At 44.9% G+C, this 144,179-nt stretch overlaps 5 protein-coding genes, 1 long non-coding RNA gene and 1 pseudogene across 9 annotated transcripts; 5 read left to right on the top strand and 2 right to left on the bottom strand.

The window, feature by feature from the left end:
• Nucleotides 1-15,168: 15,168 nt before the first annotated feature.
• Nucleotides 15,169-53,768, bottom strand: LOC140596087 (synaptonemal complex protein 3-like). Of its 2 annotated transcripts, none has more exons than XM_072743477.1 (9): nt 52,432-53,768; nt 51,180-51,364; nt 50,345-50,414; nt 50,154-50,188; nt 48,109-48,226; nt 47,197-47,296; nt 45,606-45,704; nt 19,672-19,743; nt 15,169-15,460 (listed from the first exon to the last, which is right to left on the bottom strand). In XM_072743477.1, exons 2-9 carry the CDS (start codon nt 51,307-51,309, stop codon nt 15,341-15,343), a joined length of 744 nt encoding a protein of 247 aa, XP_072599578.1. In that variant the 5' UTR covers nt 51,310-51,364; nt 52,432-53,768; the 3' UTR covers nt 15,169-15,340. The 2 variants fall into 2 exon arrangements, with proteins under 2 accessions (XP_072599578.1, XP_072599579.1); XM_072743478.1 differs by lacking the exons at nt 15,169-15,460; nt 19,672-19,743 and adding exons at nt 41,278-41,753; nt 41,886-41,990.
• On the top strand, nt 15,457-25,413 carry LOC140596091 (PWWP domain-containing DNA repair factor 4-like). 3 transcript variants are annotated; one of them, XM_072743484.1, is made up of 2 exons: nt 15,457-19,024; nt 21,683-25,413. In XM_072743484.1, the coding sequence occupies exon 2, from the start codon at nt 22,998-23,000 to the stop codon at nt 23,685-23,687; it is 690 nt and encodes a 229-aa protein (XP_072599585.1). In that variant the 5' UTR covers nt 15,457-19,024; nt 21,683-22,997; the 3' UTR covers nt 23,688-25,413. The 3 variants fall into 3 exon arrangements, 2 of the variants coding, with proteins under 2 accessions (XP_072599585.1, XP_072599586.1); XR_011998124.1 differs by lacking the exon at nt 21,683-25,413 and adding an exon at nt 20,740-20,757 and having other exon boundaries at nt 18,692-19,024; XM_072743485.1 differs by having other exon boundaries at nt 18,692-19,024; nt 22,114-25,413.
• Nucleotides 38,051-38,796, top strand: LOC140596045 (galectin-3 pseudogene; annotated as a pseudogene).
• Nucleotides 43,951-50,507, top strand: LOC140596095 (uncharacterized). Its single transcript, XR_011998128.1, has 3 exons — nt 43,951-44,040; nt 49,688-49,942; nt 50,270-50,507. It is a non-coding gene; the product is annotated as an uncharacterized lncRNA (long non-coding RNA).
• A 13,694-nt stretch (nt 53,769-67,462) lies between the features above and the next one.
• LOC140596141 (PWWP domain-containing DNA repair factor 3B-like) lies at nt 67,463-69,478 on the top strand. The gene has a single exon (XM_072743535.1). It carries the CDS (start codon nt 67,463-67,465, stop codon nt 69,476-69,478), a length of 2,016 nt encoding a protein of 671 aa, XP_072599636.1.
• Nucleotides 69,479-95,749: 26,271 nt separating this feature from the next.
• LOC140596142 (PWWP domain-containing DNA repair factor 3B-like) lies at nt 95,750-97,871 on the bottom strand. Its single transcript, XM_072743536.1, has one exon. It carries the CDS (start codon nt 97,869-97,871, stop codon nt 95,862-95,864), a length of 2,010 nt encoding a protein of 669 aa, XP_072599637.1. The 3' UTR covers nt 95,750-95,861.
• A 14,738-nt stretch (nt 97,872-112,609) lies between these two features.
• LOC140596063 (synaptonemal complex protein 3-like) lies at nt 112,610-125,342 on the top strand. Its single transcript, XM_072743325.1, has 9 exons — nt 112,610-112,924; nt 113,983-114,167; nt 114,964-115,033; nt 115,409-115,443; nt 117,457-117,574; nt 118,491-118,590; nt 120,357-120,455; nt 124,134-124,238; nt 124,338-125,342. The coding sequence occupies exons 2-9, from the start codon at nt 114,038-114,040 to the stop codon at nt 124,407-124,409; spliced, it is 729 nt and encodes a 242-aa protein (XP_072599426.1). The 5' UTR covers nt 112,610-112,924; nt 113,983-114,037; the 3' UTR covers nt 124,410-125,342.
• Nucleotides 125,343-144,179: the final 18,837 nt, after the last annotated feature.

Here is a 144,179-nt window from a genome sequence, read left to right on the forward strand (position 1 = left end):
GTCCCCTCATGTGTTGAATGCATTAGCATAGAAAAGCACACGACCTCATTTCCCCAAGACAAAACGAAATACAATTGTTGAACTCTATCTTAAAGGAGAACACTTATCGCATACATTCAACGTTAGAACAAACGAACCCAGCATAATATTCTCCATTTAAAACTTGCAAGTCAATGTTAGGAAAGAAAAGTTGACAGTCTGCATTTTTAATAAACTACTGTGACGCGACGGTCCTCATCTTTGAACCTCATGCAGCGTTTTATTTTCTGCTTGGTTGCTGACCTCAGTACTTGGAAAAAGTCGCTTCTTAAGAGGCCACTGTTGTCAAATCGAGCTGCGCATAGGGAAGAAATCTCACAGAGAGAACAACGTACTCTGTCACAAGCACCTCAGTCCATCACACTGGCTGAGTGACTACTACCTGCCCAGGGTGTTAAGAAGAATGAGGGTGTCGACGGCTAGCAAGTCACCTCGATTCAACACTTATGATGTGCCTACGCATAAGGAGGAGCATTCTTTAAGTCTCTGCACAGAAACATATTAACTCAATCACCCTCATGTTCATGACCTTCGACATAGTGAAATGAAGGTAGGATCCAGCCCATTGTTCCCTGCTAGCTGGTCACAGGTAGAGCGCACTGCATGTATGTAAGGTTGGCCCAAAGCTCTGCGGCCCCATATGACCTCTGAGTCACACCGTGAGGCTCTGTGGAAGTCTCTGGAAAGCGCAGCTCCGATCTGGTTACTCCTTCAGGCTGCGTGCTCCAGTCTATGGCAGTGTCGCATACCGTCTGCAGTGGTAGAGATGCGGTGTCACTGTATGATGCTGACCTTCTGCTCTATCCCTGAGGGCGCCAGTGTCCTGTCCCCTGGACTCACACAGGACTACAGATCCTCCTGGCAATAATGAGCTAGAAGGTAGCAGTTAGGGTTTTTGGAGGATGTCCTCATCTTTACACCCGAATATTGGAGTGTGTCTTTGGCAGTGGCGCACAACCGGTGCCGCAACTGGTGGTCAGAAATTACTTGAACTGATGATTCATGGTGTACATAAAGCCGTCAGTCCTGGGATGCAAGGCCGGAAACTACTCAGACAAGGGCCGAGTTTCCTCTGTGGGGCCACCACAGAGATACATGGTTAGCTTTGTGGCTGTTCCACAGAAACGGTGAGATTCTGATATGAGTGACGGCTATGCGGGATATGCGAGGAGGCTACCTTCCAACTTTCTAAGGTAAGCCCTTTATTACTCTTGCTAGCATTCCGACTGTGATACCATACAATTTAGATACTGAAACTTTAACGGGCTACCCACTCATGCATTTGAAAAGTTTGAGAGTCAGTGTTCCCTTACCAAATGCGAGGTTAAGTTACTAGTCTTCTGTGTCACTCACTCTCTCATCTGCCTCAATTACCCTAGCGGTTAGAGCACCTACATTAGACCGCATCTCTGTTAGGCTCTTTTTAATTTTGGCCTCATTTGATCTCATTTGTGCAGGAAGAGATTCTCTCCAAAGGTTTTTATGCTTTTTGAAAAGTTTGAGAGTCAGTGTTCCCCTACCAAATGTGAGATTAGGTTTCTAGTCTTCTCTGTCTCTCACCCTCTTCTGACTCTTTTACGCGAGCTGTTAGAGCACCCAGGTTAGACCACATCTTAGAGTATTTTTAATTTTGCCCTGATTAGACCTCATTTCATTTTCTTTTTTTTTTTCGAGTTGTTTTTCATTGGTTTTTATTGAAGTTCGATTTGCCAACGTACAGTATAACACCCAGTACTCATCCTATCAAAGGCCCTCCTCAGTGCCTGTCACCAAGTTACCCCAACACATCACCCACCTCCCCTTCCGCAACCCTTTGTTCATTTTCCAGAGTCAGGAGTCTCTCACGCTTTGTCTCTCAATCTGTAATTTTTCCCAGTCACTTTCCTTCCTTTCGCTTCCAATCCATTTCACTATTTCTTATACTCCCCGGAAGAGTGAAACCATATGATGATTATCCTTCTCCGATTGACTTACTTCACTCAGCATAACCACAGAAGAAAGAGCTAGATCTCATTTCTGCAGGAAGAGATTCTCTAGAGTCTTTTATGCGTTTGCCCAGACTCACCAGAAATTTGATAATTCTGATCCTGGTGTCTATCTCCACATCTTACTTAAATCCATATCCATTAGATCTGTGGCACAGAGTATCACCTCCGGCTCTTCCTTTTGCGGCGAATTCATCCTCCTGGTCGTTTTGTCCAGTGCAGAACGCCTTGCAAGAAGTGGTCACTTTTCTATTTATAGCATTCCAACTGTCCTTCCCTTACATCTCAGGTTGAATTCATGGGTGTTCAGGAGGGTTTGAAAGTTATCTAGCTGAATATGGGGGGCCAGATGCAACGAGGACCCCTACCCTTCCTCCGGCCTGCCTCTTCTCTGTAAGTGACTCGTCTTGACCTCAAGTTCAAGTTATCAATAATACTCAGTGCTGAGAATGAACGGGAAAACATGTAAAATTAAATGGTAAAATATGCCGTGATTCTGACCAACTTGTATTAATCTGAAGCAATGAATGAACCGTTTGTTTCACTTCCTTATCGGTAGCTCACAGGACGAAAAGCGAATGGTATTTTGGAGACACCATTTACTGTTTTGACCCGCAGTTTAATCATTTCGTAGATAATATATCTCTCTGTGGATAGTAAACACAAGCAGCCAATATCCACAGTCCTCCCCCCGAGTTTTTACTCCTTATGAACAGTGTCAGGTCACACTATGAGTAAGAGCCATTCGGTGAGACAGCAGTCCTCCCATCTGACTCGATGTTTGATTGAATCCAGCGGCTCTGCAGACCATATGCTATCTAATGAAACAATAAGAAAATAATGGAGTCATGAGCATGTGCTACAGTTATCTTAAGCAACAGGGAAACGTATTGAACTGAAGTCAGTAAGTCTATATTGCATAGAAGGGAAAGTATGCAGATATGCATGAAAATACACAGACAACACACTGGAGCACTTATTTTGCCTCTGGGCCTGGTGGCAACATTTCTCAAATAAGAATCTTCTTAAATGTGTGAAATATACCACAACTTCTTTTCCCATTCATCAGCTGATGGATCCTTGGGCTCTTTCCATAACTTGGCTATTGTTGAGAATGCTGCTGTAAACATCGGGGGGCACATATCCCTTCAAATTACTATTTTTGTAACCTTTGGGTAAATACCCAGTGGTGCAATTGCTGGGTCTCAGGGTAGTACTATGGGTGACTTTCTGAGGAACCTCCACACTGTTTTCCAGAGGGGCTGCCCCAAGTGGCACTCCCACCAATGGTATAAGAGGCTTCCCCTTTCTCCACATTGTCGCCATAACCTGTTGCTTCCTGTCTTGTTAATTTTGGCCATTCTGACCGGTGTGAGGTGATACCTTATTGTAGGGCTGTGGGTTTTTTCAAGACTTTTATTTGTTTGAGACAGAGACCGAGACAGTGACAGAGATAGCGTCACAGGGCAGGAGCTGGAGTGGAGTGGGAGATGCTGGCTCCTTGCTGAGCTGGAGCCGGACAAGGGGCTTAATCTTAGGACTCTGGGATCATGACCCGAGCCGAAGGCAGACGATTGACCGACCGAGCCACCAAGGCGCCCGCACCTCATTGTAGTTTTGATTTGTAGTTCCCCGATGATGAGTGATGTTCAGCATCTTTTCGTGTGTCACTTGGCCATCTCTATGTCTTCTTTGGAAAAATGCGTATTCATAACCTCTGCCCATTTTAATTGTATTCTTTGGTTTTTGGTTGTTGAGTTTGATAAGTTCTTTATGTGTTTTGCATACTAACCCTTTATCCGATATGTCGTTTGCAAATATCTTCTCCCATTCCATAGGTTGCCCTTTAAGTTTGTTGATTGTTTCTTTGCTGTGCAGAAGCCTTTTGTATTGATGCAGTCCCAGTATGTACACTCACACACACAGACACACACACACACACACACACACACACAGAGTATTGCTGAACCATGACAAATAATGAAATCTTGGCCATTTGCAGCAACGTGGGTGGAGCCAGAGAGTATTGCGCTAAGCAAAACAAAGCAGTCAGAAAAAGACAAGTACCATATGATTTCGCTCACGTGTGGAAGTTAAGAAACACAACAAATGAACATGGACTCGGGTGGAATAGAGAGGCCGACCAAGAAACAGACTTAACTACAGAGAACAAGCTGATGGTGGCTCAAGGGGAAGTGGTGGTGGTGGTGGTGGTGGTGGTGGTGGGGAAATGGGTGTGATAGGTGATGGGCAATAAGGAAGGCACTTGTCAGTGATGAGCACCGGGGGGCGAGTATGGAAGCACTGAATCACTAAATTCTACATCTGAAACTAATGATTATACTGTACGTTAACTAACTGGAATTGAAATAAAAACTTGGAGAAAACAGCCTGAGGAAATACTTAAGACTTAATGTTTTGGCTCAAGGGGAAAGTCCCTCTCATTGAAATGAAGTATTTAAGGAGTACAGTGTCACTTTATATCAGATATTCACTTGTGGTGGAGGACTCCCTTCTCCCTACCTGAGGGAAGTAAGTTATAAGTTAGAAAAATAGAACATGGAGACGCCTGGGCTGCTCAGTTGGTTTCGTGTCTGCCTTCAGCCCAGGGCATGATCCTGGAGTCCCGGGATCGAGTCCCACATGGGGCTCCTTGCATCAAGCCTCCTTCTCCATCTGCCTCTGTCTCTGCCCCCCTCTCTCTCTCTGTCTCTCTCTGTCTCTCTCTGTGTGTGTGTGTGTGTGTGTGTCTCGTGAGTGAAGAAAGTGTTAAAGAAAAGAAAAATAGAATATGTTTGCACTTACTTTAGAAACTAGGATAAAGAAGATGTGGTCTATGGATACAATGGAATATTACTCAGCCATTAGAAATGACAAATACCCACCAATTGCTTCAACATGGATGGAACTGGAGGGTATTATGCTGAGTGAAGTAAGTCAATCGGAGAAGGACAAACATTATATGTTCTCATTCATTTGGGGAATATAAATAATAGTGGAAGGGAATATAAGGGAAGGGAGAAGAAATGTTGGGGAATATCAGGAAGGGAGACAGAACATAAAGACTCCTAACTCTGGGAAACAAACTAGGGATGGTGGGAGGGAAGGAGGGCGGGGGGTGGGGGTGAATGGGTGACGGGCAGTGAGGCGGACACTTGACCGGATGAGCACTGGGTGTTTTTCTGTATGTTGGTAAATTGACCACCAATAAAAATTAATTTAAAAAAAAAAAGAAAAGAAACTAATGAGAATGAAGATACAACCGTTCAAAATCTTTGGGATGCAGCAAAAGCAGTCCTGAGGGGGAAATACATGGCAATACAAATATCCATTCAAAAACTGGAAAGAACTCAAATACAAAAGCTCACCTTACACATAAGGGAGCTAGAGAAAAAACATCAAATGGACCCCACGCCCAGCAGAAGAAGAGAGTTAATTAAAATTCAAGCAGAACTCAATGAAATTGAGACCAAAAGAACTGTGGAACAGATCAGCAGAACCAGGAGTTGGTTCTTTGAAAGAATTAATAAGATAGATAAACCATTAGCCAGCCTTATTAAAAAGAAGAGAGAGAAGACTCAAATTAATAAAGTCATGAATGAGAAAGGAGAGATCACTACCAACACCAAGGAAATACAAACGATTTTAAAAACATATTATGAACAGCTATACACCAATAATTAGGAAATCTAGAAGAAATGGACGCATTCCTGGAAAGCCACAAACTACCAAAACTGGAGCAGGAAGAAATAGAAAACCTGAACAGGCCAATAACCAGGAGGAAATTGAAGCAGTCATCAAAAATCTCCCAAGACACAAGAGTCCAGGGCCAGATGGCTTCCCAGGGGAATTCTATCAAACGTTTAAAGAAGAAATCATACCTATTCTACTAAAGCTGCTTTGGAAAGATAGAAAGAGATGGAGTACTTCCAAATTCGTTCTATGAGGCCAGCGTCACCTTAATTCTGAAACCAGACAAAGACCCCACCAAAAAGGAGAATTACAGACCAATATCCCTGATGAACATGGATGCAAAAATTCTCAACAAGATACTAGCAAATAGGATCCAACAACACATTAAGAAAATTAATCACCACGACCAAGTAGGATTTATCCCCGGGACACAAAGCTGGTTCAACACTCGTAAAACCATCAATGTGATTCATCATATCAGCAAGAGAAAAACAAAGAACCATATGATCCTCTCATTAGATGCGGAGAAAGCATATGACAAAATACAGCATCCATTCCTGATCAAAACACTTCAGAGTGTTGTGATAGAGGGAACTTTCCTCGACATCTTAAAAGCCATCTACGAAAAGCCCACAGCAAATATCATTCTCAATGGGGAAGCACTGGGAGCCTTTCCCGTAAGATCAGGAACAAGACAGGGATGTCCACTCTCTCCACTGCTATTCAACATAGTCCTGGAAGTCCTCGCCTCAGCAATCAGACAACAAAAAGACATTAAAGGCATTCAAATTGGCAAAGAAGTCAAACTCTCCCTCTTCGCCGATGACCTGATACTTTACGTAGAAAACCCAAAAGCCTCAACCCCAAGATTGCTAGAACTCATACAGCAATTTGGTAGTGTGGCAGGATACAAAATCAATGCCCAGAAATCAATGGCATTTCTATACGCTAACAATGAGACTGAAGAAAGAGAAACTAAAGAGTCAATCCCATTTACAATTGCACCCAAAAGCATAAGATACCTAGGAATAAACCTAACCAAAGAGGCAAAGGATCTATACCCTAAAAACTATAGAACACTTCTGAAAGAAATGGAGGAAGACACAAAGAGATGGAAAAATATTCCATGCTCATGGATTGGCAGAATTAATATTGTAAAAATGTCAATGTTACCCAGGGCAATTTACACATTTAATGCAATCCCTATCAAAATACCATGGACTTTCTTCAGAGAGTTAGAACAAATTATTCTAAGATTTGTGTGGAATCAAAAAAGACCTCGAATAGCCAGGGGAATTTTAAAAAAGAAAACCATAGATGGGGGCATCACAATGCCAGATTTCAGGTTGTACTACAAAGCTGTGGTTATCAAGACAGTGTGGTACTGGCACAAAAACAGACACAGAGATCAATGGAACAGAATAGAGAACCCAGAAGTGGACCCTGAAATGTATGGTCAACCAATATTCGATAAAGGAGGAAAGACTATCCACTGGAAGAAAGACAGTCTCTTCAATAAATGGTGTTGGGAAAATTGGACATCCACATGCAGAAGAATGAAACTGGACCACTCTCTTGCACCAGACACAAAGATAAACTCAAAATGCATGAGAGATCTAAATGTGAGACAAGATTCCATCAGAATCCTAGAGGAGAACACAGGCAACACCCTTTTTGAACTTGGCCACAGTAACTTCTTGCAAGATACATCCACAAAGGGAAAAGAAACAAAAGCAAAAATGAACTATTGGGACTTCATCAAGAGAAGAAGCTTTTGCACAGCAAAGGATACAGTCAACAAAACTAAAAGACAACCTACAGAATGGGAGAAGATATTTGCAAATGACATATCAGATAAAGGGCTACTTTCCAAGATCTATAAAGAACTTATTAAACTCAACACCAAAGAAACAAACAATCCAATCATGAAATGGGCAAAAGACATGAAGAGAAATCTCACAGAGGAAGACATGGACATGGCCAACATGCACATGAGAAAATGCTCTGCATCACTTGCCATCAGGGAAATACAAATCAAAACCACAATGAGATACCACCTCACACCAGTGAGAATGGGGAAAATTAACAAAGCAGGAAACAACAAATGTTGGAGAGGATGCGGAGAAAGGGGAACCCTCTTACACTGTTGGTGGGAATGTGAACTGGTGCAGCCACTCTGGAAAACTGTGTGGAGGTTCCTAAAAGAGTTAAAAATAGACCTGCCCTACGACCCAGCAATTGCACTGTTGGGGATTTACCCCAAAGATTCAGATGCAATTAAACGCCGAGACACCTGCACCCCAATGTTTCTAGCAGCAATGTCCACAATAGCCAAACTGTGGAAGGAGCCTCGGTGTCCACCGAAAGGTGAATGGATAAAGAAGATGTGGTTTATGTATACAATGGAATATTACTCAGCCATTAGAAACGACAAATACTCACCATTTGCTTCAACGTGGATGGAACTGGAGGGTATTATGCTGAGTGAAGTAAGTCAATCGGAGAAGGAAAAACAGTGTATGTTCTCATTCATTTGGGGAATATAAATAATAGTGAAAGGGAATATAAAGGAAGGGAAAAGAAACGTGTGGGAAATATCAGGGAGTGAGAACATAAAGATTCCTAACTCTGGGAAACGAACTAGGGGTGGTGGAAGGGGAGGAGGGCGGGGAGTGGGGAGCAATGGGTGACGGGCCTGAGGCGGACACTTGACGCGATGAGCACTGGGTGTTTTTCGGTATATTTGTAAATTGAACACCAATAAATATTAATTTATAACAAAAAAGAAAACTACAAAGCACTGGGGATCCCTGGGTGGCTCAGCAGTTTGGCGCCTGCCTTTGGCCCAGGGCGCGATCCTGGAGTCCCGGGATTGAGTCCCACGTCGGGCTCCTGGCATGGAGCCTGCTTCTCTCTCCTCCTGTGTCTCTGCCTGACTCTCTCTCTCTGTCTTTCTCAATCTGTCATAAGTAAATAAATAAATAAATCTTTTTTAAAAAACTAGAAAGCACTGATGAAAGAAATGAAAGACGGTATACATACATGGAAAAATTATCCCATACTCATAGACGGGAAGGCTTGGTATTGCTCCAGTCCCCATCACGCCCAAATCAATCTATAGACTCCAAGTTATCCCCGACAAAACCCCAATGCTATTCTTTCTATAGAAATGCTTCTACAAAGCAATCCTACAGATCACATGGATCCACAAAAGTCCGTGAATAGCCAAGTGATTCCAAGAAATAGCACCACCACCACCACCACCAAGCTGGAGCCACAGAGGTCTGTGTCACTGAGGATAATTTGCTAATGTGAAAATGTGACTGGAGGTAATCTCAGTTCACAAGCTTATACTCTCACTCTGGCTTTCTTCATTCTCCTATACATCTGTGCTGTCTCTTGAAACTGTAAGTTGGCATATAAGGCCACTCTTAGTCACTCTAATCATTCTAAAAGCAAATGTGCCACAAGATACTTATAAAGTGCAACTGAAGGGCAGCCTGGATGGCTCAACGGTTTGGTGCTGCCTGTAGCCCAGGGTGTGATCCTGGGGACCCGGGGTCGAGTCCCACGTCGGTCTCCCTGCATGGAGCCTGCTTCTTCCTCTGCCTGTGTCTCTGCCTCTCTCTCTTTCTGTCTCTCATGAATAAATTAAGAGCCTACTTCCAAACAAAATTAAAATAAAATGCAATTGAAAATAGAATTGGCTACTCGCTGTTTAAGAAACTTTGGCAGTACAAAGAAATGTAAATGACGCTGAGAAATGATTTAGACTTCCTACGTTCAAATGATACATTCATCACTGCTCTCCTAAGGAAAACTGACTCAGGAACAAACAGCCATGATTAAACTGTTAGTAAAGGATCAGTCTCCTGCCAATTTCTTGGTAAAATCCCCAATCTACCATTCCCGGTTTTGAAAAACACCCACAAAGCCATGAACGAATCTGAAAAGTAAAAGTACATTTAGCATTTACATTAAAATCAGAACAGTGAGTTCAAAATGGAAAATGCGTGATTTTGATTGCCTAAGTAATTAAAGGCATGACCAAAATGTTTTTAACCTGCATTAAGAAAGAAAAACAACAGTTTTCTACTGCCATGTCCATAGTCCATTTTATGAGACTGTATCGTGTTACCAAATTCGACAGACCTTTGAGAATTGCTCACGCAGCTCTTCAAATGCTCGCATTCTCTGGCTCTCAACAGTTTTGGAGTGTTGTAATAATTCCTGTTGCAGTCGGAATATATTCTACGGACGCAAAAGGGAAAAAGAAAGCTGCGATGACCACTTGTAAAATTTAACCATTGTAAAATTTAACAGCGACAAAACTAGATGAAACTTGAATAGGTTTTCAATGAGCATTTTTAATATCTTCTCTCTTATCACCTAGCTTACGTCCTTTGTGTTTACCAGGAATATACAAAAGCACCACAATCATCTTATCTGCCAGTCACTGAGGAGGAAATTTCCTTTCTTAACAATATTCAAAACATGTATCTTATGTTGATTTCAAAATCCACACGCAGGATCCTTGCGATATCCTTCTGTGATCTTCCTATTCACTTGCCAGTGATCTTGTTACATCCTTACTTAGCCACTCACTTCCGGAGTCACACCTTAGGTCTTGTCAGCCTGATAACTGAAACACCGGCATGATGTTAATAATATCAAAGACGTAGAGAGGAACTGTGTACAGATACTGTTCCGAACCATTTCGATTAAGCTTATTGTAGAGGTGCTCATTTAAATCCAAACAAACAAACAAAAACCCTGCCCCAGCTATAAGTACTCTTCTTATACTCTCTTTCGTAGATGAGGAACCTGAGGCTCAGAGAAAGACAATTTTTCCCTGGGTTCAAAGCTAGAAACTAGAAAATCAGAACTGGGTCCCAAACTTATCGTTCCACTGTCCAGGCTCTTGACCACTGTACTACACTGCTTGTCCATTTTCCCTAGGTTCAACCTCTCTACCTCCCTGCGTGTGTGGCTCACTCCCTTTCATGCTACACACAGCTCAGTACCCTACCAGGATCCCACATCCATTGAAGGGAATGCTTTTCACCATCCCCTGTCTCCACCCCTGGCCTGATTTTTCCCGCTTTCCAGCTAAATCCATGGTCAATGGTCAAACCTCCACCTTTGCTTATATGCCTTGGCCCCTTCTCACTCTGTAGAGGTGCATGGCTAACCTCAGCTCAACCCTGGAAAATCCAACTTGCAGCTGCTCAGACGCACCCACAACCATGAGTACAACTACTCTCATGTAAATTTGTTATTGTTATGACACCCACCCATGTTGGACCGGAATGTGGCCTGGCAGCCATCTCTCCCTTGTCCATTCACTGGCCCACCCTCAAGAAACAGTTCCAGGCCTTCTCCTCTGCCCTCAAAGAGCAACATCTCCACCACCATCCTTATTCCTAAATGTGACATGGGCCAGTCCATTTAGGGTGAACCATGCCCTGAGCTCAGTGATTCGTTTAGGAATGAGCAATCAATTGAAACTAGATGATTGGGAGAGTCCCGGGGACGTTCCTGCCAGACCTATGGGGAAAGCTTATCTCAGTTCACCTGGGGCTGGATCTGGGATTAAAGATGCTATCATGCTGATCCCGTGGAGGCGCCTTTTAGAGGACAGAGGCAGAGCCCGGATGGTACTGCTTCAGCAACCTTTCCCCAGCCTCATCCCGCTACACCTGGTGCAAAACTCCCTCTGGCTTCTTCAGACAGACCAGGACATCCTTCTATGGTACTCTGGGAAGTGCCTGTCACTTGGAACTGCAGGAATCCCAACCGAGAGAGGAGGTAAAGACCAAGGGCTTCTGTGAGTAGGATGTGTGCCTGTACGCCCCTGCATTTCTCCATCATCAGGGCCCAACCACATAGCCAGCAATGAATGGAAACAGGGCTCTGGCTCAAATCTACGGGTCTCAGCTGTGGCCGGGCTCAGCATTCCTGCTTGGCACTTGGTTACAATACATTCACTATAAAGCTGAGCCTGATACCAACAGTGAGTTTTTCTTCTTCTTCCTTGGTTTTCTGTATATCGATAGCCAACTCTTGAAACAAAGTTAGAAACTGCTGAGAGTATTCATGATGAAGCTCCTGCCTGTAAAACATAATAGAGAAGAGTGTCATGACTTTATATGGCTAAGAAAAATGTCAACCCATTCAAAACCAAATTGACTGGACATAAATTATACTATAAAGCGAGAAGGGAATGATCACATTTTCTGATGGAAAACAGCCAACTACAGGGGATGGCTTACCCTCATTGATAACCGTGTATTTACTCTCACTCCTGACTGTCTAGGAGGGATGCTTGTCTTGTATGCCTTGGCTCTTGACAGCTAAGGAAAAAACCAGCCAAGGGGTTATTGCAGTAGATTTCCCCAGAGTTCCAAGTTGTCGTTGTGCCTTTTAAAGAATGTCCTCCTATTTTAATACATCTTTCCAAAAGTCAGTTTCCAGAGCCTGGGAAAAAGTTCGTTTTCTCAGAAGAGATAACTCCTTTCAATATGTTGATGATTCAGAATGACTACCTGGGCCTAGAGCATCAGTGGCAGAGAGGGATTTGGATTAAAGAGCAGAACTCCTCTGGTTTCAGAAGATTGTTAGAGATGATGCAGTTGGCTGGGACAAAACCTGGAGCGGGTTTAGGATGAGACTCGGGCTGAAAGTACACTCAGCTGATGCTGATCGGCTCCCCCGAGCATAGGAACCAAGGGACTTGTTACCACAGAAGTTGGGTGAATCTCAGATCTTGCCAATTCTTGCATTCCTCCAGTAAATTTGAGTGCTTAAGAAACAAATTGATGTAGCTTTAACTGATTTCTTCAAAGGGAAAGACTTTTCCCCCAGCCACCCTAGCCCTGCTCCCTTCATCCTGCAAGGGAGGATGTCTGGAGACCCCAGCCCTGGGCTCTCATGCAGCGACAGGCTCTTCCCCAACATGTTGCCTCACCCCTGTCTCTAAGGTGGTTTTCCCATTTGAGAGTTTGGAGTTAAGGAGACTTAAAATACCTTGTACCTGCTTTGACAAACAGGGCCGTGGGATCTCTCTTCATGTTCTGTGTTTTAATGCTTGTGTACATGTTAATATGAAAATAAAGCATTTGCCGTGTGTAAAAAAAAAAAAAAACCAAGGGCCCTGTGATCAAGGTGAACAGCAAGGAGCACTATGCCTCGAATGCGGTTTCCGAGGCCCTGATCCGAGAGGTGGCCAATAGTGTCGGGTCCCCCTGCAGGATCTCATGGTGTGGAATGACTCTCCCTGTGGGACCACCATTGGACCTATCTTGGCTTCTAGGCTGGGCCTGTGGGTTCTGGAATTAGGCAGCCCCCAGCTGGCCATGCACTCTATCCGGGAAACCGCCTGCACCTCAGGAGTCCTCCAGACCACCAGCCTCTTCAAGGGCTTCTTTGAGCTGTTCCCTTCTCTGAGCCATAACCTCTTAGTGGATTGAGGCCACTTGGAAAGACTTCTCTTACACTTGAGAAGTTGTCAGCTGAGCTGAAGCTGGATTATTAAAGTGGATTTTTCACTCAAAAAAAAACTGCAAGATATCCTAAAGATGGGAGAAAACATTGTCAAATCATATGTCTTTTTAAAAAAGATGTTCTTTATTTATTCATGAGAATACACAGAGAGGAGAGAGAGAGAGGCAGAGACACAGGCAGAGGGACAAGCAGGTTCCATGCAGGGAGCCTGATGTGGGACTCGATCCTAGGTCTCCAGGATCATGCCCAGGGCTGAAGTTGGCGCTAAACCGCTCAGCCACCCGGGCTGCCCATATGATTTTTTAAAAGGAATTATGTGTATTTATTCATGAGAGTCACGGAGAGAAAGAGGGAGGCAGAGACACAGGCAGAGGGTGAAGCAGGCTCCATGCAGGGATCTTGACGTGGGACTCCATCCCAGGACCCCAGGATCATGCCCTGGGCCAAAGGCAGGCACCAAACCGCTGAGCCACCCAGGGTTCTCCCTGCAAATCATATGTCTAGAGAGAGTCTAGCAACCAGAGTACAGAAAGAACCCTTACAACTCCAACCAAATTTATTTATTTATTTTTTAAATTAATTTTTATTGGTGTTCAATTTACCAACATACAGAAAAACACCCAGTGCTCATCCTGTCAAGTGTCCACCTCAGTGCCCGTCACCCATTCCCCTCCAACACCCGCCCTCCTCCCCTTCCACCACCCCTAGTTCGTTTCCCAGAGTTAGGAGTCTTTATGTTCTGTCCAAATTTAAAAACAAATAAGGATGGGAAAGAGATCTGAGTACATATTTCCTGAAGGAAGATAAACAAATGGCCAAAAGTCACATGGTAATATGCTCAATATTATTAGCCACTAGGAATTGCAAACCAAAGCCTAGCAATAGCTGTTAACGCCCCTAGAATGTCTAACATTAAGGGGATAGAGTTGGTCTTTCAGAAAGCATCTCTGATTTGAAAAGATTGGCCGTGGATGCTTCCCACTATTTTCCCACCCCTAAAACTACATAGGCTACATACATGGAAGCTCTTGGTATGCCTCTTCCTCTCCTCTTCACCAAGAACATTTCGAAAGACTTCATTCAGGTGGCACACAGTTCTATGAAAAGTCCAGCTTGCCCTGCTCTCCTGGATTGCACGTAGAATGAGAGGGCTTTGTCTGGCTCTGGAATCTGGGGTCCAGGGCTGTGCTGGGTCTGTCTGGAACCGTCACCTTGTGAGGGCTGGTTTGGGGCATCACTTGCCAAATCAGCACTCGGAGACATCGTGTCAGTGGTTTGAATTCGGCCATAATGGAACTACTTACAACATGGAAATAGGAAAACCCTGGAGCCCGGAACTGCAATCTCCCCTCCCGAAAGCCTGTTTCCAGCACATCACACTGCCCAGGACTGGCCACAGAAGAATTGCCTGGAGCTCCTTAACAGGAAACAAGAGCTACGTCACAGGACACCTCTGTCCCCTAATGTAGATGACTATGAGAGAGGAAGTGTGCGCTGTGTGCCCTTCTGAGAGGAGCCCTACCTCTGGGCATAGCCTTCATTGGCAGTGTGGTTGCGGCAGTACAAGGTGAGCGCACATCCCAAATGTGAGAGGCTCATCTCTATCTCCCTATTGTCCTCCATCAGGGACATTTCTGGGGACTCGCCTCTCTTCCCAGGAACCACTGGTGTCCTGAAAACCTTGTCAGTACACAGTTATCCAAGGGTACACTGAGGGTCATTTGGTCTTGTTGCAACCCGAGTTTCTAGTTAAGGCAAATGGACCTCTTACATCCAGGGCCTTTGTCCTGACACGTCTTCTCCTCTTGGGTCATTTTTAATTGACTGAGAGTCCTTGAATCCCACCCACACAAACACACACGGCCTCATGTGTCTTGGCACGTTGAAAGGAGGTCCTTAACGGAACCTGGATCCTAAGCGTGTGTGTGTGTGAAGGGAAGACACAAGCTGTTATCTTTCCACTTTATTTCTTCCATAACCCATTTTGCAAATCTCCCCTGCCCTCAATGCCTTTTCTGAGACCATCAGATATTGTCTTCAATGTTTCATTCATTCATTCACTCACAATCTCATTCATTCATTCACTGGATTGGTCAGGGTGTAATTGACAGAGACCACGATCAACGCTCGGCATCTGAGGAGGTATTAGTACTTCCTGGTTTCCAGAGCAAGCGAACATCAGGAAGACCGTTTCTGATGACATTCTGGTTTCCACGACAACTGGGGTAAGCCATTCTTTCCTGGAGACAGAAGAAACATTTAACAAGGATATTTACAGACTGGAGAGATGGAGTAACCGTAGAAACATCGGACTAGTCAGTGTCTGCTATCAATGTGTTAGTTGTGTGTTTGTGTGTTGCCAGTGTGTGGTTTTCAGTTGGACTTGAAGAGCTCTAATCCCTCCTGTTTTATCAGAGTGGATGGCAGCTTCTCTTGGGGCTGGGGAGTTTAGGTGACTGAATAACTCTGTCACACCAGGGCCCCTTTCTGCTGTCCTAAGGTGACACCATTGCCCGAGGGCATTGTTACCTGACTTCTTGAAAGCAGATATCCCCAAATATTCCTCATCATGTACCTCTGCTTGATGAGTGTGAACCCTTAAAGATGTACGTTGACTCACATGCACTGACTTGTAGTCCAGTTATAATGTGTGTGAAATGAGAGAGCAAAAGAAGTAGCAAATGAGGCAAATGGGTAGGATTGGAAGATCTAATGTGACCCTGTGTAGCCTAGGGGATGATATTGTGCTCAGTCTGAGTAGCTGACACACACATGATCTAAGAAACATCTCCACCAGACCGTCGGAGCCCACACTCTGAGGTCTCCTCTTCAGACATCACAGCTTCTCAGAACCACTGTATTCTCCGTTGGGTTCTCTGGAACTACAAGTGCCCACTCTTCCTGTCATGACACTCTTGTGTCATTCCTCAATTGTTCTTTTTTTTTCTTTTTTGATCTCCAAATAACTCAAGCTCTCTTTCATAGAAAAAGGAAGAGAGTGTTGCCCAAAAGTCATGCTGGTCTTCCCTCTTTGCTTTTAGAGCTGTTCTTTTCCCACTGGGCTCTAGCAGTTTTACTATGATGAGCCTAGACCTGTGTGTGTGTGTGTGTGTGTGTGTGTGTGTGTGTGTGTGTGTGTGAATGTTAGAGAGAGAGGAGGAGAGGGAGAGCTGGGAGAGGGAGGGAATATATTATACTTGCAGGTTGGCATATCAATACACCATCTGATATTTTTCTTTATTTTGGAACATTGTTGCCTATTGTTCCTTCACACATTCAGCAGCCCTTCCCTCTTCTTGGACTGCAGTACAGTATATCTTCTGTGGTTAAATATATACATTTTAATAATGAACATTTCCTTTGATCCATAGAAAATCTACCTCAAAGACATTTCCAATGTATTTGCTTTGCTTTCTATGCAATGGTTGGTACTGTTTTGCTTGCCTGCTTTTTGTTCACTTACATCCAGGATTTAATTTCATATCACCTGAGAATCTTTGCAAAGTAAGGTGTCGGTGCCTATGTACACATAAATGTGTCCTCCGTGTAATGTTTTAAAACATTTGAGAAATGATGCCTACCCTCACCACCCACTTCTGTCCCTTTCCTTCCTCTCTTGCCAATTCAACAGTGCCATGACATTTCTGTTTATCATTCTGGACTCTTCTCTTGCATTGACCTGTCTTTTGTATCCAAAGATGAAGTAGACACCGTTGCTCTCATGTGAATGTGTGCCTTAGGGAAAGCGTAATATTTGCGCTTCACTGGTCTCTAGATATGTTTTTTTTGTGGGGGGGGGGGTGAATGAAATTTTTTCCTCTGTCAGCACATGAAGGTCTGCATCAGTCCTTGTGTTGGATGCATAACATGCCCTTATTGGCTTAGATTTTCGGTTTGTTAGTCTATTCCTATGGGTAGCAAGCACCTGGCAGACATCCAATGCCATTATGACAAGCTACGATGCAGTGAGTTGTCTTGTGAATTAGGGCACCTTTTTCTCCTTGTGCCCGACACAGGGAAATTAATAGGTTCTGAAATACACACTTTGTCCACTCGCCTGGATATCAGTTATGATGGAAGTCTCGCCTGCAGGAAAGACCAGGATGCCCTTGACTTTTTCAGTCCTAAGGCTGTGCATGATTTCATGACTGTTAGAGAGGGAAGTGGAGGTCTCCCTGTGGCAGGTAACAGTGACTGCAGGGGTAACAGAGAATCTCTGGAAGAAAATTGGCCTGCTTGATGGGAGAAACCACCTGAGTTTGCTAAAGGAATGGGACAGAAGTCACTCTAGTCTTAAAATAAGGCCCTGAGCGGAACCCTGATGTTTGTGTAGTCCTTTGCACAAGCACTCATGCTTCTGCTCCTCTGGGCAGGTCTAGAGCTCTTGATGGTGTGTGCCTGCAAGCATAGTTGCTGTGGTTCCTTCTTTCTTAAGGGAAAATGGGGAGCATAGTTTGGCAATTTGAATGTATAGGTGTTTTTAGTGTTGTAGCTGATCATTTGTAGGTGGGAAGCAAGCCTAGGTTTTTCAGTTCTTTGATAGAACTGAGGGCGGTTCACGAGTTTTCAGTCTGCGCTACTTGCCATTGAAATGTTTATACAAAAATGGTCCACATTTGCAAATAGGTGTGACCTCTATGAGTTTATGAGGCTAGTGAGCAACATAAGGGAAAGGTCTGAAGATGCGATTCCTACTCAGTTGCTCTACAAATGGAATGTGGTTAAAAACTTTGACATGTGGAAAGTTCATGCTGGATTCATGGGGCAGTGGAAAGGCGTAACAGTAGGCAAGAACGTGTTTTCTCTCTAAGTGAAATTGCATGAAATGTGCCTTTATAGCCAAAAGGGAGAACTCCTAACTCTGGGGAGTGGACCGGTGCAGGAGTCCTATCAATGACAGTGCCTTTGTTTTGACACAACAGGTTCAGAGGATTGTTTTTGTTTTTGCTTGGAAGTGATCACAGCCCTCAACAGGGAAAGGAGTTAAGGAACAAAGCTTCCAAAATCATCCTTCCAAAAGTCATGGCCATTGATTGGAGAAAGAAATATTGGTTGCCACCACGGTCTCTCATTCCTTAGCCAAGGAGCCAACGGACTAGAGTTAACAGCAGGACTTAAAAATTGAAGCTGGGGGATCCCTGGGTGGCGCAGCGGTTTGGCGCCTGCCTTTGACCCAGGGCGCGATCCTGGACACCCAAGATCGAATCCCACGTCGGGCTCCCAGTGCATGGAGCCTGCTTCTACCTCTGCCTGTGTCTCTGCCTCTCTCTCTCTCGGTGTGTGACTATCATAAATAAAAAATAAATAAAATAAAATGGCCAAGTTAAAAAAAATTGAAGCTGGTTCATCTGAGGGTTCTATTTCTTGATGGTCTGGAATTTACCCTGAAGTTACAAATTGTGGAGTTGTTACTTCTATGATTCCCCTTCTGTCTTATTCTATTCATTTTAAATGGGCAGGCATGTTTGGTATGATTGTAAACTAGAATTGTGGATACATGTTCAGTTCCAAGCCCTCCAGGATTGGGGGTCACTTTAATAGTTACTTCAGTGTCATTCATGGTTCTATTTTTAATACTTGTTCCTGGTGTGAAGAAGAGGATCAACATTTACATATAATTCCCTCTCTCTGTCCCTCTTTCTGTCCAACTGCCATGTGTCTGTCTACACACCCACCTGGATGCTCCCTTAGAGGGAGAGAAGAGAGCTGTGCTCCTGTTAGGATTAAAAAATAAGGAAATCATCTGCAACATTATGTGCCAACCCTTAAATGGAAGATGTTTGGACAGTGGGCCAAAGCATATGGTGAGTAGGCCATGGAGGATTTTATATTTCCCTTCAAAACCCTTTCCTTCTGACTGCGTCTCTCAAGGATGCATCGTTTTGGTAACCGGACAAAATGATTGCAATGGATATTTTGGTTGTCCGCTGCAAGCTACTCCATTAAAGTGCTTCGTTGTTGAACAGATATACACAAACGGGAATGGGAGAGAATATTCAAATAGGTGCTATGGTTTTTAAAGCCCTTTCTAATATCTTATAGAAAATAGGTTTAAACAGAATTTAAAAGTGCGAGACTCTATATTTGCAGTTCGCATTCCTTCTGGGTGATCAGCTTACTGATCCTTAACGGTTTTCCTACTTTATAATCGTAAATAGCATTTTAGATTATCCATGTGTATTTCCAAGATAAGGAACTGAGGGAAGCTGGAAAGAACCCCTGCCCTGGCAGCAACAACATTTGCATGCATGTGTGAAGCAGAAAGCATGGATTCCATACATCAATATCAGGCATCCTGCGTCTCTAACCTCATCACTCTGAGTTTGTGTATTACCTGTGAGTGTGTGTGTGTCTTGGGGGTCTGTTTGGAGCTCAGGTGACTCAGGCACTCCTGTTCTGTGTGAGAGACTGGCAGATCCTGCTGCAGGGAGACTGCAGTTGGTTAAGTTACCTGTTTTTCCTTCTCCTCTCTGTTCTGTGTCCTCACCCAACACCCGTGATCTAAGAGCCAGTACACTGAGTTCTGTAAAGCAGAGGACACAATACCTGCCTGATCATACATTCTGGCAAGAAAAGGTTTGTGCAGGCTTGGCCCAAAGTCTGTGTCATTAGTCATCATATGTTTCATATTGTAGCTAGGAGAATGTGTGAACAATGTCCTGCTTACACGCATTTTCTTAGGGAAATAATCTGTTGTAAATCAAAACGTACCATTTGAAACCGATACTGGATGAACTAAAATCTGTAAGCGAACTGTGATACATAACTGAGCAGTATATGTGGAAAAGTAGAACCCATTAACAGGTATTTCTTGACGGGTGGGAAGGGGGATTGAGAGAACAACTGCATTTTCTGCATGACACATCTAAAAGCTTGAAATGTATTTAAATGAAGTTTTTAAATGTCAGGGAAACCGCATTGCAACAAGTGATTCACAAAACTGATGCAAAAAATCAGATTCCCACGAGATAGCGATCCCATACTGCTCTTGAGTGAAGAAATACAGTCCTAGGCAATATGTGCACGCGTGTGTATATGGCGCACTGGGAACGTGCGCTGAACCCTCATACCATCATGTTGACAGTAAGCATCTATAATGTATTGCCCCCCGTGTATACCCCTCTGCATGGTTTTTCTCTTCACAATTTTACGTTAGAAACACCAACACACACTTACATAATAGACACCATTTTTGTTTCACACACACACACACACACACACACACACAACCGCTCCTACTATTAAATCCTTGCATTTAAGACGGACAAAAAGGCTATTATGAAAGCCATAGTCACCATGGTTCTGAAAAAGGAGGAATAGCCTAAACTAAACAGGTTAATGTGGCAATATTTTTGAAATGCAAAAGAAGGAAGCAGAGAGACAGGTCTACATTCCAAATGAGATGTAACTAACATTTCTGTTTCAGAATAGCCTGTATTCCAGAGTTGGGGAAGGGAAAATGATGACTCCATCCCCATTTCATTGGCTTAATTTCCCATCTGGCTTTCCAATTTTCTAGATTAACATTAGAGGTACGAAAAAAAAAAAACATTAGAGGTACGTACATCCTGGGTATCTACATTTGAGGCCATTTGATCCCTGAAAGGACTGTGCACCTCAGAGGCACAGAGCAGAGGAAAGGGTCTGCAGGACAAGCAGTTGGAACGTGTGAACCATCAGTTGCTGCAAATAGACTCATGCCTCCCTCGATCTACGTGGTGTTTTGTAAGATGTTCTTATTTTACTAAACATTTCACTTACAGTCATTTCATGTTGACATTTGGAGTGTGGCTTATTCCGCTTTTCGCTCTACAGCCATCTCTTTCCGAAATGTAGCGCTGGGGGCGGGGAGGGGGGTGAGCAATAGCCTTTTGAGCCACCGTAGTGCAATGCAAAAGGGCAGGTCACAGCCAATGGCCCATGCCTGTAGCAATCCTTATGAAGGATGGCACCAGTAACCACCAGGATGATCTTGGTGAACCTCTGGGTTCTAAGCTCATGCTCTTGAACCCAAGATTGGGCTGCTGGTGTTCAGTATCTATAGGCTGGAGATTGTCCCTGGCTTCCTTGGGTGCACAGGGTGGCATCAGTGCCCCCCAGAAAATAAGGCCCGAGTGAAGCATTCCCCCAGGATGAGCCCCAGGGAGCACAAAAGGCACAAGACGGCTAATAACACAAATGAGATTTGGAATATGACACCCGCCTACCCACACAGATGCTCTTTAATAGGGAGTGGCAACAAGCAGGGCAAGAAGTTGGGTATGGAAGGTTAAAAAACTCCTCAGGTATCTTCTGTATGTTCCCCGATACTTGCCTTGTATTTACCCCCCTATCTGACACACACACTCTTTGTAGTTCTTTGTTTTATCTCCCTTCAATTCTCATTGACCGATGTTCTTCTACGTTCACAAAAGGAATTTTTTCTCCTAATGCTTTTCTTCTCATCCTTTTCCACATTCCAGTGTTCTCCTATACAATCCGTTCCGATCACAAGTCCCCGTGACCCTGGGAGACTCAGGTGAAGAAGGACGGTACACACAAACCGTAAACCCTTTGTGGCCCGAGGCCAAAAGCCATGCTGAAGGACATTATTTTAGGGAAGATGTGCTTTGCCTCTGTGTCTGACGGCCAGACCCTAAACCTCTATTAGTCACCTCTTGAGGGGACACCCAAATCACAATGGATGCTGAGTATGTCCTATGCAATTGGAAAGGCCACTTGTGGCCAGCAAGGGTTTTGTCTAGATTCGGGGTCTCCCCAGGAAATGAGAGGAAAGGAGCACTTTCTCTAGAAGTTGAAATACTCTCAGTAGATGAAAAAATTAAAGTGAAAAGCACAGACGTAAAGATCCTAAACAAGTCTCAGATTGAATCCATTACCTCTTTGCTAACAGCCCATTCGAAGGCCAGTGTCCCAGCAGGACAGGAAGCGCCTTACAGAAATGCTCTTACAGTGGCATTGGAGATTCTGAAGGAGAGAGCAGATGTACGCCCAGCAGGAACATCGGATGATCCAGAGACCACTACAGCGTCCCGAACTGGACCAAGAAAGCGATCTCTTAAAAACTACCGGAAGGCCAAAGGGATCTTACTGAGGAGTCTCAGGAAACACAGAAACCTCAAATCGTGTCTGGTGCGTTCTCAGAGACCTGACGCCCCAGACAGTGGCCAATCACAGGCACACACAACCGTCACTCCCCTTCCAAGGAAAAGGCGAGCAAAGTCCTAACCAAGCTCAAGCAGGCACCCGAACTTACCATCGCTTTCAGAAAATGGTGCTGAGAAAGAGGGCAAGGAAAAGAGGGACACCTCAAGAGTTAGGCCCTCGCATGGCATAGCCAAGGAGGAGGGTACCGGGGCTGAAGATGGAGGCATCCTTCCATCTCCGCCACCAGGTCTCAACCTCACTGTGCCCGAGGAGGCTCTGAAAGAAGAGGCACCTGACACCCACGCACAGACCCCGGCTGCCTCCTCTGAGCGCTCTGCCTCCTCCGGGAATGTTGAGGACCAAGGAGAGGGTCCCTGGGATCCAGGCTTGGAAGGTGTGGCAGCCTCCTCCAGGGCCCCTAAACTGAGACCGCGTTGTTCACTCCGTCTGGCAAACAGGAGAAGGAAGCTACAGGTACAAGAGCTTGAGAAAGGGCTGCAGGAATCTCGACCTTCGGCCAGCTCAAAGGCTGTGAGCCCCACCACTGCTATTAAGAAGGATGTCAGCCAGGAAATGGGACACCTGACCAGCACGGTTTCTCCATAGGAACCTAGTCCCATTGAAGGAGGAATGATGGTCTGGTTTAAATTTCAAAATCACCCCTTTTGGCCAGCGTTGGTAAAGAGCGTCAGCCAAGCAGAGCAGACTGCAAGGGTGCTTTTGATTGAGGCAAACATGCACGCTGAAATGAGTGGCATTCGAGTTCCTCTTCGAAGATTAAAGCCCCTGGAATGCAAAGAGAAAGAAACACTGATGAAGAGAGCCAGGAAAGTGTACGAGCAAAGTGTGAACTGGTGTTTCTCCCTGATTTCTCACTACAGAGAAGGGCTCAGTTTTTGGTCTTTTGCAGGCTCCTTCTTGGACTATTATGCTGCTGACGTCAGTTACCCAGTTCGGAAAGCCATCCAGGATGGGGACCTGGAGGCTGACTTCCCGAAGGTCAATTATGCCGACCTGGAGGATTCTGAGGAGACCTCCATGGGCGGGAAGAGGCCCCGCAAGAAGATTCTCCCTGACCGGATGAGGGCTGCTCGGGACCGAGCCAACCAGAGGCTCGTGGACTTCATCGTGAAAAAGGAAGGGGCCGATCACCACCTTCTGGACATTTTCAAAGGCAAGAAACAGTCCAGGTGGCTGACATTGTTTCTGAATTCCAACGGGTACAATCTCTGCGTTGAAACATACCTGGAGGATGAAGACCAGTTGGATGTTGTGGTGGGACATTTACAAGAAATCTACAAACAGACAGGAAGAGGCTGACTCTGGCAAGGGACGACAAAATCAGTTTTGTTGTGGAAGTTCTTCTGCCAGAAGCAATCATTTGTTCAATTGCTGCACTTGACGGATTAGGTTATAAGGAGGCAGAAGAAAAGTACCTACGGGGCCCACCCGTGCATTACCGGGAAAAAGAGCTGTTTGATAAAAATATCTGAAAGAAAATGCGGAAGAGATCAGCACCAAGGCGCAAGGCTAATAAGTAAGCCCTCCTGTGCCCACACTGCAGCAGGGAGACCTCTCATTGCCCTGTCTGTATGCAATGCGAGATCCTTCCATTCTCTATGCCATGTACATACGTTCTAGAAATTTGAGACCCCGGCAACATGCTGTGTTCATTTTGCATCCATCTGTGTCACTTGTGCGTATCACGGCCACCATCGTTTCTGGTTCCCAAACGCCTCGCAAACTAATTTGATAAAAAAAATACTGCAGACTGTCGTACTTCTCTCTACTTACTTGGATGTGTCATTGTCTAGATGTTTTCATAAGGTTGCTTTGGACAGCACTTCACATTTTAAATACGGGACGCACGACCTCTTATGACGTGAAAGAGCCCTGCTGTCAGACATGAAGCAACAATCGCTTTTAAAATGTAATATGGGTTTTCGCAGAAACATCACATGGATTTCTCACTCTCTCTGTGACACCTCACACAGGTGTAAATGAGTGCATTCGTTCTTAGGATAATTCCTTCAATTTGATCTGCCATGCTTATCTGTGTGGAAGAAAAGCCCTGAGGGGTGAAGCCAACGGCACGGATGTTTGCGATATACTGTCACTACCTTCTCATGGTTCCTGGAAAAGCCGTCTGGAACCCAAAGTTAATGACTGGTCATCTGCATGTAGTCCACATGGGAGTGAACGGCATCTCAACGTGCAGTGAACATTTTGTTGGCCTGGCAAGACTGTGACCTCTACACTTGCCTGAGATTCCACTTAGGGAAGCAGTTCTTGCTCAGTGGCTAAGTGGTTTCCTAAAACAAACAGGCTCCAAGCTGTCTTCCTGACTGATGGGATGCTTTGCATGTAGTGGCTTATTCCCCTGTGGAAGACAACTAGAGTAATCGGACACACAGTTTAGCGATTTTAGACCTAGCTGGAGTCCAGGTTCACTGCTGGGCGCCCATCTAAGTGGCACGCATTGTAGGAGAGCATGCACTTTGTTCCGGAACTGTGTCCCCTAAGATGCAGTCATCTGTCTCCTACCAAGCCAGGGCTCTCTTTTGATTTATTCACTGGCTAGCCCTGACAGGTTCCGACAGTTATATATGCAGGCTGGTAAGTCGTTCCAGGCTGTGTGAGCAATAGATGGACCGGGATCTGGGAGTCAGAAATGAGCTACAGAAAAGCCTCTATTTGGTTACCTGTGGCTGTTGACAGGGTACAATGAAACGTGCATAACTAAAAGATAAACCCTGAAGCCTATGAATTGTTATCTTAACTTGAACGTGGGGATGGTAACATTCGGAAAGTAAGAGTTTTTGAGGAAAAAAATGTTAGAAAAGCTAGTTTGCTTTTAAAATGTGATGTGAAAATGAGCACTATTGGTCTGACATGAACCCGAGTGCATTTCTATTCTTAGAGGGAGTCAACTGTCACTCACAGGCTTATGTTAGTGTTCACACGGTGATGTGATTTCTGTGAATGTGTGTGTAAAATTTGCAAAAGTTAGCTGCTTTTGTTCCCAATAAAACGTTGTACCTTCCTCTTTGAACTTGTGCTTCTTAACACTTTAGATTGTAGAACTACACAGTTGTGTCTAAATACATGCACACATACACCTGTGTGTGTGTGTGTGTGTGTACATACAATATTGGAATTTCAGTGATTTAGTCATCATTTTTAAAGCACATTATGAATTTTCTGTGCATCCTAAATCAATATTCACGTTCATGCTCATTTTGCATAAGTTTAGAAGAGGGCCTTCCAAATTGTGTAAGCTTCAGGCCCAAAAGCACCTTCTTTAGATGCTGCCTGAGAGATGCCAATGAATCCTGAGGCGTTCTGCTTGGAATAATCCACATGACATCCTCATGGTCCTGAAAAGTACTTGGAAGCACACCATCTCATGGTGTCTGTGGACCTTTTACACTGGAACAACACACTCTAGTTCTTCTATGAACATCATGTCTCCCGAGCCAAATCGACCACTCAACTTCATCCTTCTGATATGGCCATATCTGGCTCTACATTCTAATATTTTGTTCACTATCTCATCCTTCCATCCATAATTCATCCACCCACCCACCCATCCATCCATCCACCCATCATCCACTCCTGGCACTGTGAGTCAGTAGATTAAGTAAGATATAGTTGAAGACTCTCATTTCTAAGGTGACTGTGAGGCACTACTTTGCCTTCTTAGTATGAAATTGTTATCGGTATCATGGATTGATGGCCTATATGTGAAACCACAAACCCAGATTAACCCATGCCTGTGAAATTGCGGGTGTCCTTCAGTTTGAGGTGAAGGGGGAGGACCCTCTCCTTCTTTGGGTGTCATGTATGCCTGAGGCATCCACTGAAGAGGACGGACATGCCTAGGACATGCATCTCTTCTCCTCCACAAGGATCCCATGTGAACCAGGATCACATTTGGGGTGTGCAGGCGAATTGGGGGGCTGGCTGTGTAGACTCTGAGATACCTTCCAGCCTGAGCAGTTGTTAAGGGGTTAAAAGTCGCCCTAAACTGGTTCTGTAGCGTGGGCGCACGCACGCGTGTGTCTGTGTATGTGTGTGTGTCTGATGGGCTAGCCTAACCTGTCAGTCACCCTAACCTAGTGGATTAAGGAGGCCTCATCTCCTACGGTCACAAGGCAGAGGGTGGAACATCGGATCCTGACTCTAACTGTTGGTTGGCAGAGCTGCATGGAGACTGCATGCACAGAATTGACAGGTCTCCATATTTAAGTGTGCATCTGACAAAGACATAGTGGAACCCCAAGACACACTAACGTGATGAGCATGGAAATACTGAATACCCAGAATCCCCTGAAACCTCACCTGGGCACAGCAACCCCCTGACCCTTGTTACTGGAGAGTACCTTTCTTGTTCTCGGAGATGCTGCAAAGACTTCATCTAAGGTACCTACTGGGACAGATGTTGCTTCACTCATTCGACATTAATCTCTGTTAACCTCCATTACCTTTGAAATAATAACAAGGATAAGTGAGAATGGTTAGAAAGCACCAAAATAGAAAAAAAGGAAGTTCACTTTGGATGGGAAATGCCTTGTATTCAGAAGAAAACTGTAGGACCCGGCTTGCAGGTACTTGCGTGAAGTGAGATAATATACGTGCAATGGATTTTGAGAATGCTGGACTCCCAAGAGAGAGAACAGAATATAAGTCGGTATGGGGAGCACTTATTAATGTGGGAGCACAGAGCTGTGACTCAGGGTTTGATGTCCTTAAAGGGGCCAACTCAGCAGCCTCCTGTACATATTATATAAGCGTGGACAACAACAGTCCACAGCAAATGACCTGGAAATACTGGAGCTTCCTAGGCAGAGAAAATTGAAGAATAGGTGAGAAGGTCCAAGGGAGTAGGATTTTAGATGTGATATATAATGTGAGATCAGATGTCCTAACTCCAGGCTCTGTTTCTTTGGGAGGCAGAGAAATCCCTGCTCAAAAAAGGAATGTGCTGGTGAAGTAGTGGCACAAGCTTCGTTGAGAGGCCCGGTGCCGACTCTCCTCTGTCAACCACTGTTGGAAGCAACATATACTGGCAAGGGACTGGCAATCAATGGAGACAACAGAAAGGGAGACAGAACATGAGAGACTGCTAACTCTGGGAAACGAACTAGGGGTGGTGGAAGGGGAGGTGCGCAGGGGGTGGGGGTAACTGGGTGATGGGCACTGAGGGGGGCACTTGATGGGATGAGCACTGGCTGTTATTCTATATGTTGGCAATTGAACACCAATAAGAAATAAATTTTTAAAATGAAAAAAAAAGGAAAAAATAATGGAGACAACAGGATCCTCCAGAAGCAGAGTCCAAATGGTGGCACAAACCTATGCAGAGCAAGGTAGGCACCGTTACCATACTGGACAGCAAGGCCCCGTGGGGCCAGTCTCCTGTGACTGACCAGAATCTGCGGCAAGAGAGATAGTATAGAGAGTACATAGTAGTGTTCCGTGTTCTAGATATAGGGACATCTGGCTGGGATATTACTTGATTTTTCTAAGGTGAAAAAAAATGAGAACTGGCAAGCAGAAAACTGATGTTAGCTCTAGTGGAAAAATCCGGTCCCCCACCAAGTGTCCAGTTCTAAGTCAGCCCACGGGCCCAGGGCCCTGTGAGGAAAATGGAGGTCAGAAAACGCCAGCAAAGCCTTTCCCAAAAACCTGTGCCTATTTACGAAGGTAAGGTAAAAGAGACTGTGGTAAGGACCATACCTGCATTTATTTTTTTTTTAATTTTTATTTATTTATGATAGTCACAGAGAGAGAGAGAGAGAGAGGCAGAGATACAGGCAGAGGGAGAAGCAGGCTCCATGCACCGGGAGCCCGACGTGGGATTCGATCCCGGGTCTCCAGGATCGCGCCCTGGGCCAAAGGCAGGCGCCAAACCGCTGCGCCACTCAGGGATCCCCCATACCTGCATTTAAAAAAAAGAATATTGAATATGAGTTCTCTACTTATAAAGGGACTCTTGAAGTCTAGATAATAATGGAGTTCTGCCTCGTTTCACGTGGCAGGAAACCAAAGTTTCTGTGGATCATCCAAGTTTTGTTGATTTCTCTCCAGACTCTCCATATACAGCTGGCAGTAATGTACTTGGTAGGTGGTAGGACCTTCATGTTAGCACAAGTAGCATTACATGGAAAGACACACATGGAAGCCTACGAAGCTGATATGTCCTTACAATATAAGAAAATAAAAGCAATAGTATAGTAGGAAAGGAGAGAAGATTCAGGTTACTAAAATCAGAAATGTCCCCACTAAGATCAGAAAGTGGGGACATTACTATCAGCCTTGCAGAGATTAAGAAAAAAGATTGCAAGGGATTTCCATGGATAATTGTACACCAAAATTTAGGAAAGTTTCATGAAAAGGTCAAATTCCTAGAAACACACAATGTAACAAAACAGACTCACTAGAAAATATAAATTCTCCATAGACCCATGAAAAAAGTAAAGAGAGTGAATCCATCAAAAAGAACTTAGAGCAAAGAAAAGCTCAGGACTTGTTCGCTTTGCTGGTGAATTCTACCAAATGCCTAAAGAATTATACCCTGTTGGTGGGAATGCAAGCTGGTGCAGCCGCTCTGGAAATCAGTATGGAGGATCCTCAAGAAGTTAGGAGTAGAATTACCCTATTACCCAGCAATTGCACCAGTAGGTATTTACCCCATGTGTACAAAGGGAATGATCTGAAGGGGCACAAGCACCCCATTGTCTACAGCATCACTGTCCACAATAGCCAAACTATGGAAAGAACCAAGATGCCCATTGATAAATGAATGGATAAGGAACTTGTGGTATACACACACACACACACACACACACACACACACACACACTATGCACACACAGAGGGAGACAAAGCATGAGAGACTCTTAACTCTTGGAAACAAAATCAGAGTCACTGGAGGAGAGGTGGGGCATTGGGTAATTAGGTGGTGGACATGAAGGACACATGATATGATGAACACCGGGTGTTATAGGTAATTGATGAATTATTGAACTCTACCTCTGAAACTAATGGTGTTGGTTAACTGAATGTAAATGTTTTAAAAGGGAAAATCATTATAAAACTTTCTATAAGCCTTCCCAAAAAATAAAGGGGGGGGAGTGAATTCCAACATCATTCTATGAGGCCAACACTACCCTGATAGCAAACGGAGACTAAGACACTACAAGAAAAGTGCAGACCAATACACCTTACAAGTATAAATGCAAAAACTTAAAACGTATACTAGGAAACCAAAGCCAGCAGCTTTCTCGATTAAAAGAATTTTAATTAAAAGGATTATACATCATGGCAAAGTGGGATTTATCCCACGATTGTAAAGGCGGTGCAACATATGAAAATCAACATGATATGACACATTAATAAAATGAAAGGAACAAACTACACGATTACCACAAAATGATGCAGAAAATGCATGTGACAAAATCCAGTATTGTCTCAGGAAGAAAAGCATTCAGAAAATGAGGATTAGAAGGGAACTTCCTCAACTTGAAATTGGGCATTTATGAAGAACGCACAGCTATTATCCTATTCCATGGTAAAATAATTGAAGCATCCCCCTAAGACCACGGACAAGTCAAAATGTTCACTCCTGCCACTTCTATTCAACATTGTACTGAACATTCTAGGCGGAGAAATTGGTCAAGGTAAAGAAACAAAACGCACCAAATGTGGAAAACAAAGAAAACTATTTGCAGATGACAGAATCTTAGATATGAAAAAATCCTAAGAAATCCACTACAATAGCTACTAGAGCTAATACTTGAATTTAGCACACAAAATCCAGTTGTGTGTCCATCAGTATACTAGCCGTGAACATCCTGAAAAGGAAACTAAGAGGGGTGCTGTGTGACTCAGTTGGTTTAGCATCTGGCTCTTGATCTCAGGTACTCAGGTAAAGCCCCACATTGGGTGTGCTGCCTACTTTACAAGAACAGGAAGCTAAGAAAATATTCCTTTTACAAAAGCATCAAGACGAATAAAGTACTTGTAAATAAGTTTATCTGAGGAGATGCAAGGGTCCTACACTGAAGTCTACAGAACATTGTTGAAAGAAGGCAAAAAAGGCCTAAATAAATAAAAAGACACATTGTGCTCATGGATCAGAATATGTCCTATTGTTCAAGTGGCAACACTCTCCCAATTTATCTACTGTGTCAGTGTGATTCCTATCAAAATTCCAATGCCCTATTTTTAGAAGCAGAAAGGGCAATCCTCAAATTCATATAGAAGTGCAAAGGACCCCCAACACCAGAGCAAACTTGAGAACAAAAAGCAAAGTTGGAAGACTCACATTTCCCGATATCAAACTTACTACAAAGCTGCAGGAATGAAGACAGTGTGGTATTGCCACAAGGCTAGACATATAGACCAGCAGACTAGAATTGAGGGCCCGCAAATGAACCCATACACACATGGCCCTTGATTTTCAACAAGGGTGCCAAGACCATCCAGTGGGAAAAGAACAGTCTTTTCAACAAGTGGTGCTGGGACAACTGGGGATGCACATGCAAAAAGAAGGAAGCTAGGCCCTTCTGTCAGATGGCACACAAAATCAACTCAAAATGGACCAAAGACTTAGCTATAAACAACAAAACTATAAAACTCTTGAAAGAAAACACCGGGGTAAATCTTCATGACCTTGGGTTTGGCAATAGTTTCTTAGATATAGCACCAAACGCACAAGCAGTGAAAGAAAACAAAAATACATACATTGCACTTCATTAAAATTTTAGCATGAAGGGACACTTGCACAAGAGTGAAAAGACAATGTGTAGCATGGGAGGAAATATTTTCAAATCATGTATCTGACAAGGGTCTCATATCTAGAATACAAAAAGTGCTCTCACGACTCGACAACCAAAGGACGACCACATTTTAAAATGGACAAAAGACTTGAACACAGACATTTTTCCAAAGAGGAGAAGATCCAGAAACAGCCAGCAAGCACATGAACAGATGCTCAACACCATTAGTCCTTAAGGAAATGAAAATCAAAACTGCAATGAGACATCACTTCACACCCTCTAAGAATGCTGTAACTTTTTTAAAAGGAAAATAATGTCTTGAAATAAATTTTCTGCACTCTTCCCTTCTCCTTCTGGGACCCCTATAATACAAATGTGGTTCTGCTTGATGATGTCACTGAGTTCCTTCCACCCACTCTCAGTTTTTATTCTTCATTTTTCTTTCTGCTGTTCAGCTTGGTTGCTTTCCATCACCCTGTCTTCCAGATTGCCAGTCCGTTCCTCTGCATCCCAGGTATTGAATTCTTCATCTCGGATAGGTTCTTTTTTGTATTCCGTCTATCTTTTTAGAAAAGATCTTATTAATTTATGAGAGAGAGACAGAGAGAGACAGAGAGACAGAGAGACAGACATAGGCAGAGGGAGAAGCAGGCTCCATGCGGGGAGCCTGATGCGGGACTCCATCCCAGGACCCTGGGATCACGCCCTGAGCCTAAGGGAGATGCTCAACCACTGAGCCACCCAGGCATCCCTCTTTCCTCCAACTTTATTGAAGGTCTCACTGCAACAACGTGGATGGATCTAGAGGGTATAATGCTAACGAGGTAAGTCAGATAAAGACAGATACCATATGATTTCCCTTATATGTGGAATTTTAAAACCAAAGCAGATTAACAAAGTGAGAAAAAAAAGAGAGAGAGAAATCAGACTCTTAAATACAGAGAGCAAACTGGTCGTTGCCAGAGGGGAGGAATGGAAGGGAGACAGGTGAAACAGATAAAAGGAACTAAGAGTACACTCATCGATTGCAAATAGTAATGTTTAGAATTACAGAATGATCATATGGCACACCTGAAACTAATATAACACTTTATGCTAACTTTTAAAAATATGAAGGATTGACTTACATAAACCACATCTTCATTATCCATTCATCTCGCTATGGACACCGAGGCTTCTTCCACAGTTTGTCTATTGTGGACATTGCTGCTATAAACAGCGGGATGCAGGTGTCCCAGCCTTTCATTGCATCTGTATCTTTGGGGTAAATCCCCAGCAGTGCAATTGCTGGGTCGTAAGGCAGGTCTATATTTAACTCTTTGAGGAACCTCCACAGTTTTCCAGAGTAGCTTCACCAGTTCACATTCCCACCAACAGTGCAGGAGGTTTCCTCTTTGTCCACATCCTCTCGAACATTTGTGCTTTCGTGCCATAAGGAGTGCGCCCATGGGGAGAGCGTGCCACACACCTCAGTTCGAGCTCCCTACAGGTCTGGAGCGCACGCCCGGTGGGGCCTCGGGAGCAGCTCAGGTGGTGGCACAGGCCGGACTCTGCATGGAGGGGGCTGCGCAGCCCCAGCAGCGTGATTCCAGCAGTGCAGTCCCACAAGGAGCCGGGGGACACAACCCAGGATCCGGCACTCCCCTTGGGACAGGCAGGGGCCAGGAAGACACAGGATAGTGAGGATGCTCCTGCTGCTGGGTAACCCGAGCCGTGCAGATCAGTGCCCCTCGCTCCTAGAACATCCAGGAGCTGCTGGAGTTACTGATGGAGCTGACTCCAGGGCTGGAGAGCTGGCCACCAGCACTGTTGTTGTTCTTCCTGGTTTCACCTTTTCCCTGGGACTGAGCGGGGTCGCCAGGGAGCAGGGGCATCACAGGGCCAACAGCTCCTACTGAGCCATGCACCTGGCAGGGGTCGAGGTAGCCCCCCAGGTGCACACACGTGAGAATCAGCACAGCAGGCCCCTCCCCCAGAAGACCAGCTGGAAGGACAGGGGAAGAGCAACTTCTTAATCAAGCAGCACTGGAAAGCTCCAGGGGAAGTCGAGGGACTTACAGTGAATAGAATCAGATGATACCTCTCCTTGGTTTCTTTTTTTGGGGGGGTTGTTTATTTGTTACCCACTTTTTTTCTTCTCTCTTTCCTTCCTTTTTCCAGTACAACTTGTTTTTAGCCACTCTGCACTGACTGAGCAAAATGACTAGAAGGAAGAACTCAGCACAAAAGAAAGAATGAGAAACACTACTCTCTCCCACAGAGTTACAGAATTCGGATTACAATTCGATGTCAGAAAGCCAATTCAGAAGCCAATTATAAAGATACTGATGGCTCTGGGGAAAAAAAAGCATAAAGGAATCAAGAGACTTCATGACTGCAGAATTGAGATCTAATCAGGCCAAATTAAAAATCAGTCAAATGAGATGCAATGCAAACTGGAGGTCCTCACCTCGAGGGATAATGAGGCAGAAGAATGAGTGAGGGACACAGTGACATAGAACACCAGTTGATGGGAAGGAAGAAAGCTGAGGAGAAAAGAGAAAAACAATTAAAAATCACGAGGAAATGTTAAGGGAAATAAATGAGAGCCTCAGAAGGAAAAATCTACATTTAATTGGGGTTCCAGAGGGCACCAATAGGGACAGAGAAACGGAAAGTGTATTTGAACAAATCATAGCTGAGAACGTCCCTAACCTGGGGAGGGAAACAAGCATTCAGATCCAGGAGATAGATCTCCCCTCAAAAAATCAGTAAAAACCATTCAACACCCTGACCTTTCATAGTGAAACTTGCAAATTCCAAAGATAAAGAGAAGATCCCTAAAGCAGCAAGAGACAAGAAATCCCTAACCGTTATGGGGAGAAGGAATAGGTTAACAGCAGACAAAGATAAACTCTGTCCTGATGAACAGAGATCTGGAAGGCCAGAAAGGGCTGGAAGGATATATTCAGGGTCCTGAATGAGAAGAACACACAGCCAAGAATACTCTCTCCAGCAAGGCTCTCATTCAGAATAGAAGGAGAGATAATGGGCTTCCAAGATAGGCAGAAACCGAAAGAATATGTGACCACCAAATCAGCTCTGCAAGAAATATTAAGGGGGACACTGTAAAAGAAAGAGGAAGTCCAAGGAAACAATCCACAAAAACAGGGACAGAATAGGTATTCTGATGACACTAAATTCATATCTTTCAATAGTAACTCTGTACGTGAATATGCTTAATGATCCCATCAAGAGGTGCAGGCTTTCAGACTGGATAAAAAAGCAAGACCCATCTATTTGCTGTCTACAAGTGACTCATTTTAGACGTAAGGACAACTACGGCCTGAAAATAAAAGGTTGGAGAACCATTTACCATTCAAATGGTCCTCAAAAGAAAGCAGGGGTAGCCATCCTCATATCAGATAAATTAAAGTTTATCCCGAAGACTGTACTAAGAGATGAGGTGGGACACTACATCATACTTCAAGGGTCCATCCACAAAGAGGACCTAACACTCATGAATATGTATGCCCCTAATGTGGGAGCTGTCAAGTATGTCACTCAATTAATAACCAAAGTTACAACAAACTTAGAAACTAATACACTGATCCTGGGAGACTTGAACACGGCGCTCTCTGCAATTGATACATCCTCTAAACACAACATCTCCAAAGAAACAAGAGCTTTAAATGATACACTGGACCAGATGGATTTCACAGATATCGACAGGACGTTACATCCAAATGCAACTGAATACACACTCTTCTCAAGTGCACATGGAACTTTCTCCAGAATAGACCACATACTGGGTCACAAACCAGGTCTTAACCAAAACCAAAAGATTGGGATTGTGCCCTGTGTATTTTCAGACCATAATGCTTTGAAATTATAACTAAATCACAAGACAAAGTTTGGGAGGATTTCAAACATGTGGAGGTTAAGGACCATCCTGCTAAAAGATGAAAGGGTCAACTAGGAAATTAGAGAAGAATTAAAAAGATTCATGGAAACTATTGAGAATGAAGACCCAGCCCTTCAAAATCTTTGGGATACAGCAAAAGCAGCCCTGAAGGGGAAATACACAGCAATAGAAGCATCCATCCAAAAACTGGAAAGAACTCAAATAGAAAAGCTAACCTTGCACCCGAAGGAGCAGGAGAAGGAACAGCAAATCCGACCTTCACCCAGCAGAAGAAGAAAGTTAATAAAGATTCAAGCAGAACTCAATGAAATAGAGACCGGAAGTACTGTGGAAGGCATCAACAAGACCAGGAGTTGGTTCTCTGAAAGAATTAATAAGATAGATAAACCATTAGTCGGCCTCATTAAAAAGAAGAGAGAAAAGACTCAAATTAATAAAATCACGAATGAAAAAGGAGAGATCACCAACAAAACCAAGCAAATACAAATGATTTTGAAAACTTATTATGAGCATCTATACACCAATAAATTAGGCAACCTAGAAGAAATAGACGCATTTCTAGAAAACCACAAACTACCAAAACTGGAACAGGAAGAAACAGAAAACCTGAACCGGCCAATAACCAGGGAGGAAATGGAGACAGTCATCAAAAACCTCACAAGACACAAAAGCCCAGGGCCAGATCGCTTCCCTGGGGAATTCTTTCAAACGTTTATAGAAGAAACCATACCTATTCTATTAAAGCTGTTCGGAAAGATAGAAAGAGATGGAGTACTTCCAACCTCTTCCTATGAGGCCAGCATCACCTTAATTCCAAAACCAGACAAAGACCCCACCAAAAAGGAGAATTATAGACCAATATTCCTGATGAACACAGATGCAAAAATTCTCAACAAGATACTGGCCAATAGGATCCAAGAGTACATTAAGACGATTATTCACCATGACCAAGTGGGATGTATCCCTGGGATGCAAGGCTGGTTCAGCACTCGTAAAGCAATCAGTGTGATTGATCATATCAGCAAGAGAAAAAAACAAGAACCATAGGATCCTCTCAATAGATGCAGAGAAAGCATTGGACAAAATACAGCATCTGTTCCTGATCAAAACTCTTCAGAGTGCAGGGATAGAGGGAACATTCCTCAGCATCTTAAAAGCCATCTACGAAAAGCCCACAGCAAATATCATACTCATAGGTGAAACACTGGGAGCCTTTCCCCTCAGATCAGGAATAAGACAGCGATGTCCACTCTCACCACTGCTATTCAACATAGTACTAGAAGTCCTAGCCTCAGCAATCAGGCAACAAAAAGAAATAAAAGGCATTCAAATGGGCAACGAAGAAGTCAAACTCTCCCTCTTCGCCGATGACATGCTCCGGGCCATAGAAAACCCAAAAGCCTCCACCCCCGGATTGCTAGAACTCATACAGCACTTCGGCAATGTGGCAGGTTACAAAATCAATGCCCAGAAGTCAGTGGCATTTCTAATCACTGACAATGAGACTGAAGAAAGAGAAACGAAAGAGTCAATCCCATTTACAATTGCACCCAAAAGCATAAGATACGTAGGAATAAACCTAACCAAAGTGGTAAAGGACCTATACCCTACAAACTACAGAACACTTCTGAAAGAAATGGAGGAAGACACAAAGATTTGGAAAAACATTCCATGCTCATGGATTGGCAGAATTAATATTGTGAAAATGTCAATGTTACCCAGGGCAATGTACACATTTAATGCAATCCTTATCAAAATACCATGGACTGTCTTCAGAGAGATGGAACAAATCATCTTAAGATTTCTGTGGAATCACAAAAGACCCCGAATAGCCAGGGGAATATTCAAAAAGAAAACCAGAGCTGGAGGCATCACGATGCCAGATTTCAGGTTGTGCTACAAAGCTGTGGTCATCAAGACAGTGTGGTACTGGCACAAAAACAGACACAGAGATCAATGGAACAGAATAGAGAACCCAGAAGTGGACCCTGAACTGTATGGTCAACTAATATTCCATAGAGGAGGAAAGACTATCCACTGGAAGAAAGACAGTCTCCTCAGTAAATGGTGCTGGGAAAATTGGACATCCACATGCAGAAGAATGAAACTGGACCACTCTCTTTCACCATACACAAAGATAAACTCAAAATGGATGAAAGATCTAAATGTGAGACAAGATTCAATCAAAATCTTAGAGGAGAACGAGGCAACACCCTTTTTGAACTTGGCCACAGTAACTTCTTGCAAGATACATACATGAAGGCAAGAGAAACAAAAGCAAAAATGAACTATTGGGACTTCGTCAAGAAAAGAGGCTTTTGCACAGCAAAGGATACAGTCAACAACTCAAAGACAACCTACAGAATGGGAGAAGATATTTGCAAATGACCTATCACATAAAGGACTAGTTTCCAAGATCTATAAAGAACTTACTTATTAAACTCAACAGGAAAGAAACAAACAATCCAATCATGAAGTGGGCAAAAGACATGAACTGAAATCTCACAGAGGAAGACATAGACATGGACAACAAGCACATGAGAAAATGCTCCCCAATACTGGCCATCCGGGAAATGCAAATCATAACCACAATGACATCCCACCTCACACCAGTGAGAATGGGGAAAATTAACAAGGCAGGAAACAATGCATGTTGGAGAGGATGTGGAGAAAGGGGAACCCTCTTGCACTGTTGGTGGGAATGTGAACTGGTGCAGCCACTCTTCAAAACTGTGTTCAGGTTCCTCAAAGTGGTCCAAATAGAACTACCCTATGACCCAGCAATTGCACTGCTAGGGATTTACCCTAAAGATGCGGATGCAGTGAAACGCCGGAACACCTGCACCCCAATGTTTATAGCAGCAAGGTCCACAGTAGCCAAACCGTGAAAGGAACCTCAATGTCCATAGAAAGATGAATGGAGGGATCACGCCGCCTCCCCGACGCCATCCCCGAAGCTGTCCCCGAAGCCGTCCCTGGAGCGAGCAATTGAGCGAGCGCCGAGGTGTGGGGAAAATGGTAGACAGTTTTTCACTTAATGATGCTTTATCTGGGTCTGGAAACCCAAACACTCAAGGATGGCCTGGTCCATGGGGAAGCCAGCCTGCTGGAGCAGGGGTATACCCAGGGGCCTCCTATCCTGGTGCCTACCGTATCCAGGCACCTCCCAGCGGCTACCCTGGCCCCACAGCACCTGATTATCCTGGCCCAACAGCACCAGGAGTGCAACCCGGGCAACCGAGTGGGCCTGGGGCCTACCCGCCTCCTGGACAACCAAGCGCTTCGGGAGCCTACCCTGCTGCTGGTCCCTTTGGCATCCCTACTGGACCACTGACTGTGCCTTATGACCTGCCTTTGCCTGGAGGAGTCAAGCCTCGCATGCTGATAACAATTCTGGGCACCAGTGAAAACAGACTTGCTTTAGATTTCAAGGGAGGGAATGATCTTGCCTTTCACTTTAACCCACGCTTCAATGAAGACAAGAGACTCATTGTTTGCAATACGAAGCTGGATAATATCTGGGGAAAGGAAGAAAGGCAGGCGGCTTTCCCATTCGAAGGTGGTAAACCATTCAAAATACAAGTGCTGGTTGAATCTGACCACTTCCAGGTTGCGGTCAGTGATGCCCATTTGTGGCAGTACAATCATCGGCTGAAAAATCTCCGGGAAATCAGCAAACTGGGAATATCTGGTGACATAGATCTCACCAGTGCTTCATATGCTATGATATAATCTTAAAGGAGAAGATTTAAAAAAAAAAAAGAAATCGAATATTCATTTAAACTTACACACGTAGACTTCATGTTTCAACTGAAAATTTTTACCTTTATTCGTCACTATCCTTCTTGTAAATCATCCATTTAATAAACATTCTAAGAGTTAAAAAAAAGAAAGATGAATGGATAAAGAAGCTGTGGTCTGTGTACACAATGGAATATTACTCAGCCATTAGAAATTACAACTACCCACTGTTTGCTTCGACGTGGATGGAACTGCCGGGTATTATGCTGAGTGAAATAAGTCAATCGGAGAAGGACAAACATAATATGGTCTCATTCATTTGGGGACTCTAAAAAAATAGTGAAAGGGAATAAAGGGGAAAGGAGAGAAAATGAGTGGGAAATATAAAAAAGGGAGACAGAGCATTAGAGACTCCTAACTCTGGGAAACGACCTGGGGGGGGGGTGGAAGGGGAGGTGGGTGAGGGGCGGGGGTGACTGGGTGATGGGCACTGAGAGGGGCACTTGATAGGATGAGCACTGGGTGTTATTCTATATGTTGGCAAATTGAACACCAGCAAAAAATAAATTTACATATAATAAATTAAAAAAATAAAAAAACAATAAAATATTTTTAATTAAAAAAAGAATGTATTTACTCATTTGAGGTTCTCAGGGGATGAAATAAATGTCAACTGTTTGATCACTAAGTACACTATGTACTGAGTATGCCTCTCCATGCTCACATGAAACCAGATGTCTTAGTATCAATACGAGAACTTTCGTGGGGTCCTTTGGAGTACTTTATTTTTGCCTCTATAGCTACTGGAAAACTTCCCAAAAGAGGACCTTCTTAGATGTTTGGAACAGAACTTCAGACGCATATACCAACACATGATTTGGCTTAAGGGGAAACTTCTTTATGAACATGTGAAATTGGGCAATTAATTTCTTCCTGTAATGTCAAAGATTGGATAGCGGTGGAGGACTCATTTGTCCCTGTATACATTACTGCAGTTAGAAAAAGAGATTCTGAAAGGGCTTATGTTTGAAAACTTGCAAAACCTTAAAAAAAAGGAAGGTTGGTATACAGGGGTCAGAATTGACAGTAAAAAACAAAACAAACAAAACAAAAAACAACCCATGACACCATGCGGAAAGATGGGAGAAAATCATTCCTCTCCTCCTAATGGGATTGTTTTGTTTTGAATGATTCATGGGAGGGATTTCAGTAAGTCAGAAAAATTCATTGAAAGGGCTTATTCCAAATATATTCTGAAACAATGCCATGTTTATTAAATAACGTGTCGAAATGAAGACGGTGTTATGTTATCAAATGTTAAAGAAAAAAGGCCGGTACAAAAAGAGAGGTATAAGAATCAATTATTCAAGTTCTTAGCTCTCAAATATCAAATCAGTGTTCCATATACTCAATGAATACTAAACTTGAAAACGAAGCACTGTGTGGGATTTATCTTTAAAGACAGATGTGAGGGGATCCGAGGGTGCCTCAGGGGTTTAGCGCCTGCCTTCTGCACAGGACATGGTCTGGGGCACCCAGGATGGAGTACCACGTCGGGCTCCGTGCATGGAGCCAGCTTCTCCCTCTACCTTTGTCTCTGCATGAATATCTCTCTCTCTCTCTCTCTCTTTCTCTCTCTCTCCCTCTCTTTGTGCCAAATAAATAAATAAATAAATAAAATGCTTAAAGAAAAGAAAGATGTGAAATGTTAAGCCTTAAGTAATTAAGTACATGTGCGTATTTGTGAAATATGTTCAATAAATGCTAAGGGCAGGTGCCGAGGAGCCTCGGTGTCCATCGAAAGATGAATGGATAAAGAAGATGTGGTTTATGTATACAATGGAATATTACTCAGCGATTAGAAACGACAAATACCCACCATTTGCTTCAACGTGGATGGAACTGGAGGGTATTATGCTGAGTGAAATAAGTCAATCGGAGAAGGACAAGCAGTGTATGTTCTCATTCATTTGGGGAATATAAATAATAGTGAAAGGGAATATAAAGGAAGGGAGAAGAAATGTTGGGAAATATCAGGAAGGGAGACAGAACATAAAGACTCCTAACTCGGGGAAACGAACTAGGGGTGGTGGAAGGGGGGAGGAGGGCGGGTGTTGGAGGGGAATGGGTGACGGGCACTGAGGTGGACACTTGACGGGATGAGCACTGGGTGTTTTTCTGTATGTTGGTAAATTGAACACCAATAAAATTTAATTAAAAAAAAATAGTGAACCAACACCAATTAAATGACATTTTGGTTTGCTTCTGGAAATGGCCCATTCACAAACCCATGTCTCAGCACTGATATTTATATATGTAGTTCTTTTCTCCCAGCGATTGTAGGCAGTTTAATGGATTTTAAAACACAATCTTATCTTTGCTTGCAATCATTTTTATAAGGCAGTAGATAGAGTACGTTTTCTTCTGAAACCATATTGGTATTGGAATTGGCTCAGTAAACTAATGAGTAAATACAAGCAGGTGCACGGATAAGACAGATTTTATATTCTTTAATTTTTTCCCTTTAGGCAAAGCAATGGAGCCTTCTTTCTGTACTTGTGGTTTGAGCCTTTTGGGGCTAATACAGATCCACTGAGGGAAAGCCTAAAATTAAATCATCCTTACTGCTAACAGCTAATTGACAGTGTTAAGTACAAAAAGTCTTCATTACTAACAAAGGGTTGAAAGCTTAATACGTATATAATTGTGGAACTGCTGCTCCTCACAGAGCTTTTTAGGGTTGGGGTTTTAACAGGAAAAGATTATTGCACTTAGCAAGCAAACTATGATAAACAAGGCGTACCAATTTCAACTACAATCTTTAAACTACTACAGTGTGGTTCAGTGCAGCTAACGTCACACTTAATAAAACGTAGCTTCCTGTTCTTTCGTTCCTCAAAGTCGTCAGAACAACAGGGAATGAAGAGACTTCCGAACCATTGCCAGCTCTTGCTGCTGCTGTTTCAAGGAAGGAAATATTGAACATTCACCCGTTATTCGAGTAACTGTCATATACATTTTGGCAAACCAAATACCCCAATGCTCACATCCCTCCTTGGGTCTTAATATTAAAGGACTACTACTACTTACAGCTTCCCTCATAATTTTGTTTTGCAACTTGGCGATTTCTTCCCTGACTTCACTTTGTTCATCAGTAAGAAAGCGTTCATGGTCCTGGTCCAAAGCCTGTGATCTCTAAAACAAGAAGCCTAGTTCAGGTATAAAGCACCACTTTTCATCTCATGCTGCAAACATGTACAATCAAATTTCAGGTGGCGCCTGGGTGGCTTAGTAGGTTAAGAGTCTGCCTTCAACTCAGGTCTTGATTTCCGGGTCCCGGGATCGAGCCCCGCGTCAGGCTCTCTGCTCAGCGGGGAGTCTCCTTCTCCCTCCCCCTCTGCTTCTCCCCCTGCATGTGCCCTCTCTCAAACAAATACCTAAGATATTTTTTTAAATTCAGTTAGATTTCAAAGGTAACAACCCTTAATATTCAAGGGATGCTCATTAATTTTTCCAAACAAAACACTGTACGTGATACATGGTGATTAGAATGCCCACTTAAGAAATTTTTAAAATGTTGTGTTTGAGTCAAATATTATTATTATAGAGGCACGACAGTAGTACACTTGGCTCCAAACAATGCGTTAATAGACAGTTAAGGTCAAGGTGGTGGAAAAACAGATAAAGACCGAACCAGAGAGTATTATGCTGAGTGATAGTCAATCGGAGAAGGACAAACATTATATGGTCTCATTGATTTGTGGAATATAAATAATAGTGAAAGGGAATAGAGGGGAAGGGAGAGGAAATGGGTAGGAAATAGCAGAAAGGGAGACAGAACATGGAAGACTCCTAAATCTGGGAAAAGAACTAGAGTTGGTGGAAGGGGAGGAGGACAGGGGGTGGGGGTGACTGGGTGGTGGGAACTGAGGGGGGCACTTGTCGGGATGAGCACTGGGTGTTATTCTGTATGTTGGCAAGTTGAACACCAATAAAAAATAAATTTATTATTACAAAAAATAAAGACGTTTCTTATCCTGGAAAAAAAAGAAAAGACTGACCTTCCCACAGAATGAAAATCCATAAACTTACAACACTCTAAGGAACTGCCTAAACACCAGGGAACCCTGCACTTATAATGACTAATAATCAGTCTAAGAGATTCCATTGGAGGGAATGAAATGATCTGTAACACGGCCTCTTAAGTCATGAAAAACAAACATGGTCTAATCTTTACTGTTCACTTAATGAGTCGCAATCTAGTGCATCCTACGTAAAAGGTACCGTTAGGTGCCGTGGACTAAATTGAAAATGAATGCCTCCTGCACCCCGATTTCTATAGCAGCAATGTCCACAATAGCCAAACTGTGGAAAGAGCCTCAGTGTCCATCGAAAGATGAGTGGATAAATAAGATGTAGTTTATGTATACAATGGAATATTACTCAGCCATTAGAAACGACAAATACCCATCATTTGCTTCGACGTGGAGGGAACTAGAGGGTATTATGCTGAGTGAGATAAGTCAATCGGAGAAGGACAAACATTATATGGTCTCACTAATTTGGGGAATATAAAAAATAGTGAAAGGGAATAAAGGGAAAAAGGAGAGAAAATGAGTGGGAAATATCAGAAAGGGAGACAGAGCATGAGAGACTGCTAACTCTGGGAAACAAACTAGGGGTGGTGGAAGGGGAGGTGGGCGGGGGGTGGGGGTGACTGGGTGATGGGCACTGAGGGGGGCACTTGATGGGATGAGCACTGGGTGTTATTCTATATGTTGGCAAATTGAACACCAATAAAAAATAAATGTATATAAAAATAGAAAATGAATGCACGGTCTCTTCCTCCCTTATTCCAGGGAGAATGAAAAACACGTAAGTTAAAACCCACACAAAAACTTTGTAACTATTAAGGAAATACCCCTTGCCATGACTGTGTGCTGGAAGATAAGATTGACTCTGCGTTAGTTGGCGAAAGAATAGGATTTCAGTAGATAAAGGGAAGAAGGAATTGAAAGTATTCCAGAAACAAGGAAGTAAAGGTGAGTTAGTTCAGAGAGAGCAACCAATCTGGAGGGGTGGGAAGAAAGGAGGAATGTTCACATAAAACCAGGGAGTTCTGTTACTGGGCAGGGACAGACGCTGAATACCTGAGGTTTTGACATGAGAAGCTAATGACAGGTTTTCAGGTGGGAAGATCATGTTGCGGAACTGTAAAGGATGGACTGGAGAAGAGAGCCCTCAGGTAAGCATTTACTCGGAGGAGCAAGGAATGGTGAGATCCCGAACTAGGGCAGTAGCAGTGGGAATTCAAAGAAAGAAACAGTTGCAGAAAGGTTGCAGAGAAAGGTACAGATGCAGAGGTAAATGGCGCACGCGGGCACACAAACACACACGCACACACAGACACACACACACACACACACACACAGCGCCCATAGGCACACCAAGAAAAAAGAAGGGGAATGTGCAGGATTCCATCACTTCCTAAAGAAATCTCTGCCTGAGGAAGAGGTATGTGTCACTGAGAACAATTTGCTGATGTGCAAATATCACACCAGATCATTCTCAATTCACAAACGGTTAGTCTTCCTCTGGCCTTTTCATTATTTATGATATACATTCTCTTACACCTTTCCTTATGATATTTTTAAACTTTTTAAAAATTTTGTTTATTTATTCAAGAGAGACAGAAAGGGAGACACAGAGAGAGAGGCAGAGACACAGGCAAAGGGAGAAGCAGGCTCCACGCAGGAAGCCCAACACGGGACTCGATTCTGGGACTCAAGATCACGCCCCGGGCTGAAGGCAGGCTCTTAACCGCTGAGCCACCCAGGGATCCCTTAAGTCTGTGTATAAAGTCACTATTCCTCTAGTATTCCAAAAGCAAATGTGCCACAAAATACTCACGTAACACATTTGAATATAAAAATCAGGATCCATCAATTACAACTGCCTACTCGTATTTAACAGAAACCATCAATACAAGGAAAAGACACGTAGAAGTGATTCACAGAATTCCTAGTTTCCACTATATGTTTATTGCTGATCTCAAAACTGATGATCGAACCAAAAAATCATGCTCGAAGTGTTAATAAAGTACCAGTATTCTTCACGATACGTGTATTTCTAGGTAAAATTCCCACGTTGCCATTCCCTGTTTTAAACGACTCCCATCTGGTACACTTGGGATATTTTTTTTTTAGTATTTCTGTATTTTTTTCCATTTTACAGTCAAGATCTTTAAATCCTCAAAATTGTGGAAAAAAAGTTCAAGATCTCAATATCACACATAATCTAAGTTACAAAAATAAGAGTTATATGTGTGTTGTAATAAATAGTGTGAAATCAAAGAAAAAAATAAAAAAACGACTCCCATAAAAGTATTAATTAATGCTAAATATAAGAAAATGCATTTCCCAATTATGCTAAATCCAAAGCAGTGAGGTCCTCCTGGAAATTGGTTGAAAATTTAAATATACAACCTAAATGGTTTTCCACAGACTCAGACTCAGAAAGAAACTATCTTCTACTTTTATATACATATTATGGTTTTTTTCAAGATTTGTTCATTTATTTGAGACACGCACAGCACACGTGCAAGGGGGCAGGGGGCCAGAGGGAGAGAAAATTGAAGCGGACTCCCTATTGAGAAGGGAGCCCCAGCGGGGCTCCATCCCACAACCCATGGGATCAGGACCCACGACCTGATCCAAAACCAGGAGTTGGTCGTTCAAGCGACTGAGCCACCCAGGCACCCCTACGTCTTGTGTTTTCTAAGAGCGTTTTGTGTTGCCAAATACCACAGACCTTTAAGAATTCTTTGTATACGTTTCTTAATTTTTCCAGCCTCTGGTTCTGAACAATTCTAGCTTGTTGCAGAATCTTTTGTTGCTCTTGAAACATACCCTAGGAACATTAAAGGAAAAGGTGACAAAATGTGGGTCACATTTAGTATTCAGAGAACATAATTACACATCAGGTTGAAAAGGAATATTCCTTAAATCGATACCTGTCAGCATTTCCTGTTTTAACAACTTTTGCGACCAAGCACCACCCATATACAGAAACAATACACGATGACCCTACCCAGTAGCCATTAAGTGGGAAATTGTCTTCCTCACCGATATTGAAGACATGTATTAATTCTGGACTTCAAAGTCCACAAATGGCCCTTTCAATAATCTGTTTACCACAAGTAGGCAAAGACTCTATACAATAATCCTTCCTAACAGTAGTCACAGAGGAGAGATTCCTTCTTAACAACGTTCAAAACATGTGTTAATTCTTGGTGTTTTCAGGACGCATACAGACTATCCTAGCCTCTCCGTTCATTGACCTGCTCTCCAACGATAATTCTGTCCTCTTCCCTACTTTAGTCACTTACGTAGTCAGACCCGGGACTCCCAATAACTGCAACGTCTACGTAAGATTAATTAGAGCAAAGACTTGCATAGCAGCTCTGTGTCAGGTACTGTTCGTAACCATTTCAAATAGACTTATTACATACGATCTCATTCAACCCTCAAAACAACTCTATGAGGCAGATACTCTTACCAGGCCTCCTTTCCTAGCTGAGGAACCTGAGTGAGACATAATTTGTCCCTGATGTCAAAGTACTGGTCAACCAGGATTGGATTAAAAACACAAAAAAGCAAAAAATGTTCCGAGGCCCAGGCTCCTGACCACTGTGCTATGCTGTTTCTCCACCCTGCCCCGCCCCCGACATTCTACCTTTACCTCCCTGTTTGTTGTTCTCTCCCTTTCTTACTACGGTTCAGAACTCTTTCAGGATTAATATCCCATGATCCAAGGAGTGTTCCTTGTCCCCAGTCCCCATTCTCCTAGTCTCCCTTTTCTTCCTTCTTGGCTTAAATTCCATGGTCAATCGTCATACCTCTGCACTTGCACGTGTGCCTTGCCCCCTTTCCACTCTGTCAATCTGTGTGGCCGTACCCCAACCCTGGAGGATCCAGCTCTCTAGCCACTCTGCCACAACCGTGCAGTGTGGTCTCACTTTAAATTCATGATCACTATGACAGTAATCAAAGCCAGACCCATAATGCTGCTTGGCAATGATATTTCCCTAGTGCATTTGCTGGCCCGCTCTCAGGAAACAATTCCGGGACTTCCTCTTTGCCCCCCGAAGGCAGCGCCTCCTCCACCACTCTAACTCTTAGCTGGTGACCTTCCTGTATCACTAAATAGAAGCCATCCAAATAGAACATTCGGCCTCCCACCACTACTCATCTGGGCTATCTTCTACCCTCCCTTACCCATCTGGGCTCACGGACTCTACATTCTCTCCTGTGTTTTTGCATGACCTCTTGCTACCTGAGACTTTGATATAGTAAAGAAATCAATGGAATAGATAAATTTTAAAGCCAAGGCTGATACCAACAGCTAGTTTTGCTTCCTGTTCCTGGGCTCTCCTCATGTCGGTATCCCACTTCTGAAAGAGAGTCAGAAACTGCTGAGAGTATTTGAAATGAAGATTCTGCCTGTAAAACATGATAACGAGCACCGTCACACTCCACAAAGAGATGACAAAATTAACCATTTTGCAGGAATACCATAACAGCACAGTGTAGTCTCACGGGAAACAGAAAGGGCACACGAACAATTGACTCTTATTACCAACAGTATTGTTCCTAAGCGACCAATACAGAAGCCTTCTCACATGCCTTGACTGTTCAACACTAACGAGGGTTTACCATAAAATCAATTTTCCAAGCAGCTTACTTTTCATTTCTTCTTCCTACAGAACCTCTACGTTCAGATGCGGTAAGTAGATGCAATGAGGATGTTTTATCGAAGATTCCCGAACAGGAATATTTCACTTAAACAGTTCCCCTCTTTGGCACAATAATGATTTTTAAGAAAGAACAGTGAACACAACTTAGCTACAATGCGCAAATTCATTATGATATAAAGTTAACCTTTTCTACGTGATGGAATACAGTTAACTGTCACCGGGATAACGCTGTAAGACGTTTACCCAAGGTTCGGCTAGATTAGGTCTAGAATGACTATGAATTAAAAGAAAACTATATAGGAAGAAAACTCCTACACAAGAGAACTCAATTGTGCTTTGAAAGGGGGGTAGGAAAGGTCACCTTACTGGCTCCTGGAATTAAACCTCAATGCTGATAAGGAGTGAGGTTAAGAGAATTTACCTGCTTAGAAAACAATGCAGCAAAATCTCTTTTCCACTGGAAAACTCAATACAATAGCATCTGCCTTCCGTTATTTGCACCAAGGAATACTAAGAAATGATACAAGCGTCCTTGTGGCTTAAAAACAACCACCTCACCTTTGTTCTTGCTGTATTTTCCAACCCTGATCAATTTTTTCGTTAGTGCTTTTCAGAGAAGCTTTTGCATTTGCTTCAAACATTTTTCTTTTTGCAAGAAGAGCCTGTTTAATGCCACCTGTGTAGAACATAGATACTCATTGAAATTTCAAGCCGAAAATTATTTGGTTTTCATATATACGATTCGATTGAGGTAAATGTTGCCTCCGCAATAAGCAAAGACGCTTCAAATCTGTAATGCAGGTATCGTAAATGTCCGATCAGTATGTCGTATACCTTTGAACTAATGTCATGTTGTGTGTGCCAATGATGCTCCAAAAAAAAAAAAAAAAAGTAAAATAAAATCTATAACACAGGCATCGTTTGAAAAAGCCAGATTTGCTCACTAGTTTCCGTAAAGTCTTTGCAGTACTAGTATCCTGATTCTCATTACTCTAACAGCGGGTTCAGAGATAAGGAAAGGGGGATAATAATCAAAAGACTTTCCATTGTCAAAATGCGTATAAAGAATCTCAAAGACAGACTTTAATGTCCTTGTGAGAAGACAGGTAAAAGGCAAACTTTTCTGAATTTACAAAAATCCTGCAACTCATGGGACATGTTTAGATGGATTACCATTAGGATGCATTATATAAAACATCACAAAAGCATTTTCTTAAAAACGACCCCCAAAAGGAGAAAAATCATTATATCGCACATTAAAGAATCATCTTTCAAGCGATCTAGTGAGTGATGCTTTTAACTGTGCTTAACTAAAAGAGAGCAAGGCTGTGACTGTAAGAACTCTAGCTGGAATAAATGAGTTCAGAAACACTTTTAAAATATTTTCACAGGGAAGCCCTGGTGGTTCAGTGGTTCAGTGCAGCCTTCAGTCCAGGGCCTGATCCTGGAGACCCGGGATCGAGTCCCATGTCGGGCTACCTGCATGGAACCTGCTTCTCCCTCTGCCTGTGTCTCTGCTTCTCTCTCTCTCTCTCTCTCTCTCTCTCTGTGTGTGTGTGTGTCTATCATGAATAAATAAATAAAATCTTTAAAAAAATAATAAATAAAATATTTTCACGGAGCTTTTTCCATAGAACTTTCATCCATAAGTGCTGCATTTCACCGAACCTTAAAACTTCAAATAAAGCTTTGCAAATCGCATGATTTGACTTTTTGGATCTACAATCGATAGTTACTTTTCAGCAGTCATGAAGGATCTGCAGTCTGATAAAACTATTTTACACACCCGGAATCCCTCTACAGTAAGAAGTTTATTAGACAGCTCACAAAGCAAGCCCTTTGTCGCCACCAAATAGAGCAAAGCTATCAAAACATCCTTGCTTGTAAGGGCGATCCTTATCGAAGAGCCACAGATTGACTTGGGACTCTTTGCTAAGTGTCCTGCCCTGTAGTGCAGATGGTGTGACTGACCTCTGACCAAACAAGAAAAAGCTTAGGAGGTTGGATATGACATTTCTCAGCAGCTACGGGAGTTCTCTAGTTTGCACCTATATGGCTTATTAATGAAAAATGATGATAAAGAGGGTGCTTTGTTTTATTTTTTGGTTGGTTTTGTTTGATTGATTGATTTTGGCAGGATTCAGTTTGTGCTGCTACTCCAAAGAACAGAGCACTGGAAAGTTATGGAAAGTAAGTAAATCAAGAAAAATTAAATCCGACACAAAAACCTGATATGCCACCTAATCTGTGCACGCCAAAGGAGGTACGAAGTTCGCTCCGCCACCTAATCTGTGCACGCCAAAGGAGGTAGAAGTTTGCTCCGACCACTCGCTGGCAGAGTACGTTGACGTACGCGTGCATAAAATAATGGCGTCACTCTTACCTCATCTCGGTGAGTACCATTTTTACCTTTCCAGATCAACAACGGAAAAGGTCAGCATAGAAAGTGGCAAAGTTGAATCACACTAAATACTTGTGTAATATCCTACATATGAGAACAAGGCATGAAAATCAGTCTTGCAGGCCACTCATTAACATTTCCACCTGTAAAAGCTGTCGGATCTAAAGCTTTCCTTTTCCCTGCAGACAGCACTTATGCATACCTCCAAGTCCTTGCAGCATCTTCTGTATTTCGTTTCTGTGAAGAAGTTAGAGCAAACGTTACTGAGGAAAGGTAAACCCAGGTCGTATTTGTTTTGGAAACAATGTCTCATTCTAGGATTTTACAGAGAATTACGGGCAGGCAAGCCGAGTTGACTTGATGTGGCAAGGGAAAATACTGTAAACACGTTACCCCACGTCTTCCTCACGCGGTCCGGGAGAAGCCCTCTTTCGCCCATGTTTATCGGCTACTGGATTGTTTCCTGCGTTGAAATAAAAGTGGAGAACATTTTTTTAGTAACACATTTATGTTTTATTGGTGTTCAATTTGCCAACATACAGAACAACACCCAGTGCTCGTCCCGTCAAGTGCACCCCCTCAGAGCCCGCCGCGCAGTCACCCCCAACCCCCGGCCTCCTCCCCTTCCAACACCCCTAGTTCGTTTCCCATAGCAAGGAGTCAGAAACCATTCTTAAGGGAAGGGTGGCCTTTCGATCAGTTTTCGAGGGGGCAATATCGTCACCGTGCGGGCTGCGAGGCCTCTGGCAAACCAACAGCCTTTCAAGGCAGAGCTAGGAAAGGCTGCGTGTCTGTGCAAGGGCAGAGGAAAGGAGATCGGGGCCCAGGACCACACCACGCGGCGGAGAAGGTGTTCCCGGCCTTTGGCGCGCTTAAACGCCAGAGAACAGCCCCCGGCACGAGGGAGGTATTTGGGAAAGAAGGCAAGCAGGGCGCAGGGTGGGGTTGGGGTGGGGGCGCGGGGTGGGGTCGGGGTGGGGGGTGGGGTGGCGGCGCGGCAGAAGAGCTGCGTGCGATCTCCACCTCTGGAATCCTGGTTTGGGACAGGAGGATCCAGTGGGCAACCTGCGGCAGGTGAAACTGCGCTGGCGCGCACACACACGTGCGGGGGGCGCACGCTGGAGGGCCGTACTGTTGACCGGGCGAAGGACTGGGAGGCAGACGCCTGCCCCGCGTGCGGTCATCTCCGAGCGAGCGCTGTGTCCGCAAAGTGTGGGGCAGACAGTACCTTCCGCAGCAGCAGCAGCCTCTGGCCCACTCAGCTCTCCGCTCCCTCCTCTGCCCGAATCACAGGCTGCCACTCTCTGGGGCTCCGCAGGGGCTTTCCTCCCCAGGCGCTTCCTGCCAACCCGAGGCATCCGCACAGGTGTCTGTCCTCCGAGGTGTCTGTGTGTCCTCCGAGTTGTCCCGCACCTTGTGAGCCCGAGCAGGCGACCGACCGAGAAATGGGGACACGGTCAGCGAGCGTCGGCAGGCAGGGGGCCTCTGCACAGACCGGGCTGCGCGTGTCCTCGTGTGTCTGGCCGGGCCGGGAGGGAGCAAGGAGGATGCGGCCGGCGCAGCCCCGCCCCCCCCGCCCCCCCCGCCCCACCCCAAGACGGCGACCCGGGGCACGTCAGCTGCCCCGGGCCATCTGCGTGCCGGGCCCTTCCGCCACACTCTTGCGCCTACGTTGGGCCAGAGGCCGGCCCGGCCCCCGAGGTCCCTCCCCGCAGGGCTGTGCTGGCCTGGAGACCCGACCGTGGCCGGGTCGAAACCCCGCGTCCCCTCGGGATGCACGGGGAATAAGCCGTTCTGCACCCGTCGGCGGACAGTCAGGTGGAGGGGGCTCCTCGACGGGCCATCTGGACCCCCAGGACGAGCCGTGGCCCCGCCCCCGGGGGCCAAGATGTCGGGCCGGGCGGTGTGGCCGGAGGGCCAGGCGCAGACGGCCCCTCCTCACCAGGTGTCACCCTCCCGGGCCATGAGGGCCGTCGCTCCCGCTCCCCGCCCTGCCAGCTCTGCGCTCAGGGGCCTGGTCGTATCCCGTCGGAGCCCCGGAGGACCCCGTGGGGACGTCACCTCAGAGGTCAGCCCCGCCACCCCCGTGGCCGCCCCACGCCCTGGTCCCGGACGTTCCAGGATACCCCCCCCCACGGCCACCCAGTGCCACCGGGTCCGCCTGCCTGCCTGGCGGGGCCTCCCAGGGGGTCGCTACGCCCGACCCCCGGCCCGGCCCCCGTTTGTCTTGACCCTTCCTCTGTCCCGCAGTGCGTATGCCCCAGCGCTAGCCCCAACCCCTCTGTCTTGCCCCTCGGTCCTGCGACCCTCCGTCCCTAGGGCCCCCCCCGCCCCGCCCCACCCCTGTCTCCGTCGGTCCTCCCTGCGTCCCTCGTCCCTCCGTCCCTCCGCCCCACCCCCATCCCCATCGCCTGTGTCTTGCCCCTCCCTCCGCCCCTTCCATCGCCATCGCCATCGCCATCGCCATCGCCATCCCCCACCTCTCTCAGGCCTCCACGCACACAACGACCTCCACAGCACGTCCTCCGCGACGACGCTCCTCTGAGGGCCTCGCGACTGACTGGGAGGAGCCAGTCAGCCTCGCCTGCGCGGGAGCGACGCCGAGCGGCTGGCCCAGTGCGCATGCGCACGCGCACGCGGGAGGCGGGGCCTCGCCAGAGACACGCCCCTCGGGCCCCCTGCCCTCCAGGCGCCGGGGCCTGCGGGCCCTGAGGATCGAGGGTCGAGGTTCGAGGGTCGAGATTCGAGGGTCGAGGGTCGAGATTGGAGGGTCGAGTGTCGAGGGAGGTCGAGGTACGGGGCTCACGTGGCGAGGGCCGAGCGTCTTGGGTCAGGACCCAGGGTGGCGCGTCGAGGGCCGCGGGCCGACGGCCGAGGGCCGAGGGCCGAGGGTCGAGCCCCGGGGCCCAGGCTGCGCGGTTCCGGTTCTGCAGCCCGAGGACGTTTCATCTTCCTGGGAAATCACTAAAGGGTACTGGGTTGTGGAGCAGGTGGCCGCTCAAGCCTCCACCTTGCCGACCTGAGGCGGAAGGCTTTTCGCAGGTCCTCGTCGGGCTCCTGGCGGGGCCCTTTCCACCCAGTGCTTCCGCTTCCCGGAGGAACAGCCGTCTCCCCGAGGGTCCTGTGCAAACGACCCCCTGCGTTGTCTCGGCTCCGCTCTTGGGTTGGCGGTTGGGGGGTTGCCTTTGGTGCTGTTTCGCAGACCCCTGCGCGTGTCCTTCCCTGTGCTGGCCTCCCGCTGGCTTGCCTGGCTAGGAGGGCTGGACTCCTGTCAGCGGCCTGCCTGACGTCGGTGGTTGCGCCGCGTCCTTTTCCACCCAGCGTTGTGCCCTAACAGGGTCTGTGCTATTCCGTGGAGCCCCAGGAGTAGGCCTGGAAGCGGTCCCCTTCCCCCTGGGAGCACACGCCCCCGGGGAACCGCTCCGTGGACGCGGTCCCCTTCCCCTGGGAGCACACGCCCCCGGGGAACCGCTCCTCAATGCCGTCGCCCCATTGCTTCTCCGTCCACATGCCCTTATTTCCACTGCAGCGCCCTGGAGGGCAGCGATGCTACGAAGAATCTCACGTCTGCCGAACGTGCCATTACGCTCTGTGGGGTTTAAATGAGCCCAAGAGAAATACGTAGAGATAAACGAGCCCAAGGCTTCAGAGGACTGGATGACCTGTTCACAGTCCTACCAGCAGTGCACAGTGGTTCCCCTTTCTCCACATCATGCCAACTCCGGTTAGTCCCAGTTGCTTGCTTTAGGCTTTCGTTTTGTTGTTGCCTTGAGTTTCTCTGTTTGAAAACAGGCATCCTACAGAGTGTGAAGTGCTTGCTGCTTGCCGTGCTCACTTTTCATTCCACTGGTGATTAGTCACGTAGACCATCTTTTCAAGTGCCTACGGGTCGGGGCCACGGGTACCCTTTCTCTGCACATATGTCCATTGAGGTGCTTTGCCAATTTTTAATAAGGTATTTTTCTTTTTCGGGTGCGTGCTGGTCTGTCTTTCTTTCTTTCTTTCTTTCTTTCTTTCTTTCTTTCTGTCTTTCTTTCTGTCTTTCTTTCTTTCTTTCTCTTTTTCTTTCTTTCTTTCTTTCTTTCTTTCTTTCTTTTCTTCTTTCTTTCTTTCTTTCTTTCTCTCTTTCTTTCTTTCCTTCTTTCTTTCTTTCTCTGTCTCTTTCTTTCTTTCTTTCTTTCTTTCATTCTTTCTTTCTTTCTTCTTTCTTTTTTCCTCTGCACCACGGGTGAGTTGTAGGACCTCCTTACCGGTTCAGGATTTTAATCCCTTACCTGATCGGTCATTTGCAATGATCTTTATCCATTCCTCAGGTTGCCTGCCTGGCCTGTTGATAATGTCCGTTGATGCGCAAAGCGTCTAAACTGTGACGTTTCCGATTTACCCAGGTGATTCCTGGCCTCCTGGGCCTTTTAAGATGAAGCTGCCTGTACTCCAAGGTCAAAAATGTTTCCTCAAAATTGACTTAAGGCCTTATTTTGTATCTTTTAGTCTTTGCTCACGTGAAATTGGTTTTTGTGCTTCCTGTCCGGTCGTCATCTAATTGCTTCTGCTCCCCCCCCCCCAGGGAAAAAAATCACCATACCGTCCCCATTTTTCTGAAGGGTGCACACTTTCGCCACTATCAGCTGTGCCCAGTCACATGTCAAGGTTTGCTATGTCCCCGATTCTGGTTCTCTGTCCCGTCCCACCACTCATTTCGTTTATCCTGTGCCAAAAGCCACAGCCTGTGGTAGAATGAACACTCCTAAGTCGGGGCCGCCTGGGCGGCTCAGCGGTTTAGCACCCCCTCAGCCCGGGGCCTCATCCTGGAGACCCAGGATGGAGTCCCACGTAGGGCTCCCTGCCTGGAGCCTGGTTCTCCAACTCCGCCTGTGTCTCTGCCTCGCTTTCTCTCTGCAACTCTCAGGAAGAAATAAATAAATAAATAATCTCTAAAGAGTAAAAACAAATATTCTAAGTCAGGCCGAACTCTGAGTCCTCCGGTATTAACGTTACACTCTGATGACTCAGATCCTTCCGTGATTCCTGACAGCCTCCACACGAGGGTCGACCCTACATACGAGGATCCTTAGCACCTCGTCTCCTTTGACTTCCCCTTTATCCTCCCCATCCTGAGCTTCTTGCCACTCCCCGAAGCACACCCTGGCTGTTGCCTGCCACTGCACCCTTGAATGAGCTCAACCAACCTCTCTGCCGAGACCCTTGGCTGTCACTCCTTCCTTTGCCTGTTGCTGTGACTTGTGCCACCTCACTCCTCTCACTGCACTGTAATCCAGTCCTCTGTGTGCTAAGAGGACCGTATTCCTGTGCCTGGCATTGACCGTGCAGGAAGCCTGTATCATTCTGCCAAGCAGATTTAGAACTCACCATTCGTATTGGACACTGTTTGCCCATGAATACAGACAACATTTCAGCGAGCTATGCGGTCCTGGCCTGAAGGGATACATACCCGTGACTCATTGGATGATCTTAATATCCCTCTGGAAGGTGAATTGGTGCAAGGCCCGTGTATAAGTTAAGAGGACCATGGTCAGAGACTACAGATGCTTACCCAAGTTTGCAGAGCCACACAGTGGAGCAAGGGCCAGACCTTCGGTACTTTTTTTTAAAATAATAAATTTATTTTTTATTGGTGTTCCATTTGCCAACATAGAGAATAGCACCCAGTGCTCATCCCATCTGATGCCCCCCTCACTGCCCGTCACCCATTCACCCCCACCCCCCACCCTCATCCCCTTCCACCACCCCTTTGCCCACCCCTGGCCCTCCCCTCTTCACTGCTTTGTGTCCCTTTGCTGCTCTGGGGCTACAGCACATCTTCAGCTATAAGCCATGGTCTCTAGTAGTGCCTGCCTATCCCAGTACTGCAGAAAATGGTTTGAAGGTTGTCACTGTGGAGGTGGAAGTCCTTTACAAAGTTCTTGTTTTCCATGTAAATTTCAAAACATGTCAATCGAGAAAGGTGCTGTCTTTGGAATTTTGGAGTGCACCTAAGCGTTATGAAATGACAAACCCATTGAAGAGTTCACGGAGACCAAACAAGATGACGGGAAGAAGGGTCTGTCCCCGGTAGAGAAAACGCCAGTAGCTCAACAACGACTCCTGGGTTCCAAATTGAGACAAAAGCCACATTTAAGGAGAGAGGGACGAGAAGAGAGGAGATCCGGGCTGCCCGAACTGTAGTAGCAGCCCTGGATTATGTATTCCTGCCATGTGTTACCTGGAATAAACAAAGCCCCTGTTTGAGCCACTATTCAACATGCAGGAAGATGCAATTCACGGTGACAGAGCAGGGCATACCACAAATTAATTTTTGCCCAGCTTGTGTCAGGGGTGGTAGACTATTACCCTAACACGTAAACCCAAACGTGTACAGGGACTCAAATGGTTTATCTCAATTCGTTTATCTATTACTCTTGGCACATTACTGGGAAAGTGACTGGGTCCTCCTGGCAGGCACTATCCATGCACTTCCACAGGGATCCCGGCTGTCAGAAAGTCTGCCACATCCAACATGGGGCTTCCACGGGAGCCCCGGACGTGGCCCCATTAGCAGTTTGCTAGAAGGGGCAAAGAGCACAGAGGTGTACAAGGTGCCAGGTGTTTACAAGTTAGGCCTGGCAGTGGCACGCATCATTTCCGCTTGCCGTCCCATTGCCTAGATCTCAGGCACATGGTCACGCGTGACAGCAAGGAAAGCTGGGCAATGCTGCCTAGATGGGGCCCAGGAAAAAGAGGAGAGCAAGGATTTAGGTGGCGACCGGGAGGTCCCTGCAACTTGTGCCTTTCTGAAAATAATACAAAACTTGACTATGTTGGGTTTTCTTAAAGGGAAACTCACAAAAATGCTCAAAGCCTGAACTGACAGTCCAGCATGCCATTAAACGGGGCTGTCCCCCTCGGGGACTGTGAGACACTGAGCTGACATCTTGACCTCTCTCTCGAAGCCTTGATCACTTTCGTACTATCTTAAAGGTATACCGACAGTATTTGTCTCGTGATATTTTCGATGCCGCTACGTGAAATAATGCATAAAAACTCGTACGGGCCCTCAGTAATATCCAGGAACCAGTCAAATATTAGTAAATATTAGTAGCAGTATAGCAGCATTACTGTTTCTGGTTCATTCTATCGTAATGGTGACCGGTGTTTCGTGTTTATTGTATTGCCATTATTGTCGCCACTTTGTGAGCCACTGGCACACAATTTCCTGAATATCAAACATTGAATGCAAGCTGGTGCCTGCTACATATTTCAAAGCATAAAAGCTAACATTTTCATCATCAGGATTAACTGTAACATTTCATTAACAAATGTGGATTTGGGACGGGAAATACATATTTCAAGTACATGAATAAATTAGGGTGTGTCAGATATCACAAGGGCATATTTACTCTTTTTAAATTTATTTTTTCATGAGATAAGGAGAGACCGAGAGAGCAGCTGCCATGCACGGAGCCCGATGTGGGACTTGATTTCGGGACTCCAGGATCCCACCCTGGGCCAAAGTCAGGCACTAAACCGCTGAGCCACCCAGGGATCCCACATTCTTACTGTTAAAGGCAGCATTTCTTCCAAAGAAGTCAGAGAAGATGATGACGGATGTGTGGATAAATTTGAACAAAAATGCATGCAGTCTGGTTGACCCTTCTTATCTCCTTTTTTTTCCTTCCACTCTCTCTGTTTTCCTTTGGCCTCCATAACTGCATAGTGTCCCGTTATCTCCTTTCATTCTGGCAACTTATTACCATTGCTAGCTCCTTCTCTTCAGATGAGCCTTCGCATGATGATGTTCCTCAGGACTTTGTTTTACTTGATTCTTATCTCAATCAATATACTTTCCCTATACTTTTCCACCTATGTGCATGATTTCAATGGCCATTTACATCAGAGCTTCTCAAAGGGTGGTGCATGGGATCACCGGTATATCAGAATCCCTGAAAGGAGAGTGTTAAAGTCCAGATTCCTTAGATCTGTCCTAAGCCTGCCCAATCAACCATGTGGGCGTGCTAGGAATCTGCATTTTAAGTAAATTCTCCAGGTTGTTCTCACACTTGGAACCACTGCATTAGTCAAGAAGGACCTGACTGTCACAAACAGTGGCAGCTCAATATCTCCATCTGGTGGCTTCATAAAACCACTGTCTTTGTTTTGCAAATGCCCACCAAGGATGTGAGGAATATATTAAAAATCTGAAAATCAGGAAAGAAATTGGAACAAGGGACTTTAGTGGAGCATCTGCTCCATGACTAACCAAGAAGAGTTATGACACCTTTTGAGTTATAACAGCTTTTGACTTTTCTAACACCGACCGTGAACTTGTCTGTTTTACACTTGTAGGGAGAAATCAAATTGATACATCTCAGAGGTCTTCCGACTATAGAAAAACACAGGTATTGGATGACTCCTGTCTATAGATCGTATCAGCACGTTTTGATTTCTTACGGCAGTGCCAAGAGGATTTCAGGAATTTTGAAGTTATCCTTCCAGAGGTTAGCTCATAAGTTGGACACGCTAGTCACAGCATACACAAAACGCCTAAATGTGAGAGCAAAAAACTATAAAACTCTTAAAATAAAAGGTAGCAGTAAACCTCCATGAATTTGGATTTCTTAAACATTAGACCAAAAGCAACAAAAGAAAAGAAATGGGAAAATTGACGTTCACCAAACTGAAAACAAGTTTTTGCATTAAAAGACACTATCTTTGGGCACCTGGGTGGCTCAATCAGTTAGCATCTGCCTTTGGCTCGGGTTGTGGTCCTAGAGTCCTGGGATTGAGCACCGCATCGGGCTCCCTGCTCAGCAGAGAGCCTGCTTCCTCTCCTGCTCCTCCTGCTTCTGTTCTCTGTCTCTCTCTTTCTCTCTCCCTCTCTCTCTCTCTATCTTTTTGTCTCTGTCGCTGTCTCTCTCTCTCTCTTCTCTGTCTCTGTCTCTCGCTGTCTCTCTCAAGTAAATTAGTAAAATCTTTAAAAGAACAAAAAATAAAAGACACTATAAAGAGAGAGAGAAAGATATCCTAAAGATGGGAGAAAATATTGTCAAATCATATGTCTTTTTAAAAACGATTTTATTTATTTATTCATGAGAATACACAGAGAGGAGAGAGAGAGGCAGAGACACAGGCAGAGGGAGAAGCAGGTTCCATGCAGGGAGCCGGATGTGGGACTTGATCCCTGGTCTCCAGGATCACGCCCTCGGCTGAAGTTGGCGCTAACCTGCTCAGTAACCCGGGCTGCCCATATGAGTTTTAAAAAAGTATTATATGTATTTATTCAAGAGAGTCAAGGAGAGAAAGAGGGAGGCGGAGACACAGGCAGAGGGTGAAGCAGGCTCCATGCAGGGATCTTGACATGGGACTCGATCCCAGGACCCCAGGATCACGCCCTGGGCCAAAGGCAGGCACCAAACCGCTGAGCCACCCAGGGTTCCCCCTGCAAATCATATGTCTAGAGAGAGTCTAGCAACCAGAGTATAGAAAGAACCCTTAAACTCCAACCAAATTTAAAAACAAATAAGGATGGAAAGAGATCTGAGTACATATTTCCCGAGGGAAGATAAACAAATGGCCAAAAGTCACATGGTAATATGCTCAATATTATTAGTCACTGGGAATTGCAAACCAAAGCCTAACAATAGCTGTTAATGCCCCTAGAATGTCTAACATTAAGGGGAAAGAGTTGGTCTTTCAGAAAGCATCTCTGATTTGAAAAGATTGGCCATGGGTGCTTCCCACTATTTTCCCACCCCTAAAACTACATAGGCTACATACATGGAGGCTCTTGGTATGCCTCTTCCTCTCCTCTTCACCAAGAACCTTTCGAAAGCCTTCATTCAGGCGGCACACAGTTCTATGAAAACTCCAGCTTGCCCTGCTCTCCTGGATTGCACATAAAACGAGAGGCCTTTGTCTGGCTCTGGAATCTGGGATCCAGGGCTGTGCTGGGTCTGTCTGGAACCAGTGTGAGGGCTGATTTGGGGCATCACTTGCCAAATCAGCACTCGGTGACATCGAGTCAGTGGTTTGAATTCGGCCATAATGGAACTACTTACAACATGGAAATAGGAAAACCCTGGAGCTCGGAACTGCAATCTCCCCTCCCGAAAGCCTGTTTCCAGCACATCACACTGCCCAGGACTGGCCACAGAAGAATTGCCTGGAGCTCCTTAACAGGAAACAAGAGCTATGTCACAGGGCACCTCTGCCCCCTAATGTAGATGACTATGAGAGTGGAAGTGTGCGCTGTGTGCCCTTCTGAGAGGAGCCCTACCTCTGGGCATAGCCTTCATTGGCAGTGTGGTTGCAGCAGTACAAGCTGAGCGCACATCCCAAATGTGAGAGGCTCTATCTCATCTCTATCTCCCTATTGTCCTCCATCAGGGACATTTTTGGGGACTCGCCTCTCTTCTCAGGAACCACTGGTGTCCTGAAAACAAGGTCAGTACACAGTTGTCCAAGGGTACACTGAGGGTCATTTGGTCTTGTTGCAACCCGAGTTTCCAGTTAAGGCAAATGGACCTCTTACATCCAGGGCCTTTGTCCTGACACGTCTTCTCCTCTTGGGTCATTTTTAATTGACTGAGAGTCCTTGAATCCCACCCACACAAACACACATGGCCTCATGTGTCTTGGCACGTTGAAAGGAGGTCCTTAATGGAACCTGGATCCTCAGCGTGTGTGTGTGAAGTGAAGACAGAAGCTGTTATCTTTCCACTTTATTTCTTCCATAACCCATTTTACAAAAACTCCCCTGCCCTCAATGCCTTTTCTGAGACCATCAGATATTGTCTTCAATGTTTCATTCATTCATTCACTCACAAACTCATTCATTCATTCACTGGATTGGTCAGGGTGTAATTGACTGAGACCACGATCAACGCTCGGCATCTGAGGAGGTATTAGTACTTCCTCGTTTCCAGAGCAAGTGAACATCAGGAAGACCTTTTCTGATGACATTCTGGTTTCCATGACAACTGGGGTAAGCCATTCTTTTATGGAGACAGAAGAAACATTTAACAAGGATATTTACAGACTGGAGAGATGGAGTACATGTAGAAACATTGGACTAGTCAGTGTCTGCTATCAATGTGTGAGTCGTGTGTGTGTTTGTGTGTTGCCAGAGTGTGGTTTTCAGTTGGACTTTAAGAGCTCTAATCCCTCCTGTTTTATCAGAGGGGATGGCAGCTTCTCTTGGGGCTGGGGAGCTTAGGTGACTGAATAACTCTGTCACACCAGGGCCCCTTTCTGCTGTCCTAAGGTGACACCATTGCCCGAGGGCATTGTTACCTGACTTCTTGAAAGCAGATATCCCCAAATATTCCTCATCATGTACCTCTGCTTGATGAGTGTCCCATGAACCCTTAAAGATGTAAGTCGACTCACTTGCACTGACTGAAAATCCAGTTATTATGTGTGTGAAATGGGAGAGCATTAGAAGTCGGCAAATAAGGTAAATGGGTAGGATTGGAAGATCTAATGTGACTCTGTGTAGCCTAGGGGAGGATATTGTGCTCACTCTGAGTAGCCGACACACACATGATCTAAGAAACATCTCTAACAGACAAAGTCGGAGCCCACGCTCTGAGGTCTCCTCTTCAGACGTCATGGCTTCTCAGAACCACCCTATCCTCCATTGGGTTCTCTGGAACTACAAGTGCCCACTCTTCCTGTCATGACACTCTTGTGTCGTTGCTCAATTGTTCTTTTTTTTTTCTTTTTTGTTCTCAAATAACTCAAGCTATCTTTCACAGAACTAGGAAGAGAGTGTTGCCTAAAAGTCATGCTGGTCTTCCCTCTTTGCTTTTAAAGCTGTTCTTTTCCCACTGGGTTCTAGAAGTTTAACCATGATGAGCCTAGACCTGTGTGTGTGTGTGTGTGTGTGTGAATGTTAGAGAGAGAAGAGGAGAGGGAGAGCAGGCAGAGGGAGGGAATATATTATACTTACAAGTTGGCATATCAATACACCATCTGATATTTTTCTTTATTTTGGAACATTGTTGCCTATTGTTCCTTCACACATTCAGCAGCCCTTCCCTCTTCTTGGACTGCAGTACAATATATCTTCTGTGGTTAAATATATACATTTTAATAATGAACATTTCCTTTGATCCATACAAAATGTACCTCAAAGACATTTCCAATGTATTTGCATTGCTTTCTATGCAATGGTTGGTACTGTTTTGCTTGCCTGCTTTTTGTTCACTTACATCCAGGATTTCATTTCATATCACCTTAGAATCTTTGCAAAGTAAGGTGTTGGTGCCTATGTACACATAAATGTGTCCTCCGTGTAATGTTTTAAAACATTTGAGAAATGATGTCTACCCTCACCACCCACTTCTGTCCTTTTCCTTCCACTCTTGCCAATGCAACAGTGCCATGACATTTCTGTTCATCATTCTGGACTCTTCTCTTGCATTGACATGTCTTTTGTATCCAAAGATGAAGTAGACACCGTTGCTCTCATGTGAATGTGTGCCTAACGGAAAGCGTAATATTTGCACTTCATTGGTCTCTAGATATGTTTTCTTTGGGGGGGGGGAATGAATTTTTGTCCACTGTCAGCACATGAAGGTCTGCATCAGTCCTTGTGTTGGATGCATAACATGCCCTTGTTGGCTTAGATTATCGGTTTTAGTCTATTCCCATGGGTAGCAAGCACCTGGCAGACATCCAATGCCGTTATGACAAGCTACGATGCAGTGAGTTGTCTTGTGAATTAGGCCACCTTTTTCTCCTTGTGCCCGACACAGGGAAATTAATAGGTTCTGAAATACACACTTTGTCCACTCACATGGATATCAGTAATTATGGAAGTCTCGCCTGCAGGAAAGACCAGGATGCCCTTGACTTTTTCAGTCCTAAGGCTGTGCATGATTTCATGACTGTTAGAGAGGGAAGTGGAGGTCTCCCTGTGGCAGGTAACAGTGACTGTAGGGGTAACAGAGAATCTCTGGAAGAAAATTGGCCTGCTTGATGGGAGAAACCACCTGAGTTTGCTAAAGGAATGGGACAGAAGTCACTCTAGTCTTAAAATAAGGCCCCGAGGCGAACCCTGATGTTTGTGTAGTCCTTTGCACAAGCACTCATGCTTTTGCTCCTCTGGGTAGCTCTAGTGCTCTTGATGGTGTGTGCCTGCAAGCATAGTTGCTATGGTTCCTTCTTTCTTAAGGGAAAATGGGGGGCAGAGTTTGGCAATTTGAACGTGTAGGTGCTCTTAGGATTGTAGTTGATCATTTGTAGGTGAGAAGCAAGCCTAGTTTTGTCAGTTCTTTGATAGAATTGAGGGTGGTTCACGAGTTTTCAGTCTGCACTACTTGCCATTGAAATATTTATACAAAAATGGTCCACATTTCCAAGTAGGTGTGACCTCTATGAGTTTATGAAACTAGTGAGCAACATAAGGGAAAGGTCTGAAGATGCAATTCCCACTCAGTTGCTCTACAAATGGAATGTGGTTAAAAACTTTGACATGTGGAAAGTTCATGCTGGATTCATGGGGCGGTGGAAAGGCGTAACAGTAGGCAAGAACGTGTTTTCTCTCTAAGTGAAATTACATGAAATGTGCCTTTATTGCCGAAAGGGGAAACTGCTAACTCGTCTATTCATGGAAATACATGTTGTGGGGACAGTTTAAGGTCACAAAGCCTACAGCTTTAAAGAAGCTCCAAGGTGTGCCTCGGAGGCTCAGTCGGTAGGGGACACCACTCTTGATTTCAGCTCAGTTTATCATATCAGGGTCATGAGATCGAACCCCGTGTGGGGCTCTGCACTGGGCATGGAGCCTACTTAAGATTCCGTCTCCCTCTACCTATGGCCCTCCTTCCTCCTCCCTCTCAGAATGAAAAACACAGAAAAAAACAGTCCAATAAATAAGCAATGAATTTAGGGAAGGGATGAAAGGGTGTTGGGTTAAAGATGAGAGAAGTTCTGCCTCTGGGGGGTGGAGGGGTTCGGGAGTTCTATCAACGACAGTGCCCTTGTTTTGACAGAACACGTTCAGAGGGTTGTGTTCGTTTTTGTTTGGAAGTGATCACAGCCCTCAATGGGGAAAGGAGTTAAGCAACAAAGCTTCCAAATTCATTCTTCCAAAAGTCATTGCCATTGACTGGAGAAATAAATATTCGTTGACACCACGTTCTCTCATTCCTTAGCCAAGGGGCAAAGGGACTAGAGTTAACAGCAGGACTTCAAAATTGAAGCTGGTTCATCTGAGGGTTCTATTTCTTGATGGTCTGGAATTGACCCTGAAGTTACAAATTGTGGAGTTGTTACTTCTACGATTCCCCTTCTGTTTTATTCTATTCATTTTTACTGGGCAGGCATGTTTGGTATGACTGTAAACTAGAATTGTGGATACATGTTCAGATCCAAGCCCTCCAGGATTGGGGGTCACTTTAATAGTTACTTCAGTGTCATCCAAGGTTCTATTTTTAATACTTGTTCCTGGTGTGCAGAAGAGGATCAACATTTACATATAATTCCCTCTCTCTGTCCCTCTTTCTTTCCAACTGCCACGTGTCTGTCTACACACCCACCTGGATGCACCCTTAGAGGGATAGAAGAAAGCTGTGCTCCTGTTAGGATGAAAAAATAAGGAAATCATCTGCAACATTATGTGCCAACCCTTAAATGGAAGATGTTTGGACAGTGGGCCAAAGCATCTGTTGAGTAGGCCATGGAGGATTTTATATTTCCCTTAAAAACCCTTTCCTTCTGACTGCGTCTCTCAAGGATGCATTGTTTTGGTAACCGGACAAAATGATTGGAATTGATATTTTGGTTGTCCGCTGCAAGTTACTCCATTAAAGTGCTTCGTAGTTGAACAGATGTACACAAACGTGGATGGGAGAGAATAGTCAAATAGGTGCTATGGTTTTTAAAGCCCTTTCTAATATCTTATAGAAAATAGGTTTAAACAGAATTTAAAAGTGCGAGACTCATATATTTGCAGTTCGCATTCCTTCTGGGTGATCAGTTTACTGATCCTTAACGGTTTTCCTACTTTATAATCTTAAACAGCATTTTAGAATCTCTGTGTGTATTTCCAAGATAAGGAACTGAGGGAAGCTTGAAAGAAGCCCTGCCCTGGAAGCAACAACATTTGCATGCATGTGTAGAGCAGAAAGCATGGATTCCATGCATCAATATCAGATATCTTGCATCTCTAACCTCATCACTCTGAATCTGTGTATGTACCTGTGAGTGTGTGTGTTTCTTGGGGGTCTGTTTGGAGCTCAGGTGACTCAGGCACTCCTGTTCTGTGTGAGAGACTGGCAGGTCATGCTGCAGGGAGACTGCAGTTGGTTGAGTTACCTGTTTTTCCTTCTCTTCTCTGTTCCGTGTCCTCACCCGACACCCGTGATCTAAGAGCCAGTACACTGAGTTCTGTAAAGCAGAGGACACAATACCTGCATGATCATACATTCTGGCAAGAAAAGGTTTGTGCAGGCTGGGCCCAAAGTCTGAGTCATCATACGTTGCATATTGTAGCCAGGAGTATGTGTGAACAATGTCCGGCATACACGCATTTTTTTTAGGGAAATAATCTGTTGTAAATCAAAGCGTACCATTTGAAACCGATACTGGATGAACTAAAATCTGTAAGCGAACTGTGATACATAATTGAACAGTATATGTGGAAAAGTAGAACCCATTAACAGGTATTTCCTGATGGGTCGGAAGGGGGATTGAGAGAACAACTGCATTTTCTGCATGACACACATCTAAAAGATTGAAATGTATTTAAATTAAGTTTTTAAATGTCAGGGAAACCGCATTGCAAAAACTGATTCACAAAATTGATACAAAAAATCAGATTCTTACGAAACAGTGATACCATACTGCTCTTGAGTGAAGAAATACAGTCCTAGGCAATATGTGCATGCGTGTGTATATGGTGCATTGGGACGTGCACTGAACCCTCATACCATCATGTTGACAGCAAGCATCTATAATGTATTGCCCCCCGTGTACACCCCTCGGCATGGTTTTTCTCTTCACAATTTTACTTCAGAAACACCAACACACACTTACAAAATAGACACCGTTTTTGTTGCACACACACAAACACACACACACCCAAACGCTGCTACTATTAAATCTTTGCATTTAAGATGGACAAAAAGGCTATTATGAAAGCCGTAGTTGCCATGGTTCTGAAATAGGAGGACTAGCCTAAACTAAACAGGTTAATGTGGCAATATTTTTGAAATGCAAAAGAAGGAAGCAGAGAGACAGGTCTACATTCCAAATGAGATGTAACTAACATTTCTGTTTCAGAATAGCCTGTATTCCAGAGTTGGGGAAGGGAAAATGATGACTCCATCCCCATTTCGTTGGCTTCATTTCCCATCTGGCTTTCCGATTTTCAAGATTAACATTAGAGGTACGTACGTCCTGGGTATCTACATTTGAGGCCATTTGATCCCTGGAAGGACTGTGCACCTCAGAGGCACAGAGCAGAGGAAAGGGACTGCCAGACAAGCAGTTGGAGCGTGTGAACCAACAGGTGGTGCGAATAGACTCACGCCTCCCCTCATCTACGTGGTGTTTTGTAAGATGTTCCTATTTTACTAAACATTTCACTTGCAGTCATTTCATGTTGACATTTGGAGTGTGGCTTATTCTGCTCCTGGCTCTACAGCCATCTCTTTCCGAAAAGTTAGCGCTGGGGGAGGGGAGGGGGATGGGCAACAGCCTTTTGAGCCACCGTAGTGCAATGCAAAAGGGCAGGTCACAGCCAATGGCCCATGCCTGTAGCAATCCTTATGAAGGATGGCACCAGTAACCAACAGGATGATCTTGGTGAACCTCTGGATTCTAAGCTCATGCTCTTGAACCCAAGACTGGGCTGGCTGGCGTTCAGGGTCTCTAGGCAGGAGATTGTCCCTGGCTTCCTTGGTGCACAGGGTGACATCAGCGCCCCCAGAAAATAAGGCCCGAGTGAAGCATTCCCCCAGGATGAGCCCCAGGGAGCACAAAAAGCACAAGATGGCCAATAACACAAATGAGATCTGGAATATGACACCCGCCTCCCCACACAGATGCTCTTTAGTACGGAGTGGCAACAAGCAGGGCAAGAAGTTGGGTATGGAAGGTTAAAAAACTCCTCAGGTATCTTCTGTATGTTCCCCGATACTTGCCTTGTATTTACCCCCCTATCTGACACACACTCTTTATAGTACTTTGTTTTATCTCCTTTCAATTCTCATTGACCGATGTTCTTCTACGTTCACAAAAGGAATTTTTTCCCCTAATGCTTTTCTTCTCTTCCTTTCCCACATTCCAGTATTCTCCTATACAGTCCATTCCGATGACAAGTCCCCGTGACCCTGGGAGCCTCAGGTGAAGAAGGACAGTCCACACAAGCCGTAAACCCTTTGTGGCCCGAGGCCAAAAGCCATGCTGAAGGACATTGTTTGAGGGAAGACGTGCCCTCGGAGTGTGTCTGACGGCCAGACCCCTCAACCTCTATTAGTCACCACTTGAGAGGACACCCAAATCACAATGGATGCTGAGTATGTCCTATGCAATTGGAAAGGCCACTTGTGGCCAGCAAGGGTTTTGTCTAGATTCGGGGTCTCACCAAGAAATAAGAGGAAAGGAGCACTTTCTCTAGAAGTTGAAATACTCTCGGTAGATGAAAAAATTAAAGTGAAAAGCACAGATGTAAAGATCCTAAACGAATCTCAGATTGAATCCATTACCTCCTTGCTAACAGCCCAGTCGAAGGCCAGTGTCCCAGCGGGACAGGAAGTGCCTTACAGAAACGCTCTTACAGTGGCATTGGAGATTCTGAAGGAGAGAGCAGATGTGCGCCCAGCAGGAGCATCGGATGATCCAGAGACCACTACACCGTCCCGAAGGGGACCAAGAAAGCGATCTCTTAAAAACTACCGGAAGGCCAAAGGGATCTTACTGAGGCGTCTCAGGAAACGCAGAAACCTCAAATCACGGGTGCTGCTTACTCAGAGACTGGACGCCCCAGAAGGCAGCCAATCACAGGCACACACAACCGTCACTCCCGTTCCAAGGAAAAGGCGAGCAAAGTCCTCACCAAGCTCCAGCAGGCACCCGAACTTACCGTCGCTTGCAGAAGATGGTGGTGAGAAAGAAGGCAAGGAAGAGAGGGACACCTCAAGAGTTAGGCCCTCGCATGGCATAGCCAAGGAAGAGGGTACCGGGGCTGAAGATGGAGGCATCCTTCCATCTCCGCCACCAGGTCTCAACCTCACTGTGCCCGAGGAGGCTCTGAAAGAAGAGGCACCTGACACCCACGCACAGACCCCGGCTGCCTCCTCTGAGCGCTCTGCCTCCCCTGGGAATGTTGAGGACCACGGAGAGGGTCCCTTGAATCCCGGCTTGAAAGCTGTGGCAGCCTCCTCCAGTGCCCCTAACCTGACGCCACGTTGTTCACTCCGTCTGGCAAACAGGAGAAGGAAGCTACAGGTACGAGAGCTTGAGAAAGGGCTGCAGGAATCTCGACCTTCGGCCAGCTCAAAGGCTGTGAACCCCACCACTGCTATTAAGAAGGATGTCAGCCAGGAAATGGGACAACTGACCAGCATGCTTTCTCCACAGGAGCCTTGTCCCATTGAAGGAGGAATGATGGTCTGGTTTAAATTTCAAAATCACCCCTTTTGGCCAGCGGTGGTAAAGAGCGTCAGCCAAGCAGAGCAGACTGCAAGGGTGCTTTTGATTGAGGCAAACATGCACGCTGAAATGAGTGGCATTCGAGTTCCTCTTCGAAGATTAAAGCCCCTGGAATGCAAAGAGAAAGAAACACTGATGAAGAGAGCCAGGAAAGTGTACGAGCAAAGTGTGAACTGGTGCTTCTCCCTGATTTCTCACTACAGAGAAGGGCTCACTTGTGGGTCTTTTGCAGGCTCCTTCCTGGACTATTATGCTGCTGACGTCAGTTACCCAGTTCGGAAAGCCATCCAGGATGGGGACCTGGAGGCTGACTTCCCGAAGGTCAATTATGCCGACCTGGAGGATTCTGAGGAGGAGACCTCCGCGGGCGGGAAGAGGCCCCGCAAGAAGATTCTCCCTGACCGGATGAGGGCTGCTCGGGACCGAGCCAACCAGAGGCTCGTGGACTTCATCGTGAAAACGAAAGGGGCTGATCACCACCTTCTGGACATTGTCAAAGGCAGGAAACAGTCCAGGTGGCTGACATCATTTCTGAATTCCAACAGGTACACGCTCTGCATTGAAACATACCTGGAGGATGAAGACCAGTTGGATGTCGTGATGGGACATTTACAAGAAATCTACAAACAAATAGACAGGAAGAGGCTGACTCTGGCAAGGGACGACAAAGTGAGATTTGTTCTGGAAGTTCTTCTGCCAGAAGCAATCATTTGTTCAATTGCTGCACTTGACGGATTAGGTTATAAGGAGGCAGAAGAGAAGTACCTACGGGGCCCACCCGTGCATTACCGGGAAAAAGAGCTGTTTGATAAAAATATCTTTAAAAAAATACGGAAGAGATCGGCACCCGGGCTCAGGCCTAATAAGTAAGCCTTCCTGTGCCCACACTGCAGCAGGGAGACCTCTCATTGCCCTGTCTGTATGCAGGGCGGGATCCTTCCATTCTCTATGCCATGTACATACATTCTAGAAGTTTGAGACCCCGGCAACATGCTGTGTTCATTTTGGATCCATCTGTGTCCCTTGTGCGTAGCACGGCCACCATTGTTTCTGGTTCCCAAACGCCTCGCAAACTAATTTGATGAAAAATAGACTGCAGACTGTCGTACTTCTCTCTACTTACTTGGATGTGTCATTGTCTAGATGTTTTCATAAGGTTGCTTTGGTCAGCACTTCATATTTTAAATACGGGACGTATGATCTCTTATGACGTGAAAGAGCCCTGGTGTCAGACATGAAGCAACAATCGCTTTTAAAATGTAATATGGGTTTTCGCAGAAACATCACATGGATTTCTCACTCTCTCTGTGACACCTCACACAGGTGTAAATGAGTGCATTCGTTCTTAGGATAATTCCTTGAATTTGATCTGCCATGCTTATCTGTGTGGAAGAAAAGCCCTGAGGGGTGAAGCCAACGGCACGGATGTTTGCGATATACTGTCACTACCTTCTCATGGTTCCTGGAAAAGCCGTCTGGAACCCAAAGTTAATGACTGGTCATCTGCGTGTAGTCCACATGGGAGTGAACAGCATCTCAACGTGCGGTGAACATTTTGTCGGCCTGTGCGAGACTGTGACCTCTACACTTGCCTGAGATTCCACTTAGGGAAGCAGTTCTTGCTCAGTGGCTAAGTGGTTTCCTAAAACAAACAGGCTCCAAGCTGTCTTCCTGACTGATGGGATGCTTTGCATGTAGTGGCTTATTTTCCTGTGGAAGAGAACTAGAGTAATCAGACACACAGTTTAGCGATTTTAGACCTAGCTGGAGTCCAGGTTCACTGCTGGGCGCCCATCTAAGTGGCACGCATTGTAGGAAAGCATGCACTTTGTTCCGGAACTGTGTCCCCTAAGACGCAGTCATCTGTCTCCTACCAAGCCAGGGCTCTCTTTTGATTTATTCACTGGCTAGCCCTGACAGGTTCCGACAGTTATATATGCAGGCTGGTAAGTCGTTCCAGGCTGTGTGAGCAATAGATGGACCGGGATCTGGGAGTCAGAAATGAGCTACAGAAAAGCCTCCATTTGGTTACCTGTGGCTGTTGACAGGGTACAATGAAACGTGCATAACTAAAAGATAAACCCTGAAGCCTATGAATTGTTATCTTAACTTGAACATGGGGATGGTAACATTCGGAATGTAAGAGTTTTTGAGGAAAAAAATGTTAGAAAAGCTAGTTTGCTTTTAAAATGTGATGTGAAAATGAGCACTATTGGTCTGACATGAACCCGAGTGCATTTCTATTCTTAGAGGGAGTCAGCTGTCACTCACAGGCCTCTGTTATATGTTCATACGGCCCTGTGATTTGTGAGAATGTGTGTGTAAAATTTGCAAGTGTTAGCTGTTTTGATTCCCAATAAAACGTTGTACCTTTTTCTTTGAACTTGCACTTCTTCACACTTTAGATTGTACAACTACACAGTTGTATCTAAATACATGCACACACACAACTGTGTGTGTGTATGTACATACTATATTGGAATTTCAGTGATTTAGTCGTCATTTTTAAAAGTTCATTATGAATTTTCTTCACATCCTAAATCAATATTCACGTTCATGCTCATTTTGCATAAGTTTAGAAGAGGGCCTTCCAAATTGTGTAAGCTTGAGGCCCAAAAGCAACTTCTTTGGATGCTGCCTGAGAGATGCCAATGACTCCTGAGGCGTTCTGCTTGGGCTAATCCACATGACATCCTCATGGTCCTGAAAAGTACTTGGAAACACACCATCTCATGCTGTCTGTGGACCTTTTACACTGGAACAACACACTCTAGTTCTTCTATGAACATCGTATCTCCCGGCCAAATTGACTACTCAACTTCAGCCTTCTCATATGGCCATATCTGGCTCTACATTCTAATATTTTGTTCACTACCTCATCCATCCATCCATCATCTTTTTTTTATAATGAATTTATTTTTTATTGGTGTTCAATTTACCTACATACAGAATAACACCCAGTGCTCATCCTGTCAAGTGCCCCCCTCAGTGCCCGTCACCCATTCACCCCCACCCCCCGCCCTCCTCCCCTTCCACCACCCCAAGTTCATTTCCCAGAGTTCGGAGTCTTTATGTTCTGTCATCCATCCATCATCCATCCACCCATCATCCACTCCTGGCACTGTGAGTCAGTAGATTAAGTAAGATACAGTTGAAGACTCTCTCATTTCTAAGGTGACTGTGAGGCACTACTTTGCCTTCTTAGTAAGAAATTGGTATCAGGATCATGGTTTGATGGCCTATATGTGAAACCAGAACCCCAGATTTCCCCATGCCTGTGAAATTGCGGGTATCCTTTGGTTTGGCGTGAAGGGGGAGGACCCTCTCCCCCTTGGGGTGTCATGTATGCCTGAGGCATCCACTGAAGAGGGCGGACATGCCTAGGACATGTATCTCATCTCCTCCACAAAGATCCCGTGTGAACCAGGATCACATTCGGGGTGTGTAGCCGAATTGGGGGGCTGGCTGTGTAGACTCTGAGATACCTTTCAGCCTGAGCAATTGTTAAGGGGTTCTAAGATCACCCTAAACTGGTTCTGTAGCATGGGAGTGTGTGTGTGTGTCTGTGTGTGTGTGTGTGTGTGTGTGTCTGATGGGCTACCCCAACCTGTCACCCACCCTAACCTCGTGGATGAAGGAGGCCTCCTCTCCTATGGTCACAAGGCAGAGGGTGGAACATCGCGTCCTGACTCTAACTGTTGGTTGGCAGAGCTGCATGGACACGGCATGCACAGAATTGATTGTTCTCCATATTTAAGTGTTCATCTGAAGAAGACATAGTGGAACCCCGAGACACACTAAGGTGATGAGCATGGAAATACTGAATACCCATAATCCCCTGAAACCTCACCTGGGCATTAGCAACCCCCTGACCCTTGTTAGTGGAGAGTAGCTTCCTTGTTCTCAGAGACGCTGCAAAGACTTCATCTAAGGTAACTACTGGGACAGATGTTGCTTCACTTACTCGACATTAATCTCTGCTAACCTCCATTACCAGTGGAATATTAACAAGGGTAGATGAGACTAGGTTAGAAAGAACCAAAAAAAGAAAAAAAAAGAAGTTCACATTGGATGGGAAATGCCTTGTATGCAGAAGAAAACTGTAGGACCCAGCTCGTAGGTACTTGCACGAAGTGAGATAATATATGTGCAATGGATTTTGAGAATGCTGGACCCCCGAGAGAGAACAGAATATAAGTCGGTATGGGGAGAACTTATTAACATGGTTGCACAGAGCTGTGACTCGGGGTTTGATGTCCTGAAAGGGGCCAAATCAGCAGCCTCCTGTACACATGATATAAGCGTGGACAACAGTCTGCAGCAAATGACATGGAAATACTGGAACTTCCTAGGCAGAGAAAATGGAGGAATAAGTGAGAAGGTCCAAGGGAGTAGGTTTTTAGATATGATATATAATGTAAGATCAGATGTTCTACCTCCAGCCTCTGTTTCGTCGGAGGGCTGCTCAGAAATCCCTGCTCAAAAAAGGAATGTGCTGTTGAAGTAGTGGCACTGGCATCGTTGAGAAGCCCAGTGCCGACTCTCCTCTGCAAACCATTGTTGGAAGCAAGAGATGCTGGCATGGGACTGGCAATCAATGGAGGCAACAGGATTCTCAAGAGGCAGAGACCCAATGGTGTCACAAGCCTATGCGGGGCAAGGTAGGGACCGTTACCATACTGGACTCCAAGGCCCTGGTGGGCCAGTCTCTTGTGACTGACCAGAATCTGTGGCAAGAGAGATAGTAAACAGAGTACATAGTAGTGTTCTGTGGTCTAGATATAGGGACAGCTGGATGGGGTATTACTTGATTTCTCTAAGGAGAAAATAATGAGAACTGGCAAGCAGAAAGCTGATGTTAGCAGCTTTAGTGGAAATCTCTGGTCCCCCACCAAGTGTCCAGTTCTAAGTCAGCCCATGGGCCCAGGGCCCTGTGAGGAAAGTGGAGGTCAGAAAACACCGGTCAAGCCTTTCCCAAAATCCTGTGTCTATTTACGAAGGTAAGGTTAATGAGCACTGTGGTAAGGACCATACCTGCATTAAAAAAAAAGAATATTGAATATGAGTTCTCTACTTATAAAGGGACTTATGAAGTCTAGATAATAATGGAGTTCTGCCTCATTTCACCTGACAGGAAACCCAAAGTTTCTGTCGATCACCCAAGGTTTGTTTTTTTCTCTCCAGATACTCCATGTACAGCTGGCAGTAATGGACTTGGTAGGTGGTAGGACCTTCACATTAGCACAAGTGGCATTATATGGAAAGATACACATGGAAGCCTATGAAGCTGATATGTCCTTTGAATATAAGGAAATAAAAGCAATAGTATACTAGGAAAGGAGAGAAGAGTCAGAATGCTAAATTCAGAAATGTTCCCACTAAGATCAGAAAGTGGGGACATTACTATCAGCCTTGCAGAGATTTATAGAAAAAAAAGACTGCAAGGGAATTCCATAAACAATTGTACACCAAAATTTAGGCAAGTTCGGTGAAAAGGTCAATTTCCTAGAAACACACAATGTAACAAAACAGACTCATGAGAAAATAGAAATTCTCCATAGACCCATGAAAAAAGTAAAGAGAGCAAATCCATCAAGAACTTAGAACAAAGAAAAGCTCAGGACCTGTTGGCTTCGCTGGTGAATTCTACCAAATGCCTGAAGAATTATACCCTGTTGGTGGGAATGCAAGCTGGTGCAGCCGCTCTGTAAATCAGTGTGGGGTTTCCTCCAGAACTTAGGAATAGAGCCACCCTATGACCCAGCAATTGCACTAGTAGGTATTTACCCCAAATGTACAAACGAAATGATCTGAAGGGGCACATTCACCCCATTGTCTATAGCAGCCATGGTCCCAATAGCCAAACTATGGAAAGAGCCAAGATGCCCACTGATAGATGAATGGATTAGGACATATATACTCTCTCTGTCTCTCTCTGTCTCTCTCTGTCTCTCTCTCTCTCTCTCTCACACACACACACACACACACAGACATTATACACACACACAGAAGGAGACAAAGCATGAGAGACTCTTAACTCTAGGAAACAAATTCAGAGTCACTGAGGGGAGGTGGGGGTGGGGTCATTAGGTGATGGACATGAAGGAGGGCACGTGATATGATGAACACCGGGTGTTATAGGTAACCGATAATTTATTGAACTCTACCTCTGAAACTAATGATGTACTACTATATGTTGGCTAATTGAATGTAAATTTTTTTAAAAAGAATTATAAATCCTTCTCAACGTCTTCCCAAAAAATAGAAGGGGGGGGCAAGTTCTGAAATCATTCTATGAGGCCAACTTTACCCTGATAGCAAAGTGAGACTAAGACACCACAAGAAAAGTGCAGACCAATACACTTTACGACTACAAAGGCAAAACATAAAAAGTACACTGGCAAACCAAACCCAACAGTTTCGTTCATTAAAAGAATTTTAACTAAAAGGAATATACATAATGGCAAAGTGGGATTTATCCCACGATTGTAAAGGTGGTGCAACGTATGAAAATCAACATGATATGCCACATTAATAAATGAACAAACCACATGATTACCACAAAATGATGCAGAAAATGCATGTGACAAAATCCAGTACTCTCTCAGGATGAAAAGCATTCAGAAAACTAGGATTAGAAGGGAACTTCCTCAACTTGAAATTGGGCATTTATGAAGAACGCACAGCTACTATCCTATTCCATGGTAAAAGAATTGAAAAAAAAAAAAGAATTGAAGCATCCCCCTAAGACCACGGACAAGTCAAAATGTTCACTCCTGCCACTTCTATTCAACAGTGTACTGAACATTCTAGGTGGAGCAATCGGTCAAGGTAAAGAAACAAGACGCACCAAATATGGAAAAGAAAGAAAACTATTTGCAGATGCCAGAATGTTATATATTAAAAAAATCCCGTGCTCGTTACCCAGTCACCCCCAGTCCCTGCCCACCTCCCTTTCTATCACCCCTAGCACTGAGTGTTATTCTATATGTTGGCAAATTGGACACCAATAAAAAAATAAATATATTTTAAACATCCTAAGAAATCCACTACAAAATTTATTAGAGCTAATATTTGAACTCACCACACAAAATCCAGTTGTGTATCCATCAGTATACTAGCAGCAAACATCCTTAAAAGGAAACTAAGAGGGGTGTTGGGTGATTCAGTTGGTAAAGCATCTGACTCTTGATCTCAGGTCCTGAGGTCAAGCCCACATTGGGTGTGGAGCCTACTTTAAAGAAAAAAGGAAACTAAGAAAATAATTCCATTTACAAAAGCATCGAGACGAATAAAGTACTTAGAAATAAATTCAGCTGAGGAGATTCAAGGGTCCTACACTGAACACTACAAAAGATTGTTGAAAGAAGGCAAAGAAGGCCTAAATAAATGAAAAGACACATTTTGCTCATGGATCAGAATAAGTCCTATTGTTAAAGTGGCAACACTCTCCCAATTTATCTACCATCTCAGCGTGATTCCGATCAAAATTCCAATGCCCTACTTGAAGATGCAGAAAAAGTAATCCTCAAATTCATGTAGAAGTGCAAAGGACTCCCAACACTAGAACAAACTTGAGACCAAAGTCAAAGACTCACATTTCCTGATTTCAAAACTTACAACAAAGCTGCAGGAACTAAGACAGTGTGGTATTGTCACAAGGCTAGACATTTAGACCAGCAGAGTAGAATTGAGGGCCCGCAAATGAACCCATACACACATGGCCCTTGATTTTCAACAAGGGTGCCAAGACCATCCAGAGGGAAAAGAACAGTCTTTTCAACAAGTGGTGCTCGGACAACTGGGGATGCACATGCAAAAAGAAGGAAGCTAGGCCCTTCTGTCTGAACGCACACAAAAATCAACTCAAAGTGGACCAAAGACTTAGCTATAAACACTAAAACTATAAAACTCTTGAAAGAAAAGATGGAGGTAAATCTTCATGACCTTGGGTTTGGCAATAGTTTCTTAGATATAGCACCAAACGCACAAGCAGTGAAAGAAAACAAAATACATACATTGGACTTCATTAAAATTTTAGCGCGAAGGGACACTTGCACAAGAGTGAAAAGACAACGTGGAGCATGGGAGGAAATATTCTCAAATCATGTATCTGACAAGGGTCTAATATCTAGAATACAAAAAGGACTCTCAAGACCTGACAACAAAAGGACGACCACACTTTAAAATGGACAAAAGGCTTGAACATAGACATTTCTCCAAAGAGGAGAAGATCCACAAACAGCCAACAAGCACATGAACAGATGCTCAACACCATTAGTCCTTAAGGAAAGGAAAATCAAAACTGCAGTGAGACATCATTTCACATCCTCTAAGAATGCTGTAACTTTTTAAAAAGGAAAATAATGTCTTGAAATAAATTTTCTGCACTCTTTCCTTCTTCTTCTGGGACCCCTATAATACAAATGTGGTTCTGCTTGATAATGTCACTGACTTCCTTCCACCCACTCTCAGTTTTTATTCTTCATTTTTCTTTCTGCTGTTCAGCTTGGTTGCTTTCCATCACCCTGTCTTCCAGATTGCCAGTCCGTTCCTCTGCATCCCAGGTATTGAATTCTTCATCTCGGACAGGTTCTTTTTTGTATTCCGTCCATATTTTTAGAAAAGATCTTATTAATTTATGAGAGAGAGAGAGAGAGAGAGCGACAGACATAGGCAGAGGGAGAATCAGGCTCCCTGCAGGGAGCCCGATGCGGGACTACATCCCAGGACCCTGGGATCACGCCCTGAGCCTAAGGGAGATGCTCAACCACTGAGCCACCCAGACGTGCCTCTTTCCTCCTCCTTTATTGAAGGTCTCACTGCAACAACATGGATGGATCTAGAGGGTATAATGCTAAGTGAGGTAAGTCAGATATAGACAGATACCATAAGATTTCCCTTATATGTGGAATTTTAAAAACAAAGCAGATTAACAAAATGAGAAAAAAAAAGAGAGAGAGAAAGCTGACTCTTAAATACAGAGAGCAAACTGGTCGTTGCCAGAGGGGAGGCAGGGAAGGGAGACAGGTGAAACAGATAAAGGGGATTAAGAGTACACTCTTCGATTGCAAGGAGTAATGTATAGAATTACAGAAGGATTATATGGTACACCTGAAAGCAATATAACACTTTACGCTAACTTTTAAAAAATATGAAGGGAAATAAGAAGTGTTGGCAAAAATGTGGAGAAATTAGAACCCTCATGCATCGCTGGTGGAGCTATAAAACGGTACAGCCACCATAAAACAATTTGGTGATTCCTCAGTCCATTAAAGATACAACTACCAAAGGACTCATCAATTGCATTCCTAAATATACACCCAAAATAACTGAAAAGAAGCATTTAAACGAAGGATGTACAAGAATTTTTATTTTTTATTTTTTATTTATTTATGATAGTCAAAGAGAGAGAGAGAGAGGCAGAGACAGAAGCAGGCTCCATGCACCGGGAGCCCGATGTGGGACTCGATCCCGGGTCTCCAGGATCGCGCCCTGGGCCAAAGGCAGGCGCCAAACCGCTGTTCCACCCAGGGATCCCTGTACAAGAATTTTTATAGAAGCACTATTCACAACAGCCAGAAGATGGAAACAGTGCAAATTTCCACCAAATGATGAATGGATGAGCAGATTTGGTATACCCATACAATGGAATATTACTTCGTCAATTAGAAGGAAGGAAGTTCTGATATATGCTACAACATGGATAAACTTTAAAGACGCTATGTGGAGCCAACGATGCCAGAGGCAAAAGACCACATGTTATTTGATCCCATTTATATGAAATATCCAGAATAGGCAACTCGCCAGAGACACAAAACGCATTAGTGTTTCCCAGATCCTGGGAATTGAGGGAATGGAGAGTGACTGCTTTTTTAAAAGATTTTATTTATTCATGAGAGACAGGGAGAGAGAGAGACAGAGACACAGACATGTCGGAGAAGCAGGCTCCATGCAGGGAGTGTGATATGGAACTCGATCCCGGGTCTCCAGGATCAGACCCTGGACTGAAGGTGGCGTTTAACTGCCGAGCCACCCGGGCTGCCCAGAGCGTGCTTGGGTAAGGGTTTCCTTCTGGAGTGATGAACATGTTCTGAAGCTAATTAGTGGTGATGGTTGCACATCTTTGTGGGTGTACTAAACACTCCTGAATGATTAAGGTGGCAAATGTGTTGTCAACTTTAGCACAATAGGAAAAGAAGGAGAAACAGGAAAAATGGGAACGAAGATCCCATAGATTAAAAGGGGCCTTAAGAGACATCTCTCCCCATCTCAGTGTATGGTACTTATTTGGTTTCTGATTCAAATAATAAAACTGTTTAAAAAAATTTTTTTTTTTACTGTTGCTTCCTGTTGCTTAATGGTTTTGAAGGGTTTTTAACACAATTGAAGGAACTTTATCAGTAACTAGATATTCACCAACATTAAGAAAGTATTTTGATAGCAGGCGGGGCAAGATGGCGGAGGAGTAGGGTCCCCAAGTCACCTGGCCCCATCAATTTACCTAGGTAACTTTCCGATCATCCTGAAAACCTCCGAATTTGGCCTGAGACTTAAATAGAGAACAGGGAAGCCCCCGGTGGCTCGGCGGTTTAGCGCCACCTTCATCTCAGAGCCTGATCCTGGAGTCCCGGGATTGAGTCCCATGTCAGGCTCCCTGCATGGAGCCTGCTGCTCCCTCTACCTGTGTGTCTGCCTCCTCTCTCTCTCTCTCTCTCTCTCTCTCTCTCTCTCTCTCTCCCTCTCTCTCTCTCTCTCTCAATATATCATGAATAAATAAATAAAATCCAAAAATAGAGAACAGCTGGAATGCTACAGTGAGAAGAGTTCGCACTTCTATCAAAGTAGGAGGACTGAAAAATAAATAAATAGATAAATAGATAAATAAATAAATAAACAAATAGAAATCCAGTGGGGGCGGGGTCCCGGAGGAGCTGGGCTAAGGCCACCTGTTGGGAGCCTCCAGGACAGGGAAGCCCAGTCCCGGAGAGGCAGGAACTTTACCAATCATCCCAGACAGAAAGAGGCTCACAGGGAACACGGGCAGGATCCCAGGAGGGGCAGTGGAGCCCCCAGGCTCCCGGGGTCACTAAGAGAGGAAGTACACCCCTGGGGAGAGCGAGCCACACACCTTGGGCCGAGCTTCCGAAAGGGCTGGACTGTGGGCCCGGCGGCCCGAGGCGCAGCTTGGGCGGCGGCTCAGGCAGCAGCTCTGCGCGGAGGGGGCTATGCGGCCCCAGGAGCGCGATTCCAGCAGTGCAGGCCCAGAAGGAGCCGGGGAACCCAGCCCAGGATCCGGCGCTCCCCTTGGGACAGGCGGAGGCCAGGAGGGCACAGGACAGCGAAGACGCTCTTGCCGCCTGGAGGCCCCGAGCTGTGCAGAGCGGCCCCCACCCCCCACCCCCAGAACATCCAGGAGCTGTGGGAGTTACTGATGGAGCTGACTCCAGGGCTGGAGAGCTGGCCGCCAGCACTGTTGTTGTTCCTCCTGGTGTCACCTTGCCCCTGGGAGTGAACAGGTTCGCCAGGGAGCAGGGGCCTCACAGGGCCAACAGCTTCCACTGAGCCATGGCAGGGGGCGGGGCAGCTCTCCCAGGTGCACACACGTGAAAATCAGCACAACAGGCCCCTCCCCCAGAAGACCAGCTGGAAGGTCAGGGGAAGAGCAGTTCTTGACCAAGCAGCGCCGCAAAATTCCACGCGACGTGGAGGGACTTAACAGTATATAGAATCAGAGGATACCCCTCCTTGTTTTTTTGTTTGTTTGTTTTCCACTTTTTTCTCCTTTTTACTTCCTTTTTCCAGAACAACTTGCTTTTAGCCACTATGCTCTGAGCAAAATGACTAGAAGGAAGAAATCAGCACAAAAGGAAGAATCAGAAATAGTACTCTCTCCCACAGAGTTACAGAATTTGGATTACAATTCGATGTCAGAAAGCCAATTCAGAAGCACAATTATGAAGCTACTGGAGGCTCTGGAAAAAAGCATAAAGGAATCAAGAAACTTCATGACTGCAGAAATGAGATCTAATCAGGCCAAAATTAAAAATCAATTAAACGAGATGCAATCCAAACTGAAGGTCCTAATGACAAGGTTTAATGAGGTAGACGAACGACTGAGTGACATGGAAGACAAGTTAATGGCAAGGAAGGAAGCTGAGGAAAATAGAAAACCAATTAAAAGATCGTGAGGAAAGGTTAAGGGAAACAAATGACAGCCTCAGAAGGAAAATTCTACGTTTAATTGGGGTTCCAGAGGGCTCCGAGGGGACAGAGGACCAGAAAGTATATTTGAACAAATCATAGCTGAGAACTTCCCTAACGTGGGGAGGGAAACAGGCATTCAGACCCAGGAGATAGAGACATCCCCCCTAAAGTCAATAAAAACCATTCAACACCCCGACCTTTCATAGTGAAACTTGCAAATTCCAAAGATAAAGAGAAGATCCCTAAAGCAGCAAGAGACAAGAAATCCCTAACCATTATGGGGAGAAGGAATAGGTTAAGAGAAGACCTCTCCAAAGAGACCTGGCAGGCCAGAAAAGGCTGGAAGGATATATTCAGGGTCCTAAATGAGAAGAACATGCAGCCAAGAATACTCTATCCAGCAAGGCTCTCATTCAGATTGGAGAGATAAAGTGCTTCCAGGATAGGCAGAAACTGAAAGAATATGTGACCACCAAACCAGCTCTGCAAGAAATATTAAGAGGAACTCTGTAAAAGAAAGAGGAAGTCCAAGGAAACAATCCACAAAAACAAGGACTGAATAGGTATCATGATGACACTAAAATCATATATTACAAAAGTAACTCTGAACGTGAATGGGCTTAATGATCCCATCAAGAGGTGCAGGGTTTCAGACTGGATAAAAAAGCAAGACCCATCTATTTGCTGACTCCAAGAGACACATTTTAGACGTAAGGACACCTACAGCCTGAAAATAAAAGGTTGGAGAACCATTTACCATTCAAATGGCCCTCAAAAGAAAGCAGGGGTAGCCATCCTCATATCAGATTAAAGTTTATCCAAAAGACTGTACTAAGAAATGAAGAGGGAAACGATATCATACTTCAAAGATATATCCAAGGAGAGGAACTAACAATCATGAGTACATATGCCCCTAATGTGGGAGCTGCCAAGTGTATCAATCAATTAATAATCAAAGTTAAGACATACTTAGATAATAATATACTTCTCCTGGGAGACTTGAACACAGCACTTTCTGCAATTGATAGATCTTCTAAGCACAACATTTCCAAAGAAACAAGAGCTTTAAATGATACACTGGACCAGATAGATTTCACAGATATTTACAGAACTTTACATCCAAACGCAACTGAATACACATTCTTTGCAAGTGCACATGGAACTTTCTCCGGAATAGACCACATACTGGGTCACAAATCAGGTCTTAAATGATACCGAAAGATTGGGATTGTGCCCTGCGTATTTTCAGACCATAATGCTTTGAAACTAGAACTAAATCACAAGAAGAAGTTTGGAAGGATTTCAAACACGTGGAAGTTAAAGGCCATCCTGCTAAAAGATGATGGGTCAACCAGGAAGTTACAGAAGAATTTATTCTTTTTAATTTTTTATTTATCTATGATAGTCAGAGAGAGAGAGACAGAGGCAGAGACATAGGCAGAGGGAGAAGCAGGCTCCATGCACCAGGAGCCTGATGTGGGATTCGATCCCGGGTCTCCAGGATTACGCCCTGGGCCAAAGGCACGCGCCAAACCGCTGTGCCACCCAGGGATCCCTACAGAAGAATTTAAAAGATTCATGGAATCTAATGAGAATGAAGACCCAACCCTTCAAAATCTTTGGGATAGAGCAAAAGCAGTCCTGAGGGAGAAATACATCGCAATAGAAGCATCCATCCAAAAGCTGAAAAGAACTAAAATAGAAAAGCTAACCTTGCACCTGAAGGAGCTGGAGAAGGAACAGAAAATCAGACCTTCACTCAGGAGAAGAGAGGTAATACAGATTCGAGCAGAACTCAATGAAATAGAGATGAGAAGAAATGTGGAACACATCAACAAAACCAGGAGTTGGTTCTTTGAAAGAATTAACAATTTAGGTAAACCAGGAGCCAGCCTTATTAAAAAGAAGAGAGAAAAGACTCAAATTAATAAAATCATGACTGAAAAAGAAAAGATCACCACCATTACCAAGGAAATACAAACGATTTTGAAAACTTATTATAAGCATCTAAGTGCCAATAAATTAGGCAACCTAGAAGAAATGGACGCATTTCTGGACAACCACAAACTACCAAAACTGGAACAGGAAGAAATAGAAAACCTGAACAGGTCAATAACCGGGGAGGAAATGGAAGCGCTCATCAAAAACCCCCCAAGACACAAAAACCCAGGACCAGAAGGCTTCCCAGGGGAATTCTATCAAACGTTTAAAGAAGAAACCATACCTATTCTACCAAAGCTGTTTGGAGAGATAGAAAGAGATGGAATACGTCCAAATCACTCAATGAGGCCAGCATCACCTTAGTTCCAAAACCAGACAAAGACCCCACCAAAAAGGAGAATTATAGACCAATATCCCTGATGTACACAGATACAAAACTTCTCAACAAGATACTGGCCAATAGGATCCAAGAGTACATTAAGAAGATTATTCACCATGACCAAGTGACATGTATCCCTGGATGCTAGGCTGTTTCAACACTCACAAAGCAATCAATGTAATAGATCATATCAACAAGAGGAAAACAAGAACCATATAATCCTCTCAATAGATGCAGAGAAAGCATTTGACAAAATAGAGCACCCATTCCTGATCAAAACTCTCCAGAGTGTAGGGATAGAGGGAACATTCCTCAGCATCTTAAAAGCCATCTACGAAAAGCCCACAGCAAATATAATTCTCAATGGGGAAGCTCTGGGAGCCTTTCCCCTAAGATCAGGAACACGACAGGGATGTTCACTCTAACCACTGCTATTCAACATAGTACTAGATGTCCTTCCTCACCAATCAGACAACAAAAAGAAATAAAAGGCATTCAAATTGGCAAAGAAGAAGTCAAACTCTCTCTCTTTGCTGTTGACGTGATACTCTATATAGAAAACCCAAAAGCCTCCACCCCAAGATTGCTAGAACTCATACAGCACTTTGGCAGTGTGGCAGGATACAAAATAGATGCCCAGAAGTCAGTGGCATTTCTAATCACTAACAATGAGACTGAAGAAAGAGAAATTAAGGAATCAAAACCATTTACAAAATGCACCCAAAAGCATAAGATACCTAGGAATAAACCTATCCAAAGAGGTGAAGGATCTATACCCTAAAACTGCTGAAACACTTCTGAAAGAACACTTCTGAAAAGAAATTGAGGAAGACACATAGAGATGGAAAAATATTCCATGCTCATGGATTGGAAGGATTAACATTGTGAAAATGTCAATGTTACCCAGGGCAATTTACACGTTTAATGCAATCCCTATCAAAATACCATGGACTTTCTTCAGAGAGTTGGAACAAATAATTTTAAGATTTGTGTGGAATCAGAAAAGACCCCGAATAGCCAGGGGAATTTTAAAAAAGAGAACCATAGCTGGGGCCATCACAATGCCACATTTCCAGTTGTACTACAAAGCTGTGTCATCAAGACAGTGTGGTACTGGCACAAAAACAGACACACAGATCAATGGAACAGAATAGAGAACCCCGAAGTGGACCCTGAACTTTATGGTCAACTAATATTCGACAAAGGAGGAAAGACTATCCACTGGAAGAAAGACAGTCTCTTCAATAAATGATGCTGGGAAAATTGGACATCCTCATGCAGAAGAATGAAACTAGACGTCTCTCTTGCACCAGACACAAAGATAAACTCAAAATGGATGAGAGATCTAAATGTGAGACAAGATTCCATCAAAATCCTAGAGGAGAACACAGGCAACACCCTTTTTGAACTTGGCCACAGTAACTTCTTGCAAGATACGTCCATGAAGGCAAGAGAAACAAAAGCAAAAATGAACTATTGGGACTTCCTCAAGATAAGAAGCTTTTGCACAGCAAAGGATACAGTCAACAAAACTAAAAGACAACCTACAGAATGGAAGAAGATATTTGCAAATGACGTATCAGATAAAGGGCTAGTTTCCAAAATCTATAAAGAACATATTAAACTCAACACCAAAGAAACAAACAATCCAATCATGAAATGGGCAAAAGACATGAAGAAAAATCTCACAGAGGAAGACATGGACATGGCCAACATGCACATGAGAAAATGCTCTGCATCACGGGCCATCAGGGAAATACAAATCAAACCACAATGAGATACCACATCACACCGGTGAGAATGGGGAAAATTAGCAAGTCAGGAAACAACTCATGTTGTAGAGGATGTGGAGAAAGGGGAACCCTCTTGCACTGTTGGTGGGAATGTGTCCTGGTACAGCCACTCTGGAAAACTGTGTGGAGGTTCCTCAAAGAGTTAAAAATATAGCTGACCTACGACCCAGCAATTGTCCTGCTGGCAATTTGCTCCAAAGAAACAGATGCAGTGAAACACCAGAACACCTGCACCCCAATTTTTATAGCAGCAATGTCCACAATCGCCAAACTGTGGAAGGAGCCTCTGTGTCCATCGAAAGAGGAATGGATAAAGAAGATGTTGTCTATGTATACAATGGAATATTACTCAGCCATTAGAAACGACAAATACCCACCATTTGCTTCAACATGGATGGAACTGGAGGGTATTATGCTGAGTGAAATAAGTCAATCGGAGAAGGACAAACTTTATATCATCTCATTCATTTGGGGAATATAAATAATAGTGAAAGGGAATAGAGGGAAGGGAGAAGAAATGGGTAGGAAATATCAGAAAGGGAGACAGAACCTAAAGACTCCTAACTATGGGAAACGAACTAGGGGTCGAAGGGGAGGAGGGCGGGGGGTGGGGGTGAATGGGTGAGGAGCACTGAGGGGGGCACTTGACGGGATGAGCACTGTGTGTTATTCTGTATGTTGGCAAATTGAACACCAATAAAAAATAAATTTATTATTAATTAAAGGATTTTTAATTATATAACATTGTATCATCTGCAAATAGTTTTCTTTCTTTTCCACATTTGGTGCCTTTTATTTCTTCATCTTGACCAGTTGTTCTGCCTAGATACTTCAGTACAATGTTGAATAGAAGTAGCAGGAGTAAACATTTTGACTTGTCCGTAGTCTTAGGGGGATGCATTCATTCTTTTACCATGGAAGAGGATAGTAGCTGTGCGTTCTTCGTAAATACCCATTTTCAAGTTGAGGAAGTTCCCTTCTAATCCTAGTTTTCTGAATGCTTTTCATCATGAGAGAGTCCTGGATTTTGTCACATGCATTTTCTGCATCATTTTGTGGTAATCACTTTTTGTTCCTTTCATTTTATTAATGTGGCATATCATATTGATTTTCATGCGTTGAACCACCTTTACAATCGTGGGATTAATCCCACTTTGCCAGGATGTATAATCCTTTTAATTAAAATTCTTTTAATCCAGGAAACTGCTGGGTTTGGTTTCCTAGTATACTTTTTAAGTTTTTGCATTTATATTCATAATGTGTATTGGTCTGCACTTTTCTTGTGGTGTCTTAGTCTCACTTGCTATCAGGGTAATGTTGGCCTCATAGAATGATTTAGGAATTTGCCCTCCCCCCTCTATTTTTTGGGAAGGCTTTGAGAAGGATTTATAATTCTTCTTTTTTTAAGAAATAAACATACAATTAGCCAACATATAGTAGGATAGCATTAGTTTCCCAAGAAGAGTTCATTAATTCATCAGTTACATATAACACCCAGTGTTTCTCATAACACGTGTCCTCCTTCATGTCCATCACCCAATTACCCAACCCCCCACCTCTCCTTCAGTGACTCTGAGATGGTTTCCTAGAGTTAAGAGTCTCTCATGCTTTCCCTCCCTCTCTGTGTGTGTATAATGTGTGTGTGTGTGTGTGTGTGTGTGTGTGTGTGTGAGAGAGAGAGAGAGAGAGAGAGAGAGAGAACATAGGTCCTTATCCATTCATCTATCAATGGGTATCTTGGATCTTTACATAGTTTGGCTATTGTGGACATTGCTGCTATAGACATTGGGGTGCATGTGCCCCTTCAGATCATTCTGAATGTACGTTTGTGGTAAATAGGTACTAGTGCAATTGCTGTCTATAGGTTGGCTCTATTTCCAACTTCTTGAGGAACCTCCACACTGATTTCCAGAACGGCTGCACCAGCTTGCATTCCCACCAACAGGGTAAAATTCTTTAGGCATTTGGTAGTATTCACCAGCGAAGCCAACAGGTCCTGAGCTTTTCTTTGTTCTAAGTTCTTTTTAATGGATTCACTCTCTTTACTTTTTTCATGGGTCTATGGAGAATTTCTATTTTCTCATGAGTCCGTTTTGTTATGTTGTGTGTTTCTGGGAAATTGACCTTTTCACCGAACTTGCCTAAATTTTGGTGTACAACTGTTCATGGAATTCCCTGGCAATCTTTTTTTTTTTTTAAATCTCTGCAAGGCTGATAGTAATGTCCCTACTTTCTGATCTTAGTGATCTAGTTTGTTTCCCTAAGTTAGTAGTCTCTCATACTCTGTCTCCCTCTCTGATATTTCCCACTCATTTTCTCTCCTTTTCCCTTTATTCCCTTTCACTATTTTTTATATTCCCCAAATGAATGAGACCATATAATGTTTGTCCTTCTCCGATTGACTTATTTCACTCAGCATAATACCCTCCAGTTCCAGCCACGTCGAAGCAAATGATGGGTATTTGTCCTTTCTAATGGCTAATATTCCATTGTATACATAAACCACATCTTCTTTATACATTCATCTTTCTATGCTCATCGAGGCTTTATTTTTTTAATAATATATTTATTTTTTATTGGTGTTCAACTTGCCAACATACAGAATAACACCCAGTGCTCATGCTGTCAAGTGCCCCCCTTAGTGCCCACCACCCAGTCACCCCCACCCCCCGCCCTCCTCCCCTTCCACCACCCCTAGTTTGTTTCCCAGAGTTAGGAGTCTTCCATGTTCTGTCTCGCTTTCTGCTATTTCCTACCCATTTCTTCTCATTTCCCCTCTATTCCCTTTCACTAATATTTATATTCCCCAAATCAGTGAGACCATATAATGTTTGTCTTTCTCCGATTGATTTCTTTCACTCAGCAGAATACCCTCCAGTTCAGTCTTTATCTGTTTTTCCTCCACAATTATATACGTATTAAGCTTTCAACCCTTTGTTAGTAATGAAGACTTTTTGTACTTAACACTGTCAATTAGCTGTTAGCAGTAAGGATGATTTAATTTTAGGCTTGCCCTCAGTGGATCTGTATTAGCCCCAAAAGGCTCAAACCACAAGTACAGAAAGAAGGCTCCATTGCTTTGCCTAAAGGGAAAAAATTAAAGAATATAAAATCTGTCTTATCCGTGCATTCGCTTCTATTTACTCATTAGTTTACTGAGCCAATTCCAATACCAATATGGCTTCAGAAGAAAACGTACTCTACTGCCTTATAAAAATGATTGCAAGCAAAGATAAGATTGTGTTTTAAAATCCATTAAACTGCCTACAATCGCTGGGAGAAAAGAACTACGTGTATAAATATCAGTGCTGAGACATGGGTTTGTGAATGTGTCATTTCCACAAGCACACCAAAATGTCATTTAATTGGTGTTGGCTCACTATTAAACGACACCTGCCCTTAGCATTTATTGAACATATTTCACAAATATGCACATGTACTTAATTACTTAGGGCTTAAGCGTTTCACATCTGTCTTTTTTTAAACATTTTGTTTGTTTGTTTGTTTATTTATGAGGCAGAGAGAGAGAGAGAGAGAGAGAGAGAGAGATGCAGAGACACTGGCAGAGGGAGCAGCTAGCTCCATGCATGGAGCCCGACGTGGTACTCCATCCCGGGTGCCCAGGAAATCTCACAGAGGGAGACATGGACATGGCTAACATGCACATGAGGAAATGCTCCGCATCACTGGACATCAGGGAAATTCAAATCAAAACCACAATGAGATACCACCTCACACTAGTGAGAATGGGGAACATTAACAAAACAGGAAACCACAAATGTTCGAGAGGATGTGGAGAACGGGGAACCCTCCTGCACTGTTGGTGGGAATGTGAACTGGTGCAGCTACTCTGGAAAACTGTGTGGAGGTTCCTCAAAGAGTTAAAAATAGATCTGCCCTACTACCCAGCAATTGCACTGCCGGAGATTTACCCCAAAGGTACCGATGCAATGAAACGCCGGGACACCTGCACCCCTCTGTTTATAGCAGCAATGTCCACAACAGACAAACTGTGGAAGAAGCCTCGGTGTCCATCGCAAGATGAGTGGATAACGAAGATGTGGTTTATGTAAGTTAATCCTTCATATTTTTTAAAAGTTAGCATACAATGTTATATTAGTTTCAGGTGTACCATGTGATCATTCTGTAACTCTATACATTACTCTTTGCAATCGATGAGTGTACTTTTAGTCCCTTTTATCTGTTTCACCTGTCTCCCTTCCCTGCCTGCCCGCTGGCAACGACCAGTTTGCTCTCTGTATTTAAGAGTCTGTTTTCTCTCTCTCTCTTTTTTTCTCACTTTGTTAATCTGCTTTGGTTTTAAAATTCCACATGTAAGTGAAATCATATGGTATCTGTCTTTATCTGACTTACCTCACTTAGCATTATACCCTCGAGATCCATCCATGTTGTTGAAGTGAGACATTCAATAAAGTTGGAGGAAAGAGGGACGCCTGGGTGGCCCAGTGGTTGAGCATCTCCCTTAGGCTCAGGGCGTGATCCCAGGGTCCTGGGATGGAGTCCTGCATCGGGCTCCCCGCAGGGAGCCTGCTTCTCCCTCTGCCTATGTCTGTCACTCTGTCTCTGTCTCTGTCTCTCCTCTCTCATAAATTAATAAGTTCTTTTCTAAAAAGACAGAGGGAATTCAAAAAAGAACCTGTCCGAGATGAAGAACTGAATACCTGGGATGCAGCGGAACGGACTGGAAATCTGGAAGATAGGGTGATGGAAAGCAACCAAGCTGAACAGTAGAAAGAAAAATGAAGAATGAAAACTGAGAGTGGGTGGAAGGAACTCAGTGACATCATCAAGCAGAACCACATTTGTATTATAGGGGTCCCAGAAGGAGAAGGGAAGAGTGCAGAAAATTTATTTCAAGACATTATTGTCCTTTTAAAAAAGTTACAGCATTCTTAGAGGGTGTGAAGTGATGTCTCATTGCAGTTTTCCTTAAGGACTAATGGTGTTGAGCATCTGTTCATGTGCTTGTTGGCTGTTTGTGGATCTTCTCCTCTTTGGAGAAATGTCTGTGTTCAAGCCTTTTGTCCATTTTAAAGTGTGGTCGTCCTTTTGTTGTCGGGTCTTGAGAGTCCTTTTTGTATTCTAGATATTAGACCCTTGTCAGATACATGATTTGAGAATATTTCCTCCCATGCTCCACGTTGTCTTTTCACTCTTGTGCAAGTGTCCCTTCGCGCTAAAATTTTAATGAAGTCCAATGTATGTATTTTGTTTTCTTTCACTGCTTGTGCGTTTGGTGCTATATCTAAGAAACTATTGCCAAACCCAAGGTCATGAAGATTTACCCCAGTGTTTTCTTTGAAGAGTTTTATAGTTTTAGAGTTTATAGTTAAGTCTTTGGTCCATTTTGAGGTGATTTTTGTGTGCGATCGGACAGGAGGGCCTAGCTTCCTCCTTTTGGCAGGTGGATCTCCAGTTGTCCCAGCACCACTTGTTGAAAAGACTGTTCTTTTCCCACTGGATGGTCTTGGCACCCTTGTTGAAAATCAAGGCCATGTGTGTATGGGTTCATTTGCGGGACCTCAATTCTAGTCTGCTGGTCTATATGCCTAGCCTTGTGAAAATACCACACTGTCTTAATTCCTGCAGCTTTGTAGTAAGTTTGATATCGGGAAATATGAGTCTTCCAACTTTGCTTTTTGTTCTCAAGTTTGTTCTGGTGTTGGGAGTCCTTTGCACTTCTATATGAATTTGAGGATCGCTTTTTCTGCTTCTACAAATAGGGCATTGGAATTTTGATAGGAATCACGCCTAGTCAGTAGATAAATTGGGAGAGTGTTGCCACTTGAACAATAGTACATATTCTGATCCATGAGCACAATGTGTCTTTTCATTTATTTAGGCCTTCTTTGCCTTCTTTCAACAATGTTCTGTAGACTTCAGTGTAGGACCCTTGCATCTCCACAGCTAAATTTATTTCTAAGTACTTTATTCATCTTGATGCTTTTGTAAATGGAATTATTTTCTTAGTTTCCTTTTTTTTTCAAATTAGGCAGCACACCCAATGTGGGGCTTGACCTCAGGACCTGAGATCAGGAGTCAGTTGCTTTACCAACTGAGCCATGCAGCACCCCTCTTAGTTTCCTTTTCAGGATGTTCACTGCTAGTATACTGATGGACACACAACTGGATTTTGTGTGCTGAATTCAGTATTGGTTCTAATAGCTTTTGTAGTGGATTTCTTAGGATTTTTTGATACCTAAGATTCTGTCATCTGCAAAGAGTTTTCTTTGTTTTCCACATTTGGTGCGTTTTGTTTCTTTACCTTGACCAATTTCTCCGCCTAGAATGTTCAGTACAATGTTGAATAGAAGTGGCAGGAGTGAACATTTTGACTTGTCCGTGGTCTTAGGGGGATGCTTTCATTCTTTTACCATGGAATAGGATAGTAGCTGTGGGTTCTTCATAAATGCACATTTTCAAGTTGAGGAAGTTCCCTTCTAATCCTAGTTTTCTGAATGCTTTTGATCATGAAAGAGTACTGGATTTTGTCACATGCATTTTCTGCATCATTTTGTGGTAGTCATGTGGTTTGTTCCTTTCATTTTATTAATGTGGCATATCATATTGATGTTCATACATTGAACCACCTTTACAATCATGGGATAAATCCCACTTTGCCATGATGTATAACCCGTGTAATTAAAATTCTTTTAATCAATAAAACTGCTAGTTTTGGTTTCCTAGTAAACATTAACAATTTTTGCATTTTTGCAAAATTTTGCACAGTCATAAGGTGTATTGGTCTGCACTGTTCTCGTGGTGTCTTAGTCTTAATTTGCTATCAGGGTAATGTTGGCCTTATAGAATGAGATAGGAACTTCTCCCCCCACTTCTATTTTTTGGGAAGGCTTTGGGAAGGGTTTATAATTATTAATTATTAATTATAATTTATAATTCTTCATTCATTAGCCAACATATAGTAGTACATCATCAGTTTCAGAGGTAGAGTTCAATAATTCAGCAGTTACATATAGCACCCGGTGTTCATCATATTGTGCCCTGCTTCATTCCATCACCCAAATACGGCACCCCCCACCACTCCTCCAGCGACTCTGAGTTTGTTTCCTAGATTTAAGGGTCTCTCATGTTTTGTCTCCCTCTGTGTGTATGTATAATGTGTGTGTGCATGTATAATGTGTGTATGTATATATACCACATGGTCCTTATCCATTCATCTATCAATGGGCATCTTGGCTCTTTCCATAATTTGGCTATTGTGGACACTGCTGCTATAGACATTGGGGTGCATGTGCCCCTTCAGATCGTTCCGTTTGTACATTTGGGGTAAATACGTACTAGTGTAATTGCTGGCTCATAGGGTGGCTCTGTTTCTAGCTTCTTGAGGAACCTCCTTACTGATTTCCAGAGCGGCTGCACCAGCTTGCACTCCCACCACCAGGGTATAATTCTTTAGGCATTTGGTAGAATTCACCAGCAAAGCCAACAAGTCCTGAGCTTTTCTTTGTTCTAGGTTCTTGTTGATGGATTTACTCTCTTTACTGTTTTCATGGGTCTATGGAGAATTTCTATTTTCTCATGAGTCCGTATTGTTACATTGTGTGTTTCTAGGAAATTGACCTTTTCACCGAACTTGCCTAAATTTTGGTGTACAACTGTTCATGGAATTCCCTTGCAATCTCTTTTTTTTTTTTTAAATCTCTGCAAGGCGGATAGTAATGTGGGGACATTTCTGATTTTAGTAACCTGACTATTCTCTCTTTTCCTAGTATATTATTGCTTTTATTTTCTTATACTTTAAGGACATATCAGCTTCATATGGTTCCATGTGTGTCTTTCCATATAATGACACTTGTGCTAACATGAAGGTCCTACCACCTACCAAGTACATTATTGCCAGCTGTATACGGAGAGTCTGGAGAGAGAAAAAAAAAAAAACCTTGGGTGATCCACAGAAACTTTGGATTTCCTGTGAGGTGAAATGAGGCAGAACTCCATTATTGTCTAGACTTCATAGTCCCTTTATAAATAAAGAACTCATATTCAATATTCTTTTTTTCTTTTAATCCAGGTATGGTCCTTACCACAGTCTCTTTTACCTTACCTTCGTAAATAAGCACAGGTTTTTGGGAAAGGCTTGGCCGGTATTTTCTGACCTCCACTTTCCTCAAAGGGCCCTGAGCTGGTGGGCTGACTTAGAACTGGACACTTGATGGGGGACCAGAGTTTTCCACCAGAGCTGCTAGCATGAACTTTCTGCTTGCCAATTCTCATTATTTTCTCCTTAGAAAAATCAAGTAATACCCCATCCAGCTGTCCCTATATCTAGACCACAGAACACTACTATTTACTCTCTATAGTATCTCTCTTGCCACAGATTCTGGTCAGTCAGATGAGACTGGCTCCCCCCGGGCCTTGCAGTCCAGTATGGTAACGGTGCCTACCTTGCCCTGCATAGGTTTGTGCCACCATCGTTTAGGGTGATCTTAGCCCCTTAACAACTGCTCAGGATGGAAGGTATCTCAGAGTCTACACAGCCAGTCCCCCAAATATGGCTGCACACCCCAAATGTGATCCTGGTTCACATGGATCCTTGTGGAGGAGATGAGATGCATGTCCTAGGTATGTCTGCCCTCTTCAGTGGATGCCTCAAGCCAACATGATACCCCAGGAGGGAGGGGGTCCTCCCCCTTCACCCCAAACCAAAGGACACACCGCAAAAAAAGGCATGGGGGAAATCTGGGGATCTGGTTTCACATATAGGCCATCAATCCATGATGCCGATAAAGATTTGTCACTAAGGAGGCAAAGTAGTGCCTCACAGTCATGTTAGAAATGAAAGGGTCTTAAACTACGTCTTACTTGTTCTACTGACTCACAGTGCCAGGAATGGATGATGGGTGGATGGATGGATGGATGGATGGGTGCGTGGATGGATGATGGATGGATGATGGATGGATGAGGTAGTGAAGAAAATATTAGAATGTAGAGCCAGATATGGCCATATAAGAAGGCTGAAGTTGAGTGGTATATTTGGCTCAGGAGACACGATGTTCATAGAAGAACTAGAGTGTGTCATTTCAGTGTAAAAGGCCCACAGACAGCATGAGATGGTGTGTACTTTTCAGGACCATGAGGATGTCATGTGGATTAGCCCAGGCAGAATGCCTCAGGAGTCATTGGCATCTCTCAGGCAGCATCCAAAGAAGTTCTTTTGGGCCTGAAGCTTACACAATTTGGAAGGCCCTCTTATAAAATTATGCAAAACGAGCATGAAAGTGAATATTGATTTAGGATTGGAAGAAAATTCATAATGAACTTTAAAAACTGATGACGAATCACTGAAATTCCAAAATAGTATGTGCACACACACACGTGTGTGTGAGTGAGTGTACATATATTTAAACACACCAACTGTGTAGTTGTACAATCTAAAGTATGATGAAGCACAAGTTCAAAGTGAAAGGTACCACAGTTTTATTGGGAATCAAAACAGCTAACTTGCAAATTTTACACACACATTCACACAAATCACATGGGCGTGTGAACACATAACATAGGCCTATGAGTGACAGCTGACTCCCCCTAAGAATAGAAATCCATTCAGGTTCATGTAGGACCTTTAGTGCTCACTTTCATATCACAATTTAAAAGCAAACTAGCTTTTCTAACGTATTTTTCCTCAAAAAGATTGTTTCTTGTTTCAAGATAGGATAACAATTCATGGACTACAGAGTTTATCTTTTGGTTACACAAGATTCATTGTACTCTGACAATAGCCACATTTAGGCAAATGGAAGCTTTTCTGTAGCTCATTTCCAGGTTCCCAGATACTAGTCCTTCTATTGCTCACACAGCCAGGAACGACTTACCAGCCTGCATATATAACTGTCGGAACCTGTCAGGGCTAGCCAGTGAATAAATCAAAACAGAGCCCTGGCTTGGTAGGAGACAGATGACTGCATCTTAGGGGACACAGTTCCGGAACAAAGTGCATGCTCTCCTACAATGCGTGCCACTTAGATGGGCGCCCAGCAGTGAACCTGGACTCCAGCTAGGTCTAAAATCGCTAAACTGTGTGTCCGATTACTCTAGTTCTCTTCCACAGGGGAATAAGCCACTACATGCAAAGCATCCCATCAGTCAGGAAGACAGCTTGGAGCCTGTTTGTTTTAGGAAACCACATAGCCACTGAGCAAGAACTGCTTCCCTAAGTGGAATCTCAGGCAAGTGTAGAGGTCACAGTCTCACTCAGGCCGAAAAAATGTTCATCACACGTTGAGATGTCGTTCACTCCCATGTGGACTACACGCAGATGACCAGTCATTAACTTTGGGTTCCAGACGGCTTTTCCAGGAACCATGAGAAGGTAGTGACAGTATATCGCAAACATCCGTGCCGTTGGCTTCACCCCTCAGGGCTTTTCTTCCACACAGATAAGCATGGCAGATCAAATTGAAGGAATTATCCTAAGAACGAATGCACTCATTTACACCTGTGTGAGGTGTCACAGAGAGTGAGAAATCCATGTGATGTTTCTGCGAAAATCCAACTTATATTTCAAAAGCGATTGTTGCTTCATGTCTGACAGCAGGGCTCTTTCACGTCATAAGAGATCGTGCGTCCCGTATTTAAAATATGAAGTGCTGACCAAAGCAACCTTATGAAAACATCTAGACAATGACACATCCAGCAAGTAGACCGAAGTACCACTGTGTGCAGTATTTTCTTTTTTTTTATCAAATTAGTTTGCGAAGCGTTTGGGAACCAGAAACGATGGTGGCCGTGCTATGCACAAGTGCCACAAATGGATCCAAAATGAACCCAGCAATTTCCCGAGGTCTCAAATTTCTAGAACATATGAATATGGCATAGAGAATGGAAGGGTCCCGCATTTCATGGAGACAGGGCAATGAGAGGTCTCCCTGCTGCAGTGTCGGCACAGGAGGGCTTACTTATTAGCCTTGAGCCCGGGTGCCGATCTCTTTCGCATTTGCTTTAGGATATTGTTATCAAACAGCTGTTTTTCCCGGTAATGCACGGGTGGGCCTTGTAGGTACTTTTCTTCTGCCTCCTTGTAACCTAATCCATCAAGTGCAGCAATTGAACAAATGATTGCTTCTGGCAGAAGAACTTCCACAACAAAACTCACTTTGTCGTCCCTTGCCAGAGTCAGCCTCTTCCTGTCTATTTGTTTGTAGATTTCTTGTAAATGTCCCACCACAACATCCAACTGGTCTTCATCCTCCAGGTATGTTTCAATGCAGAGCGTGTACCTGTTCGAATTCAGAAATGATGCCAGCCACCTGGACTGTTTCCTGCCTTTGACAATGTCCAGAAGGTGGTGATCGGCCCCTTTCGTTTTCACGATGAAGTCCACGAGCCTCTGGTTGGCTCGGTCCCGAGCAGCCCTCATCCGGTCAGGGAGAATCTTCTTGTGGGGCCTCTTCCCGCCCACGGAGGTCTCCTCATCAGAATCCTCCAGGTTGGCATAATTGACCTTCGGGAAGTCAGCCTCCAGGTCCCCATCCTGGATGGCTGTCCTAACTGGGTAACTGACGTCAGCAGCAAAATAGTCCAGGAAGGAGCCTGCAAAAGACCCACAAGTGAGCCCTTCTCTGTAGTGAGAAATCAGGGAGAAGCACCAGTTCACACTTTGCTCATACACTTTCCTGGCTCTCTTCATCAGTGTTTCTTTCTCTTTGCATTCCAGGGGCTTTAATCTTCGAAGAGGAACTCGAATGCCACTCATTTCAGCGTGCATGTTTGCCTCAATCAAAAGCACCCTTGCAGTCTGCTCTGCTTGGCTGACGCTCTTTACCACCGCTGGCCAAAAGGGGTGATTTTGAAATTTAAACCAGACCATCATTCCTCCTTCAATGGGACAAGGCTCCTGTGGAGAAAGCATGCTGGTCAGTTGTCCCATTTCCTGGCTGACATCCTTCTTAATAGCAGTGGTGGGGCTCACAGCCTTTGAGCTGGCCGAAGGTCGAGATTCCTGCAGCCCTTTCTCAAGCTCTTGTACCTGTAGCTTCCTTCTCCTGTTTGCCAGACGGAGTGAACAACGCGGCCTCAGGTTAGGGGCACTGGAGGAGGCTGCCACAGCTTCCAAGCCTGGATCCCAGGGACCCTCTCCTTGGTCCTCAACATTCCCAGGGGAGGCAGAGCGCTCAGAGGAGGCAGCCGGGGTCTGTGCGTGGGTGTCAGGTGCCTCTTCTTCCAGAACCTTCTCAGGCACAGTGAGGTTGAGACCTGGTGGCAGAGATGGAAGGATGCCTCCATCTTCAGCACCGGTACCCTCCTCCTTGGCTATGCCATGCGAGGACCTAACTCTTGAGGTGTCCCTCTTTTCCTTGCCCTCTTTCTCACCACCATCTTCTGAAAGCGACGGTAAGTTCGGGTGCCTGCTGGAGCTTGGTGAGGACTTTGCTCGCCTTTTCCTTGGAACGGGAGTGACGGTTGTGTGTGCCTGTGATTGGCCGCCTTCTGGGGCGTCCAGTCTCTGAGAACGCAGCAGCCGCGATTTGAGGTTTCTGCGTTTCCTGAGACGCCTCAGTAAGATCCCTTTGGCCTTCCGGTAGTTTTTAAGAGATAGCTTTCTTGGTCTCCTTCGGAATGGTGTAGTGGTCTCTGGATCATCTGATGCTCCTGCTGGGCGCACATCTGCTCTCTCCTTCAGAATCTCCAATGCCACTGTAAGAGTGTAAGGCACTTCCTGTCCCGCTGGGACACTGGCCTTCGAATGGGCTGTTAGCAAGGAGGTAATGGATTCAATCTGAGACTCGTTTAGGATCTTTACATCTGTGCTTTTTACTTTAATTTTTTCATCTACCGAGAATATTTCAACTTCTAGAGAAAGTGCTCCTTTCCTCTTATTTCTTGGTGAGACCCCGGATCTGGACAAAACCCTTGCTGGCCACAAGTGGCCTTTCCAATTGCATAGGACACAGTCAGCATCCATTGTGATTTGGGTGTCCTCTCAAGAGGTGACTAATAGAGGTTGAGCGGTCTGGCCGTCAGACACACAGGCAAGGCACATCTTCCCTAAAATAATGTCCTTCAGCACGCCCTTTGGCCTCGGGCCACAAAGGGTTTACGGCTTGTGTGGACTGTCCTTCTTCACCTGCGTCTCCCAGGGTCACGGGGACTTGTGATCGGAATGGACTGTATAGGAAAACACTGGAATATGGAAAAGGAAGAGAAGAAAAGCATTAGGAGAAAAAATTCCTTTTGTGAACGTAGAAGAATATCGGTCAATGAGAATTGAAAGGAGATAAAGCAAAGAACTATAAAGAGTGTGCGTGTCAGACCGGGGTGTATCGGGGGAACATAGAGAAGATACCTGAGGATTTTTTTAAGCTTCCATACCCAACTTCTTGCCCTGCTTGTTGCCACTCCATATTAAAGAGCATCTGTGTGGGGAGGCGGGTGTGATTTTCCAGATCTCATTTGTGTTATTGGCCGTCTTGTGCCTTTTGTGCTCCCTGGGGCTCATCCTGGGGGGATTTTTCACTCGGTCCTTATTTTCTGGGGGGCACTGATGCCACCCTGTGCACCCAAGGAAGCCAGGGACAATCTCCAGCCTACAGATACTGAACGCCAGCCAGCCCAATCTTGGGTTCAAGAGCATGAGCTTAGAACCCAGAGGTTCACCAAGATCATCCTGGTGGTTACTGGTGCCATCCTTCATAAGGATTGCTACAGGCATGGGCCATTGGCTGTGACCTGCCCTTTTGCATTGCACTACGGTGGCTCAAAAGGCTATTGCTCACCCCCCTCCCCACCGCCAGTGCTAAATTTCGGAAAGAGATGGCTGTAGAGCGAGGAGCGGAATAAGCCACACTCCAAATGTCAACATGAAATGACTGCAGGAGAAATGTTTAGTAAAATAGGAACATCTTACAAAACACCATGTAAATCGAGGGAGGCGTGAGTCTATTTGCGGCACCTGTTGGTTCCCAAGTTCCAACTGCTTGTCCGGCAGACCCTTTCCTCTACTCTGTGCCTCTGAGGTGCACAGTCCTTCCAGGGATCAAATGGCCTCAAATGTAGATACCCAGGATGTACGTACCTCTAATGTTAATCTAGACAATCGGAAAGCCAGATGGGAAATTAAGCCAACAAAATGGGGATGGAGTCATCATTTTCCCTTCCCCAACTCTGGAATACAGGCTATTCTGAAACAGAAATGTTAGGTACATCTCATTTGGAATGTAGACCTGTCTCTCTGCTTCCTTCTTTTGCATTTCAAAAATATTGCCACATTAACCTGTTTAGTTTAGGCGAGTCCTCCTATTTCAGAACCATGGCAACTACGGCTTTCATAATAGCCTTTTTATCCATCTTAAATGCAAGGAATTAATAGTAGCAGCGTTTAAGTGTGTGTGTGTGTGTGTGTGTGTGTGCAACAAAAACGGTGTCTATTATGTAAGTGTGTGTTGGTGTTTCTGAAGTAAAATTGTGAAGAGAAAAACCATGCCGAGGGGTATACACGGGGGGCAATACATTATAGATGCTTACTGTCTACATACGGAATGAGGGTTCAGTGCACGTTCGCAATGCGCTATATAAACATGCGTGCACCTATTGCCTAGGACTGTATTTCTTCACTCAAGAGCAGTATGGGATCACTGTTTCGTGGGAATCTGATTTTTTGCATCAGTTTTGTGAATCACTTTTTGCAATACGGTTTCCCTGACATTTCAAAACTTCATTTAAATATATTTCAATCTTTTAGATGTGTGTCATGCATACAATGTAGTTGTTCTCTCAATCCCCCTTCCCACCCGTTAAGAAATACCTGTTAATGGGTTCTACTTTTCCACATATAATGCTCAGTTATGTATCACAGTTCGCTTACAGATTTTAGTTCATCCAGTATCGGTTTCAAATGGTACGTTTTGATTTACAACAGATTATTTCCCTAAAAAAAACACGTGTAAGCAGGACATTGTTCACACATACTCCTAGCTACAATATGAAACATATGATGACTAATGACACAGACTTTGGGCCCAGCCTGCACAAACCTATTCTTGCCAGAATGTATGATCATGCAGGTATTGTGTCCTCTGCTTTACAGAACTCAGTGTACTGGCTCTTAGATCACGGGTGTCGGGTGAGGACACGGAACAGAGAAGAGAAGGAAAAACAGGTAACTCAACCAACTGCAGTCTCCCTGCAGCATGACCTGCCAGTCTCTCACACAGAACAGGAGTGCCTGAGTCACCTGAGCTCCAAACAGACCCCCAAGACACACACACACTCACAGGTACATACACAGACTCAGAGTGATGAGGTTAGAGATGCAAGATATCTGATATTGATGCATGGAATCCATGCTTTCTGCTCTACACATGCATGCAAATGTTGTTGCTTCCAGGGCAGGGCTTCTTTCAAGCTTCCCTCAGTTCCTTATCTTGGAAATACACACAGAGATTCTAAAATGCTGTTTAAGATTATAAAGTAGGAAAACCGTTAAGGATCAGTAAACTGATCACCCAGAAGGAATGCGAACTGCAAATATATGAGTCTCGCACTTTTAAATTCTGTTTAAACTTATTTTTTATAAGATATTAGAAAGGGCTTTAAAAACCATAGCACCTATTTGACTATTCTCTCCCATCCACGTTTGTGTACATCTGTTCAACTACGAAGCACTTTAATGGAGTAACTTGCAGCGGACAACCAAAATATCAATTCCAATCATTTTGTCCGGTTACCAAAACAATGCATCCTTGAGAGACGCAGTCAGAAGGAAAGGGTTTTTAAGGGAAATATAAAATCCTCCATGGCCTACTCAACAGATGCTTTGGCCCACTGTCCAAACATCTTCCATTTAAAGGTTGGCACATAATGTTGCAGATGATTTCCTTATTTTTTCATCCTAACAGGAGCACAGCTCTCTTCTTTCCCTCTAAGGGTGCATCCAGGTGGGTGTGTAGACAGACACGTGGCAGTTGGACAGAAAGAGGGACAGAGAGAGGGAATTATATGTAAATGTTGATCCTCTTCTGCACACCAGGAACAAGTATTAAAAATAGAACCTTGGATGACACTGAAGTAACTATTAAAGTGACCCCCAATCCTGGAGGGCTTGGATCTGAACATGTATCCACAATTCTAGTTTACAGTCATACCAAACATGCCCGCCCAGTAAAAATGAATAGAATAAAACAGAAGGGGAATCGTAGAAGTAACAACTCCACAATTTGTAACTTCAGGGTCAATTCCAGACCATCAAGAAATAGAACCCTCAGATGAACCAGCTTCAATTTTGAAGTCCTGCTGTTAACTCTAGTCCATTTGCTCCTTGGCTAAGGAATGAGAGAACGTGGTGGCAACGAATATTTATTTCTGAATCAATGGCCGTGACTTTTGGAAGAATGAACTTGGAAGCTTTGTTCCTTAACTCCTTTCCCCGTTGAGGGCTGTGATCACTTCCAAACAAAAACGAAAACAACCCTCTGAACGTGTTCTGTCAAAACAAGGGCACTGTTGTTGATGGGACTCCTACACCCCTCCACTCCCCAGAGGCAGAACTTCTCTCATCTTTAACCCAACACCTTCTCATCCCTTCCCTAAAAGCAGTGCTTATTTATTGGACTTTTTTTTTTTGTGTTGTTCATTCTGAGATGGAGGAGGAGGGCGGGGCCATAGGTAGAGGGTGATGGAATCTTAAGTAGGCTCCATGCCCAGTGCAGAGCCGCACACGGGGTTCGATCTCATGACCCTGATATGATAACCTGAGCTGAAATCAAGAGTGGTGTCCTCAACCGACTAGCCATCCATGCACACCTTGGAGCTTCTTTTAAGCTGTAGGCTTTGTTACCTTGAACTGTCCCCGAAATATGTATTTCCATGAATGGACGCGTTAGCAGTTCCCCCTTTTGGCTATAAAGGCACATTTCATGCAATTTCACTTAGAGAGAAAACACGTTCTTGCCTACTGTTACGCCTTTCCACTGCCCCATGAATCCAGCATGAACTTTCCACATGTCAAAGTTTTTAACCACATTCCATTTGTAGAGCAACTGAGTGGGAATTGCATCTTCAGACCTTTCCCTTATGTTGCTCACTAGTTTCATAAACTCATTGAGGTCACACCTATTCGGAAATGTGGACCATTTTTGTATAAACATTTCAATGGCAAGTAGCGCAGACTGAAAACTCGTGAACCGCCCTCATTTCTATCAAAGAACTGAAAAACCTAGGCTTGCTTCTCACCTACAAATGATCAGCTACAACACTAAAAGCACCTACACGTTCAAATTGCCAAACTCTGCCCCCATTTTCCCTTAAGAAAGAAGGAACCATAGCAACTATGCTTGCAGGCACACACCATCAAGAGCTCTAGAGCTGCCCAGAGGAGCAGAAGCATGAGTGCTTGTGCAAAGGACTACACAAACATTAAGGTTCCCCTCAGGGCCTTATTTTAAGACTAGAGTGACTTCTGTCCCATTCCTTTAGCAAACTCAGGAGGTTTCTCCTATCAAGCAGGCCAATTTTCTTCCAGAGGTTCTCTGTTACCCCTCCAGTCACTGTTACCTGCCACAGGGAGACCTCCACTTCCCTCTCTAACAGTCATGAAATCAAGCACAGCCTTAGGACTGAAAAAGTCAAGGGCATCCTGGTCTTTCCTGCAGGCGAGACTTCCATAATTACTGATATCCAGGTGAGTGGACAAAGTGTGTATTTCAGAACCTATTAATTTCCCTGTGTCGGGCACAAGGAGAAAAAGGTGCCCTAATTCACAAGACAACTCACTGCATCGTAGCTTGTCATAACGGCATTGGTTGTCTGCCAGGTGCTTGCTACCCATGGGAACAGACTCACAAACCCGATAATCTAAGCCAACAAGGGCATGTTATGCATCCAACACAAGGACTGATGCAGACCTTCATGTGCTGACAGAGGACAAAAATTCATTCACCCCCCCCAAGAAAAACATATCTAGAGACCAATGAAGCGCAGATATTACGCTTTCCCTAAGGCACACATTCACATGAGAGCAACGGTGTCTACTTCATCTTTGGATACAAAAGACATGTCAATGCAAGAGAAGAGTCCAGAATGATGAACAGAAATGTCATGGCACTGTTGCATTGGCAAGAGTGGAAGGAAAAGGACAGAAGTGGGTGGTGAGGGTAGACATCATTTCTCAAATGTTTTAAAACATTACACGGAGGACACATTTATGTGTACATAGGCACCAACACCTTACTTTGCAAAGATTCTAAGGTGATATGAAATGAAATCCTGGATGTAAGTGAACAAAAAGCAGGCAAGCAAAACAGTACCAACCATTGCATAGAAAGCAATGCAAATACATTGGAAATGTCTTTGAGGTACATTTTGTATGGATCAAAGGAAATGTTCATTATTAAAATGTATATATTTAACCACAGAAGATATACTGTACTGCAGTCCAAGAAGAGGGAAGGGCTGCTGAATGTGTGAAGGAACAATAGGCAACAATGTTCCAAAATAAAGAGAAATATCAGATGGTGTATTGATATGCCAGCCTACAAGTATAATATATTCCCTCCCTCTCCCTGCTCTCCCTCTCTCTTCCTCTCTCTCTAACATTCACACTCACACACACACACACACACACACACACACACACACACACACACACACTTCTAGGCTCATCATGCTTAAACTTCTAGAACCCAGTGGGAAAATAACAGCTTTAAAAGCAAAGAGGGACCCCAGCATGACTTTTAGGCAACACTCTTCCTATTTCTGTGAAAGAGAGCTTGAGTTATTTGGAGATCAAAAAAAAAAAAAAAAAAAAAGAACAATTGAGCAACGACACAAGAGTGTCATGACAGGAAGAGTGGGCACTTGTAGTTCCAGAGAACCCAATGGAGGATACGGTGGTTCTGAGAAGCAGTGACGTCTGAAGGGGAGACCTCAGAGCATGGGCTCCGACTTTGTTTGTTAGAGATGTTTCATAGATCATGTGTGTGTCGGCTACTCAGAGTGAACACAATATTATCCCCTAGGCTACACAGAGTCACATTAGATCTTCCAATCCTACCCATTTGCCTCATTTGCTGACTTCTTTTGCTCTCTCATTTCACACACATAATAACTGGATTTTAAGTCAGTGCAAGTGAGTCAACTTACATCTTTTAGGGTTCATGGGACATTCATCAAGCAGAGGTACATGATGAGGAATATTTGGGGATATCTGCTTTCAAGAACCAGGTAACAATGCCCTCGGGCAATGGTGTCACCTTAGGACAGCAGAAAGGGGCCCTGGTGTGACAGAGTTATTCAGTCACCTAAGCTCCCCAGCCCCAAGAGAAGCTGTCATCCCCTCTGATAAAACAGGAGGGATTAGAGCTCTTAAAGTCCAACTGAAAACCACACTCTGGCAACACACAAACACACACACGACTCACACATTGATAGCAGACACTGACTAGTCCGATGTTTCTACAGGTACTCCATCTCTCCAGTCTGTAAATATCCTTGTTAAATGTTTCTTCTGTCTCCAGGAAAGAATGGCTTACCCCAGTTGTCATGGAAACCAGAATGTCATCAGAAACGGTCTTCCTGATGTTCGCTTGCTCTGGAAGCCAGGAAGTTCTAATACCTCCTCAGATGCTGAGCGTTGATCATGGTCTCAGTCAATTACACCCTGACCAATCCAGTGAATGAATGAATGAGTTTGTGAGTGAATGAATGAATGAAACATTGAAGACAATATCTGATGGTCTCAGAAAAGGCATTGACGGCAGGGGAGTTTTTGTAAAATGGGTTATGGAAGAAATAAAGTGGAAAGACAACAGCTTGTGTCTTCCCTTCACACACACACACGCTTAGGATCCAGGTTCCGTTAAGGACCTCCTTTCAATGTGCCAAGACACATGAGGCTGTGTGTGTTTGTGTGGGTGGGATTCAAGGACTCTCAGTCAATTAAAAATGACCCAAGAGGAGAAGACGTGTCAGGACAAAGGCCCTGGATGTAAGAGGTCCATTTGCCTTAACTAGAAACTCGGGTTGCAACAAGACCAAATGACCCTCAGTGTACCCTTGGACAACTGTGTACTGACCTTGTTTTCAGGACACCAGTGGTTCCTGAGAAGAGAGGCGAGTCCCCAAAAATGTCCCTGATGGAGGACAATAGGGAGATAGAGATGAGATAGAGCCTCTCACATTTGGGATGTGCGCTCAGCTTGTACTGCTGCAACCACACTGCCAATGAAGGCTATTCCCAGAGGTTGGGCTCCTCTCAGAAGGGCACACAGCGCACACTTCCTCTCTCATAGTCATCTACATTAGGGGACAGTGGTGCCCTGTGACGTAGCTCTTGTTTCCTGTTAAGGAGCTCTAGGCAATTCTTCTTTGGCCAGTCCTGGGCAGTGTGATGTGCTGGCAACAGGCTTTCGGGAGGGGAGATTGCAGTTCCGAGCTCCAGGGTATTCCTATTTCCATGTTGTAAGTAGTTCCATTATGGCCGAATTCAAACCACTGACTCGATGTCACCGAGTGCTGATTTGGCAAGTGATGCCCCAAATCAGCCCTCACAAGGTGACGGTTGCAGACAGATCCAGCATAGCCTTGGACCCCAGATTCCAGAGCCAGACAAAGCCCTCTCGTTCTACGTGCAATCCAGGAGAGCAGGGCAAGCTGGAGTTTTCATAGACCTGTGTGCCACCTGAATGAAGGCTTTCGAAAGGTTCTTGGTGAAGAGGAGAGGAAGAGGTATACCAAGAGCCTCCATGTATGTAGCCTATGTAGTTTTAGGGGTGGGAAAATAGTGGGAAGCACCCATGGCCAATCTTTTCAAATCAGAGATGCCTTCAAAAAGACCAACTCTTTCCCCTTACTGTTAGACATTTTAGGGGCATTAACAGCTATTGTTAGGCTTTCGTTTGCAATTCCTAGTGACTAATAATATTGAGTATATTACCATGTGACTTTTGGCCATTTGTTTATCTTCCCTCGGGAAATATGTACTCAGATCTCTTTCCCATCCTTATTTGTTTTTAAATTTGGTTGGAGTTATAAGGGTTCTTTCTATACTCTGGTTGCTAGACTCTCCCTAGACATATGATTTTCAGGGGGAACCCTGGGTGGCTCAGCGGTTTGGTGCCTGCCTTTGGACCAGGGCGTGATCCTGGGGTCCTGGGATCGAGTCCCATGTCAAGATCCCTGCATGGAGCCTGCTTCACCCTCTGCCTGTGTCTCTGCCTCCCTCTTTCTCTCCGTGACTCTCATGAATAAATACATAAAATACTTTTTAAAAAATCATTTGGGCAGCCCGGGTGGCTGAGCGGTTTAGCGCCAACTTCAGCCCTGGGCATGATCCTGGAGACCCGGGATCGAGTCCCACATCAGGCTCCCTTCATGGAACCTGCTTCTCCCTCTGCCTGTGTCTCTGCCTCTCTCACTCCTCTCTGTGTATTCTCATGAATAAATAAATAACATCTTTTTTAAAAAGACATATGATTTGACAATATTTTCTGCCATCTTTAGGATATCTTTCTGTCTCAATAGTGTCTTTTATTTTTTGTTCCTTTTAAAAGATTTTACTAATTTACATGAGAGAGAGAGAGTGAGAGACAGAGAGAGAGAGAGAGCGAGAGAGAGAGAAAGAGAGAGAGGGAGAGAGATAGGGAGAGACAGAGAACAGAAGCAGGAGGAGCAGGAGAGGAAGCAGGCTGTCCGCTGAACAGGGAGCCCGATGCGGTACTCAATCCCAGGACTCTGGGACCACAACCCGAGCCAAAGGGATATGATAACCCATTGAGCCACCTAGGTGCCCAAAGATGGTGTCTTTTAATTCAAAAACTTGTTTTCATTTTGGCGAACCTCAATTTTCCCATTTCTTTTCTTTTGTTGCTTTTGGTCTAATGTTTAAGAAATCGAAGGTCATGGAGGTTTCCTGCTACGTTTTATTCTAAGAGTTTTATATTTTTAGCTCTCACATTTAGGCGTTTTGTGTATGCTGTGACTAGCGTGTCCAACTTATGAGCTAACCTCTGGAAAGATTACTTCAAAATTCCTGAAATCCTCTTGGCACTGCCGTAAGAAATGAAAACGTGCTGAAATGATCTATAGACGGGAGTCATCCAAGACCTGTGTTTTTCTATAGTCGGAGGACCTCTGAGATGTATCAATTTGATTTCTCCTTACAAGTGTAAAACTGACAAGTTCACGGTCGGTGTTAGAAAAGTCAAAAGCTGTTATAACTCAAAAGGTGTCATAACTCTTCTTGGTTAGTCATGGAGCAGATGCTCCACTAAAGTCCCTTGTTCCAATTTCTTTCCTGTTTTTCAGATTTTTAATATTTACCTCACATCCTTGGTGGGCATTTGCAAAACAAAGATAGTGGTTTTATGAAGCCACCAGATGGAGATATTGAGCTGCCACTGTTTGTGACAGTCAGGTCTTTCTTGACTAATACAGTGGTTCCAAGTTTCAGAGCAACCTGGAGAATTTACTGAAAATGCAGATTCCTAGCACGCCCACATGGTTGATTGGGCAGGCTTAGGACAGTTCTAAGGAATCTGGACTTTAACACTCTCCTTTCAGGGATTCTGATATATCGGTGATCCCATGCACCACCCTTTGAGAAGCTCTGATGTAAATGGCCATTGAAATCATGCACATAGGTGGAAACATATAGGGAAAGTATATCGATTGAGATAAGAATCAAGGAAAACCAAGTCCTGAGGAACATTATCATGGGAGGGCTTATTTGAAGAGAAGGAGCTAGCAATGGTAAGAAGAAGTTGACAGAATGAAAGGAGATACCGGGACACTATGCAGTTATGGAGGCCAAAGGAAAACAGAGAGAGTGGAAGGAAAAAACAGGAGATAAGAGGGGTCAACGAGACTGCATGCATTTTTGTTCGAATTTATTCACACCTCCTTCATCATCTTCTCTGACTTCTTTGGAAGAAATGCTGCCTTTAACAGTAAGAATGTGGGATCCCTGGGTGGCTCAGCGGTTTAGTGCCTGACTTTGGCCCAGGGTGGGATCCTGGAGTCCCGAATTCGAGTCCCACATCGGGCTCTGTGCATGGCAGCTGCTCTCTCGATCTCTCTTTATCTCATGAAAAAATAAATTTAAAAAGAGTATATATGCCCTTGTGATATCTGACACACCCTAAATTATTCATGTACTTGAAATATGTATTTCCCGTCCCAAATCCACATTTGTTAATGAAATGTTACAGTTAATCCTGATGATGAAAATGTTAGCTTTTATGCTTTGAAATATGTAGCAGGCACCAGCTTGCAGTCAATGTTTGATATTCAGGAAATTGTGTGCCAGTGGCTCACAAAGTGGCCACAATAATGGCAATACAATAAACACGAAACACCGGTCACCATTACGATAGAATGAACCAGAAACAGTAATGCTGCTATACTGCTACTAATATTTACTAATATTTGACTGGTTCCTGGATATTACTGAGGGCCCGTACGAGTTTTTATGCATTATTTCACGTAGCGGCATCGAAAATATCACGAGACAAATACTGTCGGTATACCTTTAAGATAGTACGAAAGTGATCAAGGCTTCGAGAGAGAGGTCAAGATGTCAGCTCAGTGTCTCACAGTCCCCGAGGGGGACAGCCCCGTTTAATGGCATGCTGGACTGTCAGTTCAGGCTTTGAGCATTTTTGTGAGTTTCCCTTTAAGAAAACCCAACATAGTCAAGTTTTGTATTATTTTCAGAAAGGCACAAGTTGCAGGGACCTCCCGGTCGCCACCTAAATCCTTGCTCTCCTCTTTTTCCTGGGCCCCATCTAGGCAGCATTGCCCAGCTTTCCTTGCTGTCACGCGTGACCATGTGCCTGAGATCTAGGCAATGGGACGGCAAGCGGAAATGATGCGTGCCACTGCCAGGCCTAACTTGTAAACACCTGGCACCTTGTACACCTCTATGCTCTTTGCCCCTTCTAGCAAACTGCTAATGGGGCCACGTCCGGGGCTCCCGTGGAAGCCCCATGTTGGATGTGGCAGACTTTCTGACAGCCGGGATCCCTGTGGAAGTGCATGGATAGTGCCTGCCAGGAGGACCCAGTCACTTTCCCAGTAATGTGCCAAGAGTAATAGATAAACGAATTGAGATAAACCATTTGAGTCCCTGTACACGTTTGGGTTTACGTGTTAGGGTAATAGTCTACCACCCCTGACACAAGCTGGGCAAAAATTAATTTGTGGTATGCCCTGCTCTGTCACCGTGAATTGCATCTTCCTGCATGTTGAATAGTGGCTCAAACAGGGGCTTTGTTTATTCCAGGTAACACATGGCAGGAATACATAATCCAGGGCTGCTACTACAGTTCGGGCAGCCCGGATCTCCTCTCTTCTCGTCCCTCTCTCCTTAAATGTGGCTTTTGTCTCAATTTGGAACCCAGGAGTCGTTGTTGAGCTACTGGCGTTTTCTCTACCGGGGACAGACCCTTCTTCCCGTCATCTTGTTTGGTCTCCGTGAACTCTTCAATGGGTTTGTCATTTCATAACGCTTAGGTGCACTCCAAAATTCCAAAGACAGCACCTTTCTCGATTGACATGTTTTGAAATTTACATGGAAAACAAGAACTTTGTAAAGGACTTCCACCTCCACAGTGACAACCTTCAAACCATTTTCTGCAGTACTGGGATAGGCAGGCACTACTAGAGACCATGGCTTATAGCTGAAGATGTGCTGTAGCCCCAGAGCAGCAAAGGGACACAAAGCAGTGAAGAGGGGAGGGCCAGGGGTGGGCAAAGGGGTGGTGGAAGGGGATGAGGGTGGGGGGTGGGGGTGAATGGGTGACGGGCAGTGAGGGGGGCATCAGATGGGATGAGCACTGGGTGCTATTCTCTATGTTGGCAAATGGAACACCAATAAAAAATAAATTTATTATTTTAAAAAAAAGTACCGAAGGTCTGGCCCTTGCTCCACTGTGTGGCTCTGCAAACTTGGGTAAGCATCTGTAGTCTCTGACCATGGTCCTCTTAACTTATACACGGGCCTTGCACCAATTCACCTTCCAGAGGGATATTAAGATCATCCAATGAGTCACGGGTATGTATCCCTTCAGGCCAGGACCGCATAGCTCGCTGAAATGTTGTCTGTATTCATGGGCAAACAGTGTCCAATACGAATGGTGAGTTCTAAATCTGCTTGGCAGAATGATACAGGCTTCCTGCACGGTCAATGCCAGGCACAGGAATACGGTCCTCTTAGCACACAGAGGACTGGATTACAGTGCAGTGAGAGGAGTGAGGTGGCACAAGTCACAGCAACAGGCAAAGGAAGGAGTGACAGCCAAGGGTCTCGGCAGAGAGGTTGGTTGAGCTCATTCAAGGGTGCAGTGGCAGGCAACAGCCAGGGTGTGCTTCGGGGAGTGGCAAGAAGCTCAGGATGGGGAGGATAAAGGGGAAGTCAAAGGAGACGAGGTGCTAAGGATCCTCGTATGTAGGGTCGACCCTCGTGTGGAGGCTGTCAGGAATCACGGAAGGATCTGAGTCATCAGAGTGTAACGTTAATACCGGAGGACTCAGAGTTCGGCCTGACTTAGAATATTTGTTTTTACTCTTTAGAGATTATTTATTTATTTATTTCTTCCTGAGAGTTGCAGAGAGAAAGCGAGGCAGAGACACAGGCGGAGTTGGAGAACCAGGCTCCAGGCAGGGAGCCCTACGTGGGACTCCATCCTGGGTCTCCAGGATGAGGCCCCGGGCTGAGGGGGTGCTAAACCGCTGAGCCGCCCAGGCGGCCCCGACTTAGGAGTGTTCATTCTACCACAGGCTGTGGCTTTTGGCACAGGATAAACGAAATGAGTGGTGGGACGGGACAGAGAACCAGAATCGGGGACATAGCAAACCTTGACATGTGACTGGGCACAGCTGATAGTGGCGAAAGTGTGCACCCTTCAGAAAAATGGGGACGGTATGGTGATTTTTTTCCCTGGGGGGGGGGGAGCAGAAGCAATTAGATGACGACCGGACAGGAAGCACAAAAACCAATTTCACGTGAGCAAAGACTAAAAGATACAAAATAAGGCCTTAAGTCAATTTTGAGGAAACATTTTTGACCTTGGAGTACAGGCAGCTTCATCTTAAAAGGCCCAGGAGGCCAGGAATCACCTGGGTAAATCGGAAACGTCACAGTTTAGACGCTTTGCGCATCAACGGACATTATCAACAGGCCAGGCAGGCAACCTGAGGAATGGATAAAGATCATTGCAAATGACCGATCAGGTAAGGGATTAAAATCCTGAACCGGTAAGGAGGTCCTACAACTCACCCGTGGTGCAGAGGAAAAAAGAAAGAAGAAAGAAAGAAAGAATGAAAGAAAGAAAGAAAGAAAGAAAGAGACAGAGAAAGAAAGAAAGAAGGAAAGAAAGAAAGAAAGAGAGAAAGAAAGAAAGAAAGAAAGAAGAAAAGAAAGAAAGAAAGAAAGAAAGAAAGAAAGAAAAAGAGAAAGAAAGAAAGAAAGACAGAAAGAAAGACAGAAAGAAAGAAAGAAAGAAAGAAAGAAAGAAAGACAGACCAGCACGCACCCGAAAAAGAAAAATACCTTATTAAAAATTGGCAAAGCACCTCAATGGACATATGTGCAGAGAAAGGGTACCCGTGGCCCCGACCCGTAGGCACTTGAAAAGATGGTCTACGTGACTAATCACCAGTGGAATGAAAAGTGAGCACGGCAAGCAGCAAGCACTTCACACTCTGTAGGATGCCTGTTTTCAAACAGAGAAACTCAAGGCAACAACAAAACGAAAGCCTAAAGCAAGCAACTGGGACTAACCGGAGTTGGCATGATGTGGAGAAAGGGGAACCACTGTGCACTGCTGGTAGGACTGTGAACAGGTCATCCAGTCCTCTGAAGCCTTGGGCTCGTTTATCTCTACGTATTTCTCTTGGGCTCATTTAAACCCCACAGAGCGTAATGGCACGTTCGGCAGACGTGAGATTCTTCGTAGCATCGCTGCCCTCCAGGGCGCTGCAGTGGAAATAAGGGCATGTGGACGGAGAAGCAATGGGGCGACGGCATTGAGGAGCGGTTCCCCGGGGGCGTGTGCTCCCAGGGGAAGGGGACCGCGTCCACGGAGCGGTTCCCCGGGGGCGTGTGCTCCCAGGGGGAAGGGGACCGCTTCCAGGCCTACTCCTGGGGCTCCACGGAATAGCACAGACCCTGTTAGGGCACAACGCTGGGTGGAAAAGGACGCGGCGCAACCACCGACGTCAGGCAGGCCGCTGACAGGAGTCCAGCCCTCCTAGCCAGGCAAGCCAGCGGGAGGCCAGCACAGGGAAGGACACGCGCAGGGGTCTGCGAAACAGCACCAAAGGCAACCCCCCAACCGCCAACCCAAGAGCGGAGCCGAGACAACGCAGGGGGTCGTTTGCACAGGACCCTCGGGGAGACGGCTGTTCCTCCGGGAAGCGGAAGCACTGGGTGGAAAGGGCCCCGCCAGGAGCCCGACGAGGACCTGCGAAAAGCCTTCCGCCTCAGGTCGGCAAGGTGGAGGCTTGAGCGGCCACCTGCTCCACAACCCAGTACCCTTTAGTGATTTCCCAGGAAGATGAAACGTCCTCGGGCTGCAGAACCGGAACCGCGCAGCCTGGGCCCCGGGGCTCGACCCTCGGCCCTCGGCCCTCGGCCGTCGGCCCGCGGCCCTCGACGCGCCACCCTGGGTCCTGACCCAAGACGCTCGGCCCTCGCCACGTGAGCCCCGTACCTCGACCTCCCTCGACACTCGACCCTCCAATCTCGACCCTCGACCCTCGAATCTCGACCCTCGAACCTCGACCCTCGATCCTCAGGGCCCGCAGGCCCCGGCGCCTGGAGGGCAGGGGGCCCGAGGGGCGTGTCTCTGGCGAGGCCCCGCCTCCCGCGTGCGCGTGCGCATGCGCACTGGGCCAGCCGCTCGGCGTCGCTCCCGCGCAGGCGAGGCTGACTGGCTCCTCCCAGTCAGTCGCGAGGCCCTCAGAGGAGCGTCGTCGCGGAGGACGTGCTGTGGAGGTCGTTGTGTGCGTGGAGGCCTGAGAGAGGTGGGGGATGGCGATGGCGATGGCGATGGCGATGGCGATGGAAGGGGCGGAGGGAGGGGCAAGACACAGGCGATGGGGATGGGGGTGGGGCGGAGGGACGGAGGGACGAGGGACGCAGGGAGGACCGACGGAGACAGGGGTGGGGCGGGGCGGGGGGGGGCCTAGGGACGGAGGGTCGCAGGACCGAGGGGCAAGACAGAGGGGTTGGGGCTAGCGCTGGGGCATACGCACTGCGGGACAGAGGAAGGGTCAAGACAAACGGGGGCCGGGCCGGGGGTCGGGCGTAGCGACCCCCTGGGAGGCCCCGCCAGGCAGGCAGGCGGACCCGGTGGCACTGGGTGGCCGTGGGGGGGGGTATCCTGGAACGTCCGGGACCAGGGCGTGGGGCGGCCACGGGGGTGGCGGGGCTGACCTCTGAGGTGACGTCCCCACGGGGTCCTCCGGGGCTCCGACGGGATACGACCAGGCCCCTGAGCGCAGAGCTGGCAGGGCGGGGAGCGGGAGCGACGGCCCTCATGGCCCGGGAGGGTGACACCTGGTGAGGAGGGGCCGTCTGCGCCTGGCCCTCCGGCCACACCGCCCGGCCCGACATCTTGGCCCCCGGGGGCGGGGCCACGGCTCGTCCTGGGGGTCCAGATGGCCCGTCGAGGAGCCCCCTCCACCTGACTGTCCGCCGACGGGTGCAGAACGGCTTATTCCCCGTGCATCCCGAGGGGACGCGGGGTTTCGACCCGGCCACGGTCGGGTCTCCAGGCCAGCACAGCCCTGCGGGGAGGGACCTCGGGGGCCGGGCCGGCCTCTGGCCCAACGTAGGCGCAAGAGTGTGGCGGAAGGGCCCGGCACGCAGATGGCCCGGGGCAGCTGACGTGCCCCGGGTCGCCGTCTTGGGGGGGGGCGGGGGAGGCGGGGCTGCGCCGGCCGCATCCTCCTTGCTCCCTCCTGGCCCGGCCAGACACACGAGGACACGCGCAGCCCGGTCTGTGCAGAGGCCCCCTGCCTGCCGACGCTCGCTGACCGTGTCCCCATTTCTCGGTCGGTCGCCTGCTCGGGCTCACAAGGTGCGGGACAACTCGGAGGACACACAGACACCTCGGAGGACAGACACCTGTGCGGATGCCTCGGGTTGGCAGGAAGCGCCTGGGGAGGAAAGCCCCTGCGGAGCCCCAGAGAGTGGCAGCCTGTGATTCGGGCAGAGGAGGGAGCGGAGAGCTGAGTGGGCCAGAGGCTGCTGCTGCTGCGGAAGGTACTGTCTGCCCCACACTTTGCGGACACAGCGCTCGCTCGGAGATGACCGCACGCGGGGCAGGCGTCTGCCTCCCAGTCCTTCGCCCGGTCAACAGTACGGCCCTCCAGCGTGCGCGCCCCCGCACGTGTGTGTGCGCGCCAGCGCAGTTTCACCTGCCGCAGGTTGCCCACTGGATCCTCCTGTCCCAAACCAGGATTCCAGAGGTGGAGATGGCACGCAGCTCTTCTGCCGCGCCGCCACCCCACCCCCCACCCCGACCCCACCCCGCGCCCCCACCCCAACCCCACCCTGCGCCCTGCAGGCCTTCTTTCCCAAATACCTCCCACGTGCCGGGGGCTGTTCTCTGGCGTTTAAGCGCGCCAAAGGCCGGGAACACCTTCTCCGCCGCGTGGTGTGGTCCTGGGCCCCGATCTCCTTTCCTCTGCCCTTGCACAGACACGCAGCCTTTCCTAGCTCTGCCTTGAAAGGCTGTTGGTTTGCCAGAGGCCTCGCAGCCCGCACGGTGACGATATTGCCCCCTCGAAAACTGATCGAAAGGCCACCCTTCCCTTAAGAATGTTTTCCACTGGTGATCCCTGGGTGGCGCAGCGGTTTCGCGCCTGCCTTTGGCCCAGGGCACGATCCTGGAGACCCGGGTTCGAGTGCCACGTCGGGCTCCCGGTGCATGGAGCCTGCTTCTGCCTCTGCCTATGTCTCTGCCTCTCTCTCTCTCTCTCTCTCTCTCTCTGTCTGTGACTATCATAAATAAAATTAAAAAAAAAAAAGAATGTTTTCCACTTTTATTTCAACACAGGAAACACTCCGGTCACTGAGCGCGACGGGGAAGGAAGTCCTCCTGCAGGAACCTTTCTGGAGGATGTGTGGTAATGTGTTTAAAGTAATTTTGGGACAGCCCGGGGGGCTCAGCGTTTTCGGGCTGCCTTCAGCCTAGGCTGTGATCCTGGAAACCCGGGATCGAGTCCCATGCCAGGCTCCCTGCATGGAGCCTGCTTCTCCCTCTGCCTGTGTCTCTGTGCCCTCCTCCCTCCCTCTCTCTCTCTCTCTCGTGAATGAATAAATAAAATCTTTAAAAACAGCAATTTTGACCTGACCAACCCGTAAGGTACTAACACAAATAAGGGGTTGGTTCAGGTAACAGGTATTGCATGTAAACACCTGGCCTGAAAGCTATTTCATCCAAAACAAGCGCGCTGGTTTCAGATCCCCTGAATTGAACACCTCGTGTCATTTCTTTACAGGAATGAATTACAGGACATGATGGAAAGATTTGAAGGTATGATTCAGGGGCCGTTTCGGTGAGAGTGCATTGTTTTGAGCCATATAACCCATGTTAACAAGAAATGTTCATCAATGGACGGTGACGCTGTCATCTAATACATTGCTCCCAGACACAGGGTGTTCCTTAAGTCCTTAGGGTGATTGGGCTTCACGCATGTCCTTAAAAAAGTTTCCCTTTTGATAGTGCACGTGCCGAGAACGGGGCTGTCAGTGGTGAGGTAAGAGTGATGCTTTTGTTTTGTACGTGGGTACATTTGATGGCCTGTGGGGGATATCGGACGAATGTGCGTGAAATAATCTCTCTCCTACTTCGTGTCCCGGGGTAAATGATACATCAGGTTTTAATAAACCATTTTTAATTTTCTCATTGCACTTTCTTTCCTCAACTTTTCTATTTCCATTCTTTGGTGCAGACGTTTGAATTGAAGCCTGCCAGCTCAGGCTTTGTCGTGATGTTTACGCTAATAAACCATGCAGTGGAAACCTAAAGACCACTGTGCTAGCATGCTGGCAAAGTCTGATCAGCACCAATAAACCTAAAAGTTTTTGGTTGTTCTGTCAGATGTCCCTTATCCGTTAACGGGGTTACAGGATAAGACTCTTAGCAAGGAGTGCGAGTCAATATTTGAGTCCTCTATGGGGATCAGTCGTACAAGCAGGTGTGTATTTGAAAGCTTTGCTCTATTGGGTGGCTGTCAGGGTTCTCGGCCTCTGAGCAGCCTCGTGAACTGGTGAGTACGCTGGCAAACTGGGAGTATAAAATAGGTGTAAAACGGTGCGTCTTTCCATGATCCCCAGAACATAGCTACTGATGGCAGGTCCGTCACATACAATCAAAAGCAGTTTCTCAACTGTGAAAAATTTTACATATTGCGAGGCTGCTTTTCAAAAATGGTGTAAGAAAAGCCCCATTTATTTACTCAAAAACATCTTTAGGACGTGATTTTGAATATGTTCTTTTATTTCCTTAATCTCTCCACGGTCTTTTGTCTTTAACTCACGTATACTGAAAATCCTCGTTGACTACATTAAAACACACACGCATGCACGCAAAGCCCTTTTGTCTCCTTTCATTTATTTATGTGCCTCCCTTTCGGACGCTTTTAAGATAGAATGGTAAGGTGTGTTTTATACATCTACTTCTAACAATAATCCATCTCAATGAGTCCTTTCGTTTGGAGGATATTTCATAAAGTGTTTAGAGACTAGCCCCTACCACTGTTTTTTTTTCACAAGAAAATCAAAGACAGTCATTGAGACCCCCTTTTTGTTTTACACATTTTAGGAGATAGTCACTTTTCTTTATTAGCCCTTCTTTCAGTGTAAGTTTGAAAAGGGGGGGGGCTGTGTGCAGGCAACAAAGAAAAATCAGGATGCAGAAACTAGTAACTGAAAGGTTTCACACACAAAAAGAAGCAAATCACCTTGCTTTCTAATGTGAGGCCTTTTATCAAAATGCTAATTGTCTTTCCAATGCTCCGGAACCAAAACTGCCTACGTTGTTTTTGAATAAGCTGCCAAAAAATAATTTTCAGTGTTAAATGTTAATAAATATATATGCTGAGTAATATTCCATTGTATACATAAACCACGTCTTCTTTATCCATTCATCTTTCGATGGGCACCATTAGAAACGACAAATACCCACCATTTGCTTCGACGTGGATAGAACTGGAGGGTATTATGCTGAGTGAAATAAGTCAGTCGGAGAAGGACAAACATTATATGGTCTCATTCATTTGGGGAATATAAAAAATAGTGAAAGGGAATACAGGGGAAAGGAGAAAAAATGAGTGGGAAATGTCACAAAGGGAGACAGAACATGAGAGACTCGTAACTCTGGGAAACCAACTGGGGGGGTGGAAGGGGAGGTGGGGTGGGGGTGACTGGGTGACGGGCACTGAGGGGGGGCACTTGATGGGATGAGCACTGGGTGTTATTCTATATGTTGGCAAATTGAACACCATAAAAAGAAATTTATATATGCTTATATTTATGCTTCTCATAGATGAGATTAAAGAGCTCTTTGATGAAAATAGAAAAAGAGTCATGATGGAAACCAAAGCTTCTGTCGAAAGCATTAACCAGAAAATTGAGTGTGTCTGGAAAACTCAGGAAGAGCAAAGGTATCAGTGTTGGAGCCAGGCGCTGTGTGTCATTTCTTAGTATTTGTGTGATCACAGATTAATTCAAAACAATACTGCTTTCTTCCATCTGTTGGAGTCTCTACTGAAGAAATATGTTTGGCTCCATTTCTGTTTGTTTGTTTGGGTTTTTTTTTTTTTTGGTTCCATTTTTTATCTAAGCAGATAGTTCCTTTAGCTCCGTGTTGCAAAGCCTTAATTGGAAAGAGGTGTATTATCGAGAGGTCCATAAAGATAACCCACTTTTTCTCCTTTCAAATTATAATTGAGCTTTCTTGGCATAAGAAGCACTTGTATTCTTTCTTGGAGCATGGAGCTGAGTAAGAGGCCAATGTCTTGTGATCGTTAACTGTATTCAAGTATGTAGAAAAGGTTCATCTTATATTTGAATGATTTTTCTTTTACATTGATCCCTCTTGGGTTTGCTATTCTTTCATACAAAATCTTTATTGTGCCACAGTGGGGGAAAAGTGAAAGGTTACTGTGTGGGGAAGTGGTATCGGTGGATAGGATACCCTCATTGAATCTGTTCGTCACTTCGCAACCTATAGGTTGTTCAGCAAATGAATGGAAATGAAACGATAGAAACAAAACTCCATGTAGATCAAATGCATTTTCTGGGAAATTTAAGTGCCATAAATCTTCCTTTGCTTTCAAGAGCCAAGGCATACAAGACAAGCATCCCTCTTAGACAGTCAGGAGTGAGAGTAAATACACGGTTAGCAATGAGGGAAAGCCATCCCCTGTAGTTGGCTTTTTTCCATCAGAAAATTCCAGCTGTGATCATTCCCTTCTCGCTTTATAGTATAATTTATGTCCAGTCAATTTGGTTTTGAATGGGTTGACATTTTTCTTAGCCATATAAAGTCATGACACTCTTCTCTATTATGTTTTACAGGCAGGAGCTTCATCATGAATACTCTCAGGAGTTTCTAACTTTGTTTCAAGAGTTGGATATCGATATACAGAAAACCAAGGAAGAAGAAGAAAATCTCACTGTTGGTATCAGGCTCAGCTTTATAGTGAATGTATTGTAACCAAGTGCCAAGCAGGAATGCTGAGCCCGGCCACACCTGAGGCCTGTAGATTTGAGCCAGAGCCCTGTTTCCATTCACTGCTGGCTATGTGGTTGGGCCCTGATGATGGAGAAACGCAGGGACGTACAGGCACACATCCTACTCACAGAAGCCCTTGGTCTTTACCTCCTCTCTTGGTTGGGATTCCTGCAGTTCCAAGTGACAGGCACTTCCCAGAGTACCATAGAAGGATGTCCTGGTCTGTCTGAAGAAGCCAGAGGGAGTTTTGCACCAGGTGTAGCTGGATGAGGCTGGGGAAAGGTTGCTGAGGCAGTACCATCCGGGCTCTGCCTCCGTCCTCTAGAAGGCCCCTCCACGGGATCAGCATGATAGCCTCTTAAATCCCAGATCCAGTCCCAGGTGAACTGAGATAAGCTTTCCCCATAGGTCTGGCAGGAACGTCCCCGGGACTGCTCCCAATCATCTAGTTTCAATCGATTGCTCATTCCTGAACGAATCACTGAGCTCAGGGCATGGTTCACCCTAAATGGACTGGCCCGTGTCGCATTTAGGAAAAAGAATGGTGGTGGAGATGTTGCTCTTTGAGGGCAGAGGAGAAGGCTTGGAACTGTTTTCTGAGGGTGGGACAGGGGATGGACAAGGGAGAGATGGCTGCCAGGCCACATTCCGGTCCAATATGGGTGGGTGTCATAACAATCACAGATTTACACGAGAGTAGTCGTACTCATGGTTGTGGGTGCGTCTGAGCAGCTGCAGAGTTGGATTTTCCAGGGTTGAGCTGAGGTTAGCCGTGCACCTCGACAGAGTGAGAAGGGGCCAAGGCATATAAGCAAAGGTGGAGGTTTGACCATTGACCATGGATTTAGCTGGAAAGCGGGAAAAATCAGGCCAGGGGGTGGAGACAGGGGATGGTGAAAAGCATTCCCTTCAATGGATGTGGGATCCTGGTAGGGTACTGAGCTGTGTGTAGCATGAAAGGGAGTGAGCCACACACGCAGGGAGGTAGAGAGGTTGAACCTAGGGAAAATGGACAAGCAGTGTAGTACAGTGGTCAAGAGCCTGGACAGTGGAACGATAAGTTTTGGGACCCAGTTCTGATTTTCTAGTTTCTAGCTTTGAACTCAGGGCCAAATTGTCTTTCTCTGAGCCTCAGGTTCCTCATCTACGAAAGAGAGTATAAGAAGAGTACTTACAGCTGGGGCAGGGTTTTTGTTTGTTTGTTTGGATTTAAATGAGCACCTCTACAATAAGCTTAATCGAAATGGTTCGGAACAGTATCTGTACACAGTTCCTCTCTACGTCTTTGATATTATTAACATCATGCAGGTGTTTCAGTTATCGGGCTGACAAGACCTAAGGTGTGACTCCGAAAGTGAGTGGCTAAGTAAGGCTGTAACAAGATCACTGGCAAGGGAATAGGAAGATCACGGAAGGATTATCGGAAGGATCCTGCGTGTGGATTTTGAAATCAACATAAGATACATGTTTTGAATATTGTTAAGAAAGGAAATTTCCTCCTCAGTGACTGGCAGATAAGATGATTGTGGTGCTTTTGTATATTCCTGGTAAACACAAAGGACGTAAGCTAGGTGATAAGAGAGAAGATATTAAAAATACTCATTGAAAAACTATTCAAGTTTCATCTAGATTTGTCGCTGTTAAATTTTACAATAGTTAAATTTTACAAGTGGTCATCGCAGCTTTCTTTTTCCCTTTTGCGTCCGTAGAATATATTCCGACTGCAACAGGAATTATTACAACACTCCAAAACTGTTGAGAGCCAGAGAATGCGAGCATTTGAAGAGCTGTGTGAGCAATTCTCAAAGGTCTGTCGAATTTGGTAACACGATACAGTCTCATAAAATGGACTATGGACATGGCAGTAGAAAACTGTTGTTTTTCTTTCTTAATGCAGGTTAAAAACATTTTGGTCATGCCTTTAATTACTTAGGCAATCAAAATCACGCATTTTCCATTTTGAACTCACTGTTCTGATTTTAACGTAAATGCTAAATGTACTTTTACTTTTCAGATTCGTTCATGGCTTTGTGGGTGTTTTTCAAAACCGGGAATGGTAGATTGGGGATTTTACCAAGAAATTGGCAGGAGACTGATCCTTTAATAACAGTTTAATCATGGCTGTTTGTTCCTGAGTCAGTTTTCCTTAGGAGAGCAGTGATGAATGTATCATTTGAACGTAGGAAGTCTAAATCATTTCTCAGCGTCATTTACTTTTCTTTGTACGGCCAAAGTTTCTTAAACAGCAAGTAGCCAATTCTATTCTCAATTGCATTTTATTTTAATTTTGTTTGGAAGTAGGCTCTTAATTTATTCATGAGAGACAGAAAGAGAGAGAGGCAGAGACACAGGCAGAGGGAGAAGCAGGCTCCATGCAGGGAGACCGACGTGGGACTCGACCCCGGGTCCCCAGGATCACACCCTGGGCTACAGGCAGCACCAAACCGTTGAGCCATCCAGGCTGCCCTTCAGTTGCACTTTATAAGTATCTTGTGGCACATTTGCTTTTAGAATGATTAGAGTGACTAAGAGTGGCCTTATATGCCAACTTACAGTTTCAAGAGACAGCACAGATGTATAGGAGAATGAAGGAAGCCAGAGTGAGAGTATAAGCTTGTGAACTGAGATTACCTCCACTCACATTTTCACATTAGCAAATTATCCTCAGTGACACAGACCTCTGTGGCTCCAGCTTGGTGGTGGTGGTGGTGGTGGTGCTATTTCTTGGAATCACTTGGCTATTCACGGACTTTTGTGGATCCACGTGATCTGTAGGATTGCTTTGTAGAAGCATTTCTGTAGAAAGAATAGCATTGGGGTTTCGTCGGGGATAACATGGAGTCTGTAGATTGATTTGGGCGGGATGGGCATTGGAGCAATACCAAGTCTTCCCGTCTATGAGCATGGGATAATTTTTCCATGTATGTATACCGTCTTTCATTTCTTTCATCAGTGCTTTCTAGTTATTTTTTTAAGATTTATTTATTTATTTACTTATGATAGACAGATTGAGAAAGAGAGAGAGAGTTAGGCAGAGACAGAGGAGGAGAGAGAAGCAGGCTCCATGCCAGGAGCCCGACGTGGGACTCGATCCCGGGACTCCAGGATCGCGCCCTGGGCCAAAGGCAGGCGCCAAACCGCTGAGCCACCCAGGGATCCCCAGTGCTTTGTAGTTTTCAGCGTCCTCCGAGTCCTTCACCTTCTCGGTTACAGTGCTTTCCTAAGTATACGTTACTCTTTTTGGACGCCGTTGTAAATGGGATGTTTCCCTAATTTCACTTTTGGGTAATTCGTCGTTGCATGTAAAAATATAGCTGACATTTGTGTATTGATTTTATGACTTGTGACTTTGCTGTTTTCATTAATTATTGTCAGTTTTAAAAGATTCTTACTTATTTCAGAGAGAGAACGAGAGGGGGGAGAGAGAGAATGAGGTGTGGGGGAGGTGTGGAGGGAGAAGGAGAAGCAGACTCCACACTGAGCAGGGAGGCCATTGTGTGGCTCCATCCCAGGTCCTGCGATCATGGCTTGAGCCGACAGCAGATGCTTAACAGATGTAGCCACACAGGCACCCCCATTTGTTACTTCTAACAGGAAACAGGGTTTCCTCCCTGTTTTGCGTTGCTTTCTTTTGAGTGTTGGAATCTGTGGGGTTCTGCACATATAAGGACACACTATGGGGACGCCAGGGAGGCTCATTGGTTGAGCTGCTGCTTTCGGCTCAGGCCGTGATCCTGGGGTCCTGGGATCAAGTCCCACAGCAGGCTCCCCGCAGGGAGCCTGCTTCTCCCTCTGCCCATGTCTCTGCCTGCCTCTCTCTCTCAGTCCTCTGATTTCAAAATAAGTACCCTTTAGAGGATTTTAGCGTTACACATACACGAAATAGTTATATTCCATTTGTTTCCCAGGAGAGAGCATGTTGCTCTAATGCTCTGCCAAGTCCATTTATCGATGGGATGGAGGTTTCATCAGGTAACAGGAATTAATGCTTCCAAATGCTCTTGCCCAGTGTTACTACGTAGGGTTGCAAATCTAGTGTTTTCCTCGCCTCCTGCATTTCCTTGTCCTTCCCCTCCAGTTACTCGTAGGCTGTGCGGTACTGACGTCAGCCGTGGTACTTTAAATGCTTCCTTCAGATTCCCACTGCAGATGCCCTAGTTGAGGACCTCATCATCCTTTGCTTCCCCTATGAAACTCTCATCTGATCTCTGCGTCCTTCACAGGGCTGAGACATTATCTTCCCATGGCACGGTTCTTCCCTCCTGGAAGCCTGTCCGTGGTTTCCCCTGGTATACTTCTAGATATTCAAAGATTCACCATAGCATGATGCCCTTTTTAGCTTTATTTGCTGCCTCCCACTTGTCCTGATTAATGCCTTGTCTTAACTCTTACTTCTACACCTTGCTCATGCCCTTCACCTGGAATGTTTTTAACTTCTCTCTCTTCGCCTATTGAAATCTTCTCTTGCCAGCTAAGTCGGCATTAATCCCCTTCTGCTGCTGCATAGACCCAACAGGTTGTGCTTCCATAAGGATCATAAATTCTTTTTAAATTTTTATTTATTTATGATAGTCAGAGAGAGAGAGAGAGAGAGAGGCAGAAGCAGGCTTCATGCACCGGGAGCACGACGTGGGATTCGATCCCGGGTCTCCAGGATCGCGCCCTGGGCCAAAGGCAGGCGCCAAACTGCTGCGCCACCCAGGGATCCCTGGGATCATAAAATTTTTGTATCGTTTCTGTTTGCTCTTGGCCCTGGAGTGTGGAAGGGATAGCATGTTCACTCTTAATTTCCTCCACAGTACTCAATTCCATACTTTTTACATGGTATGCGCTATTTCGCCACTTGTGGAATGAATGGCAACATTTAAAATGTAGGTTGTGTTTTTCATAACTTGAAGAGGTGACATCGTGGACCATTTTACTCCCTCCAAGGAAATCATGCTCCCTTGACTACTACTGATAATAAATGCGCTCTTACCTGGTGTTAGAAAGCTGATTACTGGATTTCCAAATTATAGCATTGGTTGGCATGGACTCCCAGGCTTCTCCTATTTTGGGGTCCATTTTGACCTTGACCCTAAGTGCCTGACATTGACCCCTTGCTTTGAGCAAAGTGTGGTAGAGCTGTGTCTCCTAAAATAATAATGTTTTGGGGCACCCGGGTGGCTCAGTTGGTTAAACGTCCAACTCTTGATCTCACTCAGGTCTTGATCTCAGCGTTGTGAGTTGGAGACCCGTGTCGGGCTCCACGCTGGGCGTGGGGCTTACTTAAAATAACAATAGCATTTAACTCAAATCTGATATTTAAATTATTCTTAGTGAAGGTTCTTCACACATGTAGATGTGTGATTTAGATTTTTTAATTCGAATAACTATTGGCCATCACTGCCATATTAAAAGAGTAGTGCTTTTGAAGTTTAGTTTTGCATGTTTTGAACATAAGAAGAAAATGCAGGTTTGGAACTGGACTGTGTTTTCTGTTTCAGGACATGAGAGACTTGGACATCAATCAGGACAATTTTCTTACTGGTGAGCAGAGCACGCTTGGGAAAGAAATGTCCATGTGGCAAAAACAACTTGTGATGGAATACGTAAGTAAACATTTAGACATTGAGATGGTCTGTTTGCAGTTATATGTATAATCCTTTGATAAATACTAAAGGCGTATGTTCTCTCGTTTCATTTAATAGCAACGTCAACAGGCGGCACTCCTTCGAGAGTCTCTTCGTTTTCTGCTGGAATGTGTCTTTGATGACATTTGAAGAAAGGACTTGAACCAAGTAACATGAAGATTGTGGTTTAACGATTCTAGTTTAAATGATCACATCCTGTTATTCGTTGGCTTAAGTGCAAGGCCCTCTTTCTGTGTAAACCCAAGTGAGAGTGAAACAGTTATGTGAGTAGCAGCAATTCCAAAGTTATACGCAGGAAACGTTCAGACCTTTGGTAGGACTGGTGACTTTTTTTCTCCCTAACGCTGTCAATTAAATTTTAGCAATAGAGGTGATTCACGTTTAAGTTTGCTTCAGTGAATCTCTATCAGTCCCAAAAGATAGAAAGTACAATTAGAAACGGTTACCATGCTCCTCCGGAAGGCGGGGGAGGAAAGAATGTATACACCCTTTTGTATATACTCATTAAGTTACAGGGCCAATTGTAATGAAAAGAAGATTTGAAATACCATCTACTCCAGGAAATCACAAAATTTATGAAAAGCAACTTAAGTTTGTGCCCCAGAATAAATGAAACTGCAAAGAGTCATTAAGACACCTGAATAAGATGTGTAAATATCACTTGTGAGACACGGCGTCGTCAATATGCCGTTTCGACCAAAGCAATTAACATGTCATTTGATTGATCTCGGCCCACTGTTAAATGACACCTGCCCTGAGCATTCATTGACAGTATTGCCTTTGCCTGTACAAGAACTTAGCTACCCAAGGTAGAAACATTTTGAACCTGTCTTGAGAGATTCATTACCTAGAAAATTTTGTTTTGCAAGTTTAATATTCAGCAAGTATGTGGAAAGTTGATTGTATGCTCATCTAAAAGCGTCAACAATTAAATTCTGACACCTTGTCTTTTCTGGCGCCCTTCTAACATGCATGACTGTATGAAATCTCCAACTGCAAGCACTCGCTGTCATAAGAACGAAGTTGTCTGAGAATTAGTTTGGAATAAACCGGTTACACATATTCTCTAAGTGACTGAAGTTCCTTTCGTGACTCACTCAGAACAATAACACGAAAAATACTCCCTTTTGGAGGAGAGGACTGTCTTTCCCCCGTTTTTCTGCATGTTTAAAATGTTAATTATGGCCCCTAGAACCACTCTTCTATTTGTTTTATGGTTTTCCTCGTTTCTTTTTTTATACTAAATTTATTTTTTATTGCTGTTCAACTTGCCAACATACAGAATAACACCCAGTGCTCATCCCGTCAAGTGCCCCCCTCAGTGCCCCTCACCCATTCACCCCCACCCCCCGCCCTCCTCCCCTTCCACCACCCCTAGTTCGTTTCCCAGAGTCAGGAGTCTTTTTTTTTTTTTTTAATTTTTATTTATTTATGATAGGCACAGAGAGATAGAGAGAGAGGCAGAGACACAGGCAGAGGGAGAAGCAGGCTCCATGCACCGGGAGCCCGACGTGGGATTCGATCCCGGGTCTCCAGGATCGCGCCCTGGGCCAAAGGCAGGCGCCAAACCGCTGCGCCACCCAGGGATCCCCAGAGTCAGGAGTCTTTATGTTCTGTCTCCCTTTCAGATATTGCCTACCCATTTCTTCTCCCTTCCCTTCTATTCCCTTTCACTATTATTTATATTCCCCAAATGTATGAGAACACATAATGTTTGTCCTTCTCCGACTGACTCATTTCACTCAGCATAATACCATTCCAGTTCCATCCATGTTGAAGCAAATGGTGGGTATTTGTCACTTCTAATGGCTGAGTAATATTCCATTGTATCCATAGACCACATCTTCTTTATCCTAGTTTCTAAAGTAAGTGCAAACATATTCTATTTTTCTTTTCTTTAACACTTTCTTCACTCACGAGACACACACACAGAGAGAGAGAGAGAGACAGAGAGAGACAGAGAGAGAGAGAGAGGGGCAGAGACAGAGGCAGAGGGAGAAGGAGGCTTGATGCAAGGAGCCCCATGTGGGACTCGATCCCGGGACTCCAGGATCATGCCCTGGGCTGAAGGCAGACACACAACCAACTGAGCAGCCCAGGCGTCTCCATGTTCTATTTTTCTAACTTATAACTTACTTCCCTCAGGTAGGGAGAAGGGAGTCCTCCACCACAAGCGAATATCTGATATAAAGTGACACTGTACTCCTTAAATACTTCATTTCAATGAGAGGGATTTTCCCCTTGAGCCAAAACATTAAGTCTTAAGTATTTCCTCAGGCTGTTTTCTCCAAGTTTTTATTTCAATTCCAGTTAGTTAACGTACAGTATAATCATTAGTTTCAGATGTAGAATTTAGTGATTCAGTGCTTCCATACTCGCCCCCCGGTGCTCATCACTGACAAGTGCCTTCCTTATTGCCCATCACCTATCTCACACCCATTTCCCCACCACCACCACCACCGCCACCACTTCCCCTTGAGCCACCATCAGCTTGTTCTCTGTAGTTAAGTCTGTTTCTTGGTCGGCCTCTCTATTCCACCCCAGTCCATGTTCATTTGTTGTGTTTCTTAACTTCCACACGTGAGCGAAATCATATGGTACTTGTCTTTTTCTGACTGCCTTGTTTTGCTTAGCGCAATACTCTCTGGCTCCACCCACGTTGCTGCAAATGGCCAAGATTTCATTATTTGTCATGGTTCAGCAATACTCTGTGTGTGTGTGTGTGTGTGTCTGTGTGTGTGAGTGTACATACTGGGACTGCATCAATACAAAAGGCTTCTGCGCAGCAAAGAAACAATCAACAAACTTAAAGGGCAACCTATGGAATGGGAGAAGATATTTGCAAACGACATATCGGATAAAGGGTTAGTATGCAAAACACATAAAGAACTTATCAAACTCAACAACCAAAAACCAAAGAATACAATTAAAATGGGCAGAGGTTATGAATACGCATTTTTCCAAAGAAGACATAGAGATGGCCAAGTGACACACGAAAAGATGCTGAACATCACTCATCATCGGGGAACTACAAATCAAAACTACAATGAGGTGCGGGCGCCTTGGTGGCTCGGTCGGTCAATCGTCTGCCTTCGGCTCGGGTCATGATCCCAGAGTCCTAAGATTAAGCCCCTTGTCCGGCTCCAGCTCAGCAAGGAGCCAGCATCTCCCACTCCACTCCAGCTCCTGCCCTGTGACGCTATCTCTGTCACTGTCTCGGTCTCTGTCTCAAACAAATAAGTCTTGAGAAAACCCACAGCCCTACAATAGGGTATCACCTCACACCGGTCAGAATGGCCAAAATTAACAAGACAGGAAGCAACAGGGTATGGCGACGATGTGGAGAAAGGGGAAGCCTCTTAAACCATTGGTGGGAGTGCCACTTGGGGCAGCTCCTCTGGAAAATAGTGTGGAGGTTCCTCAGAAAGTCACCCATAGTACTACCCTGAGACCCAGCAATTGCACCACTGGGTATTTACCCAAAGGTTACAAAAATAGTAATTTGAAGGGATATGTGCCCCCCGATGTTTACAGTAGCATTCTCAACAATAGCCAAGTTATGGAAAGAGCCCAAGGATCCATCAGCTGATGAATGGGAAAAGAAGTTGTGGTATATTTCACACGTTTAAGAAGATTATTATTTGAGAAATGTTGCCACCAGGCCCAGAGGCAAAATAAGTGCTCCAGTGTGTTGTCTGTGTATTTTCATGCATATCTGCATACTTTCCCTTCTATGCAATATAGACTTACTGACTTCAGTTCAATACGTTTCCCTGTTGCTTAAGATAACTGTAGCACATGCTCATGACTCCATTATTTTCTTATTGTTTCATTAGATAGCATATGGTCTGCAGAGCCGCTGGATTCAATCAAACATCGAGTCAGATGGGAGGACTGCTGTCTCACCGAATGGCTCTTACTCATAGTGTTACCCGACACTGTTCATAAGGAGTAAAAACTTGGGGGGGGAGGGTGGATATTGGCTGCTTGTGTTTACTATCCACAGAGAGATATATTATCTACAAAATGATTAAACTGTGGGTCAAAACAGTAAACGGTGTCTCCAAAATACCATTCGCTTTTCGTCCTGTGAGCTACCGATAAGGAAGTGAAACAAACGGTTCATTCATTGCTTCAGATTAATACAAGTTGGTCAGAATCACGGCATATTTTACCATTTAATTTTACATGTTTTCCCGTTCATTCTCAGCACTGAGTATTATTGATAACTTGAACTTGAGGTCAAGACGAGTCACTTACAGAGAAGAGGCAGGCCGGAGGAAGGGTAGGGGTCCTCGTTGCATCTGGCCCCCCAAATTCAGCTAGATAACTTTCAAACCCTCCTGAACACCCATGAATTCAACCTGAGATGTAAGGGAAGGACAGTTGGAATGCTATAAATAGAAAAGTGACCACTTTTTGCAAGGCGTTCTGCACTGGACAAAACGACCAGGAGGATGAATTCACCGCAAAAGGAAGAGCCGGAGGTGATACTCTGTGCCACAGATCTAATGGATATGGATTTAAGTAAGATGTGGAGATAGACACCAGGATCAGAATTATCAAATTTCTGGTGAGTCTGGGCAAACGCATAAAAGACTCTAGAGAATCTCTTCCTGCAGAAATGAGATCTAGCTCTTTCTTCTGTGGTTATGCTGAGTGAAGTAAGTCAATCGGAGAAGGATAATCATCATATGGTTTCACTCTTCCGGGGAGTATAAGAAATAGTGAAATGGATTGGAAGCGAAAGGAAGGAAAGTGACTGGGAAAAATTACAGATTGAGAGACAAAGCGTGAGAGACTCCTGACTCTGGAAAATGAACAAAGGGTTGCGGAAGGGGAGGTGGGTGATGTGTTGGGGTAACTTGGTGACAGGCACTGAGGAGGGCCTTTGATAGGATGAGTACTGGGTGTTATACTGTACGTTGGCAAATCGAACTTCAATAAAAACCAATGAAAAACAACTCGAAAAAAAAAAGAAAATGAAATGAGGTCTAATCAGGGCAAAATTAAAAATACTCTAAGATGTGGTCTAACCTGGGTGCTCTAACAGCTCGCGTAAAAGAGTCAGAAGAGGGTGAGAGACAGAGAAGACTAGAAACCTAATCTCACATTTGGTAGGGGAACACTGACTCTCAAACTTTTCAAAAAGCATAAAAACCTTTGGAGAGAATCTCTTCCTGCACAAATGAGATCAAATGAGGCCAAAATTAAAAAGAGCCTAACAGAGATGCGGTCTAATGTAGGTGCTCTAACCGCTAGGGTAATTGAGGCAGATGAGAGAGTGAGTGACACAGAAGACTAGTAACTTAACCTCGCATTTGGTAAGGGAACACTGACTCTCAAACTTTTCAAATGCATGAGTGGGTAGCCCGTTAAAGTTTCAGTATCTAAATTGTATGGTATCACAGTCGGAATGCTAGCAAGAGTAATAAAGGGCTTACCTTAGAAAGTTGGAAGGTAGCCTCCTCGCATATCCCGCATAGCCGTCACTCATATCAGAATCTCACCGTTTCTGTGGAACAGCCACAAAGCTAACCATGTATCTCTGTGGTGGCCCCACAGAGGAAACTCGGCCCTTGTCTGAGTAGTTTCCGGCCTTGCATCCCAGGACTGACGGCTTTATGTACACCATGAATCATCAGTTCAAGTAATTTCTGACCACCAGTTGCGGCACCGGTTGTGCGCCACTGCCAAAGACACACTCCAATATTCGGGTGTAAAGATGAGGACATCCTCCAAAAACCCTAACTGCTACCTTCTAGCTCATTATTGCCAGGAGGATCTGTAGTCCTGTGTGAGTCCAGGGGACAGGACACTGGCGCCCTCAGGGATAGAGCAGAAGGTCAGCATCATACAGTGACACCGCATCTCTACCACTGCAGACGGTATGCGACACTGCCATAGACTGGAGCACGCAGCCTGAAGGAGTAACCAGATCGGAGCTGCGCTTTCCAGAGACTTCCACAGAGCCTCACGGTGTGACTCAGAGGTCATATGGGGCCGCAGAGCTTTGGGCCAACCTTACATACATGCAGTGCGCTCTACCTGTGACCAGCTAGCAGGGAACAATGGGCTGGATCCTCCCTTCATTTCACTATGTCGAAGGTCATGAACATGAGGGTGATTGAGTTAATATGTTTCTGTGCAGAGACTTAAAGAATGCTCCTCCTTATGCGTAGGCACATCATAAGTGTTGAATCGAGGTGACTTGCTAGCCGTCGACACCCTCATTCTTCTTAACACCCTGGGCAGGTAGTAGTCACTCAGCCAGTGTGATGGACTGAGGTGCTTGTGACAGAGTACGTTGTTCTCTCTGTGAGATTTCTTCCCTATGCGCAGCTCGATTTGACAACAGTGGCCTCTTAAGAAGCGACTTTTTCCAAGTACTGAGGTCAGCAACCAAGCAGAAAATAAAACGCTGCATGAGGTTCAAAGATGAGGACCGTCGCGTCACAGTAGTTTATTAAAAATGCAGACTGTCAACTTTTCTTTCCTAACATTGACTTGCAAGTTTTAAATGGAGAATATTATGCTGGGTTCGTTTGTTCTAACGTTGAATGTATGCGATAAGTGTTCTCCTTTAAGATAGAGTTCAACAATTGTATTTCGTTTTGTCTTGGGGAAATGAGGTCGTGTGCTTTTCTATGCTAATGCATTCAACACATGAGGGGACTTGCACACAGTATATAGCATAATCGAATTATCAGATGGATACAAAAGGTTAAAGGGATGGAATCAGCACACATACAGTGGGGGCACCTTTCCAGAGAAAATCAGCAACGCGGTAGTGTTTTTCTGAATCTTTCACAGGTGCTTAAGTATAATGTTAAATGCCCATATTTACCATATAGCCCTCCACCCCCATTGTTTCTCCTCAAAATGGAAATATCACACAGATGATTATTGAAGCTACCCGCATTTCGGTTCCATCTGGTCTAGAGACATAGAGCAAACATTCGGTGAGGCTTTATAGACAAATTCCTGAGCATGGAGGAGAGCTACTCCTGTATCAATCTAGAAAGATGTGGAAATATCTATTGGCTTTACATTTCTTTTAACTTTAGTTCCATGATGAAACGATAATGGGACTGTAGTATTAAGTGAAGGATGCTAGAGAGCAACGGAAGCTCACAGCTCTTGTGGGGTAAACATCAGCATGTAGTAAGGTGGGGGGAGGGCGGAACCCTTCAAAGGCATGTATCAAACTGCTAATAGCAGTGATTCCTGAGGTGACTGAAGGTGCTTGCTTTCTACTTCATGTACTTCTGTAGAGTTTAAATACTTTTCGTTACCAATCATACATGACACTTGTAATCAGGAAAAAACCATACAAATCAACACCATCTGACTGAGGGCAATGCTTAAACACTCTCAAGTCAGCGCCACTTAAAAATAGAGAAACTTCAAGATAACATTTTTAAAATAGAGAAATTTCCAGTATCCTGCGTCGTTAAGTCACTAATCCGGTTTTGGTTGCCCACAGACAAATCTTCACTAACAGATAAACGTGCTTAAGTGTCTTCGGGAACAGCATTAACCAACCATTGTTGGTTCCAAACCTCTAGCCTCTGAAGCGATCAGCCCCGTCCCTTTCCTTTCCCCATAATCCACAACCCACTTGAAAAGTAGTTTACATGCAGAGAAAGGGCAACATCTTACACCGCTGGTGGGAGTGCAACCTGGTGCAGCCACTCTGGAAAAGTGTATGGAGGGTCTTCAGAAAGTTAAGAGTGGAGCTCCCCTACGACCCGGCAGTTGCACTACCAGGTCTTTATCCAAGGGATGCAAACACAGTGATTCGAAGGGGTACATGCACCACAGTGCCTGTAGCAGCAATGTCCGCAACAGCCAATATATGGCAAGACACCAGATGTCCATCGATGGATGAAGGGATAAAAGAAAGAGGCAGGGTATATGGGGTATATATCTATGATGGAATAGCACTCAGCCACCAAAAATGTAAACTCTTGCCATTTGCAACAACATGGATGGAACTAGAGGGTCTTACGCTATGCGAAATAAGTCACTCAGAGAAAGACAAATACCATATGATTTCACTCATGTGTGGAGTTTAAGAAACAAAACAGATGAACACAGGGGAAGGGAAGGAAAGATAGGATGAAAATTGAGAGGGAGGCAGAACATAAGAGACGCTGAACTCTAAGAAACAAACTGAGGGGTGCTGCAGGGAAGGTGTGTGTGTGTGTGCGTGTGGTGCGGGGAGGGATGACTGGGTGATGTGCATTCAGGAGGGCACTTGATGTGATGAGCACTGGGTGTTATGTATGCAAATGAGGAATAACTAAATTCTACCCATGAAACAAACAACAGTAACAACAAGTAGTCTACATTTGCAACGTACTCCTACCTTCGAATTTGCTTTCTAATACATTGATGTCTGGAGTTTGTCCAAATCATTCTACTAAACCTGTTTAAGGTAAGCATTGACTTTCTGCTTTGGGGGTTGGTGGGGGTGGGTAGAGAGAGGCAGAGGAAGAGGCAGAGGAGGAGAGAGATGCAGAGGGGAGGGTCGAGAATCCCAAGCAGACTCTGTGCTGAGCGGGGAGCCAGAGCCAGGTGGGGCTCCATGTCCTGACCGTAAGGTCATGACCTGAGGCAAAGTCAAGAGTCAGATTCTTAACTGAGTGAGACACCCAAGAGCCCCAAGCATGGACTTTCAATTGTTTTCCACTAATTGTCTTGCATAACTTCTCTGCAATAGTTGACATGTTCATCACTCCCTCTTGTTGAAAGGCTTTGCTGTGCTTTCATGTAGTCTATGCTCTTCCTTGCCCAACACTGTTCTCCAACTCCTTTCTGGACTGCTTCTTCCTCCCCATCTTTGACTTTTCAGAATTCCATCGCTCCTCATTTTACATTCAGTGAACACTTTTCTGTATCCTGAAGACTACCATCTTATTTGCTAAAAACTGGTCCTGTACAACAAGGAGTCTGGAGGTCTTGGTCAACAAATGTCTGTGTAAGGGGCTGCCACCATGTGTGTTGCACAGTGGATTTCAAACCATGTGCGAATTCCCATGCTCTTGAAGGAAAGGAAAATGAACACTGAGTCTAAACAGTCACACGGAGGCGTGCCTGGGTGGCTCAGGCAGTTAAGCCTTGGACTCTTGCTTTCAGTTCAGGTCATCATCAAGTGGTGGTGAGGTCGTGCCCCACGTGGGGCTCTGCACTGGATGAGGAGCCTGCTGAATATTCTCTCTGTCTCTCTGTCTCCCTCCGCCCCTCCCCCGCCAATAAATAAATAAATAAATAAACAAATAGTTACTGTAAAGAACGATATAAGCCACATAATAATGATGATATTTGATGTGGCCTTAGAATGACTGGTTGGGATTTTATTTATTTTATTTTATTTTTTATTTTTATTTTTTTATGGAGTTCAATTTGCCAACATATAGTATGACACTCAGTGCTCATCCCGCCAAGTGCCCCCCTCAGTGCCCGTCACCCAGTCACCCCAACCTCCCGCCCACCTCCCTTTCCACTACCCCTTGTTTGTTTCCCAGATTTAGGTGTCTCTCATGTTTTGTCACCCTCACTGATATTTTCACTCATTTTCTCCCTTTTCCCCTTTATTCTCTTTCACTATTTTTTATTTCCCCCAAATGAATGAGACCATATAAGGTTTTTCTTTCTTCAATTGACTTATTTCACTCAGCATAACGCCCTCCAGTTCCATCCACGTCAAAGCAAATGGTGGGCATTTGTTGTTTCCAATGGCTAAATAGTATTCCATTGTATACATAGACCACATCTTCTTTATCCATTCAACTTTTGATGGACACCGAGGCTCCTTCCACAATTTGGGTATTGTGGACATTGCTGCTATAAACATTGGGGTGCAGGTGTCCTGGGTTTCACTGCATCTGTATCTTGGGGGTAAATCCCCAGCAGTGCAATTGCTGGGTCGTAGGGCAGGTCTATTTTTAACTCTTTGAAGAACCTCCACACAGTTTTCCAGAATGGCTGCACCAGCTCACATTCCCACCAACAGTGCAAGAGGGTTCCCCTTTCTCCATATCCTCTCCAACATGTGTTGTTTCCCGTCTTTTTGATTTTCCCCAGTATCACTGATGTGAGGTCGTATCTCACCGTGGATTTCATTTGTATTTCCCTGATGGGTAGCGATGTGGAGCATTTGCTCATGTGCTTGTTGGCCATGTCTATGTCTTCCTCTGTGAAATTTCTGTTCATGTCTTTTGCCCATTTCATTATTGGATTGTTTGCCTCTTTGCTGTTGAGTTTTACAAGTTCTTTATAGATCTGGCATACTAGCCCTTTATCTGATACGTTTTTGCAAACATCTTCTCCCATTCTGTAGGTTGTTTTTTAGTCTTTTTGACTGTTTCTTTTGCTGTGCAGAAGGGTTTTGGTTGGGATTTTAAAGGTGAGTTGTGAAGAGGAAGCCGCGTTTTCTCTTCTGAATTACACCAGACCCTTGCTACTTGGAATCAAACATATATATAAGACACGACTTATCTCAAGACTAGCCTTCATTAGCACAGGGGCAGATGTCTACTCTTTTCACTAACTGCATCCAGAAAAATGCCAGCCGATTAGCCAAAAAAATCTCTAGTTAAGCAGGTGAAGAATATGGTTAAAGACAGTTATTGGGTAACGTTTTGCAGTTTATGTGATCTAAGTTGAGTTAACAGATTCAAATGTGTACTGATACCTACCTATTTTAAAAGATGAAACACACAGGGATTCAAATATTCACAAGTCAAAGAGAATGTTTTCCTATTTTATTATAGAATTGCATTTCTCGGGGGATCCCTGGGTGGCTCAGCGGTTTGGCGCCTGCCTTTGGCCCAAGGCCTGATCCTGGAGTCCCAGGATCGAGTCCCATATCGGGCTCCCGTTGGCTCAGGTCATGATCTCGGGGTTCTGGGACTGGGGGCCACGTAAGGCTATCCACTCAGCAGGGAGTCTGATTCTCCCTCTCCCTCTGTCCCTCATGCTGCTTGAGCTCTGTCTCTCTCAAATGCATAATTAAGAATCTGAAATTCACACACACACACACACACACACACACACACTGCAATTTTGCAGTGTATCCCAGCGATGGGATATACCTTAGAATAAAAAAGAACAAACCATCTTGAACTACATGAAGAAACATAAAGCTTCATTAAAAAATCAGATTGCTGGTAGTAATATTTCCTTTGTTATTGTAAAATACCATACATTCAGAGGTCACACACACAAACACATACACACACCAAAAGGGGCTTAGTAATTATATGAACATCATTAGAATTCAAGAATTCCTTTTAAAACAAAAGACACAAATATAAGAGCAAATTAATCCTGAATGTCTTTGGAAGGCCATAGTTAACCCCATGCCGGGGCGGGGTGGGGTGTGTGTGTGTGTGTGTGTGTGTGTGGCGGTTGTTGTTGTTGGTGGTGGTTATGCTCTGGCTTTAAAGGAGGGATTTTGCCAACCCAGCCATACAGAACTGGTCAAAGTGCAAGTTGAGTTATAAAATGGCTGGGGAGTTCATCTCATTTTCTAGATGTTGAAGTAATCATACACCCATGGTGTCCTGTCATCACCCCCATTGAATAAAAAAGCATAAAGATCATCTTGTACGTGAGCCATTGTGTAGAACAGAAAAGCTAATTTCTCTGAAGTTTACCTCAAGTAATCTAGCTCAGGCAAGCAGCATTTAGTTAAAGAGGATCAGAGCTATAACTTCACATCCACCAAGATGTGTGATTGAGACATACTTTGTAAAATCACCCTCGTTTTTTAATCAGAGAGAGCCACCTCAGGACTGGCCTGTCTGCAAAACAAGTCCAGTTTTAACAAACTGGGCCTGATGACTTCCATAAGCTCAGCAAGAATAACGATTGATCATACGGACCTTTTAGAATCTGCTTTGCCAGAACTTTTTATAAGGAATCTCTAGGTTGAACTTTTAGCAGCCCCTTCAGGCCAGAAGCCAAACCAAGCATTTGCAATGAGACATGGCGGCAATACCTGTAGGTGTGGGAGGGTTCCTCTTCACGGGGTCGCCAAAGTATCCTGAGTTTCCTGCACCTGCCAGGAAGCGACAGTCCTTACTCACCTCACCTGGTGAGGGGAGGCTACTGGGAGCTCCGTAAGCAAGGTATCAGGCCAAAATCTCCATTGGCTTTGTGCCTCCACGTTTCATAAAGTCAGCCTTAGTCCCTTAAAGCCGTTTGGTCATCTCCGAGTCTGTGCATGTCTCTCAAATAGGACATGCCAGCGAAGCCCTGGTAAAATGACCAATATATATCCAGTAGTGTCCTGTGATAGGAACAGACTCTTACGAACTTCTGTAACTGACTATGAGGGCCATGGAAGGAAGAACACTCATGGAGAGACAGACCTTTTGAATTTCAGAGGCATCAAGTAGAGAGAAAAGGGAATGATCTGATTTGTTTATAAATGATGCCTTTTATCATATTTCTCTGCAAGTCAATGTTTTAGCTCTTTATCCTGTTTGGAAAAGGTCTAGATGTCCAATGAACTTAATTTTAATTACCATCCACACAAAACTTAAAGGTTTAGGTTACCAAAACTTTTGAGAGCTATCTTAACAATTACCTGTGAAAACTTTGAGACAGACAAGGTAAAGCATCATTTTAAGTCACCTTGTTGCTAACAAATTGCAGCTCAGGTACCTCGGGCTTATTTGACCTTTAGCAAACCTTGACAGACTACAAGTTTCACATTAAATGCTGATAACTTTAGCGATATGTCTATCTTAATTAAACCGACACGCCGGGGGCGCCTGGGTGGTTCAGGGGTTGAGCGTCTGCCTTTCGTTCAGGGCATGATCCCAGTGTCCTGGGATGGAGTCCCGTGTCGGGCTCCCGGTAGGGAGCCTCCTTCTCCCTCTGCCCATGTCTTCGTCTCTCTCTGTGTGTTTCTCATGAGTAAATGAGTAAAATCATTTTTTAAAAAAAAATTTAAATTAATTTAAATACAGATTATGTGCCACCCGGGTCCACTTTTAAAAACTAGTGTATTCCCCATTTGTCAATGTCTGCCTATGACACTGCTGGGGAAATCTGAAGTGAGCAGTGTCTGTAGCCAGTAACCAAGCTGGGGCAGAAACAGGAGCAGGGGCAGGGGGAGACAGAAGAGGCAAAGTGCAGCCAGGAGGCAGAGCAAGAGGGTTTCCACATCTAAAGCTCATCCACTTGAACAGATGAGCAAATGCCGTGTTCTTCCACTATCAGTGTAGAATTAGGCCATCCAGATCAGGCCGGGGAAGACAGGGAACTTCCCCGAAACAAAGAGAGTTTTGGCAGCTGCTCGGGAACATTCCTTCAAGTCTCCATCCGGAGCTAGACTAACCTTGGTTGGCTCCAATGATACCCATTAACCTGGGAAATGAATGAGGGAGAAGCCCCCACATCTCTTAGGAGGAGGAACAGTGAGAGAGTCAGTCGCAAACCGCTTTGCTGCAGAAGGCCTGTATTTCTTCCAGAGGCCTGGATTTATTTGGTTTATCCCTCCTAACGTATTGGATAATAGGGACTTTACCAGCCAACATGTTCAGGCCAACACACTCTGCAAGAGCTCCTTGGGTCGGGGTCCTGACGGAAAGCCCCGTTCTCTGCAGAAGAGATCCAATGATAGATCCCGTGGAGGCCAAACAGTGTTACAGAAGATCAGGCCTTCCCTACGTTTTGCAAGTCAAATTGTTTCCAGCTGGGTAAAAGGCACCCCAAGGGAGAGTCCTTGGGAACTGAAAAAGAGACCGTGCCTTGCCTCGAAGGTCACGCTTTATTTCACCTTGCTTTGAAGAACCCACAGTTTTTCACCCATGGAAAACACTAGACAGGTTTCCAGGGAAAAATGCCCAAATTTGCAGTACCGAATCCAGACTAATTTTTGTGGAGGATGGTGAGTTTCCCATCTCGTGATCCAGGCAGGAATCAGTTACCCCATACCTTTTACAGAGAGGTTGACTATGCAGGCATCCCTACATATCAGCTCTCTCCTGTCAACCAAGGCGTCCCCTGTGTGCCTACCCAAGGTGACAGGGTGGCCTAACAACTTGGGTTGAGGAGGGATCAGGCTGATAGGAGCAGCCACTCTTACCTGTCCATCACCTAATCCTCCTTGGCTCCTCTGGATTCCTCCTTCGCCCACCCCGCCACACCGAGAGAAAAGAAAAACAAAAGTGTCCTAATCGGACAGATTAGCAAGGCTAATGGTTTAAACTGTGATATTCTTTTGAGAAGGATAAGGACAAGCAAAACATATAGGGTCTCTCAGCGGGGGAGGCATGTGCTGCTTACAGATGAGGCTTCCCCAGGGCGTAAGCCCCAGGGCCGGTCTCCATCCTTTTACGAGTCTCAGAGACCCCAAGGCCATCAATGGTGACCAAAGGGCAGGTTCAGAGTGCTGGATTGCCAGTCCTTATGTCCACTCTCCGGATGCACCTTAAACTAGCAGGGGAACTTATAAATGACCTTTATTCTTTGGAGCTCTCTTGCTGGAGACCTCATTGTTTGGTCACATGAGTTTGCTTGCATTCCTAGCCGCACGGTGCCTGATGTCTCAGGCCCATTACAAACCCATTTCAATTATGTTTCCTCGCCTTACCCCTGCTACTTCTCCTGTTCACACACCTGAGTGTCGTATGTGAGCATGGCCCCACTATAGGCAAAGTCGCTGAGGCAGGGGAAAAGCCAATTAAGAAAGCCAGAGAAGGAGGACCGTCAGTGGAACTCGTTAGGATCAGGCCACCAGTCCCTTCTTTTGAGGAAGCGGGATTGACCAAACCTTTCTCTAGAAGCCTGTCACCTGGCTCTTGAGACCAGGAGCCATGCTATTCACCTGTAGCTGGCTGACAGGTGCCCTGGTTTGCTGTTTGTTACAAGAAGAGGTTATCCAAGGGAGAGATGTCTCCCAGGAAAGAAAGGAAAGAGTCCGCATTTACTCACCCTTTGGTGAGCACGATCCCGGGTTTCAGCACCAAAATGCTCGGGAGAACTTGGATCTGGTCTCACAGAATCCAAGAATGAATCTTGTGGACAAAGGAGAGTGACTAAAGCCATAGAAGCTCATGAGGAGAGGACACGTAGAAGGCTCTCAGCAGTGAGAGGGGCCCCGACAGGGTTGCCACTGAAGGTGTTTTTGGCTGGCCTTTCATAGAGAACCCGACTAGGGAGTTTCTGGCCTTGAGATTTCTTGTGTCATCATGAGTGGATGACATATGGCTATTTTGGGGTCTGGTGAGTGTCTGTGCTTACTATGTAACGGTCAAAGGATGATACCCCCTACCTTTCAGGGCTCGGGGCCAGATCCACTTCCTTACCTGTTTTTTTTTTTTTTCCATCTTGGTGTCCTCGGGAGTTATGGGAACCTGGTTCTGGGGCCTTCCCCTTACCTTTCCCTGCCTAGCCCGATCTATCCCTAACTGAATTATATACTTTGTAAGGAATGAGTAAGACTAATAACACCTCATCCCATGGCTCTGTCTTTACAATATATGTTTTTTAAAAGACCCCCACGTATAAAGGATCACCTGATGGGATGTGGAGATTATGCATGTGAAGCCCTTAGCACAATGCCTGAGACTGGATGGTGTTCAGTAGGCAGCAGCTGCAATTTTGTAGAATTTAGATCAGTGCCAACCTTGGGCTAAGGCCTTCCTCAGATAACCATGCATAGTTCTGAGATTCTCCTGTCATGTACCATTTCCAGACATTTTGGGGAGGTGCCATAATTTCTTCTATGCAGCAACGATGTGGGGCTAAAAACCATCAGTAGACATGTGAAGGTAAAGCTGGAAACGACCCAATGGCAGAAAGTCCCTAAAGATCCAAGCAGAGAGGAGGGGCACCTGGGTGGCTCAGTCAGTCGAGTGACTGACTCTTTACTTTGGCTCTGGTAGTGAGCTCAAGCCCCGCATTGGGCTCTGCAATCGGAGAGGAGCCTGCCTGAGATTCTCTCCCTCTCCATCTGCCCCACTCCTGCTTGTGTGCTCTCTCTCTCCCTCTCTCTGATAAATAAATGAATCTGTGGTGGCCCAGGGTGGCGCAGTCAATCAAGCAACTGATTCTGGGTTGTGGCTCAGGTTGTGATCACAGGATGGTGAGGTGGAACCCTGCATCGGGCTCTGCACTCAGTGCGGAGTCTGCTTGAGATTCTCTTTCCACTTCCCTCTGTCCCTCAATTCGTTCACTAGTTCTCTGTCTCACTTAAATAAATAAATAAATAAATAAATAAATAAATAAATAAATAAATAAAGCAATCTTCAAAAGGAAAAAGATTCTGGCAGAGAGGGAGCTACATAGGCAAGAAGATAGAGACTAGCTTTCTACTTTAGTGCAGTATTTCCTGGTGTCTCTCCTAAGAAAGAGGTGTATATATACTCTCTAATGTTTACGGATTGGCATTTACAAGGTGTTTCCACCTTGTAATACCAATTGTCCCATTGGAGAGTCTACTGATTGCCTCTTGTTGGTAATTGCTGTGGGTGGGCAGCATCCCTTCTGAGACACAGGAAGATTTTCCCAGGAAAACACCCATGGACCTCTTATCACATGATTTCATCACATAGTCAACTACTACTTACCTAAGCAATACATGCATACCAATTTATTCTATACCACTTATGTCCCTTCCTTTTGTCATGCCGCAGGCTGCTGATCACTAAGTACACTACGTACTGAGTATTGCCTCTGCCCGCTCACATAAAACCAGATGTCTTAGTATGAATATGAGAACTTTCATGGGGACCTTTGGAGTACTTTATTTTTGCCTCTATAGCTACTGGAAAACTTCCCAAATGAGGATCTTCTTAGACGTTTGGAACAGAACTTCAGACGCATATACCAACACATGCTTTGGCTTGAAAGGAAACTTAAGAACATGTGAAATTGGGCAATTAATTTCTCCCTGTAATGTCAAAGATTGGAAAGCGGTGGAGGACTCATTTGTTCCTGTATACATTACTGCAGTTAGAAAAAGATATTCTGTATGGGCTTATGTTTGAAAACTTGCAAACAAAAACCTGAAAACAAACAGAAGGTTGGTATACAGGGGTCAGAATTGATATGAAAAACAAAACAAGACAAAACAAAAACAACACACGACACCATACAGAAAAACGGGAGAAAATCATTCCTCTCCTCCTAATGGGATTGTTTTCTTTTGAATGATTCATGGGAGGAATTTCAGTATCTCAGAAAAATCTATTTAAAGGGCTTATTCAAAATATATTCTGAAACAATGTCATGTTTATTAAATAACATGCCCAAATGCACACGGTATTATGTCACCAAATGTTAAAACAAATGCCCACTACAAAAGGAGAGGTATAAGAATCAATTATTCAAATTCCTAGCTCTCAAGTATAAAATCAGAGTTCCACATACTCAATGAATATTAAAGTTGAAAACGAAGCACTGTATGTGATTTATCTTTAAAGACAGATGTGAGGGGATGCGTGGGTGGCTCAGTGGTTTAGCGCCTGCCTTCCACCCAGGACATGGTCCTGGGCACCGGGATCGAGTACCACGTCGGGCTCCGTGCATGGAGCCAGCGTCTACCTCTACCTGTGTCTCTGCATCTCTCTCTCTCTCTCTCTCTCTCTCTCTCTCTCTGTGCCTCATAAATAAATGAACAAACACACAAACAAAATGTTTTTTTAAAAAAAGACAGATGTGAAATGCTTAAGCCCTAAGTAATTAAGTACATGCGCATATTTGTGAAATATGTTCAATAAATGCTAAGGGTAGGTGTCATTTAATAGTGAACCAACACCAATTAAATGACATTTCGGTGTGCTTGTGGAAATGACGCATTCACAAACCCATGTCTCAGCACTGATATTTATACACGTAGTTCTTTTCTCCCAGCGATTGTAGGCAGTTTAATGGATTCAAAAACACAACCTTATGTTTGCTTGCAATCATTTTTATAAGGCAGTAGAGTACGTTTTCTTCTGAAACCATATTGGTATTGGAATTGGCTCAGTAAACTAATGAGTAAATAGAAGCGGGTGCACGGATAGGACAGATTTTTTATTCTTTAATTTTTTTCCCTATAGGCAAAGCAATGGAGCCTTCTTTCTGTACTTGTGGTTTGAGCCTTTTGGGGCTAATACAGATCCACTGAGGGCAAGCCTAAAATTAAATCATCCTTACTGCTAACAGCTAATTGACAGTGTTAAGTACAAAAAGTCTTCATTACTAACAAAGGGTTGAAAGCTTAATACGTATATAATTGTGGAACTGCCGCTCCTCACACAGCTTTTTAGGGTTGGGGTTTTAACAGGAATAGGTTCTTGCACTTAGCAAGCAAGCTATGATAAACAAGACGTACCAATTTCAACTACAATCTTTAAACTACTACAGTGTGGTTCAGTGCAGCTAACGTCGTACTTAATAAAACGTAGCTTCCCGTTCTTTCGTTCTTCAAAGTCGTCAGAACAACAGGGAATGAAGAGACTTCCTAACCATTGCCAGCTCTTGCTGCTGCTGATTCAAGGAAGGAAATATGGGACATTCGCCTGTTATTTGGGTAACTGTCATACATTTTGGCAAAACAAATACCCCAATGCTCACATCCCTCCTTGGGTCTTAATATTACATGTATACTACTCACAGCTTCCCTCATAATTTTGTTTTGCAACTTGGCGATTTCTTCCCTGACTTCACTTTGTTCATCAGTAAGAAGATGTTCATGGTCCCTGTCCAAGGCATGCAAACTCTAAAACAAGAAGCCTAGTTCAGGTATAAAGCACCACTTTTCATCTCATGCTGCAAACATGTACAATCAAATTTCAGGGAGTGCCTGGGTGGCTTAGTGGGTTACGAGTCGGCCTTCAACTCAGGTCATGATTTCAGGGTCCTGGGATCGAGCCCCGCGTCAGGCTCTCTGCTCAGCTGGGAGTCTCCTTCTCCCTCCCCCTCTCCTTCTCCCCCTGCGTGTGCCCTCTCTCAAAAGATATTTTTCAAAAAATTAAGTTAGATTTCAAAGGTAACAGCCCTTAATATTCAAGGGATGCTCATTTATTTTTCCAAACAAAACACTGTACCTGACACTTGGAGATTGGAATACCCACTTAAGAAATTTTTGAAATGTTGTGTTGAGTCAAATATTATTATTACAGAGGCACGACAGTAGTACACTTGGCTCCAAACAACGCATTAATAGACAGTTAAGGTCGAGGTGGAGGAAGAACAGATAAAGACTGACCGTCCCACAGAATGAAAATCCATAATTTTAAAACACTCTAAACACCACGGAACCCTGCCATTATAATGACTGATAATCAGTGTAACATATTCCATTGGAGGGAATGAAAGGATCTGTAACACAGATCCTTTTAAGGATCTGCCTCTTAAGTCATGAGAAACAGATCCTTTTAAGGATCTGCCTCTTAAGTCATGAGAAACAAACATGATCTAATCTTTACTGTTCACTTAACGAGTTGCGATCTAGTGCATCCTACGTAAAAGGTAACGTTAGGTGCCGTGAATTTGAAAAGGAATGCATGATCTCTTCCTCCCTTATTCCAGGGAGATAAAAACAGGTAAGTTAAAAGCCACACAAATCCTTTGTAACTATTAAGGAAATACCCCTTGCCATGACTGTGTGCTGGAAGGTAAGATTGACTCTACATTAGTTGGCGAAAGAATAGGAGTTCAGTAGGTAAAGGGAAGAAGGAATTGAAAGTGTTCCAGAAACAAGGAAGTAAAGGTGAGTTAGTTCAGAGAGAGCAACCAATCTGGAGGGGTGGGAGGAAAGGAGGAATGTCCACATAAAACCACAAAGGGGGGCAGCCCCGGTGGCAGAGCGAAACCTCAGCCCAGGGCATGATCCTGGAGACCCTGGATCGAGTCCTACATCAGGCTCTCTGTGTGGAGCCTGTTTCTCCT

The sequence above is a fragment of the Vulpes vulpes genome, chromosome X, assembly GCF_048418805.1.
Source record: "Vulpes vulpes isolate BD-2025 chromosome X, VulVul3, whole genome shotgun sequence".
Lineage (NCBI taxonomy): Eukaryota > Metazoa > Chordata > Mammalia > Carnivora > Canidae > Vulpes > Vulpes vulpes.

What these genes read in the sequence shown, in the direction of transcription:
- LOC140596091 (XM_072743484.1), top strand. Translation starts at nt 22,998, where the DNA reads ATGATGGTCTGGTTTAAATTTCAAAATCACCCCTTTTGGCCAGCGTTG.
- LOC140596087 (XM_072743477.1), bottom strand. Translation starts at nt 51,309, where the DNA reads ATGCCTCGGGTTGGCAGGAAGCGCCTGGGGAGGAAAGCCCCTGCGGAG. An exon ending in AAAATACAGCAAGAACAAAG is followed by an intron (nt 47,297 to 48,108) that starts GTGAGGTGGTTG and finishes CATGTTTTACAG; the next exon opens with GCAGAATCTTCATTTCAAAT. An exon ending in AACAGGAAGCAAAACTAGCT is followed by an intron (nt 45,705 to 47,196) that starts GTTGGTATCAGC and finishes TAATGTTCCTAG; the next exon opens with GGTATGTTTCAAGAGCAACA.
- LOC140596141 (XM_072743535.1), top strand. Translation starts at nt 67,463, where the DNA reads ATGGATGCTGAGTATGTCCTATGCAATTGGAAAGGCCACTTGTGGCCA.
- LOC140596142 (XM_072743536.1), bottom strand. Translation starts at nt 97,871, where the DNA reads ATGGATGCTGACTGTGTCCTATGCAATTGGAAAGGCCACTTGTGGCCA.
- LOC140596063 (XM_072743325.1), top strand. Translation starts at nt 114,038, where the DNA reads ATGCCTCGGGTTGGCAGGAAGCGCCTGGGGAGGAAAGCCCCTGCGGAG. An exon ending in AAAACTCAGGAAGAGCAAAG is followed by an intron (nt 117,575 to 118,490) that starts GTATCAGTGTTG and finishes TATGTTTTACAG; the next exon opens with GCAGGAGCTTCATCATGAAT. An exon ending in AAGAAGAAGAAAATCTCACT is followed by an intron (nt 118,591 to 120,356) that starts GTTGGTATCAGG and finishes TTGCGTCCGTAG; the next exon opens with AATATATTCCGACTGCAACA.